At 49.0% G+C, this 126,292-nt stretch overlaps 1 protein-coding gene across 5 annotated transcripts; it reads left to right on the top strand.

Moving 5' to 3' along the window:
* Window positions 1–6,872: 6,872 nt before the first annotated feature.
* NUP214 (nucleoporin 214) lies at window positions 6,873–114,560 on the top strand. 5 transcript variants are annotated; one of them, XM_062207365.1, is made up of 36 exons: window positions 6,873–7,017; window positions 10,434–10,629; window positions 11,219–11,370; window positions 14,515–14,713; window positions 15,345–15,415; window positions 17,600–17,663; window positions 18,128–18,231; window positions 21,587–21,693; window positions 22,237–22,303; window positions 25,296–25,422; window positions 28,153–28,314; window positions 32,067–32,526; window positions 34,769–34,944; window positions 37,827–37,921; window positions 42,369–42,455; window positions 42,649–42,798; window positions 44,615–44,773; window positions 46,971–47,074; window positions 48,626–48,808; window positions 49,439–49,524; window positions 50,504–50,587; window positions 55,945–56,208; window positions 56,996–57,157; window positions 59,612–59,711; window positions 67,071–67,146; window positions 69,301–69,379; window positions 72,261–72,357; window positions 75,534–75,595; window positions 77,815–79,617; window positions 82,028–82,098; window positions 93,688–93,844; window positions 101,520–101,672; window positions 106,208–106,379; window positions 111,520–111,659; window positions 113,200–113,224; window positions 113,766–113,894. In XM_062207365.1, the coding sequence occupies exons 1-36, from the start codon at window positions 6,973–6,975 to the stop codon at window positions 113,797–113,799; spliced, it is 6,273 nt and encodes a 2,090-aa protein (XP_062063349.1). In that variant the 5' UTR covers window positions 6,873–6,972; the 3' UTR covers window positions 113,800–113,894. The 5 variants fall into 5 exon arrangements, with proteins under 5 accessions (XP_062063349.1, XP_062063348.1, XP_062063347.1 ...); XM_062207364.1 differs by having other exon boundaries at window positions 37,824–37,921; XM_062207363.1 differs by lacking the exon at window positions 106,208–106,379 and having other exon boundaries at window positions 34,805–34,944; window positions 37,824–37,921; window positions 113,766–114,560.
* The last annotated feature ends 11,732 nt before the right edge of the window (window positions 114,561–126,292 follow it).

The raw sequence follows: 126,292 nt of genomic DNA, 5'->3' as shown, positions 1-126,292 counted from the left end.
CGCCCTAGGGGCTCGAGGGGCAAGGCCGCCCCACACCCGCTCTCTGCGCCTACTGTCCCGCCCCCTTGAGAACCCAAGGAAGCTACTTCTAGCCACCCACATGTGAAAGTTCCTCCGAGACTGAAGGACCCCAAATCTGGGAATCCAACGCGCTCGGGTGGTCGCCCAAAGACCCAAAACTCCAGCCCAGTAGATGCAAAAAGCAAGAGGATATTTATTAATACGTTTGCGCAAACGGGCTCCCCAGCACCTCAGGCAGTCCAGAGAGCGAGAGAGCCCCGAGCAGGGGTTACAGCAGTTTTTAAAGACAATAGCCACCTGATTAACATATGTATGCGGGGCGTTTGGTGATTGGCTATTTTGAAGGGCAAACTCTTGTTGCGATTTTAGTGAGGGAAGGGGTAAGTTTATACAATGGTCACAGAACCTTATTGCAACTCTTTTCCGGACTCCTGCAAGTGTTATCGCGTGAGACAGTTACACAGAGCAGTTTCACAAGGCAGTTTCCCAAGGTTATTCTGTAGGCAGATGGAGACACAGTTATCTTAAGGAATGGCTACTGTCAGCAGCCAAACTTTTTAACCCTTGCTAAAATTATTTTAATATTTACTTTTAGCAGGGGTCTTACATTCCCTCCTCTTCTTTTTGTACTGATTTTAATCTTAAAATTTTAGGGATCACCCTTAACCCCTGTCTCTGTTATATTCTCTGTTCTTAGACTCTGATATTGTTGAGCTAAAACTTTTCTTGAAGGTCTGAAACAAAGGAAGGGAGCAGGGTGTTTGAGATGCAGATGCATATAGATGTCTTCTCTTTAGGCCTGTCACACACACTTAAGCTCATAACTGACTTCCTACCTAACATTTTCCCTCAAGAGGAATACCCAAAATTCTTTTTGGGATCATGGATGGAGTTCCGTCTTCTGTAACTTCTTCAAAGCTGGCATGTGGGCGTCGAGGGAGATTTGGGTATTTCCTCTTGCTATCTGTCTTATGGTGTGTGACAGTGGCCTTGGAAAGACTGTCCTGCTCAGTCCAGAGGGCTGCTCAGGTCGTCCAATGGAATGGGCTGGAAGCCTTGTCTGACGACCATTTGGAGTTTGACAGCCTTTAGTCTGTTAGAGACAAAAGGAACAAGGGCATTAAAAACACACAGTACAAAGAGAAGCAGCAAGATTACAGACGTTATTGGGCCAAGGAGAGGAAATAGTCAGGATTTTCATGACCAGATTTCAGGCCAGAACTCCCAGCCCTGCTTGGCCTGGCCCTGGAGCTGTTTGGAATTGTCCAGGAAAAGTACAAATTTGGGTTTGTACCTGTCCAGTCTGATTGACTCAGAGACAACATTTTTCCTGGAGCATGGCACAGATACCCCCTGGAGCAGCAGTCAGCATGTTTAATACTTTTTTTCTTATAACCTTTTGTGACTTCCACACACCCTCTTCAACTTACTTTAAACATTTTACCATTTCCATTTCAGTCTAGAGTAAACTAGCCATCAGGATAAAGTCATTCTTACAAACCATGTCCTTTCCTTATATAAAAAGCTCTTTCCTTTTTAGCCCTTCTTACCAACAACACTCTTTCCTTCTGAACCTTTCTTACCAAGCACACATTTTTATACTTGATGTTTTCCATAGAGCCTGGTTGGCTCTTCTTACCTTACCAGAAGACTAAGGTCTCCATGCAGAGTGAAGATGCCTTAAAAATCCCTTGTGTGATCTAGAGCTCTGGTTAAGGCAATTAGTTCTGCTAGCTGAGCAAAAGTTCCTGGGGGCAGAGCACGTTTCAATAACGTGCCATGCTGTAACTGTTGCATACTCTGAGAAGCAGGTCCTGTCTGACAAAGCTGCTTCCATCTATGAACCAAACTTTATTTGCATTAGTCAGGGGGCTGTCTTTTAGGTCCCTTCTGCTGGCACAGATCAAGTCTATGGCCTCAGTACAGGAGTGGAGGGGACTACTTTCCCCTGGAACTGGCATTAAAGTAACTGGGTTTATGCCTTATTTTTACCTGAGGGTTTTCTAGAAGGAGGACCTGATATTTTAGTATTTTACTATCTGTGAGCCAGTGAGAGCCCTTTTGCTCTAATAGAGAATTTATTTGATGTGAGGTATACAGGGCGATATCTTGCCCCAGTGTAATTCTAGATACCTCCTGTCAGCAAGGCAGCTGCTGCCATTGTCTTTAGGCACTGAGGCCATCCTTGTGTAACCATGTCTAAAGTTTTAGAAAAGTAGCCCACAGGTTGCTTAACAGGTCCCAGATGCTTTGGCTGCCTGTTAAGAGCCTGGTTTAGGAACTGTACTATTTCCCTGTATCTAGGAACCTGTAACCTGATAGAGAAAAGCTGGGACTGCCTGAAGTTTTCAGAAGTAGGAATTTGCTGCATGGCCCATATCCTCTCTGGGGCTGGTTTTCTCTCCCCAGGGGAGAGGATAAGGGTTAAATAATTAACACTCTAATGGACTAGCAATGCTTTGTCTTCCTCCAGATACCTAATAGCTAGTTTTGCTAGGAAGTTAAGCCAATGTACAAGACTAGAGTCTCAGGCTGGGAAAGGAGACAGACTAACAAATCATTTACATTATGGATTATTGTGTACCCCCCTTAAGAGATAATCCCTTTAAGTCCTCAGTGAGGACCTGTCCAAATAGGTGCAGGACTATCTGAGTCAGCTATTACTGAAAGCCCTGTTTTTAGGAACAGGCAGGGAGGACTTTCTCTAAGCTTAATACTATTGGATAGACGTTTAAGGCCTGGCTGGGTGTGTGAGGCCCAGACCTATCCAGGGGGTGCTGGAAGAGAATTGCAAGAGATGTGAATCTCCTTTAAGGGAGGCACCCTGTTGACTTGCATTACCTGGCTGGACTAGGAGGAGAGCTTTAATAGGAGGCTGGTAGAAATAGGCAACTTGCGTTTCACTGACCCTAGGCCATCCCCTCAATAGCAGTGGCTGGAGCTAGAAGCTGGGCAGAGCTAAAGGCATTTTAGCTCGGGGCCACAAGGTCTGCGGTTCTGAACCAGGAGTCCTTCAACACCCAGGGCAGTTCCGTGTCCAGTGGCCATGCTCTTGGCAGAGCTGACAGAAGGCAGTTTCTGTCACGACAGCTACTTGCCCAATGCCCCGGCTCCTTATATCAGCAACAGATGCTGTTTGGGGTGCACTGGCCTTGCTGGGTCTCCTTGACGGCAGACCACCGTGCAGAAAGCCATTGATTGGCCTGTTGCCTATCCTTATATTGCTCCTGCTGCTAGCTTGCTCCTCGTTCTCCTGGTCTCTAATAAAGTGGACCAAAGAGGCAGCCTCTATGATGTCAGTCAAGGGGGTGCTCAACCCAACCCTGATTTCTTTAATATCAGGGTGAGCTAAAAAACTATGGTCATGGGCAAATTCTGACACTTAGTTATTTTTCTGCGAGTTAAGACCGTGCCCATGAGAACTATGACACTATGACCTTTTAGGCAAAATTAACTGTGGTGACCTGCTTGCATACTTTGAGGTCATCAGTGCAATTTCCTATTTATCCCTCAGTTTGGTTTAAAAGGGGAGTTCTGCCCATTTACCGCGTAAACAATAGATTATTTTGGCAGAACATGAATTTTATATCTCTTCTTTGTCGAATAAACCAGAAATAAAAACCTTGAACATAAGGGTTCACATAATTTAGAACTATTTAACAGAGTCAAAAAGAGCTTACAGGACCTAACTTTAGAAATGGTAGAGCAACCGATTAAGCAGACACTGTTAAAATAGACATTACAGTTTTTGCAAAAACAGATTCCAAGATTTACGACTTAGACCATTTTCAGATATTTACTAACATTAGTGCACATTTTTTTTTTTAAAAAAAAACCTCATTGTTGTAACAGAAGATCAGACTTTAACTTTAGGTCAATGTAATTTTGGCATTAGCACTCAAAGAAAACTCTGTAAACAATTTTAAAGTTGTAAACCTTTTAAAATTTTTTATGACTTGCTCACACCTTCTGAAACTTTATACCTGTAGTTACTTTTACATGGTCTTGAATTGTCATGTATGGACAATCTATGAGAATACATGCTAACAAACTTAAACAGTCTCTCTTATCTAATTTAAGATGTGAAAAGTACAATACATTTTTCCACATTTTGCTTAGCATTGATGCCTAGATGGCTTAAGACACTGAGTTATTAATGAATACCACACCATTATCTGAATTAAAAGTCAAAATTACATTTCCATGCTTTTAAGTAACATAAGAATAACTCCTCCTGGACAGCAAACATGGACACAACTTTGAAAAGATCTTCATCGTTAAGAGAAACATGTTTAAAGCATATCAAAGACATGTAAAACCGAGCAAGTGAGCTACCAAGCAAACCAAAGGGCTTTGGCATTAACTTAATTCTCTGAACCAATGTTAACAACATAAAGGCTTGTATACACAGAATTTACTCTTATTTTTATAAGACCACTCTAGCTGGAAAGCAAAAACATGAACACAGCATGGGTCTGACACCATTTACAACATTTTAATACATTTTACATAATCTGAATTGACTCAAGCAATTCAAATTTTAGAGTCTCATCCTTTGAGAGTTCCAGGGATCCGACTGGAAGCCCAAAGTTGGAAGACTCGGTTTAGAATTCAAGCTGTCAGAGTCAAGCAGTTTAGCCAACAATTAGTACACTTCTGATCAGTTGGGTAATCACTCAAACACTGAAAACAGATAAACAACATAAACAACTTTGCGTTGCAGTTTTCCCAATCAAGACTCATAATGGCAATAGAAAAACGCGAAACCTTCAAGGCACGTGAAGGAACACTCTCATCAGATAAGTCAGGGACAGCAGCACAGAAAAGAACTAGACATCAGCATATGAACCATTGCTTAGGCTTCCATTAACTGCAAAGAGAAAAACCCATCAGGTTGGAAAGGGTTAATGGATTAAGGTTCTTGTTCTGGCTCCCTCTCAAAGCCCCAAGGACAAGGGTGGCTCATTGCTAAGATTTTAGGCAAGCAGTGCGTCCTGTCTCGGATCTTGGCCAAAGAGCCGAGACACGAAGCATGCCCACCTGTTTATCAGAAACATTTCTTTATCCTCCTCCCCGGGAACTGGCCAGGCTCCCAAGGAGCAGGAGAAGGTCATCCGGCAACAAAGTTACTTGTCCACCAGAGCTGAACCTAGATACAAGCCTCTTTATTCCAAAAATTTGTCCTTACATTTGGCCCTAGGGCTGTCCAGTGTACACTGATTTATATTTTTTAACTCCCAGTGTTTTTTATTTACAACACCCTCTTCAGCAAACCAAGGACAAAATTTTTTTTTTAACAGCGCTGATAAATTGCTCTACGGTTTGTTTCTTTAACCCTATCCTCTACATCTCCAATAAAGTTTTTCCAGCCTTTATTAGGGGAGGGTCTTGGGTCAGGTCTTCCCACACGGTAATATAGGGAACCTGGTCAGGGTGTCCGTGGGGTCCTGGTTGAAAGACTCATGCCTTGACCTGTGGGATAATATCAGCATTAAAGGTCCTGTCCCTCGGCCAGGCCAGCCGACCTCAAAGGTCGACCATTCCAAGGAACAGAAAGTCACCCACTTTTTACTTTTGACGTCGATCAGCTGATTGTGGCGCAGTTTTGAACTTCTTTTCAGTGGCCTAAAGTAAGGCTTAAAGGGGTGGTTAGTTGTTGCCCCATGGGTACGGAGAGAGTAAAACGAACGAGGAGGGGAACAAGAAAACAGACAGACGCATACAACACACAAGACGAGCCGCGGCACCAAATCGGTAGCAAACCGAAAGTACAAGTTCAAATGGGAGCGGCCGGACGGCCAGGCTCTCCCTGGGAAGGAGAGAGGCACTTTCTCTCTCCTTTCCCCCAAACCACTGCTGGGGCGTCCCCCACAGTGGGACCAGGGGTCTCAGGGCACGTCTGCCTCCCCCACTGGTCCGATACGAATTCAAGTCCCGTACGGGCACCAACTGCAGACTTAAACACTGACCAGATGACGAGAAGGACGCAACCAATAAAACAAGTAGCTTACCTCCAACTGGTCACAGAATTGGGTCTGGGGGCGTCCAAATCCCGGACGGGCCCCCAATGAAGGACCCCAAATCTGGGAATCCAACGCGCTCGGGTGGTCGCCCAAAGACCCAAAACTCCAGCCCAGTAGATGCAAAAAGCAAGAGGATATTTATTAATACGTTTGCGCAAACGGGCTCCCCAGCACCTCAGGCAGTCCAGAGAGCGAGAGAGCCCCGAGCAGGGGTTACAGCAGTTTTTAAAGACAATAGCCACCTGATTAACATATGTATGCGGGGCGTTTGGTGATTGGCTATTTTGAAGGGCAAACTCTTGTTGCGATTTTAGTGAGGGAAGGGGTAAGTTTATACAATGGTCACAGAACCTTATTGCAACTCTTTTCCGGACTCCTGCAAGTGTTATCGCGTGAGACAGTTACACAGAGCAGTTTCACAAGGCAGTTTCCCAAGGTTATTCTGTAGGCAGATGGAGACACAGTTATCTTAAGGAATGGCTACTGTCAGCAGCCAAACTTTTTAACCCTTGCTAAAATTATTTTAATATTTACTTTTAGCAGGGGTCTTACAAGACCTCACGGGAACAAAAGCGCATGGCGCTCAGACGCCCAGCTAGCCAGACACCAGCACCAAGAAGCCCGCGCAAACCGCGAACGCCGGGCGCACCCAGAGCGCAGGCGCGCGGATCCTCGTGCCCCACCCCCTTTGGAGTCGACCAATGAGGGGCGGCGTCCGGGCGAGCGCGCGACTTCAGGCGATCCCGCGGCCTTCCTCGACCGCATCGCGAACCGGGGCGTGAGACGGCAGCAAAGAGCGCCGGAAGTGCGTCATCTGCTGCGCGCCGCTGGCGCGGAGGGAAGGAAATTGGCTTCGGAGCCGCCTGGGCTCTGTGGGGAAGGCCGCGGGCGGCAGCCGCAGCTTTTTAGACAAGCTGAGGGCGTCACGATGGGAGACGAGATGGATGCCATGATTCCCGAGCGGGAGATGAAGGTCAGAAACTGGCCGGGGCCGCCCTCCTGGCCTTAGTCCCGGCGTTGCCTCCGCGGCCCTAGCCAGGAACGGCGAGGCTCGGATGCCGGCTACCCCGCCTCCTGCGTGAGCAGTTGACCGCGTTCCGAGTTCTCGGCGCGCCCACGAGCGCTCTGCTGTGCGGTCGGCGTGATGGCCCCTCCGGGCGCGATTCCGCCGTGCCGTGTCCGTCTTGCGCAGCCCTTTCTGTGTCGGTGACTTTACTGAGCGCCTGCTGGGTGCCGGGCACCGTGGGAATCTCCAGTAGTTAGGATACAGGAGCAGGTCGAGGCCGGGGGAGTGGTCTTCCCGAAGGCCGAGGGTAGCGCGGGGTCAGGTGGCCAGCGCTTGCCTGCCCTGGAGCCGGGGGACATCGTCCTAGGGAGTGCGCTCGGAGGACTTCAGTCAGCCTGAAGTCTGGGCACTAAGGGGCGGGCCGAGTGGTCCGAGCGATGGGAGCCCCAGGAGCAGCCCCCAGCGTGGCGCGCCCCGCAGTTTCAACGAGGATACAGAGCGCGAGCTACGGGTATTTCAGACAGCCGAGAGGGAGCAGGCAGCAGGACGCTTTTAGACCTGTGAACAGCAAGTCCCCGGAATGCACTTAGGGGAGAGAGGTCTTCCGTCCGCTGGGTCACTCCGCAACGGCCGGAGCTGCGCCGTCAGGAGCCAGCAGCTTCCTTCAGGTCTCCCACGTGGGTGCAGGGGCCCAAGGACCTGGGCCATCTTCCACTGCTTTCCCAGGCCATAGCAGAGAGCTGGACTGGAAGTGGAGCAGCTGGGACTTGAACCGGCGCCCACATGGGATGCCAGCACCGCAGGCGGCTGCTTTACCCCAGCGTTGGCCCCGATTGTTTTCTTATTTCACTCACACTGGTGAACATTGTAGCACCACAGCTGGGACAGTTCTGCATCTCAGGGTTCTGTTTATTTTTGCTGTGCTGAAATTGAGCCTGCTGCAGTATGATGATGGATATGATTTAATTTTCTGTTTTCCATCAAGTTGGGAATTACTGGGCCGGCGCTGTGGCACAACGGGTGAAGCTGCCGCCTGCAGTACCGGCATCCCACTTGGGCGCTGGTTCAAGTCCCGGCTGCTCCAGTTCCCATCCAGCTCCCCTGTGGGAGACCTGGCAGAAGCTCTTGGCTCCTGGCTTCAGCCTGGCCCAGCCCTGACTGTTGCGGCCATCTGGGGAGTGAACCAGTGGATGGAAGACCTCTCTCTCTGTGTCTCTCAGTCTCTATCTTTCTAACTTTACCTTTTGAATAAATAAAAAAACTTAAAGATAAGAATTACAAAAAAGACTGAAAAACTTACTTTCCTGTATGAAACCATAATACAGGCTTACCTGGAAAACTGAATTTTTGCTACTGTAAATCAGTTGGGATTAAAAGTATGAGTGTCTCCAGAAATTTCATGAAAAACAGTTATGAAAAAACCGCATAGATTTTGAAATTTCTTTTGGACTAAAACCTTTTAATTCCTTTTTCCATTAACTTTGGGACGTCCTCATATTTGCCTTCTAGCAAGTATGTATAAACATCAAACCCAGGGAAATTAGTCTGTGGGCTGTGTTCAGAATCCTGTGTGAGACAACACTGTAGGAATCTAGTGTGGGGCTGGGCTGTGGCACAACAGTAAAGCCACTGCGTGTGAAGCTGGCATCCCATAGGGGCGCCAGTTTGTGTCGCGGCTGCTCCATTTCCTATCCAGCTCCCTGCTATGGCCTGCGAAAAACAGGAAGATGGCCCAAGTCCTAGGGCCTCTGCACCCACCTGGGAGACCGGAAGAAGCTCCTGGCTCCTGGCTTAGGCCTGGCCCAGCCCTGGCTGTTGTAGCCATCTGGGGAGTGAACCAGTGGATGGAGACCCCACTTTTTCTGTCATGCCCTCTCTCTAACTCGACTTTAAAACAAACAAATAAATAAATCTTTAAAAAAAAAAAAAAAAAAGACTCTAACGTAGAAGAATGAAGCCCAGGAAAACTCTTTGGCTTTCATATTTTTGGGAACATAAGCACAGAGTGGATTCGCATTTTTTTTTTTTAAATTTTTTTTTCCCGTTTTGCGTGTTTATTGACACCCGGCCGCGCGCTTCCGCAAGGGGGACAGCTGCTCCTGTGCCGCTTCTTGGTCTCAGATTCTCCTCGCACTTGCTGCGCTGGCGGTGCACGGCGCGTGTCCAGGGGCCGCAGGTCCAGGGGCTCCTACTTGCCCTTGTGGAGTTTCCTGAGGTTTTCCTTCTGGGTCTGGTTAATGACGGTGAGAACACGGGCGATGGCTTTGGAGAGCTTGGACGCCATGCCGCCTGCCACCTTGGCGACCTGCGGGTCCTCCAGCTGTTTCAGCAGCGTTGCCTTCTTGCCGCGAAGGTCCCGAGCCTTGATCTCGGCCGTGACTGCACAAGCCCCGCCGCTGCCGCTGCTCGCAGGGAAACAGGAAGAGAAAGGCTGACCTCCGCAACTGCTTCCGGGTGGCCCACATTCTTTTTCTCTGACACTCTGACCTGAAGATGGGTTTAGAGTTGAAGAAAAGATAGCCTGTGTGCAGCACATCTGACCTTAGGCATGGGTAAACTAATGGAGCCCTTTTCCCAAGATACAGTGCACACAAAAACCTCGATGAATGCAGGGAAGACTAGGTGAGTGGGCGTTAGCAGATCAGGGAGGCGTTCGGCCAGTAGCGTCTAAAAGCTCCAAGGTATTAGGGAGCGTGAAAATGGATGGAGGAGACGGTGGGGTTGGTAGTGACTGGCAGAGGCAGTGCGCCCTCATGGAGGGAAGGCAGAGTCGTGAGGGGACGCTGCAGCTTTGGCTGGATCGAGTTGTGCCTGGTCGTGGCAGCCTGTGTTACGGGGTTTGGACTCCTGTGTCAGGTATCCTCACAGCTTCTAGCTTTTGCTTTAAGGTCATGAGCACCAGGAGATCCACCGCGTCCTTTCTACGATGGAGGAATTTTGTTGCACAGTTGATAAGAGTAAGCCAGCTCTGGGATTTGGTCATCTTCCTGCAGTTTTCTCAGTGTGCATTGTTGACTGCTGCCCTGCAAGTTAGGACTGCAGTGTAGTTGGTGATGCTCTCAATACTAGGCAATAATCGATTAAGCGCGCTGTTGGGTTATGAGACTGTCCATGCCATGAAATAGGACAAGATTGTGGTGTAGGTTGGTGGTGATTCAGACAATAAAGCTAACTCAGAAAAGGAGGTGTCAGCCGGATTAGTCAAAGGACGCTTTGTGGAAGATGTTTTTTCTTTCATTTATTTTGTTCAACAAGTTAATGGAAACATTTTAAAAACAACTGAGATGGCTCTTGGCCTTTGCAATATAGAGTCTAAGAAAATAACTGACATGATTTAATTTCCTGTTTACCCTGAGTTGGTCTCGTTTTGATCCTTTCATCAGGATTTTCAGTTCAGAGCCCTGAGAAAGGTGAGGCTCTTTGATTCTCCCGAGGAGCTGCCCAAGGAGCGCTCGAGTCTGCTTGCCGTGTCCAACAAGTACGGTTTGGTCTTTGCTGGCGGAGCCAGTGGGTTGCAAGTTTTCCCTACTAAAAATCTTCTTATTCAAAATAAACTTGGAGATGATCCCAATAAAATAGGTAAGTTCTCTGATTTATGCTGTGTCGTCAAGAGAGGGGTGTGGTGACGTACTGCTGTGTGTTCCTCCCAGGAGTAATATTGAGATTAGCACTGCTGTTGAGCCTACAGCTGGCTCCCAGGAGGAAGCTCTGGGCGGGGTGTGCAGGCCTTTCAGTTCGGTCCTGTGTGTGTCTGTCAGCGAGCCGTCCTCTGAGCTCAGGAGGAAGAACTTGGCATTCTGCTGTGCTTTTAGTTTTGCTTACTTCGACTCGGGTTCTGGCTCCAGGAAAAGGGTTTTATTACCTGGGTTTCTCCTTGGCACAGCACCATCCAGACACTGGGAATGTGTGCTATTTGGAACACTGCTGCACACATGTTTTCAACAAGGTTAGAAGCCAAAGTTAGACTCCCGAGGTTGTATGAGGAAGAGTCCTTGGGATACTTACAGCATCATCATATATCTATTTAAGAAAGTTATGACTTATCTTCCTAACTAGGTATTGGGGTGTATGTGTAGATGCAGAAATTGTTTCGCATTGACTTGGATAAAGGAGTTGTGCTTCTATGCTAAGAGCGTGTTTTCTGCGTTGTCTTTTTCTGTTTCCATAGTTGATAAGGTCCAAAGCTTGCTAGTTCCTATGAAATTTCCAATCCATCACTTGGCCCTGAGCTGTGACAACCTCACTCTCTCCGTGTGCATGATGTCCAGTGAATATGGTTCCATTATCGCTTTTTTTGACGTCCGCACGTTCTCAAATGAGGTAAGCTGCTAGCAAGCTGGAATGTCGCAATGGGGAGCTGAGGTTTCCCGACGTGGAATTACGACTTAGAGGTTTCTTGGGTTGGCGCCTGCAGTCGTTTTTCAAGACTAAAATATGGATTTAAAAAGTGTGTATTATTTAGTTATAATTTTAATTTTCTTTAAAAGGCGAAATGTTCACAACAGCTGGGGCTGGGCCATGCCAGAACTAGGAGGCAAGAACTCAGTCTGGGTCTTCCACTTGGGTCAGGGCCCTAAGCACTTGAGCCTTCACCTCCTGCCTCCCATGATGCATGTTAGCATGGAGCTGGGACTGGAAGCCCAGGCGCTCCCATAGGAGCTGCCACCTTTCCAAGGAGCATCTTTTTTTTTTTTTTTTTTTTTTTTTATAATATTTATTTGTTTGAAAGACAGAGTTACAGAGAGGCAAAGGCAGAGAGAGAGAGAGAGAAGTCTTCCATCCGCTGGTTTACTCCCCAGTTGGCCGCAATGGCCAGAGCTGTGCTGATCTGAAGCCAGGAGCTTCTTCCAGGTCTTCCACGTGGATGCAGGGGCCCAAGGACTTGGGCCATCTCCCACTGCTTTCCCAGGCCACAGCAGAGAGCTGGACTGGAAGTGGAGCAGCCAGGATGTGAACCGGTGCCCATATGGGATGCTGGCACTGCAGGTGGCATTTTTACCTGCTATGCCACAGCGCTCACCCCTCCTCCAAAGAGCATCTTACCCACTGTGCCAAACGCTTACTTCAGTCCTTTTTTTTAAAGATTTATGTCATTTATTTGAAAGACAGAGTTACAGAGAGACAGAGGCAGGAAGAGAGAGATATCTACTGGTTCACTCCCCAAATGATCGCAATGGCCAGAGCTGAGCTGATCTGAAGCCAGAAGCTTCTTCTAGGTTTCCCACATGGGTACAGGGACCCAAGCACTTGGGCCATCTTCTACTGCTTTCCCAGGGCATAGCAGAGAGCTGGATCAGAAGTGGAGCAGCCGGGACTTGAACTGGCGTCCATATGGGATGCTGGTGCTGCAGGCTGCAGCTTTAACCTTCTGCGCCATAGCGCTGGCCCCACTTCAGTCCTAGCTTTAGAAGATAAAAAGGGCTTCTAGAAATTATTTCATACGCCACTTGCGCAAGGCATTGCCATTTCTCATTGACACATGAGACAGCCAGCCTGAGAGGCTAGGGTGGCCTGCCCAAGGCCATAAAATTAATGGATAATGTCAGAAGTTCCCACGTCTTGGGTCTAACAGAGAATGTTAAAACTTGTTACATTGTGGGACTTTGGTCTCCTAAGGCAGTTTAAGAATAACAGTCAGGCCGGCGCCGGCACACTGGGTTCTAGTCCCGGTCGGGGTGCTGGATTCTGTCCCGGTTGCCCCTCTTCCAGTCCAGCTCTCTGCTGTGGCCAGGGAGTGCAGTGGAGGATGGCCCAAGTGCTTGGGCCCTGCACCCCATGGGAGACCAGGAGAAGCACCTGGTTCCTGGCTTCGGATCAGCCGTGGCGGCCATTTGAGGGGTGAACCAATGGCAAAGGAAGACCTTTCTCTCTGTCTCTCTGTCTCTCTCTCTCACTCTCTCACTGTGCCTGTCAAAAAACAAAAACAAAAACCAGTAATGGTGAGTATTTATACTCTGTGCCAGGCACTGTGCTACCTTATATGCCTCATCCATGTTCATTCCTGCCTATCTTACATAGTAGGTACCGGTATCTTCATTTTATCCATGGAGAAGTGGACTCCGAGAGTTTAAGTAGCCATCCCAGGTCCTGGCACTGTGAAAGAGCAGAGCCAAGGGCTGGGCATCGGGGCAGGGACTGTGAAGCCTGTATCCCACGTCAGGGCCTGGTTTGAGATCTGGTTCCCGGTGTCCCACGTCAGGGCCTGGTTGGAGATCTGGCTCCCGGTGTCCCACGTCAGTGCCTGGTTTGAGATCTGGCTCCCTGTATCCCACGTCAGGGCCTGGTTGGAGATCTGGCTCCCGGTGTCCCACGTCAGGGCCTGGTTGAGATCTGGCTCCCTGTATCCCACGTCAGTGCCTGGTTTGAGATCTGGCTCCCGGTGTCCCACGTCAGTACCTGGTTGGAGATCTGGTTCCCGGTGTCCCACGTCAGGGCCTGGTTTGAGATCTGGTTCCCGGTGTCCCACGTCAGGGCCTGGTTTGAGATCTGGCTCCCGGTGTCCCACGTCAGGGCCTGGTTGGAGATCTGGCTCCCTGTATCCCACGTCAGGGCCTGGTTGAGATCTGGCTCCCGGTGTCCCACGTCAGTGCCTGGGTTGAGATCTGGCTCCCTGTATCCCACGTCAGGGCCTGGTTGGAGATCTGGCTCCCTGTATCCCACGTCAGGGCCTGGTTGGAGATCTGGCTCCCGGTGTCCCACGTCAGTGCCTGGTTGGAGATCTGGTTCCCTGTGTCCCACGTCAGGGCCTGGTTGGAGATCTGGCTCCCGGTGTCCCACGTCAGGGCCTGGTTGGAGATCTGGCTCCCGGTGTCCCACGTCAGTGCCTGGTTGGAGATCTGGTTCCCTGTGTCCCACGTCAGGGCCTGGTTGGAGATCTGGTTCCCTGTATCCCACGTCAGTGCCTGGTTGGAGATCTGGCTCCCTGTATCCCACGTCAGGGCCTGGTTTGAGATCTGGCTCCGCTTCTGATTCTGGCCTTGTGCTCCCTGGGAGGCAGCAGGCGATATAGTGAGTGCCCAGGTCCTCCTGCCACCCACGTGGGCAGTACCTAGATTGGATTCTAGTCTCCTGGATTTGGCTTGCCCTGGTCCCAGCTGTTGTGGGTATTTGGGGAGTAGGCCAACAGATAGAGAATCTCTCTGTTGGTCTCTTTGCCTTTCAAATAAATTTAAAAAATTAAAAAGTAAAAGCAAATCCAAGATGTTAATGTAGTGTCTGGTATTTATTGATTATTTTGCTTTTGTGTATTTCCCTACCGGGAGTCCCTGGGAATGACTAAAATCATTGACTGCTGGTTTCAAAGTCCTATTGAAATTGTTTTATTGTTGTGTGGAACCAAATGTTTTCCATGGTTATGGAGAAAAGTGAACTATGGTTTGAGAAAATTTACATATTCAGTAATTTCTTTGAATATTAAATGTCTCTGTATGAATTTATTTTGGTTTTGTGCATTTGTTTTAAAAGGCTAAGCAACAGAAGCGCCCATTTGCCTATCATAAGCTCTTGAAAGATGCAGGAGGTATGGTGATCGATATGAAGTGGAACCCCACGGTCCCCTCCATGGTGGCCGTTTGTTTGGCCGATGGCAGCATCGCTGTGCTTCAAGTCACAGACGCAGTGAAAGTGTGTGCAGCTCTGCCTTCCATGGCAGCAGTAACGTGTGGTAGGTACCAAAGCCTTTCACTCTGTAACGTATAGTAGTGATAATCTATTTAAAAATTAATTTCTGGAAGTAAAAATGGACGGTTTTTGTTTTTTGTGGTTCTCCTGGGTGGTAATGCAAAGTGTTCTTTATTTCTGTAGTTAATGGCCTTTAAGGCAGACAGCATACAGGATTTCACTGGAATGTGCTTGGGCCTTCTGGGGAAAGAAATATTTTGGTACAGCTGGTTTAGAATTGTTTTGAGGATCACTGTCTATGGATTTAAAGGGTCACACAGTGCAAGTCGTGTGCTTTTGGGGGAAGAGCATTCGAAATAACAAATAGGAGCAGGAGAATGGTTTTAGTATTCGAGAACCTTTTCCTCTTGTCTTAATGACCGCGGAGTTTCTGTACTTGGAGGTTTTCTGGGCAGTTTTCTAATGAAAAAGCATTTTTAGCTTTCCGTTGCCCAGTGACAAGCCATGATTGGTTTGTATCATTAAAATGCTTACATTTTCCTCCTTGCTGAGTGAGGATGAGCCTAAAGGCTTTGTGGGCTGTCAGGGACAAGGGCTGAGGCGCTGTCGTGGGGAGGTGTGGGTGGCGCCCTGCTTCCTTCAGTTCCTGATGGCATTGCTCTCTTCTTGCTCAGTGTGCTGGAGCCCCAAAGGAAAACAGCTGGCAGTGGGGAAGCAGAATGGAACTGTGGTCCAGTACCTTCCTGTAAGTTCTCGCCTGGGCTGCAGAGCTCTTCTCACTGAGGTGACTCACTGCTCGGGGGAGGTTAGAGTAGCTTTGAGGTATTGTTTTTCCTGTTAAGAAGTGAGTACTCATTTTAACAAACGTGTCAGTGAGTGGAGATGGGACTCCCATCTGTTCCCTAGTCCTTGTAGAGACGTCCACCATGTTCTGTCCTGGTAACCTTCGAGATTTTTCTAGGTGATTATACAAGTAGTCTATCTGTAAAGGTATTATTTTTGTTTTGCTTTTTTGGTAAAATGTGATCATACCCTACACACTGGTCTCCCACTTCATATTTCCAATTCATCTGATAAAAACAGCTTCTAGGGAAAGAATATAGAGAGCTGTTACCGAACTGCAGACTTGCACCAGGTCGAAGCGTGGGATTTGTGTTTGAGCTGAGCCCATGCTAAGGGTTCGGTGCTTCTAGCAGAGAAGGACCACTGCTGTTGCCTGTGCACGCTGTCATCTCGCCCTGCGCGGTCACACTGGCTCCCAGAGACCTCGCACACGCCTGAGGAGGGGCTCACGGGGGTGCTCGAGACCGCTCTCTGGGGCATGTATAGGTGACGAATACGGGGCTACAGATTTGAGGTTAAGGTTGGTTTCTTATTTCTTTTTCTTTTCTTTTTTTTTTTTTTTTTTTTTTTTTGACAGGCAGAGTGGATAGTGAGAGAGAGAGACAGAGAGAAAGGTCTTCCTTTTGCCGTTGGTTCACCCTCCAGTGGCCGCCGTGGTAGGCGTGCTGCGGCCGGCGCACCGCGCTGATCCGATAGCAGGAGCCAGGTGCTTCTCCTGGTCTCCCATGGGGTGCAGGGCCCAAGGACCTGGGCCATCTTCCACTGCACTCCCTGGCCACAGCAGAGAGCTGGCCTGGAAGAGGGGCAACCGGGACAGGATCGGTGCCCCGACCGGGACTAGAACCCGGTGTGCCGGCGCTGCAAGGCGGAGGATTAGCCTAGTGAGCCGCGGCGCCGGCCTGTTTCTTATTTCTTACTGCCTAAAGTTGTTAATGAGAAATTTGGTACCTGTTCTTTGGCAGGGGGCTCTTAACCTATACAAAGATAATGTGGATGGTTTACTTTTATTGCTTTGTTTGTTTGCTTTTTTTTTTTCCCCAAGACTTTATTTATTAATTTGAGAGGTAGAGTTAGAGAGAGAGGGAGAGACAGAAAGGTCTTCCATCCACTGGTTCACTCCCTAAATGGCAACAACGACTGGAGCTGTGCCGATCTGAAGCCAGGAGCCAGGGGCTTCTTCTGACTCTCCACGTGGGTACGGGGGCCCAAGCACTTGGGCCATTCTCTGCTGCCTTTTCAGGCCCTAAGCAGAGAGCAGGATCGGAAGAAGAGCAGCTGGGACAGAAACTGGCGCCTGTATGGGATGCCAGCCCCACAGGCAGAGGCTTAGCCGACTGTGCCACAGTGCCAGCCCCTGCTTGCCCTTTTTAAAAAACTTACTATAGTAGAGTCCCTTTTTCCAACTCAGTGAATGTAGAGACGCTTGATTCTCTTTTGTGGATGTGTGGCAGTCCGCTGCATGGTTGTAGCACAGCTGATCTTGTCCTTTATTGATAGTCATGTGCAACAGTGCGAGTGGTTTTGCTGCTGTGAGTGATGCTGCCTTGAACATCCTCATTACCCAAATTTGAACATATTTGTGAATTTCTGTAGAAAAGGACTCATTTTAAGTTAAAGATTTACTTACTTATTTGAAAGGCAGAATGATGAGAAAGAACGAGAGCTAGAGAAGTGAGAAAACTTCTCAGATGTTTGCAACAGCCCAGGCTGGTCCAGGGAAAAGCCAGGAACCAGGAGCTCTGTCCAGGTCTCCCATGTGGGTGTCAGGGACCTAAGTACTTGGGCCATCATCTGTTGCCTCCCAGGTGCGTGAACAGGAAGTTGGATGGAAAGTATGGAGTTAGCTGGGACTTGGACCAGTACTCTGATGTCAGATGTGGGCATCCTAAGCAGTAGCTTAACCACCCGCTGGGTGACATAACCACCCCAGAAGGGGGTTCCGGGAAGAGACAGCTTTTGTCTTTGTTCAGCCTCCAGGCTGGGGAGAGCAAACAGGTGACTGTCAGGTGAATACATTGGATTTCACAGAGTTTTGTTAGTTTGGAAATTGTTAAATTTGACACTTTCCTTTCTAAACTTCTTTCAGACTTTGCAGGAAAAAAAAGTCATTCCGTGTCCTCCGTTTTATGAGTCAGATCATCCTGTCAGAGGTAACACTCCTTTTCTTATTGGGCTGACTTCTGTCTGTTACAGAAATTCCAGATCATTCGATGTGCCCACATACTGCTCAGGGGTGTTGGTGACACCTCACGAGTGATTGCGTTGTCCCTGCTATTGCAGTGAGCGTAGTGATAACCGTCTGGGGGACGTCTAATGGGAAATGACACAGAGGGATCCTGACTTTTTATTAGAATTCTTAATTATCCCTGGTCATAAACCATCAGGAAGAAACTACCACTTTGGATGTGTTTGGGCTTCTTCGTTCTGTGAATCTATGAATTGTACTTAGTGAAATTTAGACCTTTGGTAAAATAGTTCTCTGGTTTTCTTATTCATAGTATGTTAAATTATAGTATACAGTGGCATGGCTATTCTGAGTAAAAGATGCTTTTTGCTGGTTTCTGGTTGCTGCGGGTCGACTCCCCGTGGATTCGGCTCTCGATGTGTCTTTCAGTTCTGGATGTGCTGTGGATCGGCACCTATGTCTTCACAATAGTGTATGCGGCCGCAGATGGGAGCCTGGAGACGTCTCCCGATGTGGTGATGGCTCTGCTACCGGTAGGTGTGGGAAGGACTTTTTTTTTCTTAAAGATTGGTTTATTTATTTGAAAGAATAACAGAACATTCTTCTCTCTGCTGGTTCACTCCCCAGATGTCTGCAGTAAAGCAGACGCTGAGAAACAAGAACTCTCTCTAGGTTTCTCGTGTGGGTGGCAGGAACCCAAGTCCTTGGGCCATCATCTGCTGCCTCCCAGGCACGTTAGCAGGAAGCACAGAGTAGTGGGACTGAGACCAGGAGCTTTGATAAAGGGTGTGTGTGTTCCACGCGGTGGCTTGACCTGCTGCACTGTGGTGCCTGCCTCCAGGAATGTCTTTGCTTTTTCCATTAGAGAAATCCAGTGAAGCTGCAGACTTCGATTTCAGGTTCCTTATTTATTGGCAGTGCTGATGCAACTTCAGGTGTGTGGTTTCAGTGCTACCTGGAGACCAAAATTATGGGCACTTATAGCATGTTCTGCTGTTGGAGATTAGAAAGTCAAAACTTTGCTGCAGTGTTTAGCCTCGTGGTTAAGACACTAATGTCCCATATTAGAGTGCCAGGGTTCCATTCCTGACTAGCTCCGGATTCCAGCGTCCCACCCATACAGACCCTGAGAGACTGCATCGTGATGGCTGAAGCAACTGGGTTCCTACCACCCATGTAGGAGACCTGGGATTGCATTCCCAGCTCCTGACTTTGGCTTTGGCCCAGCCCTGATTGTTGCGGGCATGTGGGGAGTATACAAGTACATGTGAACACTGTTTGTTTCTCAGTCCCTCAAATAGAAATTACTTAATTGAAAAACTTGCTTTTGCCTAAGCTGTAAACTGTAAAATCATAAACAGATTTTAGAAAGGCAAAAAAGCTTGCTTTTTAAAATTATTTTATTTATTCATCAAATACTTATTGAATGCCTGTAGTGCATTCTGTTTTAAGACTTTTATTTGAAGGGCAGAGTTACAGAGAGAAACAGAGAGAAGTCTTCCATCTGCTGGTTCACTTCCCAAAAGGCTGCAATGGCTGGAGGTGGGCCAATCCAAAGCCAGGAGCCAGGAGCTTTTTCTGGGTCTCCACATGGGTGGCAGGAGCCCAAGCACTGGGCTGTCCCCCACTGCTTTCCCAGGCCATTAGCAGGGAGCTGGATCAGAAGTGGGGCAGCCGGGACTCGAGCTGGCACCCACAGGAATGCTCCGTGCTGGTGCCGACCTTCAGGCACTGCTTTAAAGCTGAGAACGTAGAGGTACCGAGGCAGGCGTCTTGCATCTCCAGATCTTAACCTTCTAACGAATGGGACAGTCAGTTGTCAGTGTAGGATCATCCACAGTGAGGAAGGTGGAGAGAGTAAAGCAGTGGGGGACAGCTGGTGACGGGTGGTCAGGGCTGGCCTCTCTGAGGAAGGGTGAGTCATGCTGAAGACAGAGGGAGATGTTAGTAATATCTGCTCTTGTCAGCTTATGGTAACATTTTCAGAAGCGAGTGAGGCAGAGCTGTGTTTCTCAATCAGTTAGCTTTCAGAGTCTAGGAAAGCATTTTAAAATAAACTATATTTTAAAAATCATTTTTGGCCGGCGCCGCAGCTCAATAGGCTAATCCTCTGCCTGCGGTGCCGGCACACTGGGTTCTAGTTCCGGTCGGGGTGCTGGATTCTGTCCCGGTTGCTCCTCTTCCAGGCCAGCTCTCTGCTGTGGCCTGGGAGTGCAGTGGAGGATGGCCCAAGTGCTTGGGCCCTGCACCCCATGGGAGACCAGGAGAGGCACCTGGCTCCAGGCTTCAGATCAGCGCGGTGTGCCAGCAGCAGCGCGCCAGCCACAGCGGCCATTGTGGGGTGAACCAACGGAAAAGGAAGACCTTTCTCTCTCTCACTGCCACTCTGCCTGTCAAAAAAAGAAAAAAGAAAAAGAAAAAAAATCATTTTTAATTCTATTGCTCAGGAATAACTGTTGATATTTTAGTAGACAAATTTAAAGTTTTTTTTTTTGTAATTTATTTATTTGAAAGAGTTACAGAGAGGTGGAGAGAGAGAGAGAGAGAGAGGTCTTCCATCCACTGGTTTATTCCTGAGATGGCTGCAGCAGGCGGAGCTGTGCTGATCTGAAGCCAGGAGCCAGGAGCTTCTTCAGGTCTCCCACATGGGTTCAGGGGCCCAAGCACTTGGGCCATCTTTTGCTGCTTTCCCAGGCCATAGCCGGGAGCTGGATCTGAAGTAGAGCAGCTGAGATTTGAGCTGTTGCCTCCATGTGGAGTGCGGGTGTGAAGTTGAGACTTAACCTGCTGTGCCACCACACCAGTTCCCATTTCAAAGAATTCTGTGATACGTTCTTTTATGTACATTTTATGTGATTACATTTACTTTGTAGCATAAATATCTAAATTGAAATTGCTTGGTCAAGGGATATATGCTTTTTTTTGGATGGGCTTTTGAAATGTTGCCAAAATAGCTTTTAGGAAAGTTGTATGAGTTTATACTCCTACCACCAGTGGGACTGCCCAGCATGGGTAGTCTGTGCATTGGTGACATTTTGATCCTTGCTGGTCTGATGTGTGAACAAGGGGTCATATTTCTACTAATTCTTTTGAGCTCTTGTTAAGATTGACTAAAAAAATATATTTACTGGGGCTGGCACTGTGGCATAGCAGGTTAGGTTGTCATCTGCAGTACCAGCATGCCAGATGGGCACTGGTTCAAGTCCTGGCTGTTCCACTTCCAGTCCAGTTCCCTGGTGATGCACCTGGAAAAGCAGTGGAAAATGACCCACGTCTTGGTTAGCTCCCCAGTGCCTACATCTGCACCCACGTGGGAGACCTGGACGAAGCTCCTGGCTCCTGACTTCGGATCTGTTCAGCTCCAGCCATTGTGGCCATTTGGGGAGTGAACCAGTGGATGGAAGGAAGATCTCTTTCTCTGTCTTTCCCTCTTTCTCTGTAACCATGCCTTTCAAATAAATAAAAATAAATCTTTTATACACACATTTACTGAGATGCCTTACTTGAAAATACCATTAGAATGTTCTTATTCTTGGGAATAGTAACACTCCTGGCGTTTTTATCGACTTCTTATGTTCCGTGTGCTGGTCCAGAAGCTTTGGATGTGTCATTTCGTGTCACGCGCCCAGCAGCCTTTAGAGAGGCTCGGAGGCCTCTTAGACATACAGGAGAGCTGAGTAATCTGAGTTTGAATTCTGTGCGGTTGATGACCAGTGTCTGTACTCCGTATATTGCTCAGTGCCTTATACCATGCCTGTACATGTGGACTTAGATTTTGAGTGAATTTTCTCATGGAACTTAAATGGTTTTCTCTTGGTGAGATGTTTACCAATAGGATTAGAGACAAATTGCACATGAGGTTTTTTCCCCTCACACTGTTCACTGTAGAAAAAGGAAGAAAAGCACCCTGAGATATTCGTGAACTTTATGGAGCCCTGCTACGGCAGCTGCACGGAGAGACAGCATCATTACTACCTCAGTCACGTGGAGGAATGGTGAGTGCAGGCGCTTCGCAGTCGCCCTGCTCTGCGTGGGCTTTGTTCCGTAAAGCAGGAAGCTGGAGACCGGGCGCCCTGGACGTACTCCCTGCTGCTGCTTGATGATGTCGTCGGATGCTTCCCTGATCTTGAATTACGTGATTTAGATCGAATATGTGCTAATCGTAAGAATTCAGCTTTCTCAGTAACCCTAATGATGTCTTATGAAAATACTGATGTTTAAAGAATGTGTTATGTTTCCTTTGAACGGTAAGATCCCTTGAAGCTTTTGGTCTTCTAGCTAGGCTGTTCTGCTTTGGGCTGAACTCTCGTGTCTTTCCGTTGTCTTCCTGGCGGTGGGCAGTGGGCTGATTGTTCAGGGCTTCGTCACATGACCTTTACAAAATGTAGACTCTCCCCACCTTTCTTCAGCCAGGTAAAAAACCTTACCCTCTCCTTACATGGAGAGATGGGGTTCCCCCAGATGCTAACATGGACCCAGGTCAGATTGGAAGTATCACTGTGCTTTAATGTAATGGTTTTCTGATTTTATTCCTCAAGGGATTTAGTGTTGGCAGCATCTGCGGCTTCAACAGAAGTTAGTATCCTTGCTCGACAAAGTGATCAGGTAAATTTTTTTTTAAAGATTTATTTATTTATTTGAAAGGCAGAGTTACAGAAAGGCAGGAGAAGAGAGACAGAGAAGTTTTCCATCCTCTGGTTCACTCCCCAAATGGCCTCAACAGCTGGGGCTGTGTCAGGCTGAAGCCAGGAGCCAGGAGCTTCTTCTGGGTCTACCATGTGGGTGCAGGGGCCCAAGCACTTGGGCCATCTTCTGCTTTCCCAGGCCATAGCAGAAAGCTGGATCAGAAGTGAAATAGCCAGGACTCGAACCTGCGCCCATATGGGGTGCCAGCACTGCAGGCAGTGGCTTTACCTTCTCTACCATAGTGCTGGCCCCTCTTTTTTTAGTTTGAAAGACAGAGAGATGAAAGAGAGAGGTCTTCCAACTCTTGGTTAGCTCCCCAAATGCCTGCAACAGCTAGGAACGAGCTAGGTCAGAGCCAGGTCAAAGCCAGGAACCTGAACTCAGTCTGGGTCTCCCCTGTGAGTGCAGGTACGAGCTGTCACCTGCTGCTTCCCAGGTGTGCATTAGTGGGGAAGCTGGTCCGAAGTGGAGGAGCAAGGACTGAACTGGACCCTGAGGTGCTGTTCTGGTGTCCTACGCAGCAAGTTCACCACTGCACTGACTCCCGCCCCAAATTTTACCCTGGTCATTTTTGTATGACATTTTTCTGAGAAATATTTTTAAGAGAGTTAACTTTGTGGTTACGATTTAAACCCTAAAAGGTCAATCTCTTTTAATGGGTTTTAGGATGAGAACAAAACTTAGACCACAAAGTGCCTTAAACCAAATGGCATGAATGTTGTGCTGGAGAAACACAGGTGTTAGATTCCGTAGTTCCTTCATTGTTGTAAACAGCCTTTGACTCTTCAGGATCTACCCGCTGTGTGTGGAGAAGCTGTGTGGTCAACCTCTAGTCAGAGCATACCTGCATAGACGGAAGGGTTTCTTTGCCTTGTTCTGTTCCACTGTGTGGTCAACCTCCAATCAGAATGTACCTGCGTAGATGGAAGGGTTTGTTTCTGCCTTGTTCTGTTCCACTACTTTTATTTTATTCCTATTTCTCAAAGCTGTACCTTTTGTACAATTTACTATAATCCACTCTTGATGATGGAATAAAAATATGTAGATCATATCAAATTGTGATTCATCAGAAGCAACTTTTGGAAGAGTGGTAGTTGGGACTTGAACCAGGCCTTCTGATTTGATTGGATGCTGGTGTCCCAAACGGTGGCTGAATCTGCTACACCACATCTCCCCATCTGCGTCATCACTAAAGAATCATTGGCTTCCTCACTGGGGTGGGCAGCTGAGGACTGAGCTCACAGGGGCCTCAGACCGCCCCTCCTTTACAGTAGAGTTAGAGCGCTGTGTTGTCATTTTTGGTTGCTTCATTTTGTGACTTGAAGGGATTTTTTTTTTTTTAAGATTTATTTATTTTGAAAGAGAGAGAGGAAAGAGAGAGATCTTTAATCCACTGGTTCACTCCCCAGATGGCTACAATGGCAGTGCTAGACCAGGGCAAAGTTAGAAGCTTTATCTGGGTCTCTGGCAGGGACCATAACACTTGGGGCATCTTCTGCGGCTTTCTCTAGACCTTTAATGGAGAGCAGGATTGGAAGTGGAGCACTGGCACACAAACCAGCAGCCATATGGGACGCCAGATGTCACAGGCAGCGGCGTTGCCCACTACTCCACAATGCTGGCCCCTAACCTTAAAGATTTATTTATTTATTTGAAAGTCAGAGTTACACAGAGAAGGAGAGGCAGAGAGAGAGGTCTTCCATCTGCTGTTTCACTCCCCAATTGGCCATTATGGCCTGAGCTGTGCCAATACAAAGCCAGGAGCTTCTTCCAGGCCCCCAACGTAAGTGCAGAGGCCCAAGAACTTGGGCCATCTTCTACTGCTTTCCCAGGCCATAGCAGAGAGCTGGGTTGGAAGTGGAGCGGCCAGGACATAAACTAGTACCCACATGGGATGCTGGCACTGCAGGCAGCGGCTTTACCCGCTACACCACAGCACCGGCCCCTTTGATAGCTCTTGATAATCTGCTTTGTGGGATGCATATGTAGCGACCCCGTTCTTGTTGTTTGTGCCTTTCTGTCTGTCATCACCTGTGTCTCCTGTTTCTTCCCCCCTCTCCGGAGTGTGTCTTGCAATACTGACACTGCATTCTGTCTTTTACTGGTTAATTTGTCTGAATGTTACGTGGTAATGTTGAGATGAGCATTATTGGCATTGACGGGCTGTGTGGGCCAGCTCAGTCCTGTGGCACGATTAGATGCTCTTCCCTGGACAGCTTGTTTCCTTGCTTTGTTACATCAGCGTGATTCATGCTGCCCAGTTCTGATCAGTACTGAAAGACAGACAGAATGTTAGTGATTTTTAAAAACAGGAGTTATTTGTTGAAAGGACATAGCCCATTCGAGCAGCTTCAGTAAAAGAGGAGTTTACAGGAAAGACTTATGGTTGTCCAGTCAGCCTGGAGCAAGAAGATTGACAGTCTGAGGAACCCGGAAGGTAGGAACTTGGGCTGTTTTCTCTCTATGGATGGATGGTGAACTCAGGGTTTCTGGCCAGCTTTTTAGACTTCTCTGTGCAAGACCCTGAAGCTGCCGGTCCCATTCCAGAATTTCTAGGAGCAGGTGTTCACTGGCTCCGTGCACCTGTTGGATTTGCACCCCACAGTCACCAGTCTGCTGAGCTGAGGTGGGAGCCACTTCAGAAAGTGTTGATGGTAGTGGTTATTTATTGACACGACAGGGACTTGGGACACCAGAAATAGATAAGTGGATGTGACAAATTAACCTTTTGCTTGCTGGAGTAGTCACAGCTTTTCGACCATCCTCTTAGATTTCAGAGCCTCCCAGCCAACACCTAAGAGCTGACCCAAATGAAATGTCTTTTATTCTTTTCTGCTATTTGAATAATGCTGGGAGGAACCAATGCAGAGCTCTAACCAACATGGCACTTTTTTCTCTTTTTTCCCCATAGATTAATTGGGAGTCTTGGCTATTGGAGGATTCTAGTCGAGCTGAACTGCCCGTAACAGACAAGAGTGATGACTCCCTGCCTGTGGGAGTTGCCATAGATTATACAAACCAAGTGGAAATCACCGTCAGTAAGTGTAGCCTGGTGCTTAGTGCTGACAGTCTTCCTTCCAGGGATGCGTAGTACTGGAAGGCCGGCTGTCCATGTTCAGCAGGAGCTCTTCCACTGAGTGCCTTTGACTTCCACCAGAACCTTCCTACTCGAAGAGGTGCATTGTGAGGACAGTGAACCAGTGTGAATGGATGCTCATTAATGAAACCAAGGCCAGAAATACCATGTGTATGTGCACACGTGTCTGTATGTCTGTGCATATTTTATTTTTTAAAAGATGTATTTATTTGGGCCAGAGCTGTGGCATAGCGGGTAAAGCCGCCCTCTGCAGTGCCGGCATCCCATATGGGCGCTGGTTCAAGACCCAGCTACTCCACTTTTTTTTTTTTTTTAAAGACTTATTTATTTACTTATTTGAAATTCAGAGTTACAAAGAGAGAGAGAAGGAGAGGCAGAGAGAGAGAAAGAGAGGTCTTCCATTGTCTGGTTCACTCCCCAGTTGACCACAATGGCCAGAGCTGTGTCAGTCCGAAACCAGGAACTTCTGGGTCTCCCACGTGTGTGCAGGGGCCCAAGGACTTGGCCATCTTGTACTGTTTTCCTAGGCCATAGCAGAGAGCTGGATTGGAAGTGGAGCAGCTGGGACTCGAACCGGCGCCCATATGGGAAGCTGGCACTGCAGGTGGCTTTGCACGCTACACCACAGCGCTGGCCCTTGCTCCACTTCTTTTCTTTTTTTTATTTTTATTTTTATTTTTATTTATTTATTTTTTTTTGACAGGCAGAGTGGATAGTGAGAGGGAGAGACAGAGAGAAAGGTCTTCCTATTTGTCGTTGGTTCACCCTCCAATGGCCGCTGCGGCCGGCGCATCTCGCTGATCCGAAGCCAGGAGCCGGGTGCTTCTCCTGGTCTCCCAGGGGGGTGCAGGACCCAAGGACTTGGGCCATCCTCCACTGCCTTCCCGGGCCATAGCAGAGAGCTGGCCTGGAAGAGGGGCAACTGGGATAGAATCCGGCACCCCGACCGGGACTAGAACCCGGTGTGCCGGCGCCGCAAGGTGGAGGATTAGCCTGTTAAGCCATGGCGCCGGCCTCCACTTTTTTTTTTTTTTTTTTTCAAAGATTTATTTATTTATTTGAAAGAGTTACACAGAGAGAAGGAGAGGCAGAGAGAGAAAGGTCTTCCATCCTCTGGTTCACTCCCCAACTGGCTGCAACGGCTAAAGCTGAGTCAATCAGGAGCCAGGAGCCAGAAGCTGAATCGGAAATGGAGCACCCGGGACTTGAATCGACATCCATATGGGATGCAGGCTCCAGGATGCCACAGGGCCTGCCCCCCTTGCTCCACTTCTGATTTAGCTCTCTGCTATGGCCTGGGACAGCAGTACAAGATAGCCCAAGTGTTTGGGCCCCTGAACCTGCTCGCGAGACCTGGAGGAAGCTCCTGGCTCCTGGCTTTGGATTGGCGCAGCTCTGGCTGTTGGGCCGTTTGGGGAGTGAACCAGTGGATGAAAGACTTCTCTCTATCTGCCTCTGCCTCTCTGTAACTCTTCCTTTCAAATACATAAATAAATAAATCTTTAAAAAAAAGAAAGTTGTATTGTTTATTTGAAAAGCAGAGTTAGAGAGGCAAAGAGAGAAAGAGAAGTCTTCCATCTACTGGTTGACTCCCCAAATGGCCGCAGTGGCTAGAGCTGGGTCAGTCCGAAGCCAGGATTCAGGAGCTTCTTCTGGGTCTCCCACGTGGGTACAGGGGCCCAAGGACTTGGGCCATCCCCTACTGTTTTCCCAGGCCATAGCAGAGAGCTGGATCAAAAGAGGAGTAGCCGGGACTAGAACCAGCGCCCATGTGGGATGCCAGCACTGCAGGCAGTGTCTTTACCTGCTTTGCCACAGTGGCGGCTCCCTGTGCATACTTTAGAATCTGATTGAAAATTGGAACGTTGGGACTTGTTAGCTTAGTTTCTTTGCCCACTTTGGTTTCCAAGTGACCCTTCAAGGAGCAGTATCCTAATCCCGTACTGTATATCAATACTGGGTTTGAAGCCAAGGACTAGAATGTGGAGACCTCAGAGGTGTTCACGGCTTCCACAATGGCCCTGGTGTGTGCTCTGAATATATCTTCTCCCTGTGGGAGCCTCCAGGCTGTGAAACTGGAAGTGCAGCAGCAGAGAGGAATCTTTGCTCTCGTGTGCTTTGGTTTAGACGTGTCCGGTCAGGCACCATGGCGTTCCTTATCCTTTCCCTGCTTGGGCAGGAATATTTGGTCTCATTAGCTCGTTTGCTCTGGTTCTGGAAGCCTCAGTTGATAAAATACACGTCTCTAATGCAATTGTGAATGCATGTGAAGCAGTTTGACTTTATACTACATAAAGTAGTAGACGTCCTACTGCGCGTTTTCCAAAGTGCAGCCTGTCATTTCTGGTCAGCCAGGCACTTCCGAGGGCTCTGGTCCGTACCTTTGTCTGGAGCGTCACGACTCTCATGGACGCGGAGGAGCCCTGGGAAAGCAGAACTGTGGGACTGAGGGCGTTTGTGTGGGGCCCAGCAGGACGGTGGTGATCTGATAGTGCCAGTGGCTCTTGTTACATAGCAGGTGGTTGGGATCTGAATCAGAACCAGCTGACCTGAGCAGCTATTGAGATGGGTTCCCAAAGCCCCCTTCTTGTTCAGGGCAGTCACTCCCTTCCGGGCTCAGGCCCTCACACTGACTCGGCTCTTTTATCACCTTTGTTTTCCGTTTTAACAGATGATGAAAAGACTCTTCCTCCTGCTCCAGTTCTTATGTTACTTTCAACAGATGGTGTGCTTTGTCCATTTTATATGATCAATCAAAATCCTGGGGTTAGGTCCCTCATCAAGACACCAGAGAGGCTCTCATTAGAAGGTGAACGACAGCCCAAAGCACCAGGTAAGTACCTGTGCCCACTTTGTCCAAAAGAGAGTGCTGTGTGGGCTCATCCGGGAAGATTTCCAGGGGTGGGAACGCTGTAGGACACACAGTGCCTCTCTGCAGCTGGCAGTCCTAGCAGGCTGTAGCAGATCCTTGCCTTCAGTCACCCCAGGTTTACTCTCCACCTTTTACTATAGTTTAGAGAAAAAGGAAGATTGGCTGGATTGATCCTTTCAGGTTATTTAGCACCAGTATGTTGTAAGACTCCGTGGTCTATAAGGGGGTCTTCAAAAAGTTCATGGAAAAAGTGCAGTATGAAAAAACTATGTGGATTTCAAAATTTTTCCATCAAAATAAGCATCTTTTATTTCACTTCTGTGAACATACTGAAATATTTTTCATATGATCTGAGTTTTTTAAATGTGTTTAATTGGGGGTGGTGGTTAAATAAATGATTGTACATTCATGTAATTAAATGCCATGTAACTACTAAAAATGTTACATTTATTGACATGGAGAGAGTGGAATATATCCTGAAAAAGTGCTATATCCTATAGACACAAAATACTTGAAAAATGGATATTAAAATCTCAATAATAGTTTTTTTCTGACAGCATGGGAATTTTATTTTCTTTTGTTTATATTTCATTTGTTTTAGATATTTTATTCTCCCTCTTTAAAAAACAATATGCTTATTAGAGAAAAAATGGAAAAATACAAAAAATCATTTAAAGCCCATCTATAATCAGCAAGAGCCACAGTCAGCATTTTGGTACATACATGCATACACACACACACACACACATATATACATACACCTGTGGGGCTAGCATTGTGGCACAGTGGGTTAAAGCCGTGGCCTGCAGTGCTGGCATCCCATTATGGGTGCTAGTTTGCATCTCGGCTGCTAAACTTTTGGTCCAGCTTCCTGCTCATGTGCCTGGGAAACAGCAGAGGATGACCCATGTCCTTGAGCCCTTAAACCCATGTGGGAAACCTGGAAGAAGATCCTGGCTCCTGGCTTCAGATCGGCTCAGTTCCGACCATTACAGCCATTTGGGGAGTGAATCAGCAGATGGAAGATCTCTTTCTCTCTACCTCTCTCTAACTCTGTCTTTCAAATAACTAAAATAAGTTTTTTTAAAAAAATAAATGTATGCCTGTGTGAGAAGAAATATAAAGCCTTTTTTTGTTTGTTTTTTAATTGAAAGGCAGAGTTACAGAGAGAGGAAAGACAGAGAGATCTTCTGCTGGTTCATTCCCCAAATGGCCATAGCAGCCAGGGCTGGGCCAGGTAGAAACCAGGAGCCCAGAGCTTCCTCTGGGTCTCCCATGTAGGTGCCTAGGGACTTAAGCCATCCTCCACTGTTTCCAGGCTATCATTAGAAAGCTGGATTGGAAGTGGAGCAGCTGGGTTTCAAACCAGCACCCATATGGGATGCCAGCTTAACCTCCTACACCCGAGGCATACAGCTTTTTTTTTTTTTTAAACAGATTTATTTATTTATTTGAAAGGTAGATTTACAGAGAGGCAGAGAGAGAGGTCTTCCATCTGCTGGTTCACTCCCCAGATGGACACAATGGCCAGAGCTGTGCCGATCTGAAGCCGAGAGCCAGGAGCTTCTTCTAGGTCTCACGTGGGTGTGGGGACCCAGAAACCTGGGCCATCTTCTACTGCTTTCCCAGGCCACAGCAGAGAGCTGGATCAGAAGTGGAGTAGTCGAGACTTGAACTGGCGCCCATGTGGGATGCCAGCACCGCAGGCAGCGGCTTTACCCGCTGCGCCACAGTGTTGGCCCCAAGTCACACAGCTTTTACAGAGCATTTTTTCCAGATATTGGATCTTCACGATCATATTTCTTCTTGATTTCTGTGAGTTTATAACCAATGTTTTTTTTTTTTTTCCTAGTTTGGTTATAACAAAACTCATAGAGTAACCAGTTTTGTTTTGTTTTGTTTTGTTTTGTTTTGTTTTGTTTTTGACAGGCAGAGTGGATAGTGAGAGAGAGAGACAGAGAGAAAGGTCTTCCTTTTTGCCGTTGGTTCACCCTCCAATGGCCGCTGCAGCCGGCGCATCTCGCTGATCCGAAGCCAGGAGCCAGGCGCTTCTCCTGGTCTCCCATGGGGTGCAGGGCCCAAGGACTTGGGCCATCCTCCACTGCCTTCCCGGGCCACAGCAGAGAACTGGCCTGGAAGAGGGGCAACCGGGACAGAATCCGGCGCCCTGACCGGGACTAGAACCCGGTGTGCCAGCGCCGCAAGGCGGAAGATTAGCCTGTTAAGCCACGGCGCCGGCCAGAGTAACCAGTTTTTGAATATTGAAAAAGTGTTGACCAGTTGGAATGGATAAACAGTAGTTAAGTATGTTTTCTGACTGCTTCCCTATGCACAGTGGGTTGCTCATTCAGAATAGACCCACTCAGTTCGTTAGGACCCCCAGTCTGATAAGGCAGCCCCAGGTAGACATCCTTGGTGCCTGCACAGCCTGTGCCCGTGTTCCATTGGGCTCTCTCCTCATTCATAGCGCGTGCACCATTCGTTGTTGTCTCCCCGTGAGTGGTCATAGTACCGTGCAGTACGTCAGCCTTTGCCTGGTCTGTGTGACAGGAAGGGAAGCCTGTGCATGTGGGAGCCTGTGGGGCGACGTGTTTTCTGATCACATTTGGGCATGCAGCACTTGACAGTCCTGAGCAAAAACACAGGCCAGTTTCAGTGTTAGCCTATCTTCCCAGAGAAACTCCATGTTCTCTCATGGCTGGTCCAGAGGTAACACGTGTTGAGGTGAGTGGAAGAGAGCCCTGAAGGGGGCGATTGTCTGTCCTGTCCGTTCTCCAGTCTGGCCAAGCCTGTGTCATGGTTTAGAAGACATTAATGGTTGTGTCTGCTTCCGTGCTGGAGCTGTGAGGGTGCTGTGTTACGTGACCAGAAGTCTTAGCAACAAGACATTTTTCAAATGTTCAGTTCTGTTGTCAATGGGAAAACTGCAGATGATTTCTTTAGGGTCTCTTAAATATTTTCTGTTGGTCTGCCTGATGTGTGTGGAAGTGATAAACATGCTTATGCTTGTGTCTTTAATGAAGTTAGTTTTCTTGGTTTTGTATCTGTTGTGTAAAGGAAGTATAAACAGATTTGCTTACATTTTTATGTTCTCATAGAAATAGCAATTTACTTGAGTCTGTTTTCTTTTAAAGACTTATCTATTTATTTGAAAGGCAGAATTACAGAGGGAGAGAGAGATCTTCCATCCATTGCTTCACTCCCCAAATGGCTACAATGACAGGACTGGGCCAGGCCAAAACCAGGAGCTTGGAACTCCATCCAAGCCTCCCATGTGGGTAGCAGGGTCCCAAGGGATCCAAGCAGTTGGGCCATCTTCCACTGGTTTTTGAGGAATGTTAGGGAGCTGTATCATAACTGGAACAGCCAGGACTTGAACCAGTGCTCAGATGATGCTGGTGTGGTGGCTTATCCCACTGCACCACAGCACCAGTCTCTGTTTTCAGAAAGTGGAGTTTCATTTGGGTCTCCCACATGGGTGGCAGGGCCCCAGCACCTGGCCCATCTCCACTGCTTTTCCCAGGCCATTAGTAAGGAGAAGGATGGGAAGTGAAGCAGCCAGGACTCAAACCAGTGCTCATAGAGGATACAGGTGTCCCAGGTGGTGGCCTTACCTGCTGTGCTACAACACTGGCTCCCACAAACCATTTTTCACTAGCTTTCTGTTGCATGGCCTTCCAGTGTTAACATTTTCTCCTTTTTTTTCTTTGCAGGAAGCACTCCTACCACCCCAACCTCCTCTCAAGCCCCACAGAAAGTCGATGCCTCAGCAGTTACAACCCCTGCTTCCCTTCCAGCTGCGTCGCCTGCTGCTCCCATCACCACCTTCCATTTGCCTCCTGCTAGTGGGGCCCCTGCCGTGTTCTCCTTTGGTTCTGCATCCTTAAAATTGTCTGCTGCTGCTCCATTTCCCAGTGGCTCTGAGAACCCCAGAGCAACGCTGGGTTCAGGCGTCTCCACCTTCTCTTTCACTCCTCCTTCCAAAACCTCACTAGCCCCCACCCCTGCAGCTTCCCCCATAGCCCCATCTGCTGTTTCATTCTCCTTCGGATCATCAAGTTTTAAGCCTACCCTGGAAAGTACCCCGATGCCGAGTGTGTCTGCTCCAAATGTAGAAATAAAGCCCTCCTTCGCACCCTCAGCGTCTGCAGTCAAGGCCAACCTTAGTGAAAAGTAAGTCATTTTTCAAGTTTGATTGTTCTGAAGGATGGATAGAAATACTGCATATTATTAGCTGGAAGTAGAGTCACTGTGATTGGAGTTACTGGTTGGAGTTACTTTTCTTTCCAAAGGAATTTCTGCAGATGGTAAAAATCAAACCAACCTAAAGGTTTGCAGCTCATCAGTGGATCTAGTCCAAAAGGGTATTAGATAACATTTACTTATTTGTCTATTTTCGAAAGGCAGAGTGACAGCGGGAGACAGAGAAATCTCCCAAGTGTTTGGGCCATCATCTGCTGCCTGCTACGTGCATTAGCAGGAAGTTGGATTAGGAAGTGCAGTACTCTGGGGCCGGCACTGTGGTGTAGTGGGAAAAGCCACTGCCTGCAACCCTGGCATCCCATATGGGCACCAGCCAGTTTAAGTCCTGGCTGCTTCACTTCCGATCCATCTTCCCACTAATGTGCCTGAGAAAGCAGGAGAAGATGGCCCAAATCCTTGGGCCCATGCAGCCATTGGGGAGACCAGGAAGAAGCTTCTGGCTTTGACCTGGCCCAGTCCTAGCCATTGTGTCCATTTGGAGAGTGAACCAGAGGACGAAAGATCTCTGACTCTCCCTCTCACTCTCTGTAATTCTGTCTTTCAAATGAATAAAAAACGTATCTTTGGGGAAAAAGAAAGTACAGTACTCTGTTGATCTGTGGCACCCTATGAGGCAGCTTAACCTGCTGAAGCTTAAGCCTGCTCCTAGCATGTTAATTTTTTGATTTCTGTGGAGTGATATTTAAATATTTGTTCTGCTCTTTTAGATTACAAAGGAAGTATTTTTTTCTTTCCAAAAAACAAACATTTCAGTGTATACATCTTGGAAGGGAAATTAATCCCTCATGTCCACCCTGGACTCTGAACTGTTCTCTGCAGCCACCAAAGTGAGCTTGAGAAATTGTGAATACAGTAGGTGACTGCCCAACCCAGCAGTCCCCGGGGCTTCTGAATGCAGTCCAAGCTCTAGTGTGGTATTCAGCTTCCTCCAGACCTGGGTCCTGCCTGCTCCTCCCTCCCCCCTTTCCGTTCTCCCCACTAGAATGTGCGCTTCTTGAGGGAACAGTTGCTTACATCCATAACTCTTCCTGGATAACCTGCTCTCCCTTGCTCTCTCGCGTTGCTTTAGTGATGGTGCTGTGGTACCCATTGTTAATGTTAGATCAGTACATTACTACTTCATTCTAAAGGCTGCATAGTGTTTCTTTTTGCTGGCTGTACTGTAATGTATTTGACCAGTCTAATTCTGGGTATTTGGATTGTTTGCAAATGTGTTCTTTCAGTAGAACTGACTTTACATTCCCATTAGACCCCAAGCATTGCAAAGATGGTGACCTGCTTTCCTCTTCCACTTTCAGTCCCCAGAGGAGACAATCACCCCCTTTTTTTTTTTTTTTTTGACAGGCAGAGTGGACAGTGAGAGAGACAGAGAGAAAGGTCTTCCTTTGCCGTTGGTTCACCCTCCAATGGCCGCTGCGGCCGGTGCATCATGCTGAGAGATGATCACCCCTAAAATGAATTCTTAGTAATTTCTTTGGTAAAAGAGAAGGAGTAAACTCTTCTAAGCATAACTAAGTCACACCCCCCCACACTTTTTTACTCAGCCTCATAGAATAGAAAATAAGCAGTTGATGTGATGATAAATTTAATTTCATCTACAAGTTACTTGATGGTTGTTCTTAAGTAAGCAGACAGTAACAGAAATGTTTCCTTCTACTTTGATTTTTTTAATAAGAAATAGTTTATTTTTTTAAAAGATTTATTTATTTATTTGAAAGTCAGAGTTACACATAGAGAGAGAAGGAGAGACAGAGAGGTCTTCCATCCTCTGGTTCACTCCCCAATTGGCTGCAATGACTGGAGCTGTGCCAACTCGGAGCCAGGAGTCAGGAGCTTCTGGGCCTCCCACGCGGATGCAGGAGCCCAAGGACCTGGACCATCTTCTACTGTTTTCCCAGGCCATAGCAGAGAGCTGGATTGGAAGTAGAACAGCCGGTTCTCAAACCAGTGTCCATATGGTATGCTGGCACCATAGGCAGCGGCATTACCCACTACGCCACAGCACCAGCCCCATAAGAAGTAGTTAAAACATTTATGTTTGGTGAAGGCAATAAAATATGGAGAGGAGGTTACCCTCTGGTAACACTGCTTATGAGCAGTGTGAAAGATCTTGTAGCAGGCTGTTCTGATGCATTCCGGTTACCGTTTTCAGATTCACTGCCTTGGCTCCCTCTGCTCCTGTTAATAGCTCCCAGAGCACACCCTCCATGTTGCCGTTCTCTTCCACCTCGAAGCCAGCTGCTCCCGGACCTCTCGGCCTCCCTGCGCCTCCCTCGGCGTCGTCTGCTTGCTCGTCGGTGAAGCCGTCGGTGTCTCCCTCCCCATCAGGTATGACTGAAGTCAGCAGCTTCAGGCCTGAGACTCCTTCTCAGAGGAACAGTGTGCAGTGCTCTCGAGAGTCCTAGCTCACATGGCTGGGCAAGATTCTTTGCTTGGCTCCCGTGTCTCATCCTGAAATGCTGTGATGTGCCTGCTGTGAATCGGGGGGTTGGCAGTGGCATCACTGCTGCCGGGTGCTCTCTCGTACCTCTCACGGAGCTCAGTGAGTCAAAGCAAGCGTCTTGCTGTTGGACGTTTCTCTTCTTGTGGAAGATAAAGTCTGTGTTGTGTTGTGTAACAAAATACCTGGCACGGGGTGATTCATAGGACAAGAGATTTGCTTAGCTTACAGTTCTGGAGACTAGAGAGCATGATGCCAGCAGCGGCTGGGCCGTGGTGAGGGCCCTGGGTGCATCTCAAAATGGCAGCGAAGCAGCAAGGACTCGAGACTGCGGAGTGGTCCTGCGTTCTAATAACCCGCTCTCTCGAGAACTAGCTAGTTTTGGGAGACCAGCATTAATTCCTTCCGAGGGTGGTGCACCCATGAACCAATTGCCTTTCACCAGGCTCTGCCTCTTAAAGGTTCTCCCCTAACACCGCTGCACTACACTGGGGACTGTGCTTCCAGCACATGGACCTTTAGGAGAAAACCACATCCAGGCCATAGCAGGGAGTTACAGATGCACAGGGGAGAAAGGGCCTGCACAGGCTCTTGGGCTTACTACTCAGTCAACCCTGCCGTGAGCAGAAGCTTCAGAAAGATCATGAATGGGAATGACTATAGCAGCTTGAATTAAATACAATTCATGGACGCGCGTACTTGTTCTTTTCCTTGTGGACCTACAGGGGAATTGCAGGAATTGTCAGATGCCTTTCACTGAGGTTCAGCGCTTGATAACAATTTGCTCCGTTTGCTATATCTTTTTCTTAATGTAAATTTTTTCCTGAAACATTTATTTGCAGACATCTTGAAATGTTTTGCTCCTAAATACAAGTACATATCTCTTAAAAAGGGCACATAGTACATTACCAGACTCAAGAAACTAAATCCAATCTGTTATAATAGTTCATGTTTACATTTCCACAGTTAACAGTGTTCTTTATGGCTTTTCCCAGTTCTGTTCCAGTAGCCAATCATAGAGCACACGCTGTGTTCTAATTTTGTCCCGTTAGTCTTTTTTTTTTTTTTTAAAAAGATTTATTTATTTATATACTTGAAAGGCAGAGTTACACAGAGAAAGGAGAGGCAGAGAGAGAGAGAGGGAGGTCTTCCATCTGATGGTTCACTCCCCAATTGGCTGCAACAGCCGGAGCTGGGCCAATCCAAAGCCAGGAGCTAGGAGCCAGGAGCTTCCTTTGGGCCTCCCATGCGGGCGCAGGGACCCAAGGACTTGGGCCATCCTCTACTGCTTTCCCAGGCCATAGTAGAGAGCTGGATCAGAAGTGGAGCAACCAACCGGGTCTTGAACTGCTGCCCATATAGGATGCCGGCGCTTCAGGCCAGGGTGTTAACCCACTGTGCCACAGCACCGGCCCCTGTTTCATTAGTCTTAATCTCATACTAATTCTTCAGCCTTTTTTGTCTTTACCACCACATTGGTATTTATGTGGAGGTTGGGTCAGTAGTTTTGCAGACTGTCTCTTACCTTGGATTTGTTTCCACGTGGTAAGATTTATGTTAAAGGTTAGGGACATAATACCACCCAGGTGCTATGCATCAGGATTTCAGATTCTTCTGATATATGATAAAGAGTTGCTCACATGGGTCACATGTTTGCCCGGTATCTCAGTTTTTGAGTTGGTTATTTTCCTGAATGCCAGTGACAATACCAAGTCAGACCTATTTGGGCAGCTGAAAACTCCTTGTGTATTTTGACAAGATCACCTCATTCCAGAATTTTTCACCAGACTCCGAAGCATCTGTCAGTGACCAAAATGTTGAGCATTGCCTTGGTCTTGTCAGACATTACGGTTTGGGAGAAAAAACTTGAACCGTGAAACACATACCCTTCTTTCTCACTGCGCACCGCCGGATCTCTCCCCACCATTGCTGGTGTTCACTTCTTCAGGCTTGAGGGCCCTAGATTACTGGGCGCTCAGTACCAGTTGTACATAGGATTTACTGGAGACCACGCCCTCCCTTTTTTCTTTTCTTTTTTTTTTTTTTGGAAGATTTATTTGAAAGGTTAAATGACAGAGGGAATGAGAGATCTTCCATCTGCTGGTTCATTTTCTCTCTTTTTGTTTTTTTAGAGATTTATTTATTTGTTTAAAAGGTAGAGCTACAGAGAGGCAAAGGCAGAGAGAGTGAGAGTGAGAGTGAGAGAGAGAGAGAGAGAGAGAGAGAGAGAGAGAGGTCTTCCATCTGCTGGTTCACTTCCCAAATGCCACAACAGCTGGAGCTGGGCCAATCTGAAGGCAAGAACCAGGAGCTTCTTCTGGGTCTTCCACATGGGTGGAGGGGTCCAAGTACTTGGGTCATCTTCCTCTGCTTTCCCAGGCCATTAGCAGGGAGCTGGCTTGGACTCGGAGCAGCCGGGACTTGAATCAGCATCCACATGGGATGCTGGCACTGCAGCCGGCGGCTTTACCCACTACACCACAGCACGGGGCCTCTGCTAGTTCATTTTCCAACTCTGTTTCTCCCTCTGTTTCTGTCACTCTGCCTGTCAAATAAATGAATCTTTTAAAAAATATTTCACACCTGAAGTTTTAGAATATGTTTTTTCATGGCTTTTGGCCTAAGCTGATGTAGCTGGTAGTCATCACTCTTTAGTGAAAGTCATAAAACAGGGTCAGGGACTAAAACTTACTTTCTTTGACTTGGGGAAAGGGCTTTTTTGATGGGAATAAGTCATGTGTGTGTCTGAACTGACTGCTTATCCCAGCAGGGCGACCTGCTCAGGGCAGTCCCACTCCAGTGCTCTCTGTGGTACAGAAGTCGCCCAGGATAACTCCTCCAGTGGCAAAGTCAGGCTCTTCCCAGGTATGTTGAAATTCAATTTAAAGTCTTGTGTTTGTTAATCTACTGCCCCAAGCATACATCCGAATGTATCTTCAGGTTTGAGAATTCATACCTTAGAAACAGTAATTAGAACTGTGTGGTAAATTAGTCTTTAAAAAGCATTTTGAAATTTGTTTTTTCCCTTTATTTGAAAGTCAAAGAGAGACAGACATCTTGTCTGTTCACTCCCTAAATGTAACAACAGCTGGGCTTGGCCAGGCTGAGCAGGAGCCTAGAACTCAATCTAGGTGTCCCACGTGGTGTCAGTGACCCTAGCTAGCACTTGAGCCGTCCCCTGCTGCCTCCCAGGGTGTGCATGAGCAGGAAGCTAGGATCAGAAGTGGGGCTGGGCCTTGAACCGAGGCACTCACGGTATGTGGGTGGTGCAACCAGCATGTTAACCACTGTGCCAGAGGCCTGCTCTGTTTTAGCTTTTTATTGGTGTATGATGCACAGAAAAAAGTGCACCCAGAATACATGCAGTTCAGTGAATCGTCACCGTGAACACACCTTGTTAACTAGCACCAAGATTGAGAAATGGAACATCACTAGGACCCCAAAACTACAACCCCTGTGTTCATTTTTAGTCACTGCCCTTGGCAAAGAATCCCCAATACCTATTTTTTTTTAAAGATTTATTTATTTATTTGAAAGTCAGAGTTACACAGAGGGAGAAGGAAAGGCAGAGAGAGAGAGAGAGGTCTTCCATCTGCTGGTTCACTCCCCAGTTGGCTGCAACAGTTTCTCCATTTGGGGAGTGAATCAGTGGATAGAGGACCTCTCTCTCTGTCTCCTTCTCACTGTCTGTAACTCTACCTCTCAAATAAAAAAATAAAATCTTTAAAAAAAGAAAAAAAAGGAACGTTAGAAGTTGCTCTTTCTGTGCATGTAGACCCCTGGTCCCCTTAAGCATCCTCTCTCCCTCCCTCTTAGCCCTTCCTAGCCTCTGGTAACCACTGTTCTGCTTACTACTTCTGTGAGATCAACTTTTTCAGCTTCTACGTGTGCAGTCAGGCAGTGTTTGCCTTTATGTACCTGACTTATTTGTGCCTATTTTTAAGAGTTATTTTCTTGGATATTCACATGCACAATACAAATGATTTTTTACTACCTGAACTGCTTGTTCATTGTCTTCATGGCTTCTTTGATGAATAGTTTTTTTGGTTTTTTTTTGCCTTTTTTTTTTAAATATTTGAGAGTCAGAGAAAACAAGAACTCCCTTGTACTGGTTCACTCCCCAAATGCCTGCACCTGCTGGGGCTGGGCCAAGATGAAGCCAGGAGCTAGGAGCTCAATCTAGGTTTCCTATTTGCCTGGAAAGAACCCAGTTGCTTGAGCCATCAGTGCTCTCTTCCAGGGTCTGTGTTGGCAGGAGGATGGGGTCAGGAGGTGAAGCTGGGAAGTTGAAGCCGGTGCTCAGATGTGGGTCTGGACACCTTAATCACTAGGCTAAATGCCCACCCAGTACATGGTCTTCATTTTGCCTAAGTTGTATGTCAGTCTTTTCTTTTATGATCGATCCTGTTTCAAGAAATATGCTTTTCTAAAATCTTTATTTTACTTTCTATATTAGATTTTCAGTTTGTCATTTTAGCTCATTTCTATAGTTTTGTCAAAAAGTTTATTTTCATTTACTTGAAAGGCAGAGTGACAGTAAGAGACAGATCTTCCATCTGTTGAATCTTTTCCAAAATTTCCACAACAGTTCATGGTGGGCCCGGCCGAAGCTGGGAGCCTGGAACTCTGGCTAAGTCTCCCACGCGTGCGGCAGGGTCCCAGGCACTTGAACCGTCACCTGCCGCCTTCCTGGATGTATTGGCAGGAATCTGGATGGGAAGTGAGGCGGATGGGGATGGAACTGCGCTCTGATAAGGAATGCAGATGTCCCACGAGGAGGCTACACTCACTGCCCCGCACACCTGCCTCCGTGAAGAGAACTGTGCTTCTGTTTCCATTGGATCATCGGAGTGCTCTCAGAATAGGAGTCCTGTCTTTTTTTTGGACAGTCAGTGGATAGTGAGAGAGAGAGAAAGGTCTTCCTTTGCTGTTGGTTCACCCTCCAGTGGCCGCCGCGGCCAGCGCGCTGCGGCCAGCGCATCGTGCTGATCTGAAACCAGGAGCCAGGTGCTTCTCCTGGTCTCCGATGTGGGTGCAGGGCCCAAGGACTTGGGCCATCCTCCACTGCCTTCCTGGGCTCTTCCATCTGCTTCTGTCACTCACTACCTGTCTTCACTGGCACTCAAAGCCCTTCGACCAGTGCAAGTCAGGCTCTGCGGGCTGCACAGCCCAGGGTGCTCAGCCCAGGCTAGGGGCGGGGTGGTCCGTGATGGAAGTTTCTGCTCCCTCGCGCTGCCTCCTTCCACCTCCATCAGACTGAGGACACACAGGACTCGGCTCTCACAGTGAGAACCTCCCAGCAGCTCTTAAATGCCAGCGCACACCAAGTGCTATTCACACTCAGCAAAGCGTGAACTATTTCAGGTGTTCACAAATGTAGCCGCCCAGTCAGTCCTGCCACCAGTGTCTCCATCGGGAAGGAGACAGAAGAGGCTGCAGCTCCAAGGCAGGCAAGGCCAGGCGGCCGCACACAGGTGGGGCGCAGGGCGGGGGCTCCTGTTTGAGGAGATGCAGCTCAGGAGAACAGCGGCTGCTGGGCTCCAAAAGACAGCTGCCAGGTACACACGCAGGCCTTGGCACGTAAGCGCTCTGAGAAAGAATTATCAGGTCTTCAGGCTCCACTTCATTATTTTTTCCTTTCAGGTCATGTGCCATGTAGAGTTCCTCTCCTTAGTTGACTGAGTTTAACACACCAAGAGCTATATTTTAATGTTTTCATCTGTGTGAAAATTTTCTTTGCTCAAATGCAGGTGGTTTTTTTTTTTTTTTTTTTTTTTAAGAATTATTTATTTATTTGAAAGAGTTACACAGAGAAGGAGAGGCAGAGAGAGAGGTGTCTTCCATCTGCCGGTTACTCCCCATTTGACCGCAAAGGCTGGAGTTGAGCCAATCCAAAGCCAGGAGCAGGAGCTTTTTCCAGGTCTCCCACGCGGGTACAGGGGCCCAAGGATTTGGGCCATCCTCTACTGCTTTCCCAGGCCATAGCAGAGAGCTGGCTTCGAAGAGAAGCAGCCAGGACTAGAACCCGTGCCCATATGGGATGCCAGCACTGCAGGTGGCGGCTTTAGCCCCTATACCACAGCGCTGGCCCCATGGTGGTGGCTGTTTCTGTTTCAAAAGGATCCCCTGGGGTGGGCGTTGTGGCACACAATGCCTGGGATTCAGTCCTGCCACTGCTTCTTTCTTTTCTTTTTTCTTTTTAAATTAATTTATTTATTTGAAAGGCAGAGTTGGAGAGAGGCAGAGACAGAAGCAGAGAGAGGGGTCTTCCATCTTCTGGTTCACTCCCCAAATGGCCACAGTGGCCAGAGCTGTGCTGATCTGAAGCCAGGAGCTTCTTCCAGGTCTCCCATGTGGGTGCTGGGGCCCAAAGACTTGGACCATCTTCTACTGCTTTCCCAGGCACATTAGCAGGAAGGTGGATTGGAAGTGGAGCAGCCAGGACTCCAACTGGTGCCCACATGGGATGCCAGGGCTGCAGGCTGGGGCTTTAACCCATAGTGTCATAGCTGTGTCCCCTGCATGAACATTCTGAATTTCTCTCTTAACCTTTAACAGCAGCACTTCCCAGTGATAGACAGGTGGGGTCTGGTGAGCTGTGCCCTGGCAGAGTCAGACTTAGAGCCCACAGCTTTCTGCCCACCTCCAGCTGCCATCTCTTCTTCCTCATTAGCTCCTGCCTGCTCACTCTGCAGCAAGAGGGATCTTTTAAGTCACCATTGTTTAAACTGTCCTAACACACACTTTCTAAAACAGAAACACTAGATCCAGACTCTCTGGTCTGGCCTTACACGACCTGCCACATGCCTGCCTTTTCCAGGGCCCTCTGACTTCACCAGGCAGGCCCCATTTACTTTCTTTCTCTGCCTGCCTCATGTCAAGCTCTCGTCTGCTTCAAGGTTTGGTCTTCTCCGAGTCCTCCCACTCCTTTCTCCCCGTTGACTGTGGCCTCAGTTCTAATGACAGCCCTTGCTGTGGGGTTTCCTTCCTGTCTCATCTGAAGTAGTGTCCCCTTTTATTCTCTTTATATTTTCCTGCTTACTCACCAGTTGAAATGATCTCATGTGTTTTTTGTTTTTGATCTTGTCCTTGGAAGGTGATTTCTGTGAGACTCGGGAGCTCGTCTCTCTTGCTTACCCTCATCTTCACCGTCTGGAACTTGCCTGTACAAAGTGGATACCAAGGAAATACCGTTCCGAAAGAACGAGTGTGAAATGACGAGTGCTGCCCTGTGACAGGCACTGATGCAATTGCTTTAGAAGCCGTAACTTACAATGTGAATCCATTTTTAAACCTTTCGCCTCTCTTTCAGGTGAAGTCACTTCCGCCTTCTGTTACGGAAAAGCAGGGACATTCGTGGAAAGATTCGGATCCTGTGATGGCAGGAATTGGAGAGGAGGTAACTTTGTCCCCTGGGGAGTTTCTCCTGTAGTAGCTCTGACAGTGAGACTCGAGTGATCCTGGGTGACCAGCGTATCCTAGCCTTGCAGCCTGGCCCGTCCCAGGAGTCTGTGCTCCTAATGCACACCGCAGCAGTGACATTAACGCTGTGCTGTTCAGAACGTGTCATTTCTCATTTGGGGTTTCTGCAGATCTCGCACTTTCAGAAAGAGTTGGAAGAGTTGAAAGCCCGAACTTCCAAATGCTGTTTCCAAGTGGGCACTGCGGAGGAGATGAAGCTCCTGAGAACAGAGTCCGAGGACTTGCACACCTTTCTTCTAGAGATTAAGGAGACCACAGAGGTCAGTGTGGATGGGTATTCTCCCTGAGTAGAATGACATTTTTAGAAACTGTTCTCCTAACTGTAGATGCCTGACTTCTTTACGGTTTTTATATAGATACGTAGTTTACCTAGGAATGCCTGACGTCAAATCTACCGTCAGCACTTAATGAATTCTGTGACTCTGGACAGGTTACTCTAACCACTCTGTGTGTTTTTCTTTACATATATGTTTATTTAAAGAAGTTAGAGACATATTTTCTATCTGCAGGTTCACTCCCCAAATGACCACAACAGTTAGGACTGGGCCACATTGAAGCCAAGAGCCTGGAACTTCATCTGGGTCTCCCATGAGGGTGGCAGGAGCCTGAGCACCTGAGCCATCTTCTGCTGCTTTCCCAGGCGCATTAGCAGGGAGCTGGGTAGGAAGTGGAGCGGCTGGGACTCATGGGGACGTTGGCGTTGCAGACAGCAGCTTAACCTGCTATGCTACAATGCAGACACTGCTTTTGCTTTCTCACCTGTTAAATGGAATCATAATTGTTTCTATCCCTTTTGCAAATACTAGGCACTCCCTGAAAGTTTATTATAGTTGCTAAGTTAGTCTAAATATCTTGAAAGTTGACTTTCCTTTATATGTTAGTTTTATTTATTTATTTTTTATTTGACAGATAAGAGTTAGTGAGAGAGAGAGAGAGACAGAAAGGTCTTCCTTCCATTGGTTCACCCCCCAAATGGCTGCTACGGCCGGAGCTACACCGATCCAAAGCCAGGAGCCAGGTGCCTCCCCCTGGTCTCCCATGCGGGTGCAGGGGCCCTAGCACTTGGGCCATCCTCCACTGCCCTCCTGGGCCATAGCAGAGAGCTGGCCTGGAAGAGGAGCAACCGGGACAGAATCTGGCGCCCACATGGAATGCTGGCACCTCAGGTGGAGGATTAACAAAGTGAGCCATGGCGCCGGCCCCAGTTTTTTTGTTTTTTTGTTTTTTTTTTAAAGGTTTATTTTATTTATTTGAAGGACAGAGTTAGAGAGAGAGAGACAGATCATCTTACTGTCTTATCCACTGGTTCACTTGCTAAATGGCCGCAACAGCCAGAGCTGAGCTGATCGGAAGCCAGAAGCTTCTTCCGGGTATCCCATGTAGATGCAGAAGCCCAAGGACTTGGGCCCTCCTCTGCTGCTTTCCCAGGCACATTAGCAGGGAGCTGGATTGGAAGTGGAGCAGCTGGACTCAAACTGGTGCCTATATGGTATGCCAGTGCGACTGGCCAGGGCTTTAACTGACTCTACCACCATGTTGGGTTTTTACAACGTAGAATACCTTAGAGCATGCCCAGTCGTGGTTTACTGTGACTATGACCACTTAATGTGGGCAAGGCACTGTGCTAAACATTTCAGCTGTATTTTCTCACTGAATCTTCACAGCTTTCCTGAATGGTACGTAATATTACTCTCTCTATTTTGCAATTAAGGAAACTGAGGCACGGGAAGGTGAAGTGACTGTTGGAAGTCATCCGTGTAGTCACCCAGCATCCCGTTTCAGTCTGACTCTAGAGTTCTGCTTTTCAGTAACATGCTTGGAAAGAAGGTTTTCCCGGGGTTAACAGTAACTGTCTCCAGGTGCTTGAATGATGAGTACCATGAAGACTTTTCTTAGTTTTTATAACTGAGAACAAAAATAATTTTTTAAAGAAGGATCAGTAGCATCTTTCTAAGTAGAAAAATTCTGTTTTACTTAGATGCACATCAGGTGAAATATTTGAGAAATGCCACCTTCCTTGTTCCAGGAGGAAAGGTCTGACTTCCTGGAATATAGCTTTCTTCCTGTCTTTCCTAGTCTCTTCATGGAGACATAAGCACACTGAAAACAACGTTGCTGGAGGGCTTTGCTGGTGTCGAGGAAGCCAGAGAGCAGAGTGAGCGGAATCGTGACTCTGGATATCTCCACTTACTTTATAAAAGACCCCTGGATCCCAAGAGTGAAGCTCAGCTCCAGGTAGGAGAATCTGGTTAAGTGTGGGGAAGGTTGCAAAAAGGACTCACAACAGTTGCTGGCTTGTCTTAAGTATGGGTTTGTATGATGTTGATTTTCTTGCTAATTATCACTCTTTCCATAAATTTCCGTACTGTGGCAAAGAAAATGGCACACTTTTCCATGTAATGCGAGTTTTGTATTTATTTATTATTTTTCAAAGGTGTTATTTATTTATTTGCAAGTCAGAGTTACAGAAAGAGGAGAGAGCAAGAGAGAGATCTTCCATCCACTGGTTCAATCCTCAAATGGCTGCAACAGTCCAGAGCTGGGCTAGGCTAAAACCAGGAGCCAAGGGCTTCTTCCAGGTCTCCCATGTGGTGGGTTCAGGGGCCCAGGGACCTGGGGCAGCTTCCAGTGCTTTCCCAGGAGCATTGATGGGGAGCTGGATCAGAAATGGAGCAGCCAGAACTTGAACCAGTGCTCACATGGGATGCTGACACTGGAGTCACAGCTTACCCTGCTGGGCTATGGTGCTGACCATGTCTTTTCTTACTGTTGTTACTATTGGTATTATTAAAAATGATTTTTTATTAAAGCATAAGTTTGGCAGAGATTACTCACTAAAACTTGTATATTTATAAATCAAATAATGAATAATAGTTATCTAAATAAGAACAGTTTCTTGAGTACCAGTTACTCTGGTAGGTGTTTTTCATGCATTATTTCTCCTCTGAAAACTATAAGGGAATGATTTTCTTTTTTCACGGTGCTAAGGAAATAATAGGTAGTACATAGTGGGGGCTTACGGTGTAGAAACAGAGATAACAAAACAGATACAGAACTGCCCATGTTCACTGCTGATAAGTCCTGGAGCCTGGACCCTGGGCGTTCTGACGTCAGGCCCTGTGCTCTTCACTTCCGCTCCACGTTGTACCTTGTGCAGTCCTGACAGCTGGGAGTGACAGTGAAACAGAGAGATTTGTTGGAATCAAAACTGGGACGCCATTCAGAAGAAACAGTATAAGCTATTGAGGTACAGCCACGCCGGAAGTGCTCAGACACAAGAGTCTCTGTAGTCATCAAGTATTAGATTGAAATTTCAATTTCCTACTAGTAATTTGAATCAGCTTGGCTCTTTTTTAATTATTTGACAGATAGAGTTAGACAGTGAGAGAGAGAGACAGAGAGAAAGGTCTTTCTTCCGTTGGTTCACCCCTCAAATGGCCACTATGGCCAGAGCTATGCTGATCCGAAGCCAGGAGCCAGGTGCTTCCTCCTGGTCTCCCACGTGGGTGCAGGGGCCCAAGCACTTGGGCCATCCTCCACTGCCCTCCCGCGCCACAGCAGAGAACTGGACTGGAAGAGGAGCAACCAGGACCAGAACCCGGCGCCCATATGGGATGCCGGTGCCACAGGCGAAGGATTAACCAAGTGAGCCACGGCGCCAGCCCCCAGCATGGCTCTTTTTAAATGACATTTTCTCTTTTTCTGTTGTGGTACATACCCTTATGTTTTGAAAATCTGTTTGTGTATAACATCTTTGTAATGATATAAAGAGCTTTTCCCCAATGGCACATTGTCTTCATTTTAAATACTTAATTGAATACTTCATCTTTTTTTACATATTTGAGAGTCAAGTTGCAGAATCAAGAAGGTTAGCAGTCACCCAGAATTTGAAGAAAATTATCGTGAGCCTAAAGTAATTTCAATACATGGGAATTTTAAGACATGCAGTTTCAGTTTCCAGTCTTGGTTTTTAAGAAGAAAAGAGTATTTCGTAACTGGTGAGATCACTTAGGTTCTGTGCCATGCATAGATGGGTGCAGCCTTATTTCCAGCACTAGTTTCTGGGATGATTTTGTCCATATGATGGGTAATTCCATGGGTGGATGTACTGGGTACAGAGTGAGACCACGTTGAGATTCCTTCTGGACGCTGAGAAATGAGAACCGAGCAAGAACATTGCTCCCTGGGCCGTGGCAGACACACCATTCTCCTGCCCTTTTCTTTGGGCCACCTCTCTGAACCATTAGAGCAGCTGGTTTTCCGTTTTTCATTTTAATAAAGTTCCGATGATTTTAGTAAGGCCGATTATGTTTCCCGTGTTCATTATGTTCTCAGTATAGAAATATTGCAAACTTATTTTGACTGCTTTCATACATCTTCCTTCAAGCTACCAGAAAAATGAGTCATTTGCCTTTTAATCTTTTTCTTGTAGGAAATTCGGCGCCTTCATCAGTATGTGAAATTTGCTGTGCAAGATGTGAATGATGTTCTTGACTTAGAGTGGGATCGACATCTGGAGCAAAAGAAAAAACAGAAGTGAGCCAGCTTATCATCTAGCACTGGTGGAGTAGATACTGCTGTTGTCTGCCTGCCTGCCTGCGTTCCTCCCTTCCCTGCCTCCCTCCCCCTCTCCCTCCCTCCCTTCCTTCCAAGATTTTATTTATGTATTTGAAAGGCAGAGTTACAGAGAGGCAGAGAGAGAGAGAGAGAGAGAGAGAGATCTTCCATCTGCTGGTTCACTTCCCAAATGGCCACAACGGCTAGAACTGAGCCAATCAGGAGCCATAGGCTTTTTCCAGGTCTCCCACATAGGTGCAGGGGCCCATGCACTCGGGCCATCTTCCTCTGCTGTCCCAGGCCATAACAGAGAGCTGGATCGGAAGTGGCGCAGCCAGGACTCGAACTGACGGCCCGTATTGGATGCTGGCACTGCAGGTGGCTGCTTTACCCGCTATACCATAGCGCCAGGCCCATGCTATTGCCTTTCTTAAAAGATGATTTAAGAACTTGTGTAAAAAACACTACCAACATTTTTGACCTACTCATTTTACTTATAAGATTTTTTCTACAGAAACATTTAAAGAGTTGATCTGCAGCATAATTTATGATAGCGAAAAAAATTCAATTCATCCTAATTATGCAAAAGTAGAGGAATAAATAAGTATGGTCCAATTTTCTTTTTCTTACTACAGAATACTGTGGGGTCATTGGATGACGTGTTCTCAAAATATTCTATTTAATATATTTTCTATGTTATATGAAAGATATGTTTATAATTATATCACTAATTATTAAATACAATATCTAAAATATAAAACAAGGAAAAGGCAAGACAAAAAGGCATTCTGAGTGATCTCAATGTGGCAGTCCAAACAGAAAAGAGACTAGAAGTAGATGGATCCATCAGAATATTCAGTTATATCTGTATAAAATTAAAAAGATAAGAGAAGTAATGACAAAGGAATGGGAAAACCTAGTCTTACGTCCTCAAATACTTGGTTTTATGCACATAATTCCTGGAAGAAATAGGCTGCTGTAAAATTCTTAAAAATGTTAGACTTCTAAAATCTACACGTGCGCAGTACAGCCAGGTGTGGGGCAGTGTGGCTAAATTATCCTGTGTTATGTGGAGAAGGCTGAGGACCCAGCCCGAGGACCCTCAGCTTGCAGCGTGAGTGTAGGGAGGTGGAGCAGCTGGGACTCAAACCAGCACCCATGTAAGATTCCGGCACTGCAGATGGTGGCTTTACCCACTACACCACAGCGCCACCCCCAACTCCCATACTTAACCCCACCTCTCCCCTGCCCTTTCATTCCCCAGAGCAGCTTGGGTTTTACCTAATTTATGCTGCCCGTTGCTATAGGCCCGGCCCACATGTTCTAAGCTGCTCTGTTTCCATTCCATTTTATCTTCATTAAGCTCTCATCCTGTTCATATTTTCTAGTAATTTCTTATATCTTGTCCACTGGTGCCTCTCCATTTTATGGTTTTCACTGCTAGAGTTGTAGTCTCTATTTGTCCCCTTAGTGGACAATCTCTTTACTGGAACCATTCTTGTTTAATTTTTATCTCATTGCTATCAACAGGCGCCTGCTTGTGCCAGAACGAGAGACACTGTTTAACACCCTAGCCAACAACCGGGAGATCATCAACCAGCAGAGGAAGAGGTTGAATCAGCTGGTGGACAGTCTGCAACATCTCCGTCTTTATAACCAGACGTCCCGGTGGAGCCTGCCCTCAGCTGTCTCTTCCCAGAGCAGCACTCAGAGGTGGTGACCAGCGGGTGGACAACGATGCGAAGCATGTTTGGGATTTATGTATCGTAGAGTGGTTCAGATGTATGTGTGAAGGTGACTCTTCGGTCACCTGTGTGATCCTGGTCAGGTTCTTCCCCCTCTCTGTTTCTTTGCCAAAGAATGGAGATGACGCTACCTGCCTAGTGGGATCGTCGGAGGGTTGAATGAGGCCTGCACAGCTCCTGGTGTTGTGGCTGATGAAATACATGCCCCGTAGATTATACCAGATCCCGCGCAGTGCTGCTGCTGTTTTGTTAAAACACCTGGTGGGATTAGAGCACCTAGCTTATCCCTGTAGCCTGCATCTGCCATTCTCAGACCCTGCAGCCACACAGCTTACCTGTGGAGTACCAGGATGCCCTAGGATTCCTGTTTCTAGGCCAAATGTGTAGACTTTAATTGCCCGTTCTAGAGGCCCCATGGTGTTGTGTTTGGTCTGATGGTGATAGATGAGTGAGGTCGCCATGTCTTGTCTTTGGTTGATGGACTCAGGTAAGCAGATAGGATTGTGTGGGGGATGCTCTGATCTCCTGCGTTCACATTTAGGAGGACAGGGCATCTGCATGGCCTCAGGTTTCAGCTCCTAACACTGTCGTCTTTCAGTTTTGACAGTGACTTGGAAAGTCTGCGCAATGCTTTGCTGAAAACTGCCATAGACTCTCACACTAAGCCACTGCCCACAGTGCCAGGTAACGCGTCCCCGTCAGTCTTTAGCTTTGTCTGTTTTTCCTTTTCCAGCTGCTGGCATCATAAAAGCCAATCTTTTTTTTTTTTTCTAACTTTTATTTAATAAATATAAACTTCCAAAGTATAGATTTTGGATGATAGTGGCTTTCCCCCCCATAACTTCCCTCCCACCCGCCACCCTCCCCTCTCCTGCTCCCTCTCCCATTCCATTCACATCAAGATTCACTTTCTTTTCTTTTTTTTTTTTTGGACAGGCAGAGTGGATAGTGAGTGAGAGAGAGACAGAGAGAAAGATCTTCCTTTTTGCCGTTGGTTCACCCTCCAATGGCCGCTGCAGCCGGCGCATCTCACTGATCCGAAGGCAGGAGCCAGGTGCTTCTCCTGGTCTCCCATGGGGTGCAGGGCCCAGGAACTTGGGCCATCCTCCACTGCCTTCCCGGGCCATAGCAGAGAGCTGGCCTGGAAGAGGGGCAACCGGGATAGAATCCGGTGCCCGAACCAGGACTAGAACCTGGTGTGCTGGCACCACAAGGTGGAGGATTAGCCTGTTAAGCCACGGCGCCGGCCCAAGATTCATTTTCAATTATCTTTATATACAGAAGATGAATTTAGTGTATACTAAGTAAAGATTTCAACAGTTTGCACCCACACAGAAACACAAAGTGTAAGGTACTGCTTGAGTACTAGTTATAGCATTAATTCACATTGTACAACACATTAAGGACAGAGATCCTACGTGGGGAGTAAGTGCACAGTGACTCCTGTTGTTGACTTAACAAATTGACACTCTTGTTTATGACGTCAGTAATCATAAAAGCCAGTCTTAACATGAAGGTACTGTAAGAAGTTTGTGGAAAATGGAATTAAAGATACGCTTATCTTTTGAAGTTTTGTAATCCGTGCATAGATTTTTCATAATACGCGTTTTCCATGAACTTTTTTACATATTCTCATATTGATTGGTTCGTGAATTTTTTACAGCTAAGCTGTCCCCGGTGAAACAGGCACAGCTGAGAAACTTCTTGTCCAAGAGGAAGACCCCGCCGGTGAGGTCCACCGCTCCAGGTAAAGGAGGAATTTTTTATGATAGACTATATTGTCTGTGGGTGAGGATGGGGTGTGTGTGTGTTTTCTTGAGATTTGAGAAAACATCTCCAGAACCGTGTGGATCCGAGTTTTAGAGTAAGAAGTTACTGATACGCCCTTGACGAAGCAGTTGAGAGTAGCTGGTTTGGCTTTTACACTTCTTTTCCTCAGGTTATGTGGCTTTGAGGTGTGAGAGTTGAGGGCTGACCGAGCTAGATGCCAGCCTCTGCTTGGGCTGGAGCAGCTTTACTTTTCTGATGTATAAGGGATTTTGAGACTGCACTTGGGAAGAAGGCTTGGCTTCTTTAGAACGAACAGCAGAAGTCCTGACTAGGCATGACGGCTGAGATCACGTACTGAAAAGAGGTCATGTAACTAACGACAACCTTTCTTGGCATTGAATTGCCTTAAATTTTTTTTTTTTTAAAGATTTATTTATTTATTTGAAAGTCAGAGTTACACAGAGAGAGGAGAGGTAGAGAGAGAGGTCTTCCATCCGCTGGTTCACTCCCCCGTTGGCTGCAACGGCCGGAGCTGCGCTGATCCGAAGCCAGGAGCCAGGAGCTTCTTCTGGGTCTCCCACGTGGGTGCAGGGGCCCAAGGACTTGGACCATCTTCTACTGCTTTCCCAGGCACATTAGCAGGGAGCTGGATCAGAAATGGAGTAACCGGGACTCGAACCAGTCTCCATTTGGCTTTACTCACTACACCACAGCGCTGGCCCCTGTCTTTTAAATATTTATCATTTGGAAAGTGTGACAGAAATCTTCCATTTTCTGTTTCACTCTCTGGATGGCTGCAACAGAGAGAGTGAATAGGAGAGAGATCTTCCATCCTTTGGCTTACTTCCCAAATGGTGACCATGGCCAATACTGGGCCAGGCTGAAGCCAGACGCCTGGAACTCCGTCTGGTCTCCCATGTGGATGGCAGGGGTCCAAGTATTTAGGCCGTCTTCCACTGCTTTTCCAGTTGCATAAACAGAGAGCTGGATCAGAGGTGGAGCAGCTCTGACTCAAACCAGTGTTTCTGTGGGATGCTGGTGTCAGGTGGCAGCTTAACCCACTGCGCCATAGGCCTGCCCCAGGGGTTTTTAATTTATTTTGAAAAAAAAATTGAAACTGCCAATTCCAAGACTCCAGTGAGCAGCCACTTCACTTACTCTTCATCCATGCTTACCAGTTCGTATTGGTGGTGAGCCACCCTCCATCCCGGGGCCCAGACATATAGTGTTACTTTTGCTGGACTGTTTGAGAACAAGCTGAGGACAGGGCCCTTTACTCCTCAGTATTTTGTGTGTGTCCTCTATACAGGGTGTCCTCTTTACAGTAGGAGCAGAGTTAAGAGAGTCAGAAAATTTAACACAGAACGGTGTTCTCTAACGTGCCAGCTCTCCTTCCTGTGTCCTACAGCTTGACTTAAAAAAAAACCAACAACCTAGGGTCCAGCCACATTTTACATGAAGTTGTCGTTCTCTTGTCTCCTTTTTTCCTTATTTAAGGCTGCCTCACCAAACACTGTAACTTGATTTGCCTTTTTGGTCTTTACATACTATGTAAGTCCATTCATTTATTCTCCAGATGGGCTTCCCTTGTTCCACATCAAGTTTTTGAGATTGACCTGTAGTGTTGCCTGTAGGTAGTATTTGTTTATCTCTGTTGCTGCATAGTATTCCATTGTATTAGTAATGCTCTACTTGTTTTTGTCCATTGTCTTGTGAGATGTGTGCTGTTTCTCATTTAAGCATGTTGTTCTGAACATTCTTGGATACACGTGCTCCTCATTTGACCACATAGCTAAGATGGCTTGTCCTCTGTCTATGTGCTCAGCTTTAAAAAATATATAGAGACTTATTTGAGAGGGAGAGAGCTCTCATGTGTTGGTTCACTACCGAAATACCCACATTGGCTAGGACTAGACCAGATCAAAGCCCCCGCACTTAGTCTGGGTCTCCCACGTGGGTAGCAGAGACCCAAGTACTTGAGCAGTTACCTGCTGCATCCTAGAATCTAAATTGGCAGGAAAGTGGAGTCGAGAGCTGGAGATGGAACCAAACCCAAGCACTCTCATGTGAGGTACCCGTGTCTCAACCACTGGACCACACACCTGCCCCGCTCAGCTTTCCTAAATGGTTATACCGATTTTACTTCAGCGTTCCTGTGGGAGCTTCCTGTTCTCTGTGCATGCCAGCTTGATATTGCCGGGCATTTTCTAGTAGAAATATTGTATATATTTTATTCGCCACTTGGATATCCTGATAAGTCTTTTGCTCCTTTCTCTATTGGATAATCTTACTGATTTATAATTTTTTTATAAATTCCAGATAACATCCCTTTGTTGGTTTTATGCATTATAATATCCACTTTGCCTTTTACTCTTTTAATTATGGCATTTGAGAAATAGAAGTTCTTAATTGTAAGATAGTAACATTAATCAGTCTTTAACAGTGCTTCTTGCATTCTGTTTAAGAAAAATCCTCTTTGTCTAGGTAATCAAAGTATGTGTGCAGCTTTCTTATTTTTTATAAACAGTGTTTTGCCTTTCACAGTTAGATCAGTAATCCAATAATCTATCTAAAATCAATATTTAAAAATAAACAGATCGGGGCCAGCGCTGTCACGGAACAGGTGAAACCACCGCCTTCAGTGCCGGCATCCCATGTGGGCACCAGTTCAAGTCCTGGCTGCTCCACTTCCAATCCAACTATTTGCTAATGAGCCTGGGAGAGCAGTGGGGGATGGAGCAGTCCCTGCATGCATGTGGGAGACCTGGAAGTAGCTCCAGGCTCCTGGCTTTGGATGGGCATGTTAAATTTTATGTGTATTTTACTGCTATAATAAAAAGGGATGGAATTCTGCCTCCTTCAACCTTCAAAGAAAATTACAGTTTCAGCTGGGACTGTGTTCAGTCTCTGAAGTAACTTGACCGTCACATTTGCACTGCTGGCCTCTCAGTCTGTTACTGACGTGCACTTCTCTCTCTGTTTTCTGCTGAGAGACAGCACATCTTTTGTTAGATTTATTGCTAAAATTTTAATTTCCCTTTTTTTAATTTAAGAAGCAGAGAGAGCTCACAGCTGCGAGTTAATTTCCCAGGCGCCCAGGCTGGCTGGGAGCTGAGCTAAGTCCAAAGCCAGGACTTGGGAACCCAGTGCAGGTCTCCGCTCTGGGTGGCAGAACCCGATTACTTGAGCCACTGCTGCTGCTCCCAGGGTTTGCGTTGGCAAGATGCTGGAGTCAGGAGCTGGAGCCGAGAATCGAACCCAGGTGCTCCAGTGTGGGATGGGGACGTCTCAATTCCGAAGCTAAGTGCTTGCCCCAGAATTTAATATTTTTGAGCTTTTATGATGTTAGATTTTTTCCGTTAAATTTTACTTCATTTATTTTTTTAAGATTTACTTATGTATTTGAAAGAGTTAGAGAGAAGGAGAGAGATTTTCCATCTGCTGGTTCACTCCCCAAATGGCCACAACAGCTGGGGCAGGGCCAGGTGGAAATCCGGAGCTTCTTCCAGGTCTCCCACGTGGGTGGCAGGTCTCCAGATCCCCAGCAGTGGAGCAGCTAGAACTCAGGCCAGCAGCAGCTTTACCGTACCCTCTGTGCCACAATGGCAGCCCCTAAATTTTATTTTTTTATGTTGAATATGGTATATAGAAATACATTGCCTCTCAAACAAACAATACCATCTATAACGAAAAATATTATAAAACTGTATATTTGTTACTTTCTTAAAGATTTATTTATTTATTTGAAAATCAGAGTTACACAGAGAGAGGAGAGGCAGATAGAGAGAGAGGTCTTCCATCCGATGGTTCACTCCCCAATTCGCCGCAACGGCTGGAGCTGCGCCGATCTGAAGCTGGGAACCAGGAGCTTCTTCCGGGTCTCCCACATGGGTGCAGGGGCCCAAGAGTTGGGCCATCTTCTACTGCTTCCCCAGGCCATAGCAGAGAGCCAGATTGGAAGTGGAGCAGCCGGGACTCGAACTGGTACCCATATGGAATGCCGGTGCTTCAGGCCAGGGCGTTAACCTGCTTTACCACAGCACTGGCCCATGGTCTATTTTTTAGCCTCTGCTCATAACCACTCCCCCCCCCCCCCAAATACATTTGTTAGTTTATTTATTGAAAAGCAGAACAACAGAGAAAGAGATCTTCCATCTGCAGTTCCACTCCCCAAAATGCCTGCAGCAACCAGGACTGGGCCAGGTGAAGCCAGGAGCCAGTAACGCCATCTGGGTCTTCCGTGTGGGTAGCACTGCTACCTCCTGGGATATACCTTAGCAGGACGTCAGTTGGAAGGGGAAGCAGGACGTGATCCAGGCCCTCTGATTTGGCATGTAGCTTAACCTGCTGCCCTGCAATACCCACCCTTAGATTTGGCTTTTTGTTTTGTTTTTTTAAGATTTATTTATTTGAAAGGCAGAGTCAGAGAGAGAGAAAGTGAAAAATATCCCATCCTTTGGTTCACTCCCTAAAGGGCTGCAACAGCCAGATCTGAGCCAGGCCAAAGACAGGAACCTGGAACTCCATCCTGGTACTCAGGGAGTGGCAGGGGCCCAAGCACATAGGCTACCTTCTGCTGTTGTCCCAAGCACAGTTAGCAGGAACCTGGACTGGAAGTGGAGCGACCAGAACTGGAACCAGCACTCTGGCATGGGCTGCAGACATCCACAGGCAGCAGCTTAACCTGTGTGCCACCATGCTGTTTGCTATGACATGCTTTTTGAAATTCATGGTAGAAACTAACGTAGCATAAAGCCTTACTTCATAGTTTAATTTTTTTTTTTTTAAGTTTTCATAGCTCAAAAGAAGAAATAAAAACAGAAGGCTAGGATTAAGTTTCCTTTTTTTGTTTAAAAAAACAACTAACTTTCTGGCTCAGAAGAATTAGTTACTAGAGTTGTCTGAGACATTCGGGATGAAGGACATTCTGTCTTGTTCAGTTTTATTGTTGGAAAGTGACTGCAGTGGTGTGACTGTTTGCCCTACCTGAAAGCTTGTCTGTTTCTTTTCTGACATATTATTAATATTCCACCTGTGAGAACTTCTGTTGGCATTTCAAGGTCTCTGCTTTTACACCAGCATCACTGTATCACTTTCTCACATTCTCTTGACAGTCAAGATGTTCTTGTCCTACACAGCTCAGTTTTTAAAACCCCATTTAAGCAGAGACCCAAAACCATCTTTGTTCACATTTGGCTACAGCTGTTTCCACTTAAAAGAAGTAATAATTAAGTCATTTTAAAAATTGGAATATTTCTCTATTGACAGAAAATTACATAGCTTTTGGACTTCCTTTGAGTTCTCTAAGTTGTGGTTTGTTTGGGCCTTTTGTAGCCAACCTGTCTCGTTCAGCCTTCCTGTCTCAAAGATACTATGAAGACTTGGATGAAGCCAGCTCAACGTCGTCTGTCTCCCAGTCTCTGGAGAGTGAAGACGCCCGGGCACCCTGTGAAGACAAGGAGACAGTGGTCCAGGTCCCTCGGCACGCACCTGTGACCCGCACCGCTTCCGTCCAGCCCAGTCTCCTGCCCCAGGCGATGCCTTTTGCAAAGTCCCATCTGCCTCTCGGTTCTTCACCTGGCACGTTGGCCCCTGCAGGTAAGTTGACGGTGAGACAGGGACCCGTCTGTTTCCCTTGTGAGGTTTCCAGCTAATGAGGAGACTACAGCCAGGTTTTTATCATATCATCAGGAAGGTTGTGAGCAGCCTATTTCTGCTAGTATTCCAGAAATTGGTTGATTCAGAAGGTGTGTATCCCCCTAAAAGCAGCGGGTAAGCCATGGGGGAAAGGCCTCTTCAGGGTTGTGCCCCACACCGGCTCTCCCGTTGAGTCCAGCTTGTGGGATAGCAGGTCTCTCTCAGGAGTAGACAGAGGGCTGCTCACTGCAGTATAAACCGCCGTCTATGCTCGGACCTCCAAATCCATTGTGCTGCGTATTCTGCCTCTGAACTCAGCCCCAGGCCCGTTGTCCCTGGAGCAGCCCGCACTGTGTTCTGACAGCATCGGTGCCACGTGTCGGGGCCTTGCCTCCTAGTCACTGCTAGCAGAGAACAAACACTTAGGAGGTGAGGTACTGGAGTGAGTAGATTTTAGGAGACGTCAGGAAGCAGTCCGTATTGCTGTAAACGTTACAGCAATCAGCATGAGAGCAGAAGGATCCCAGGAAGCGTTCTAGCTCGCAGGAGAGGCGCCCAGGCAGATTGCTGTGTCGTCTCTGAAAGATGAGAGTGCCAGCCTATCAGTTTCGGCTGCTTGTCTGCATTTATGCGCAACAAGTTCAGTTTTAATGTTTTCCCTACAACCTAAGACGGAGCATTTAGCATGTTAACTTCTCCATGTTCTTCTCTGGTCCACTTTCTCATTTCATTTTTCTTGTTCCCACAGTGTCGGCATCTGCTAGCAAAATTATTCCTCAAGGGGCAGATAGCACAATGCTTGCCACCAAAACTGTAAAACATGGTGCACCGAGTCCTGCCCACTCCATCTCAGCCCCCCAGGCCGCTGCTGCTGCAGCGCTGAGACGGCAGATGGCCAGCCAAGCGCCAGGTAAACGCTGCGGCCCCATGCCCTGCAGAGGCTCACCGCGAGGTGTCTGAGTCACAGATAGGACTCGGGTGGAGGGGGGACTGCAGGCTGTCTGCTGCCCTGCAGGAGAGAAGACTGATACAGCGGCGCCTCCCCTGGTGGGGAAGTTCAGGAATGCAAGATGCGGTCTGGAGCTTGGTCCTTTCACCGGGGGGGTGGGGGGGGGGAGGTGCTAGGTCTGCACACCAGGCAGGTGGGCAGTCAGTGGTGTTTCTTATGAAATTCATGATCCCTGCTGTCGGATCATGTCTGCTTTAAGCCCCACAATTAATTTTTGAGCTTAGGTAGTGCAGTCATGTCAGAGTTGTCTTACAGCAGCTGAAGGATCCCAGCCATTTGGTGTGCTTGTTCTGGATCTGAGCAAGATGCAGCGAGCGGAGGTACCTGACCAGCTGTGAGCAGCACCTGGGGTCTGACCTGTGCTTTCTGTTTCTGTAAAACTTCATCTTACTGTAAATGGTACCTTTGCAGACGAAAATTCTAATGAACTGCTCAGCACTTCGATTGTCAGTGGTTTGTGGTTATCCAAAATTTTTGTATTTGGATTTAGCAATCTTGGTAGTTTGCCTCAAAGACTAGTTATTGCTAACTATTAATTTTATAAGCCAGTGGTTCTCGACCAGAGACTCTCTTCCACCCCCAAAGAGTTGCCAGTGTTGCTGGCATCTAGTGGGTTGAGGCCGGAAGTGCTGCAAAACAACCCTTAAAGTGCACGAAGTACCCGTGCCACAAAAGGTTATCAAGTCCCAAAATGTCAGCATTGCCAGGGTTGAGAAACTCTGATACAAGCCAATATTTCGGTTTTAGCTGAATAGAAATGTTTTTCAGTTTTATCACTGCTTTAAACATCTACTGATTTAGATTGTTTGTTTTAAGATTTCTTTATTTATTTGAAAGAGCTACACAGAGAGAGGGGAGAGAGAGAGAGAGAGAGAGAAAGAGAGATCTCCTCCTCACTGCTTCATTCCTCAAATGGCCACACAACCCGGGCTGGGCTAAGCCAAAGCCAGGAGCTTCTTCCAGGTCTCCCATGTGGATAGCAAGGGCTCAGGGACTTGAGTTATCTGCTGCTGCTTTCACAGCCACTAGCAGGGAACTGGATCGGAAGTGGAGCAGCCAGGACATGAATGGTGCCCACATGGGATGCTGGCATTGCAGGTGGCAGCTTTACCCACATTGCCACAACACTGGCCCTTAGAGAGTTCCTTTTAAAACACTGAAAAGACATGGTGGTTTTATTTAGGCAAAAAAGAATTGCTATTAAGTAGTGGTAAATCAAAAGGTTTTTTTTTTTAATTTTGTGCATTTATTATTTATTTGAAAGGCAGAGAGACAAAGAGAGATCCCCCCACCACTGACTCCTTTCTCAAATACTCTTATTTTTTTAAAGACAGAGTGATAAGGAGAGGGATGTTCCATCCAGTAGTTCACTTCCCAAATGGCCAGGCCAAAACCAGGAGCCTGGGGCTCCAGCCAGGACTCCCACATGGATGGTAGGGGCTCAAGTACCAGGGCCATAATCTACTTCCTTCCCAGGCACATTAACAGGGAGCTGGATTGAAAGATGAGGATCTAGGACTCAAATCCTCACTCTGCTATGCATGCTGGTATTGCAGGAAGCAGTCTAGCTCACTTCCCACATCACCACCCCTCAAATACTCTAACAGCCAGGGCTGAGTTGGACAAAGCCAGGAGCCTGGGGCTCAGTCTGGGTCTCTCACGTGGGTGGCAGGGGCCTAAGCCAGGAGCCTGGGACTTAGTCTCTGGGTCTCTCACGTGGGTGGCAGGGGCCTAAGCACCTGAGTTGTCACTGCTGCCTCCCAGAGTGTGCGTGAGCAGGAGGCTGGATCTGGGAGTGGAGCCACCTGCTCGCCTTGGCAGCACATACACACAAATTGGGAGTGGAGCCAGGACTTGACCCCGGCCCTCTAACATGGGGTGCCAGCATCCCAGGTGGCATTTTAACCTCAGAGCCACATGCCTGCCCGCGAATCAAAAGATTTCCAGGCAAAGTTAAAACCTCTGTTAAGATGCCTAAAATACACACTAAGGAGCAAAAACAAAGTTACTTTTTTAAGGTATCTTTGAGTTTTCTGAAAATACAATTCTTTGTTGTACTCTTTATGATTTTTTTTAAAGATTTGTTTGTTTATTTAAAAGAGTTACACAGAGAGAGAAGGAGAGGCAGAGAGAGAGGTAGGTCTTCCATCCACTGGTTCACTCCCCAGTTGGCCACAATGGCCAGAGCTGTGCCAATCCAAAGCCAGGACCAGGAGCTTCTTTTGGGTCTCATGTGGGTGCAGGGGCCCAAGGACTTGGATCATGAGTTCATTTCTGTGTGTTCGTTTAAATGAGGCCACAGTGTTTTATCCTTCCCCATAGTAATATGGTTCTTTCTCTCCTCTGTTCAAACAGCTGTTAGTACTTTGACGGAATCAACTTTGAAGAACGTCCCTCAAGTGGTAAATGTGCAGGAGTTGAAGAATAATCCTGCAGCCTCCTCCACAGCCATGGGGTACGTTAACAACCTTTCATGTGTTTAAACCAGTGAACAGATTGCCTGTAGGGAGCAGCGTTGCTGCTGTCATGGCGTGAGTATTTTCCGTTAAGGCCTCAGGTTACAGAGGGATAGACAGCTGATTATTATAATATATTATTATTATAATTGTCATTATATACAGAAGATCGGCTCTATACTAAGTACAGATTTCAACAGTTTGCACCCACACAGACACACGGAGTATAAAATACTGCTTGAAGACTAGTTTTACTGCTACTTCTCATAGTACAACTTATTGAGGGCAGAGGTCTACAAGGGGAGCAGGTGCACAGTGACGGCTGTTGTTGATTTAACAGTTGACACTCTTGTTTATGAGGTCAGTGATCACCTGAGGCTCTTGTCTTGAGCTGCCAAGGCTATGGAGGAGGAGAGTGTCCTTTTCATCATGCCAGTAGTAATTGCCGCATAAGTCGTTAAAGTCCATCGTGATATATACTCAGTTCGCTCTTTACCACGTGCAGGTCTACCTGTGACACACAGCAGGCTGTTATGTCAGGGGAATACTTGAAATTGTTTGTTTGTTAAGGAATTTATTTAATGCTCAGAATTCCAAAGTTGCCCCTTGAGGTCTAAGTGGACTATTTATTTTATTTTTATTTTTATTTTTGGACAAGCAGAGTTACAGAGACAGAGACAGAGAGAAAGGTCTTCCTTCCATTGGTTCACCCCCCAAATGGCCGCTACGGCCAGCGTACTGCGCCGATCCGAAGCCAGGAGCCAGGTGCTTCTCCTGGTCTCCCATGCGGGTGCAGGGCCCAAGCACTTGGGCCATCCTCCACTGCCTTCCCGGGCCACAGTAGAGAGCTGGACTGGAAGAAGAGTAACCAGGACAGAATCCGACGCCCCAACCGGGACTAGAACCTGGTGTGCCGGTGCCGCAGGTGGAGGATTAGCCTATTGAGCCGCGGTGCCGGCCGGACTATTAATTCTAAAAACTGGTGATCTAGAGATTGACAGTCTCTCCACGTCCTCTGACCAGGCGTTTCTGTATTTAGAAATTACGTCTGCTTTTGTTTGAAGTCTCTTAATCTCCGCTGTTGGGAGACCTCCAGCTTCTCTTCCATGCCACGCTTGAGAAGCAGGTCATTGCTGCTGGAGTTCACGTGTCCTTACTCTGCCTCTGTATTGAGAATTCCAGGTGCTGACTCCCCTCCAGCACCCTGGCAGTGCGGCTGCCCACGCTGTTCTACTGTGTACGTGTCAAAGCTGCCGTTTCACCAGCCACCCTCCCTGGTGGTGTAGGGGAGATCAGAGAGACATTCTCTCAGTTTGAACGTGGGAATTGGGAGGACCAATGTCATTCGAGGAGTTGAGAGTCTGGTGCCCTGCTTCGTCCAGCCCGGATCCTGGGGTTTTCCACACACGCCTACTCTGCTGCCCCCCAGAGCAGAGCTCCGCACTGCACTGCTTCCACTTGTCCACTGGTCCTGCTTTGCTGCTCCACTGGTATTCTCTTTCAGTCCATTTGTCTGGACATTGCCTGTTTCAGTAATTTTTTAAGAAAAGATTTATTTATTTGAAAGGCAGAGTTAGATCTTCTAGCCACTGGTTCACCTCCAAAATGGCTGCAACAGCTGGGACTGGGCCAGGCCAGAGCCAGGAATTTCATTCAGGTCTCCCATGTGGGTGCAGAGCTCCAAGCACTTGGGCCATCTTCTACTTTCCCAAGCACACCAGCAGGGAGCTGGATCAGAAGGGGAGCAGCCAGGACTTGAACCAGCATCCAACTGGGATTGCCAGCGCTGTAGGTGTGGGATTAACCCACTTCACCACAGTGCTGGCCCCTCAGTAATTTTTCAGTTATTCAAGACCATACTAACAGTCAAAAAGTGAGCCCAACTGCTTTCCTATCTTTTGATCTCAGAGCTTTGGTATGCTGTTTAGACAAAGGTGGTATTTGTGGTTGTTGCAAACCTCTCAAGGGAAAGAACTGTGCATCAGAATTTGGGGATGATAGCCAGATCCCTAGTGTAGGGCAAGCAAGAAGAAAAGCCACAGAACGGTGAGTATTAGAGTGTTACACAGGACTGGAGCTAACATTTTCTAAAGTGTAATCTGGTGTCTCTGGGATATTTTAGCCTTTAATCGCACGTGTGAAGGGCCTCGTGGAGACTTGTCTTCACCTTTGTCCAGGCTGTTTTCTCGGAGCATTCAGCTGATCTTTGATAAAGGCTGTTTTAGGAGCAGTCGGTGTGCTCCTTTTCTGGCACAACAATGAGAAGGAACCTTGAAGAAACTTTTCCTTTCCCCAGAGTTGGGCTGTGGCGTGGTTATTTAGCTGTGTATTCAGCATGGTGTCTAGTGTGTAGTTTCTTTTTAATAAACTCTTACTGAACACTAGGTAAACTTTACTGTGAATCAGAAAGTGGTAATCATAATTGTTGCCATCTCCCATAGAGAAAATTGAGAAGGGATTGTGTTCATTGTAAAATGACAGACTTTCAGATTCTTTGAAGCAGCAGTTTCCTAAGTATATTTTAAGTTTTCACTTTTGTATTTAACTTTTTCTGAGTGTATTTCTTTCTTTCTTTCTCTCTCTCTTTCTCTCTTTCTATCTTTCTATCTATCTATCTATCTATCTATTTGAAAGGCAGAATTACAGAGAGACAGAGAGAGATCTTCCATCTCCTGGTTCATTCCCAAATGGCTTCAGTGGCCAAGGCTGACCCAGGCCACAGGCAGGAGCCAGGGGCTTCATCCAAGTCTCCCACGTGGGTGCAGGGGCCCAAGGACTTGGGCCAGTCCTCTGCTGCTTTCCCAGGCACATTAGCAGGGAGCTGAATGGGAAGTGGAGCAGCTGGGACTTGAACTGGTGCCCATGCGGTGGCTTTGCCTGCTGCACCAGAACACTGGCTCCTCTGAGTGGTATCTTACAGAAGACAGGATGAGCTTACATGGTCTGTCTCATATTGGTGTATCTCGTATTCAGTGGCTTCATCTATTTTTCATCCATTCATCCATTAATTATATATAATTTCCATTTATTTTTTCAACTTTATGAAAATTTGGCTTTGGAAGGCAGAATTTGGATACATGCTGCTTTGTAATCTCTTTCAGGTAAATCGTGAACCCTAATTGTTTACTTTTTTTCATGTCACTAAATATTCTTCAGAATTCTCTTTTCATGTTTAATATGGGTCATTTCAAAACTCTAATGCAAGTTCCAACTTACATTATTAAAGCTACTTAGCATCTTGACATTAATGCAGGAACTGTAGCTTGATTTAACAGAATTTTGGATAATGTTCTGAGTAATGTTTGGATCTTCAAAACCATGACATTTTCCAGTGAGGACAGCAGGTGTCAGCCATACCTCTGCTGACTGATGAAAGGAGCTCCCAAGAATGAATCAGTGGTTGTTGTTTTCGATATCTTGTATTTCTTCCTTATTTTTTCTTCTCAATTCCTTTGTTTCTTCAGTTATTCCTAATGAGTTGTTCTGTCTCCTTACTTTTCTCACCTTTCCAGTATTACAAAAAAGTCATTATTCATTAAATAATTAATTCTAGTGGCTTAGAAATCTTAGACCTCTTTGATATATGAATATATATAAAAAGTTATATGTGATTAAATAAAAGGTGTGTATATATGAATATATATAAAACATTACATATGACTAAGGCTTACCACAGTAAGACATAACTGATTCTTCTGTTTTTAAGCCCTTTAAAATATTGAAATAGGTGAGCAAGTACTTAACCCTCTGTCTCTCTCACTGTCTATAACGCTACCTGTCAAATAATATCTATCTATATCAGCATATATATGTATCTCAGCTAGGTCCTTTCTTAGAGGTTCCTGAAACTTTACTGAATTTTAACAAGGTAAATATTTATCCCACTGGGTTCAGCATTGTGGCAAAGCAAGTTAAGCTGCCCTTGAAGCCAGCATCCTGTGTGGATACTGGTTCAAGTCTCAGCTGTTCTACTTTCAGCTCCCTGCTAATGTGTCTGGGAAGGCAGGGAACTATGGCCCAATTGTATGGGCCCCTGAATCCACTTAGCAGATTTAGATGAAGCTCCTGACTTTGGCCTGGCCCAGCCCTGACCACTGTGGCCATTTAGGGATGGCAGATCTCTCTGTCTCACTCTCTGTTCTCCCTCTCTCTCTGTAACTCTGGCTTTTTTTTTTTTTTTTCCCCTAAAGATTTGTTTTATTTATTTGAAAGACAGAGTTACAGGGAGAGGTAGAGAGAGAGAGAGAGAGAGGTCTTCCATCCGCTGGTCCACTCCCCAATTGGCTGCAGTGGCTGGAGCTGTGCCGATCCAAAGCCAGGAGCCAGGCGCTTCTTTGGGGTCTTCCACACGGGTTGGGCCCATGCTCCACTGCTATCCCAGGCCACAGCAGAGAGCTGGACCAGAAGTGGAGCAGCTGGGACTTGAACCGGTGCCCGTATGAGATGCCGACACTGCAGGTGACGGCTTTACCCTCTACGCCACAGCGCCGGCCCCTACAGTCTTTTTTAATTAAAAAAAAAATTTTTTTTTTTTAATTTTATTTTAAAGACAGAGACAGACAGATCTTTCATATATCAGTTCACTCTCCAAATGCTCAAAACAGCCCAATCTGGGCCAGTTCCAAGCCAGGAGTTCAAAATTCAATCGAGGTCTCCCATACGGGTAGCAGGGACTTAAATATTTAAGCCATCAAGTGCTACCTCCGGGGTGTGCATTAGCAGGAAGCTGGAATGAGAGGCAGAGCTGGGACTTGGGCCCAAGCACCCTGAAGTAGAACATGGGCACTCCTAGTGGCACGTTCACTGTCGCCTCATTGATGCTTCACAGTCTCAACCCAACTTTATAACTGTGTGTAGAGTGTGCGTCCCAGGAACACATGTGCATTGGTCTGCCAACATGAGCACATATTCGTAATAAGGTGTTAAAAACAGGAAACAACAGTAACCCTTCTGTGTGTAAGTTCTTTGTTTGAAACAGGTTTGTTGTGGTATATTCCTTGTTTATCAGACTCCTTATTTTCACCTTCAGTTTACTGTTTTTTTAATCAGAGTGATGTAAGTAATGGAAAGTCAGATTTTAAATGTTCTGGGAGTTTCCGTCATGAACCGAAGCTCCCTGCTCTTAATGTCCTCACTTGCCTCCATCGCTCGTTTCTGAAGCAGAAGCTCTAGTGTTCCCGTGAGGGCAGTGTGACTTGTGGTCGTGTGCAGTGAGTTCACGTCTCTGATGTTCTGGTTGTGTGCCATTTTCTGGTTGTGGACCTTTGACTTTTGTTTTCAGTTATGGAACAAAGTGTAAAGATGATTTTCTGATAATATCTTTGTGATCCATATTCCTAGAAAGCAGAATCGTCATCTAAAATGTAGTAATTTGAAATTTGACTTTTCCATCTCTTGAACATTTTTCCCTATAGATTTCCATTTCTTGGCTAGTGATCATGCACAACATTTGAGAGTATAATGTTCTAATCTGCTTGCTCTCTTGGATCATAGTAGAGATTTCTTGAATCTGATTTGTCAGTTGACACATTGGCTGATTGTACTAAACAGCATTTTCTACAAGGAGGTTATGATGTATAAGGCTGTTGAGTCCTAATTTTGGGTGTTGGGGTACCCAGGAGGTAATAAACATTATCACAAGTAAACAGATTACAATGTAGTACATAGTTTTAATTATTAGGTCACAACTGAATTTTGAGTGTAAAATTTTTTCTAAAATATGGGTAAATTGTTTTTATATTTATTTCTAGTTTCTTCTGTTTGTCTTTGAAAAGCATGAAGAAGTTTGATTTTCTTTGTGATTCTCATGAGCTGAAACCATGTCTCTAAGCAAGTCCGCTCTGCCTGCCCAAGGCTCGCCTCAGTCCCTGGCCATCTTCCTGGCACGTTCTTGTTCTTCCCTGAAGCCTGAGCAGAAGTGGAGCGGGAGGGGTGTGCCCGTGGGCCTGTTCTGTGGAACATCCAGCAACAGGGAGAGTTCTCCCGAGGGCACCTGTGTGCAGCTGCTTCCTGCTGCAGCAGGAGCGTTATGAAGGAAGTGCTGTGATTGAGAATAAGTCTGGTGTCGTCTTCTCTGTCAGTCTGTTAGAAACCGTATGGGAGGGGTCCTGTGTTATTCAACAGAGAATTGGAATGTGTGTGTAAGGATTGTTAAGTCGATCATGTTCTTTTATGAGATGTGGCCTATCTTTGTTCTTGCTCTTAAAAGTTAATATTTTGGTGGAAAAATATTACTTCTCCCCAAATCTAGATAGAGATCTAAAAAATAAAACTGGATTTTTTTGGTCTTTTTTTTTTTTTTTAAGTTTATAAACTTGAAAGGTAGAGATAGAGAGAAAGATCTATCATTTCCTCAAATAGCCTCAGCGGTCAGAGATGGGCTGATCAAGAACCAGGAGCCTCCTCTACATCTTCTGTGTGGGTGCCGGGGCCCAAGCAGTCGGGCCGTCCTCCCTGCCTTTCCAGGCACATTAACAGGGAGCTGGACTGGAAGGGGAGCAGCTGGGACTGGAACTAGCCTCAAAACTATTATCTTAGTGATTGCTGTGCGTCAGCATAGCTTTAGGCTGAAGGTAGGTAAAGTGATTGAATGAAAAACTGCCCCCAAGGAACCAAGAAGTTTTTGTCTGTGATTGTATTGTTGGATTATGATGATGAAGATGTTGTGTATTATGTCAACAGGTGATGTGATTTCTCCCCACCTCCACCCCCCCCCCCACATTAACACTAGTTAATTACTGACATAGCTGCTCCCTGTGTACAGTGCTCACGGTTAACAGAAGATGGTGAGAACTCTTCCTGCACGTGGGCTGTGCTTTTCATAGTGGGCCAGGCGGAGGCTGGAGGCAGGGCAGGGCGTGTGCATCCTCTCTGTGATGCTGGCGAGCCTTGTGCCCTTGGATAGGGTTAGACGCTGAGACCTCTGTGGGTAGCACCTGTGAGGTGTCTGTGACAGCAGATCAAATGTACCCATCGGTCCTGGTGAACCTTTTTTCAGGCTTAGAAAAGAGAATCAAGAATTCTTCACGTGGTCTAGAATAAGGAGGAACGTTGAGGAGAGGGAGGGGTTATTTCTAGGTAAGAAAAAAAGCTTTGTTTTGAATAACTACAGTTTTTTCTGTTAGGATTGCTGAAAGAACATAAGTTTTGGGATCACTGCTTTGACTTTAATGCCAAAAATCCAACTACATTTAAAAATCTATTCTTAAATCAAGAAACATCAAACGAATTTGGTTGGTCCCAGACACCTGTATTCTACCCAGAAATTGATATCACTTATTTGGCAGAACACAAGCTCAAGGATGAATGTGATTCCACCCTTCGTACCTTTCTCTGAGTGTGTGCTTTGTGTTTTTCAGTTCTTCAGTGCCATACTCTCCAGCCAAAGCACCTCACCCAGTCCTAACCCCAGTGGCTTCCAGCCAAGCCAAGCAGGTAACTTACTTACCAATTTAAGTGTTGACTTTGTTTAAATGAACCATGGTTTATGCTGGCTTTGAGGCTTTGACATGGTTGTTAACTCAGGACTTGATACTGTCTTCCTGGGTCCTTTGACATTGTGCATCTAAGTGATCTTGAGTGACAGTTCTAATCCTGTAGATTTGTGTGAGCATTTGGTTTGTGTTTTACTCAGTTAACCCTTAATAGCAGCCATGCGCGGGAGGCAGGACGTGTGTTTAGATGTCTCGCAGACAGGAGCCCAAGCTCGCGTGACTAAGGCAACCTTGCGCAATAAGAAATGCTGGAACTGGACGTGGGACTCAAAGCTTCTGACTCATTTCTGTCCTCTGCAGTTTTCACTACAGTGCTCAGCATTTGGGGAATAGGTTATCTTGTTTTCTCTTAAAATCCCTGTTTTTCAGAGTGTACATTTTCAGTGATGTTATGTCTAGCTTCAGGTTTTTGCCTGGTAAACATTGTCTCTTAAAAATAGGTTATATCGTAAACAGTTAAACAACCCAGAAGAAATGATAGGAGATGGCTAGAAGGTAGATGAAGCTATTTCTGAAACTTCCTAAGAAATCCTGGTTTTCTTGCTGTTCTTTTTTTTTTTTTAAGGATTTATTTGTTTATTTGAAAGGCAGAGCCACAGAGAGGCAGAAGCAGGAGAAAGCAGTCTTCCATCCACTGGTTCACTCTCCAGATGGCCGCAATGGCTGGAGCTGGGCCAATGCAGAGCCAGGAGCTTCTTCCAGATCCCCCATGCTGTTGTAGAGGCCTGAGGATTGGGCCATCTTCGACTGCCTCCACTGCTGTCCCAGACCATAGCAGAGAGCCAGATCAGAAGTGGAGCAGTGGGACTTGAATAGGCACCCATATGGGATGCTGGCGCTGCAGGCGGCGGCTTTACCCGCTATGCCACAGCACCGGCCCTTTCCTGTTGTTCTTACATCTCTCTGTGAAGGGTAACTTCAGTTTGTGTTTATGATCAGCATTTGAGCCTGAACTTTGGCTCTTTTGAGTTCCCAACATCCTTAATTACTTAACTTCAGCTACTTAACATTTTAAAAAAAATTTTAATTTATTTTCACTTTTACTTTTTTTAAGATATATTTATTTATTTGAAAGGCAGAGTTAAAGAGAGGGAGAGGCAGAATCAGAGCAAGAAGTCTTCTATCTGCTGGTTCACTCCCCAGATGGCTATAACAGATGGAGCTGGGCTGATCCAAAGCCAGGAGCCGGGAGCTTCTTCCAGGTCTCCCATATGATGCAGAGGCCCAAGCACTTGGGCCATCTTCCACTGCTTTCCCAAGCACATTAGCAGGGAGCTGGGTCAGAAGCAGAGCATCCGAGACTTGAACCAGCATCCATGTGGGATGCCAACATCGCAGGTAGCTTCTTAACCTGCTACACCACAGCACTGGCCCCTTATTTTCACTTTTATTTGAAAGAGCAATCAGTCTTTCATCTGTTGGTTCACGCCCCAAATGCCCACAACAGCCAGGACTGGCCAGGCCAAAGTCAGGAGCTTGGAACTCCATTTGGATCTCCCATGTGGGTGCCAGGGATCCAAGTTCTTGAGCCATCGTCTGCTGCGTCGCAGTGTGCATTAGCAGGAGCTGGATTGGAAGTGGGCTTGAACCAAGCACTCTGACATGGAATGCGGGTATTCCAGGCAGCAGCTTCACTGCGGCGCCAGTCGCCCACCCCACCATTTAGTTGACTGTTCTCGGTTTTCATGTTCACGTGGAAGATTCGTGATTAGGCACAAATCATGACACACTAGTGAAGGAGCGTTGGTTGGAGATAGGGAATTGGAGCAGTTTTACCTCCTTGTAAAGTCATTGGGAACTAGAACATTTCATTCATTTAATCATTATTTATTCATCTACCAAATATTCAAGTGCCTTTTATGTGACAGGCATTCTTGGAGCCTTCTTGGAGCTTGCACAGTACTTCTGTTTCTATTCTCTAATATGTTTTTACACATGGTTGACTTAAACTGAAACTTTCTCCTTTTTGCCAATTAAAGTAAATAGAAATACTTAATGCTTGCTTATTTTATTATGTTTTTAATTTACATTTTGCATGTTCCTTTATTCCATGGATGGTTAGCTTTAACGTAAATTTACCTGTGTTCTGTTATAGGGGTCTCTCATAAATTCCCTAAAGCCATCTGGGCCTACACCAGCATCTATTCAATTGTCTTCTGGGGATAAAGCTTCAGGTCAGTTTGCATTTTTGTTTTAATGAAAATAAAGGTAAAAGAAGTACATAAAACAGTTTTGTATTCTGAGTCGCAGAAAATCAAGTATGAGAACTCTTTTGAAAGACCTTCACTTATGAAGAATTTCTAGGAAATTGGTCCTTCAAGAGCTTTCTATTCTACAAAAATGAGTATTAGTTCACAATAACAATTCAAAAGCCAGTAAAATATGGAAAGTACAACAGATTTGTTAAAGTAGATCTCATAGATAAATCAATATTATAAGATTATTATGGCTTCAGATGCTTCCCCAACACTTACTAAAGCATAATTGTTTAATTTTTTACATTAACCATAAGTGTTTTGGCTAGGGTCCGCGTTGTCCAAGCCAAGATGAAGTAGGGAATGCTTTTATTTATTTGAAAGCCACAGAGACAGAGTAAGACTGATAGAGATCTCCAATCTGCTGCTGACTTCCTCCCCAAATACCCAGCTGTTGGGCAGGCCAAAGCCAAGAGCTGAGAATTCCCCTGTGGGTGGCAGGACACCCCTCATCTGCTACCTTCCAGGAAGCTGGAATCCCATGGAGCCGGGACTCAAACCAGACACTCAGATATGGGCTGTGGGTGTCTCAAGCATCAGCTGAACTGTTACACAAAACCTCTGTCCCAGAATGCTTTCATTTTTGACCTAATTTTCACATGAGTCTTTCTCAGTATCCCCCTTTTGTCGGCTCCATGTGTGTAGCCCACCTCATTTGGCTTGTATGACTTCCTGTTCCAGGGGTCTTATGCTGACTGCATGCAGTCTTATATTTTTAACACACTCTGGGCTCGTTTTGTTTTGATTCATGCTTTCAAGTGAGTCTTCAAGTGAATTGTATGACAGACTGAACTTCACACACACACAGCCCACATTCCATAATCTCTACTCAGTCATACAATCATTCTGTGAATTCCGAAGCTTTCTGATTGGATATCGGGTTTATCTTCGTGAAAATGTTCCCTGCATTCGGAAGAAAACCATTATCATGTAAGCCAAAGTTGCGTTCTAGAATTTGGGCTGACGTGGAACTGCCGTTGTGTCCTGTGTGCCTCTTCTCAGAGGAGGAGACGGTGTAGCAGCCTTCTGGGGCCGCAGCTACATGTAAAAGGAGATTCAGTGGAATCACAAAGACTTCTGAATCAGTTAAGATTTGGATTAAGAAATGTCATTCTGTTTCTGGCTAATATCTTTAAACACTTTTGAAAGATGACTTAACTTCTTTCAAAGACTTTACTGGGAAGCTTTTTGTCACTGTTAATATTACAAATCAAGGAAACCTAAGGACCTGGGCTACCTGCTACTTGCACGTCTTGGGCAAGTAGAAGGCCTTTTTCTTTTTTTTTCTTTTTTTTTTTTTTTGACAGGCAGAGTGGATACTGAGAGAGAGAGACAGAGAGAAATGTCTTCCTTTTTGCCGTTGGTTCACCCTCCAATGGCCGCTGCGGCCAGCGCATCGCGCTGATCCGAAGCCAGGAGCCGGGTGCTTCTCCTGGTCTCCCATGCAGGTGCAGGGCCCAAGGACTTGGGCCATCCTCCACTGCCTTCCTGGGCCATAGCAGAGAGCTGGCCTGGAAGAGGGGCCACCGGGATAGAATCCGGCACCCCGACCGGGACTAGAACCCGGTGTGCCGGCGCCGCAAGGCGGAGGTTTAGCCTGTTAAGCCACGGCGCCGGCAAAAAAATATATTTCTAATACCTCCGTAGAATAGTCCTCTTACTAGTTAATAATGGGATTACTTTCATTCAATTCCTTGCCCACAAAAGATCTATGATACAGATATATATAGGAAGTGAAAATTGCCCTATATATTTCATGTTCCAAAGATAACACCTAACTTTCTTTATATCTGTTAAAGTTACTTTGTGAACAAACCCAGTCTATCCTGTATATGCAGATTTTGCAGCCTTCCTTCCCTGCCCACTCAGGAAAGATGTCCTGTCCATCATCTCGGGCCTGCTGTAGATCTCCCTAGTCACTTTATGGCGACCTAGGACGTTGCCGGTTGAACGTCACCAGTGCTTTGCTGACACCAACTGTTGCGGAGTCCTCTAGGTTCCAAGCAAGGCCGCAGCGAGTGTCTGCCTGCAGCTCCACACCGCATCCATTCCCATTACCCCTTCCTATGAACGAGGAGTTGTCTTTTTCTTATTGTTCATTGGTTTGGTTTGATTTGTACTTTCTAAATTTAGTTTTCCTATTCCTCCCCCCTCTTCTAAAGTAGAACAATAGAGAAAATTTAACCCAAACTGTTCATGAGAATTTAGAGTAAACTTGAACATGAGAAAAGTAGTGAATCTCACCTTTAATGTTGTACACTTCTCAGTATTACAGCAATTATGTAATTTAAATAAAAGTGCCATGTTAAATTTTTAAAAAATCTATAGAAAACATAGAAATGTATAGGGAAGTAAATAGTGAGCCTTGAAGTCACTACTCAGTAGTCGGGCTTCTCCTCTACAGCATACATTTCAGTTGTAAAGGTGCATTGTATACAGTTTGTGATTTTTTTTTTAATTTTTATTTTTGCTTAGCTTTATTATAAGCATTTCCTCATACCATTATAACCTAGAAGAATGTATTTTTATAACTTCAAGCATTTAAACTACACTAGAATTATTTTGATATCTTTTCTGGGAAGGAGAATGTGTCATAGGATGTTGACAGAACCAAAGAGCAGGTTCAATGACAGTGACCCCAATATAGCCAGCATGCTTGCTCCCTTGGTGCCTAATGTGGCACAGAATGTACTTGATGAGAGCAGCTGTGAAAAGCAGCACATGGTTCAAGCTGTTGAGAACTGCAACGCGGATTAATGTTTTTATTGACTTTTTGTTATGTTCTTATTTTTTTCCATAGTTTCAGGGCCAGGGACAGCCAAGACAGAAACAACTGTGACTTCGACCCCCTCTGCTGTTGGGCAGCCCAGCAAGTCGTTCTCATTTTCTGCACCAGGGTCAGTAGTGCACTTAAATGTGATTGCAGGTCACTGGTTTCCTCGCAGGTAGCTTTCTCAAATCTTAGAACTGATTGGTATATTTGTGTGCTTATCTAAAGTGTGTGAACCCCAAATCCAAGTCACTGCAAGTGTTATAGCTGGTGACAATGGCAGTAGCAGCATACTTATTTTGCTATTCATGTTTATACATACATTAGTACCTGTTTGTTTTGCTTTTCAGCCTAAGCCCTATTTTCTTTGGGTGGGAGTCTCTGTTTTTTGTTTTGTTTTTTTTTTTTTAAGATTTATTTATTTATTTGAAAGTCAGAGTTACACACAGAGAGAAGGAGAGGCAGAGAGAGAGAGAGTGGTTTTCCATCCGCTGGTTCACTCCCCTTTTTTCCATTGGTTCACCCCCACAAGTGGCTGCTGTGGCCAACGCACTGTGCTGATCCGAAGCCAGGAGCCAGGTGCTTCTCCTGGTCTCCCATGGGGTGCAGGGCCCAAGGACCTGGGCCATCCTCCACTGCCTTCCCGGGCCACAGCAGAGAGCTGGCCTGGAAGAGGGGCAACCGGGACAGAATCCGGCACCCCAACCAGGACTAGAACCCAGTGTGCCGGCGCCGGAGGAGGAGGATTAGCCTATTGAGCTGCGGCGCCAGCCTATTTTTGTTTTAAAAGATTTATTTTATTTATTTGAAAGACAGAGTTACAGAGAGAGGTAGAGACAGAGAGAGAGGTCTTCCATCCGCTGGTTCACTCCCCAGATGGCCGCGACAGCCAGAGCTGCACCGATCCGAAGCCAGGAGCCAGGAGCTTCCTCTGGGTCTCCTGCGCGGGTGCAGGGGCCCTAGGACTTGGGCTATCTTCTACTGCTTTCCCAGGCCATAGCAGAGAGCTGGATTGGAGGAAGAGCAGCCAGGACTAGAACTGGCGCCCATATGGGATGCCTGTGCTTCAGGCCAGGGCGTTAACCTGCTGCTCCACAGCCCCGGCCCCAAGTTGAGTCATTTTTAAAAATGAAAGAATCTTCTAAGCTTCAATCCATAGTGAAACTTAATTAACAGAGGAAACGAGTGCCTGGTCTCTGAAACCTGAGGAGTTGCTGAGGGGCTCTCTTCCCTGCAGTGACACAGGCAGGCTACATAGGTGAGGTTCAGACCCGATAAAGGGGCACGTGTTGCAACGCTGCGTAGGCTTCCCAGGTCTCACATTGGATGACCTGCGTTTGATGCCTGGCTCCAGTGGTGGCTCCGGCTCCGGCTCCGGCTCCTGGCTCCGGCTGCTGCCCCAACCCCTGGAAGACAGTGGTGATAGCTGCAGGGATCGGATTCCTACCACCCATGTGGGAACCTAGGTGGAGTTCCTTGCTCCTTGTACGTTCAGTTCCGTTAGAGTAAAAGGCCCTTAAGCTCTTGGTGTGTTAGCTCCAGTTTCTTTTTCCTGTTAATCCTTTTTTTAGAAAGATTTATTTAATGTTTATTTGAAAGGCAAAGTTAGAGAAGGAGAGACAGATCTTCCATCCACTGATTCACTCTCCAAATGACCAAAGTCAGGAGTTTCTTCTGGGTCTCCCGCTTGGGCACAGGGACCCAAGCATTTGGGCCGTGCTCTACTGCTTTCCCAGGCACATTAGCAGGGAGCTGGATTGGAAGTGGAGCAGCCAGGACTTGAACTGGCACCCATATGGGATGCCAGCACTGTAGATGGTGGCTTAACCTGCTGCACCACAGTGCTAGCTCCTGTTGATACATTTCTTAAGTGTCCTTCGCACTTAGATATTGGGAGAAAAGAGGGTGTTAGTCTAGACTTCAAGGGAAGAAGTCGTATATATTATAAACCATATTGATTTCTATGTCCCAAGGGAATCTGGAGCAAATTTTGAAGAGCAGTTCAGTGAGAGGAGTCATTGCATCCTTGGCAGATGCTAGTAACTCTCTGTCTCAGTGAAATGATGCTTTTATTCCTACTTTTAAAATACCCTGGAGATGTTCGTGTCATTGAGCCAATGGTTTGTTCTATTAGACACAGTTTCTTCATGAAGGTTGAGGCCTACCAACCAGAACAGGGCTTGGATTTTTTTTTTTTTTTTTTATGATTTATTTATTTATTTGAAAGGCAGATTTAGAGTTCTTCCATCCACTGCTTCACTCCCCAAATGGCTTCAGCTGGGCCAGGTTGAAGCCAGGAGCTTCTTCTAGGTCTCACACATGGGTGCAGGGATTCAAGGACTTGGGCCATCTTCCTACCTTCCCAGGCCATTAGCAGGGAGCTGGATCAGAAGTGGAGCTGCCAGGACACAAACCAGCACCCATATAGGATGCCGGCATTGCAGGTGGTGGCTTAACCCTCCATGCCCGATGCCAGCCTGTTTTTTGCTTGTTTTTTAATATGGTAAAATGTTTGGCACATCTTCTTTATGGTCTTTGTACTTACAAAGAATGATGGATAAAAATGATGAATAAAAAACATTCTAGATCCTTATACTATTTACTGTATTTGATATGGCATGGACCCTTATATTTAAAATCTATTTAGTTTTAAGTTTACGATTTCAGGTTTTATCACAGTGGATATTCTAGTTTATACTTATGTTGAATTTTTGGCTTTGGCGTCTTTACTTACCATGTAAATAAAATGTACAAAAGCAGAGAAGAGATGGTAAAAGGAATCAAAGTTTTTGAAGCAAGTTAGCCCAGAACCCAGAGTTTGTCAGGTGGCAGAGACAGTGGCTTCTGTTGTTGTGTTTTCTCTCCTGACGTCCCCCTTGGTTTCCGGGAAGGTTGTAAAATGGCCCCTGATCCAGCTACTTCCACCTTGGCAGATTTTGCCTCCCCTCCTGCACTAGGCAGGCCATCCACTCCAACCACAATCTCACATGCGCATTCCTCATGTGTTTGTACCACTGCTGCTCTGCTTTGCTTGGAGTGAGTCCCCACCCAAACCTCACCGTGGAAAGCCCAGCTGCCCTGCCAGAGCCTTCTCGGCTGCTGCCCTTCTTACCCACAGATTGCTCGCCCCGGTTTGGAGATCTCGGAGTAGCTTACTGCCTTGGACAGAACACGCCTGTGCTCTGTTCTGTGTATCTTCTGTACTGCAGACTCCTCAAAGACAGGCTGTATGACTGAGTTATACAATGCAGTATTGTGCCTTGGGCGTGTTCAGTTTTAACTTCTCTTTTCTTCACTCGCTAGGACTGGCTTTAATTTTGGGATAATTCCACCAGCACCATCCTCTAATTTTACTGCTGCACAAGGTACAGTCTCCGTGTTGCACAGCTTTACCTTCATGACTCCCTGAACAAAGGCAGATGGTTTGCGTATCAGTCCATGAACATTTCACCTGCTTCTGTGTCTTGTTTACGGTATCTGCAGTAAGTCCCATGTTGATGATGCGTATTTCAAATATAGTCAGCGAAAGAAACTGGCATGAAGGATTTCTGCATATTCTAACCATTGAAAATAAAGACAGGATTTCTTCTGTAGTCAAAGCTATTGAATATTAACTGAAAAAGCATCTAAATCAATTAAGTGCCTTCTAGTTCTCCATTTGAGTGATTATTTTTATTCTGTTTTGGAGAGAGCTTTTGTTAGAGAAGGGGCATGTTCTTAGTGAGGAAAATATGGAAATATGAAAGGCATGCTGTCCCTCGGCAATAGTCATTGCAGTTTTTAAATTTCCTTCTGAGGGTTCCATTTCCTTCTGAGGGTTCCATTTTCTTTTCCATCCCCTCATGTAACACAGTCTCTTCTGTGAATTTTCCACCAATGAAAATAATGCATAAATATTTCTGATCATTTCATAATTTTATCTTAAAGATATGCTTTGATTTGTTTAATCGTTCACCTATTGGACATTTAGGTTTTTTCCAACTTTTCCTGTTATACATAAGGACCACCTTTCTCTTATTCACTCAACAAATAGGTGTTGAGTGCTTTCTGTGTCTGCACAAATGATGGAGTTCACATTGTGGAAAGGGGTCTTCTGAAGTCTGGAGAGACTGGGGCCTGAAAACATGGCAGACTTCTGACCCGGGACGGTGTGGCACTGGGAGTTGCTGATTTCATCCCTCTCTGTCCAGACCAGAAATTCCTAATAGTTCTGTTTTTTTTTTTAGCTTTTGCCCACTTAGAGGTGGCAGAACACCTTCAAGGCCCACCTTTTCCCCATACTCACTTTTTAGAGGTAAAACAATGCAGTTTTGTTCTCATAAATCATAAGGAAATTGAAATGAAATTAAAACAATATTAATTCTGTATAAGTTTTTTTTTTTTTTTTTTTTTTTTTTGACAGGCAGAGTGGACCGTGAGAGAGAGAGAGAGACAGAGAGAAAGGTCTTCCTTTTGCCGTTGGTTCACCCCTCAATGGCTGCCACGGCCAGCGCGCTGCGGCTGGCGCACCAGGAGCCAGGTGCTTCTCCTGGTCTCCCATGGGGTGCAGGGCCCAAGCACTTGGGCCATCCTCCACTGAGCTCCCGGGCCACAGCAGAGAGCTGGCCTGGAAGAGGGGCAACCGGGACAGGACCGGTGCCCCGACCGGGACTAGAACCCGGTGTGCCAGCACCACAAGGCGGAGGATTAGCCTATTGAGCCGTGGCGCCGGCCTGTATAAGCATTTTAATTAGTAAGAGCATGGATAACAATCCAAAACCATAAACAGTCCAACACCAGAGAAGCAAGGTTTCTTTCTGGAAGTTATAGATAGCAGAGGCTTTGCAGTGCCCCTGAGAGTTTGTGATAGCCAGGCTTCTTAGAACAATGTGGAGTTGGAAACCTCAGTAGACACTTGCAATAGGCTAATTTTAGTTTGTAAATAGCAAGTTTTAGTTACTGTTATTACGGACCACTTATGGCTTGACAGCTCTGTGAGATGAGGTCCTGTTTTCTAAATTTTTCAAAAGGGAGGAAATCGAGACGCAGAGCAGTAACCTTTCCAGAGCACATTGCCGTCAGGTGGCGAGCTCCCAGCTCCAGGGCCCTTGTCCTCGACCACTGGTCATCCAACCTCTGTTGAAGAGGCTGCTTAGTAGAACATTAATAAATAGCCCTTAGCTGTTGTCTGTGGGTTGACGCTTTGTCTGCCCACAGCAAAATATAGAAGAACCATTTTGAATCAAACCCTGGCGTATCAGGAGGTCCATAGGGCAGCACTGTGCCAAGGGTATTACTGAGCAAAGCACACAGTCAGGAAAATAAGGGAGAGTGGCTTCTTCATTTCCCTTTCGTGGTAGCTTGTTAATTCCGCGCGTACTCCAACATCATAGTTGCTGTGATTTAATTTTCTTAACAAGGACTGTGTAGTCCTTCTCTCCTCAGGGCTAGGACTCCAAGAGGGCTTTGGAGAATCCTTCACTCTGTCCTCCCAGAACAAAACACCTAGAGCAAGCTGTCCCTGAGAGACGAGCTGACAGTAGGAGAAATGTGATAGGTCACCTTTTGCTAAATCAACCTCTTCCTAATGTCTTTGTCTCGCTAGGGGCAACTCCTCCCACTAAAGAGTCAAGCCAGCTGGACACGTTTTCATTTGGTGGTGGAGGCAAACCTTTCTACGAAGCCGTTCCTGAAAGTCCTTCCTCAGGAGCCACACCAGCTTCAAACAGTGCCGGGGCTGCAGGAGAGTCGGCCCCACCCAACAGCAGGCCTGCGGCGCCTTCTGGAATTGTTCTCTCTGCCACCTCTAGCAAGCTGGAGACTCCACCTTCCAAGCTGGGAGAGTTTCTGTTTCCGAATTCTTTGGCTGGAGAGACTCTTGGAAGTTTCTCAGGACTGCGGGTTGGCCAGGCAGATGATCCTGCAAAGCCGACCAGTAAGGCTTTGTCCACGAACCTGACCAGCAGCCAGCCAGCCAAGACTTCAAGCATGCCCTCGGGGTTTACGTTCAGCGGCCCCCCGGTGTTAGGCAAGCCTGCAGAGCCCCCTGTGACGTCCTCCGTGACGGCCACCACAGCAGCGCCTCCAGCCGCCACCAGCCCGAGCACCGGCAGTTCCTCGACTGGTGTGTTTGGCGGTCTGCCACTCCCCAGTTCAGGACCCTCTGGGGTCATCAGTTTCGGAGGGACCTCTGTCAGTGGTAGCATGACCACTTTTTCGTTTGGAAGCCCACAGACTAGTAATACAGTGCCCCCGCCTGCCCCCCCATCCACTTCGACCGCCTCTTCCCTTCCAGCGTCGTTCCCCACGCTGACATTCAGTAGTCTCCTGAGTTCCGCAGCCGCACCCTCCCTGCCCGTGTCCTCTGGTAGAGGCACAGAGGAAGCCACGTCGTCAGCTTTGCCTGAGAAGCCAGGCCACAGTGAGGTCTCCGTGTCCACAGCCTCCCTTCCAGGGCAGCAGTCAGCCCAGCCTCCCCAGGCTCCTCTGCAGACTTCTGACTCTGGGAAAAAAGAGCCTGTTCTTGCCCAGCCTGTGGTCAGCAGCCCCTGCTCTAGTTCCAGCCTCGTGGCCCCTTCTGCAGAGGCCGTTCCAGCAGCCACAGGGGCCCCCGAAGTCAAGACAGAGGCAGCACCTCCTCCTTTGACCTTCTCGGTTCCGGAGCCGACTGCTGTCGCAGCTGCTACAGTCCCAAGTGCAGGCCCTGTGGCCACTGAAACATCAAGTGCCCCCTCGGCCTCCAGCACTGTGTCCAGTGCTGCTCCAGGCCCAGCTGCGGAGACAGCAGTGTTTGGGACAGTCACTTCGGGCTCCTCAGTCTTCACGCAGCCACCCGCCGCCAGCTCTAGCTCAGCTTTCAGCCAGCTTACCAGCAACACGGCCACTGCCCCCTCCGCAGCTCCCATGTTTGGGCAGGTGGCAGCCAGCACAGCACCAGGCCTGTTTGGGCAGCAGACAAGCAGTGTAGCCAGCACGGCAGCTGTTACATCCCCAGTCAGCAGCGCAGGGTTTGGCAGCCCAGCTTTCGGGGCCTCAGCCACAGGCGTCTTTGGACAGTCAGCGTTTGGGCAGGCCCCGGCCTTCGGGCAGTCGACCAGCAGTCCTGCTAGCACCTTTTCCTTCAGTCAGCCTGGGTTCAGTTCTGTGCCTGCCTTCGGCCAGTCTGTGTCCGCAGCCCCCACGTCCACCAGCGGCAATGTCTTTGGTGCCGCCTCGAGCGCCAGTAGCTCCAGTTCCTTTTCATTTGGGCAGACTTCTGCCAGCACAGGAGGGGGACTGTTTGGACAGAGCAACCCTCCTGCTTTTGGGCAGAGCCCTGGCTTTGGGCAGGGGGGCTCTGTGTTTGGTAGCACCTCAGCTTCCACCACCACAGCGGCACCCTCAGGGTTTAGCTTTTGTCAAGCTTCAGGTAAGAATCTGTGTACAATTTTTATACCTTGTCCCTTTGTGTGGTATTGAACGTTTGTAATAAACGTGTATTACCTTTGTAATTAAAAGGAAAAGAAGGGTGATCTGGAGGGTCAAGAGGGCCTGGGGCACCTGTGGTTTCAGGATGTATTTGGCCGGATTGGCTTGGTCTGCCTATGGAGCCTGCGGTTTTGGTTCTTGGCAACATCTCTACTTGATGCCGCCACAGTGCCAGTTCCATGGGCTGGGGGCTGGGGGGGCGGCAAGTATTTTTAGTTTAAGGTCATGGTGAGTAATTTAATGACACATAAATATGAAATTTTTAATTTGGAAGGTAGGTGCTTGTGAGGTCCTTGTGTCCGGAGCTGTGAGGCCTCGAGGAGACGGATCTGAAGTCTGATAGTGCCAGGAGTAGAACCAGGGAGGGTCCAGGTCTCTGCCCCTGGGGTGCCGCCTGCCAGTAGTTTGTGTCCTCTGACACCATCCTGCTGAAGGGGTGGGCACTGACATTTCAGGAGTCAGGCTCGTTTCTGTTTTCAATGTTGCAATTTTTCTAGAAATTCCTAAATTTTACTATTTTTGTATGAAAGTTAATCCATCACTATTATGTGTTCAATTTTAGCAGCTAATTTAACCTTTACAAAGTTTTTAATAAGCAGTTGGAAACTCAGTGTTGCTTTCTGATAGTTATCTTGTAAACGGCAGTTTTCAGCAGTTAGGTTTTAGAAGAAAAACAAGGAAGTGGTTTCTTGGTAGGCAACATTGCCTGTAACTGCTAATTTATTTCTTTGATAACTTTTGAAAATGGCTAATAATTTTTTTAAAGATTTATTTATTTATTTGAAAGTCAGAGTTACACAGAGAGAGGAGAGGCAGAGAGAGAGAAAGAGGTCTTCCATCCGCTGGTTCACTCCCCAGATGGGTGCAACAGCTGGAGCTGCGCCAATCCGAAACCAGGAGCCAGGAGCTTCCTCTGGGTCTCACACGTGTGTACAGGGGCCCAAGGAGTTGGGCCATCTTCTACTGCTTTCCCAGGCCATAGCAGAGAGCTGGATTGGTAGTAGAGCAGCCAAGACTCAAACTGGTGCCCATATGGGATGCCGGCACTTCAGGCCAGGGCATTAACCCGCTGTGCCACAGCACCAGCCCCATGGCTAATAATTTATTAGAAAGGAATGTTTTCCTTCTTTCCATCAACAAATAATTGAGCCCCTACTGACTGTAGCTATCAGGACATGGTAGTGAAAGACAATTTCGAGATCCAGCTGATGTCTTGGGCAGAGGCATTTGGCCAGTTTGAATGATAGGACATGTGATGACTTGATCTCAAGAGTGAGTAGAGACAAGACCTGTGGGTCTCAAAGGAGTGTAGGAACTTAATACCTTCTTGATCTCTCGCGCATTGTTTGTTCCAAAATCAGAACTTGAGAAACCTCCTGAGCAGGCATGGTCAAACTATTTCAACAGATTCCAAACCCTGAAGGAATCTTCTTTCATTTAGTATCTGCGTGAAAAACACTGAGCTGTCTGCTTCATGCCTGATTGAAGGATTGAGACTTGTGAAAGCTCACCTGACCAATCGGTGATGGAGATGAGAGGGAACCCTTGCCTTCTGGCTTTTTGTTGAGTGCCTTTATGTGATAACGTATAGTTCTGCCTGACTTTCCCACGCCCTGTTCAGCATAGCACCTTGACCTTGTTATCCCAACCGGATATGAAAGATAAACTACCCTGAAAGAAACTGGTATTTGAGATTTGCAGGAAAACAGGGAGTAGAAATACAGGTGGCCTCCTGCATCTGTGGGTTTTGCATCCATGAATTCAGCCAACTGTGGATCAAAAATACATTAAAACAACAACAATAACAACCGGTTGCATTGGACTGAGCTGGTACAAGACTTTTTTTCTTGCTGTTATCCCCTAAACAATTCAATGTAACAGCTGTTTATGTTGTATTAGGTGTTTTAAGTAATCTAGAGATGACTTAAAGTATATGGGAGGTTGTGTGTAGGTTATATGCACATACTACACCATTTTATGTAGGGGACTAGAGCATCCTGGCTTTTGGTATCTGCACGAGGTCCTAGAGCCCGTTCCTTCTGGAATGACTGTGTTCCCAGCATTGTCAGAAATTGGAAAGAATTGATGGTGGCTAGAAGCCTGGAGAGAGGCGGCACTGAGCACACACCCCCGCTTGAGACTCGACAGGAGAGAAGGACTCAGTCCTTGAGACTCCAGTTAAGCTATCAGCCGTGAAGGAGACTGTTTTTAAGGCATTGACTCGGGATTCTCACATTTCCTAGATGAGGAAACAGATTTCATTCGTAAGGTGATTATTGTAGAGTGTCTTAGCACACTGAATGCTGTTGAAACCAGGACTTACCCAAATCTTTCTTCTTTGTATTTTTTAGGTTTTGGTTCTAGTAATACTGGTTCTGTGTTTGGTCAGGCAGCGAGTACTGCAGGAACCGTTTTTGGCCAGGTAAATATATATGTTTATCTCCTTTCATGTCAACATATGTCAAACCCATCCACTTTTCCCCAATGTGCTATAATTGGTTCACGTTGTATGACAAAGCCCAGCAAACAGCCAACATAGTTCTTAAACTCCACTCCACTCTGTTCAGCAGCCTAGAGGAGATACAGAAGTCTCAATTTCTGGTTATAGAGAATTGCTGGTTTTGATTTCTCTAGGCAAATACTTTAAAAGCATGTTGTCTGATTTCCATGAATCTTTTGCCAAGGGTTGACAAGATAGAATTCACAGGCTCAAGCCACCCCTCAGCCTAGTGTGGTTTTGTTTCATTTGGCTAAGAATGGTTTTGACATCTTTAAATGGTGTTTCAGAAAAGAAAGAGGAAGAAGATGGAGCAGAGACCACACGTGTTCCCTCCATGTGCTGTCTCTAGTTTCAGTCCTCGCACTGGGAACTGAGCTGTTTCACTTTGACAGCTCACAGCTACCTGTGCTGAGCTGAGCTTTAGGTGTGCTGTGCAGAGTAACTCACGTAATCGTCCTAACACCTCCAGAAGGTGCTGTTGGCTCCCGTTTAAGAGGGGAAGACACTGATGGCCCGGAGATGGTAAATTTACTGTTCTGTTACACTCAACTGCTTTTAGATCCCAGTAACTTTACAAGGAGGCCTTCTGGAGAAAGATGCTCTCTAATGGATCGAGGTGATTGTGATTTTCTGAAAGAGGAATTGGTATTAATACTACAGTTAGTAAACTGTTGTACATCACACAAGGAATTTTCAGAAAGTTCATGGGATATGCGTTATGAAAAATCCTGCAGGGCTGGCACCGTGGCTCACTTGGTTAATCCTCCACCTGCAGCGCCGGCATCCCATATGGGCGCCAGATTGCTCCTCTTCCAGTCCAGCTCTCTGCTGTGGCCCAGGAGGGCAGTGGAGGATGGCCCAAGTCCTTGGGCCCTGCACCCGCATGGGAGACTGGAAGGAGGCACCTGGCTCCTGGCTTCAGATCGGCACAGTGCCAGCCGTAGCGGCCATTTGGGGAGTGAACCAACGGAGAGAAGACCTTTCTCTGTCTCTCTCTCTTTCATTGTCTATAACTCTTATCTGTCAAATAAAAAAAGAAAGGAAGAAAAAAACCTGCACGAATTTCAAAATTTCATACCAAAATAAACAATATTTTTATTTTTTTAAAAAGAATTATTTATTTGTTTGAAAGAGTTACACAGAGAGAGGAGAAGCAGATAGAGAAAGAGAAGTCTCCCATCTGATGGTTCACTCCCTAATTGGCTGCAACAGCCAGAGCTGCACCAATCAGGAGCCAGGAGCTTCTTCCAGGTCTCCCATGCAGGTGCAGAGCCCAAGGACTTGGGCCATCTTCTACTGCTTTCCCAGGCCATAGCAGAGAGCTAGATCGGAAGTGGAGCAGGTGGGTCTTGAACCAGCACCCATATGGGATGCCGGCACTTTTTTTTTTTTTTTTTTTTTTTTGACAGAGTGGACAGTGAGAGAGAGACAGAGAGAAAGGTCTTCCTTTACCGTTGGTTTACCCTCCAATGGCCGCCACAGGCGGTGTGCTGCGGCCGGCGCACTGCGCTAATCTGAAGCCAGGAGCCAGGTGCTTCTCCTGGTCTCCCATGCGGGTGCAGGGCCCAAGCACTTGGGCCATCCTCCACTGCACTCCCAGGCCACAGCAGAGAGCTGGACTGGAAGAGGGGCAACCGGGACAGAATCCGGTGCCCCGACCAGGACTAGAACCCGGTGTGCTGGCGCCGCAAGGCGAAGGATTAGCCTATTGAGCCGCAGCACCGGCCTCCAAACAATATTTTTAAAAACTAATTATTTGATAGATAAAGACAGAGCTCTTGTTTTCTAGTTTACCACCAAATACTCTCACATGGCCAGAGCTGGACTGAGCTACAGTCTGGGTATCTTACGTGAATGGCGGGAACCTAGTTACCTGAGCCATCACCACTGGCCCCAGACTCTGCATTGGCAGGAAACTTTGAGTCAGGAGCTGGAGCTGGGAGTCAGACAGACCCAGGTGCTCTGATTTGGAACCTGAGCATCTTAACTGCTAGACTAAACTTGTGCTCATAAACTTAACTTTTTTTTTAAGTTTTATTTTTTATCTGAAAGGCAGAACGCCAGAGAGAGAGCTTCCTTCTGGTTCACTCTTCAGATGCCTGCGGCAGCTTGGGCTGGGCCAGAACCAAAGCCAGGTCTCCCCCATGGTGCCGTCAGAGACTCGCTAGCAGGAAGCTGGATCTGAAGTGGGGATGGGGCTTGATCTCAGGCACCCTAGTACACAATGCAGCTGTTCCAAGTGGCAGTGTCACCCACTGTGCCACAATACTGGCCCCCAAACTCAACTTAAAATTCCATTTTCTATGAGCTTTTTGAAGTACCATAATATGTGTTTCTTACACATGTTCAATGGGAGATTGTCCATTTTTTGCTGGGGCGGGGGAGGGGGGTCATCCTATTTTTCCCTTTGAAGATGAGCTGCACCCTTAAGGAAGTGATCTTTCTTAAGAGAGAAATGAAACTTCTGATTTTGCGTGTTTGGTAATAGAGGACTAAGTCATTCAAACCAAATTTCCTACTGAAAATAGCATTAAAATCCAGATAACATATCAGAACCCTGTTTTTTAAAAGCACTAGGAAACTTTGTGATATTTTACCAAACCCAATTAGAAGGAGGATGGGAACCTAGAAATACGGTGGAGCACAGAGGCCAGTTTGCCCTCAGGGTGTGTACTAGCCTGAGAAAATTTGGATAGCCCCAGTGCAAAGGGACAGAAATCATGAAGATGAGCACCAAGTGGGAAATCCAGAAGAGGACCTCCTCCCCCTAAACTGGAACTCCAGGTTCTCGGGACTTCGCTGGGAATGTGGCCTGATGTGCTAGGATGGTGCTGCCTTCAGATGTCTGGCAGAGGCAGCACAGACCCTCACTGAAGCAAGGGGGCTCCATCTAGGCCTGAGGTTGTTTTCACAAGTAATTGTTAAGGCCACTGATTCCCATGACCTGAATGAGCCACACAGGGAAACAGGGAATGCGAGCAAGAGCAAGAATAAACATCAGAAATGAATGAGTAGAAGTCATCTAGATTGTGAGACAGCCAGTTATGCATGTGGCACAGTGGGTAGGCCACCACGTGGGATGCCGTGTCTCATATCAGAGTACCAGTTCAAGTCCCAGCCACTTGGTTTCTGATCCAGCTTTCTGCTCGTGTTCCTGGGAAACAGCGGAAGATGGCCCCAAGTACTTGGGCCCTGCCACTCATCAGGGAGTCCAGTCCAGGGCGAGTTCCTCCTTCCTGGCTTTGGCCTGGCCCAGACCTAGCTGGCTGTTGTGGCCATTTGAGGAGTGAACTGCGGGATGGGAGATATTTTCTCTCTTTCTCTCCCTCCCTTCCTCCTTCTCCTTCCCTTTAAAATAAGTGAACAAATCTTTGAAAGAAGAAAGAAAAGGGGATGGTTCTTGGCATAGTGGCAAAGACAACACTTAAGGGGCCTGCATTCCATGTAACAGTGCCTGGCTTGCAGTCCTGGCTCTGCTGCCGCTTCCATCAGCATCCTGCTGATGCACACCCCAAGGCTCAGTAGGTGGAGGCTCAAGTACCGGGGTCCTTGCCACCCGCTTGAGAGGTTTGGATTGAGTTCCTAGCTCGACTTTGGCCAGGCATTTCAAAGTTAAAAAGTGGGCGTTCTCTCTCAGTCTCTCACTTGCTTTGTGTCTGCTAAATAAATAAATGATAAATGAACATTTTTTTAAAGCTTGAAAATACCAGTAAGAAATAAAAAATTGTTCAAAGTGTCCTAGCAGCTTTGAAAGAGAACCCAATAGAACTATAGAAAAATGCCATAATTAAAATATAACACTTAATGGTTAGAAGAAGATAGAAGCAGCTGAAGAGAGCAGTGATTACTCTAGAACAGGGGCAGGTAGCGTTTTAGGCGTTGAGGCCTGTGTTCTGTTTTTGTCACAGCTACTCAGCTCTGCCATTGTAACACAACAGCAGCAGTAAACATACGCAGATACAGGAGCATCATGACGTCCCGTAAAACTTCATTTACAATAGTAGGCAGAGAACTGGACCACCTGGCGTGGGTACAGAGAGTGTACTGACCCTTGGATTAGAAGGTAGCTAGGTCTGGAATGTATCGTGAAAAACACAAAAGGTCAGAACTAGAAAAGAGCAAAAATTCTGTCAAAGGTTAGGCTGCTGCATGGGACAGCTGCATCCCATCTCAAAGTGCCACTTCAAGTCCAGCTTCTTGTTATGCATCTGGGTGACAGCAGATGATGGTAAAGGCACATGGGCCCATGCCACCATGTAGGAGACCTGAGTGGAATCCCAGGAGGAGAGAGAGAATGTATGGCAATCTTAAAAAAGAAATTTCCAAAACTAATAAATAACAGTAACACATAGATTCAAAAGCCCAAAAGTGCCAAACAGAATGCATAAAATAAATAGGCTCTGAGATCTATCATAGTGAAACTATAGAACAGCAAAGATAAGATACTAAAACCAACTGGAAAAAGCCTCCTAAGGAGCAGTAGTTGACAGCCAACCTCTGGGCAGTGACAACAAATGCCAGAAGATTGTCTCCTTAGAATTTCTCAACAGCAAAAAATAGCTTTGAAGAATGACATGAAATCGACTTTTTTTTCCTAGAAGAATACTGAGAGAATTCTTGTCTAGCAGACCTGAAGGAAATTCTAAGAAATATTCCTTAGGCAGAAGGAAAATCTGACCTTACTAAAATTATGGCCTTCTGAATTTAAGGACAAAGCAAGCCATGAAATAGGAAAATTGTGACCTATATAACCAACACATTAATTTTACTCACTCATCCTAAGGTGGTTACAATGAAAATGACAGCCGATACCAAGTATTGGTGAGGAAGTAGAGCAACTGAGAATCCTCGTGTATCACTAGTGGGAGTATAAATTCATATACCCACTTTGGAAACCCATCTGGTACTGGAAAAACCAAGTATACAAAATCCCTGCTGACCCATTAAATGTGTTGTGGGCATTTTACTAGCAGAAATGCATTCCTTTGTCCTCCAGAAGACATGACGACGGGGAAGAAGTGCTTGTCAGCTGGAGAATGGTTAAATTGTCATGTATGTGCACAGCAGAACACTGCACAGCAGCGACAGAGAAGCAGAGGGGATGGCTCCTTCAGATAATACTGAGTGCAGGGTGCCAGGCCCAAGGATATTTTCTGTGGATTGCACCTATCTTAAAGGGTCAAGGACAGGCAGAATTTACCTGTGCTAGGACATCGTAAGAGCCACTAAGTACATTTAGGACAATAAAAGTGGACTATGAGGGAGCCTTCGGAAGTACTAAGAATGTTTGCTATCTTTAACATCAAACATTATAAATAGCTGTAATCAAATGTCAATTCCGTGAGTTCTCTTCACAATTAATAAACTTAATAAAAAACATAATAGGCCAAAAAAGTTTATAAAAAAGGGTAGTGTTGGTTGCACAGTGTGGTGAATGTTCTTAATGCCACTGACATGTACACTTAAAAATGGTAAAAATGGGCCGGCGCCGCGGCTCACTAGGCTAATCCTCCACCTAGCGGCGCCGGCACACCGGGTTCTAGTCCCAGTCCGGGCACCGATCCTGTCCCGGTTGCCCCTCTTCCAGGCCAGCTCTCTGCTGTGGCCAGGGAGTGCAGTGGAGGATGGCCCAAGCCCTTGGGCCCTGCACCCCATGGGAGACCAGGATAAACACCTGGCTCCTGCCATCGGATCAGCGCGGTGCGCCGGCCACAGCGCACTACCGCGGCGGCCATTGGAGGGTGAACCAACGGCAAAAGGAAGACCTTTCTCTCTCTCTCTCTCTCTCTCTCACTGTCCACTCTGTCTGTCAAAAAAAAAAAAAAGTAAAAATGATAAACTTTTATACTGTGTACAGCTTACCACAATTAGAAAAAAAGAAAAAGATAAGATAAGGAAACATTTAAAGAGGGGATATCCAGGGGACTAGCAAACAAAGATGTTCAACTTCATTAGTAATAAAAATGGAAATCACAAAGAAATATAGACCTTTAAAGTGGCAAAAAATTAAAAGCCCTCAAATATTGAAGGACTCACATAAACTCCTAATTTAAGTAAAAATTGGCGTGCCCCTCTTGGAAAATGGTTTGGTATCACACTGAGGGCGAGCAGAATGAATAACCATACACATGCGAAGATGACCAGCGGCGCTAAGCGTTGGGGAAACAAAAACCAGACAACAGTGCCGGTGAGCTGTGGAGAGACGATGGCTCGGGCCTGGCTGAAAATGCCGAACAGTGCACCCACTGTGGAACACCGTTTGGTAGTTCCATAAGGCTGATCGTAGTATTCAACCATAAGACCGGCAATGGCACTCCTGGAAGTATGCCCAAAGAGTTAACAAAGGAACTCACATTTAAACTTGTATGTCAGTGTTACTGCAGGATTGTTCACAACAGCCGTAAGGCAAAACAACCCAAATGTCAGCAGATGAGTAGATGATCAAAAATATGGATATAAACCAGTACATTCAGTGGCATATTATTTAGCCATCAAAAGGAATGAAGTTCTACTCATGAATAAACATGAAAAAAAATATATACTCAGTAAGCCAGATACAAAAGGACAAATACTGAGTAGTTCCAATTATGTGAATTATCTAGAGTAAATAAACTTTCAGAAGCAGAAAGTTGATTAGAGGTTACTAGGGATTAGAGAAAAGAGAGAACGGAGTTACTGCTTAATGGCTACAGAATTTCAATTTGGGGTGATGAAAAAGTTTTAGGAAAAAAATGATGATGATCACGCAACATTGTAGGTGGGGTTAGGGCCAGTACACTTAAGAATGGGTAAAATGGGGGCCGGCACTGTGGCACAGTGGGTTAATCCTCTGCCTGTGGTGCTGGCAGCCCATGTGGGCACCAGTTCTAGTCCTGGCTACTCCACTTCCCGTCCAGCTCTCTGCTATGGCCTGGGAGAGCAGTAGAGGATGGCCCAAGTCCTTGAGCCCCTGTGCCCACATGGGAGACCCGGAAGAAGCTCCTGGCAGCTCCAGCTGTTGCGGCCACTTGGGGAGTGAACCAGCGGACAGAAAATCTTTCTCTCTCTCTCTCTCCCTTTCACTGTAACTCTACTCTCAAATAAATAAATAAAATCTTTATTTAAAAAAAATGGGTAAAATGACATATATAACCTTAATTTTTTAAGTGGATAATGATATACCAAAACCATTGAGTTTTACACTTTAAATCGTTGAGTTGTGTGGTATGTATGTATTTATGTCCCATTAAAGCTGTTTAAGAAAAGTCAAATTGGGGTCTGAAGTTTAAGTGCAGCAATATGATTGACAGTTTCCTGTCACCCATCCCCCAGTTTTGCTAAGAAGAAAGAAGGAAAACAGAAAGAACTTACACAGTCTTGCATTATCCTGTTGCCAGGAGCTGTTGAATCTAAATGTGAAACTGCAGCTTCCTGGCTCTAGGCTCAGACCTGTAAGTCATACAACCTAATGAACCCTAAGCAGAGTAAACCCAGTCAGTTTACGCCTGTAACTCCATTTCGGGTCAACCTCCTCACTTAAGCCTAGAGACGAGAGAGCTGTCACGCACTAGGAAATACATGAGCGTTGGGGGTGAGCATTATAGCACAGAGGGTTAAGCTGCCACTTGGGATGCCTGCAACTCATATTAGTGTGCCAATTTGAGTCCAGCTTCCGCTAATGAGCCTGGGAATGCAGTGGATATTGGCCCACGTACATGGGTCCCTGCCACCCACATGGGAGCCTAGGATGGAGTTCCTGACTCCTTGCTTTATCCTGGCCCAGTCCTGGCTGTTGTGAACATTTGGGGAATGGACCAGTGGATAGAAGATCTATTGCTTGTGTGCACCTCTCTCTCTCTCTCTCTCTCTCTCTCTCTCTGTCTCTCTGTCTCTCTGTCTCTCTGTCTCTCTGTCTCTCAAATAAATCTTTAAAGAAAAGCATTGATGTTCCAGTCAACAGTGTTCTATACAGAGTCCAATATAACAAAACATACACATGCAACTAAAAACAGGGACCCACAATCGGATTTCTGAAGTCAACAGAAGTCAGCCTACAGATAATCCAGATGTTGGAACTAGAGACGGTGACTTTAAAATAACTGGTGTGCCCAAAGATTTACAGGGGAATACTGAAAGAATAGCTAAGGAGGAAATCTCAACAGGAAATGGAAGTTCAAAAAAAAGGAGAAGGTTTTGACCTGTATTTGAAGTTTCAACCCAGCATCTGAAAAAAAAAATGCTAACAGAATGAAAGCTGCAGAAGCACAGTGAACTTGAGGACACGTCAATAGAAATTATCCAGAATGAGAGAGAGCTGGGGAAATGGACAAGGCGTTACCAAGAGTATCAGGAAGTCCAGCTAGTGTGTAATGAGTCCTCAGGAGAGGAGACAGAATGGGGGAAGACGAATTTACAGAAGTGCACATCTTACACAGTGAATACCGCAAGCATTGTTGGGAGAAAGTGAAGATGGCCTAAAGAAATGAAGACATTTCATGTTTGTGGACCAAAAAACAGTGTTAAGAAGGCCAAAAGTAGCATATTGTAGAATCAGGACTGAAACCAGGGCCTGCCCCATCGATTTAATCATGTGTGGGGAGATTAGCGAGGAGAAAAAGGTGTCTATGTTTGTAGAATGTACCTTTGGTAGAGGGAGTCAGTCTTCCATAAAATGTTATAATTTCACATTCTGTTAAATACTGTGAAGAAATACAGCATGCTGTGTCAGTAGTAACTGGGGAATACGGTTTAGGTTAGATAGCCAAGAAATGCTTCTCTGAGTAAGTAAAAAATGCCTCTATATTTTGTTTCTTTGGAATAGAATCAAATAGAGACCAAATAGTGAAATTGATAGATCTGTTAAATCCATCCCTGTCTCGCGTGCGTGCTCTATTTATTTGAAAGTCAGAGTTACAGAGACATTTGGAGAGAGGGATCTTCATCCACTGGTTCACTCCCTAGATGGCCACATCAGCCAGGGCTGGGCCAGGTTGAAGCCAGGAGCAAGGGCCTTTGTCTGGGTCTCCCAAGTGGGTGCAGGGGCCCAAGCACTTGGGCCATCTTCCACTGCTTTTCCCTGGCCATAGCAGGGAGCTGGATAGGAAGTAGAACAGCAGGGACACGAACCGGCGCCCTAATCTCTTATCTATAGGTTGATTCCCTTCTGTGTCTCTCCCGCTTTTAGTTTTCCTCGTAGTTCGGTTGTTGACCAAAGCTAGTCTTCTGCTTCCTGGACCTTACTGCTGACCGCTTGCCTGTGGTGTGGCTTCCTGGTCAGCTGGATCCTCAGTCCTTCTCCGTCCTTGCAGTGCTGATTGGCTCTGGAGGCTCGATCATGAACACTTCTTTTTCAGTCATATTCAGTGGTAGATTGTAACAACAGTGGTCTTGTTTTATAGATTTATGCTTGTAAATCAGTGCATGAGAGGAGAGAATGTCCAGGGTTTGCTTCATTCTACTGCAGGGTGAGAGGTGATTGGGGTAAGAGAAGATGCACCTGGCCGTGAATGAGCGTTGTTGAGGCTGCCTGCTGGGTGCCTTGGGGGTTCTTTATACGCCTCTCTCCTTTTTTGTGCATTTTGAGATTTCTCAAATTTCATTTTAAAGACTTGTCATTTATCACGATTAAAATGAGTAGAATTCTCTTAAACCCATGTACGGGGATGCAATAACTATCAATTAGCATTCGCTTCAGTGAAGCAGTGAAGTGTGTCAGTCACCCACTTCTGTTTGTTTCATGGATAGCTGTTTTTTAAGTAAAGCGGAACCTTCTGAAACTGCTGGGTTTTTGTGGGACAAACTTTGTACAAATCCGTACCTCCCGAATTCCAGCCTGGTGTGTGGAAGTCGGCTGAACTGTGAAACTTTTCTCCAGGAGTATGGTGGCGTCCTCCCTTTCAAAGGCAGCTCCAAAAGAGACGAGGTACTGGCAGATATGATAAGGACATTTCCATAAGGCAAAGATTAGCTCGCTCTGTTCAGAGCATAGGGCTGTGCTGAGGGAGGGGGGATAGATGATGATGTCGGAGAAAGAGGCAGGGGCCAGATCGTGTGTGATCTTTCAGAATTTATAAACAGTTGTGGAAATTATCTGACTGCCATTTCAAGTACTGGTCCAGGAGCTATGTGAACTTAGGCTGTGGTGGAAGCAGAAGACTGTTGAGTTTTTGCATAGTTGGGGTTAGCAGCTCAGACCAACCAGAGTGGAGAGGCGGGCACACAGTGAGGTGGGAGGGCTAGGGCAGGTTTGGAAGTGGCGCACTGGAGATTTGACCTTTGTGGAGATCAAATGATTACTTCCAATGCACTTAGAAAAGTGTCTGACACATAAATACTTGATCAGTAGTTTATTGTTGTGAGAATACTGAACAGCAGTCATTTTATGAGTATATTTCAGGCACTAGTCTAAAGTGTTACACTTCTGGCTTAATTCAGTCACCATCGGAGTTGGGTAGTTTGTCACCCACCACCCAGCACCACCATTCTGCCCCTTGAAGAGAACCCCTGTAAGGTTCCTCTGCCCAGCTTACTTACTTTTTGGAAATTTATTTATTTGAAAGAGTGACAGAGATCGATCATCTCTGGTTCACTCCCCAGATGGCCGCTTCAATAGGGGCTGGGCCAGACCAAAGCCAAGAACTCCATCCAGGTCCCCCACATGGATGGCAGGAGTTCAAGTACTTGAGCCATCTTCCACTTCTTTCCCAAGTGCATTTTAGGGAGCTGAATCAGAAGTGCAGCAGACTGGTCTCTAGGGTGCTGGTGTCACAGGTGGCTCCACACCAGGCTCCCGGTGACCCCTGTTCAGTAACCACCACCTTCTAGGTTATCAGCCAGGGAAGCGTCACATGCACTAGTAGGAATGGCCTGTAGACCACGCACTGGTCATCTGAAAGATCAGTTTGCAAACAGGGACAGCAAGTGTCCGCTGCCTCGCGCAGCTTGGAGTCAGCGAGTGTCCCTAAGTCAGCAGCGTCCTCCGCGCCTGAGACGTGCAGACTTGGACAGGATTCGGCTTTGGTCATCAGTTCAACAATGGGGCTAATTTAAGCTTATTTCTGCAGCCCTGGGAAAGTCATTATGAAATAAAAATGGGTGAACTGATAGAAAAGACGGTGCAAATCATCAGCAGCAGTTGCTGATGAGCTCAGCCAAACACTGGAAGAATCAGAAGTCATGGTGCTCGCACTACCTCCAAATGTTTTCCAACTTTTGTCATTTGGTGGATCTCGTGTGGGGTTGACTTTCTTGCCGCTGGCATTATGCCAGAGACCATAGGCAGCGAGGCAGATGAACATCAAAAGTTCCCCCCTGCCACAGATCTCATTTTCAGAGAACCCTGGATGAGAAATAAGTCCAGCTGCTTTTGTGGTTGTTAGAGTGTCCACACCGGAACTGATCAGAGGGGTTTGGTTTGGCTTTGTTGTTTGCTTTGTCCCTACGTAGCGGCTGCGAGCGCCTCGCCTGCGGATGCGGCCTGCTGTTCACGGTGACCCCTCACCCTTCTTGCTTCCTGCCCCTTTTGTTTTCCAGCAGTCATCGTCTTCCAGTGGTGGCGTGTTTGGGTCTGGAAACACTGGAAGAGGGGGAGGTTTCTTCAGTGGCCTTGGAGGGAAACCCAGCCAGGATGCAGCCAACAAAAACCCATTCAGCTCGGCCAGCGGGGGCTTTGGATCTACAGCCGCCCCAAGTAAGTGCAGAAGAGTCTCCCCAGCGTCTCAGCCCCTAGTGCCGCGGTCATCCCCCTGGTGTTACGAAAGCTTCAGATACAGAAAAGGAACCAAAGGCCGAGAAGGCCCGGGCAGATGCCTGCCCCAAAGCAGTGGAGTCTGTTTTCGGCTTGCCTTTTCTGGCGTTTTAATGAGATGTCTTGTAGAATCATGGAGAGACAGCAGGGCTGCAGGGAGAGCATCTGTGTGTCAGGCGACTCCCCTCTCCTCTCCCAGGGCCCCAGTCGCCGTTCCTTAGCTGCGGGTTGACTTGAATGCAAGCGGACAAGCATACGTGAGCCACTGCAGAATAAGCTGGGTGTGCTCCGAGGAGAAACACGACTTTCATTTGGACAGTACTCTGCATTTGCTGTAAAATTCAGCCACTATAGAAAATGTCAACTGAAACTTGAAGCCTTTTCTATGTCCTGTCTCTTCAGTTTTATTTTCATCTCAAGCTGTTTCTGCTAGCTTTGTTCATCACGTAATTTTTTTGTTGATCTGTCTAATCATGAGTGGAAATGAAAGGGATTTGTTTATTTAAATATATGTACACACACACACATCTCCTGCCGTTGATAGGGCTGAGATTGGAAGTTGGGAACCTGTCATCTTCACCGTGGCGTCTTTGTTCTGTGTTGCAGTTGAAGCTTCTCTCATCAGCCGAGTGGTGTAAGATCTTAATGGGTCACAAGCTTGCCTCTCATCGTGATGGACGTCTCCTTAATATTAAGGCCCTTGTAGTTAAAAGCAAAACTTCTTACCTTGATTTGCTCTTGTAGATTATTTTGATGGCCTTGTCCAGTCCAGTCAGATATAAGCTTGTCAGGGGATACACACTACTCAACTCGTGCAGTTGCATAATCAGAAATTGCTGTCACTCGGCTTTCTGACTGCCACCAGGGATGTAGAGTCCTAGAGTGAAGGGTCTTAGAGATCAAGTCTAATAGTTTTCAAAACTGTTGTTGCAGGTGACTTTTCAAGCAGAATCCCGGTAAGAGAAAGCAGGTTCACCCTGCAGCACGGGTCAGGAGCCCTGAGATGCACATGGGCAGGGGCCGACAGTCTGGCCACAGAACCATGGCACTGGCTGTGTAGCACGTACTTGAAAACATGATCTTTCTCTGTCTCTCTCCTTTCGCCAGTGAGGAGACAGCTCACAGTCGTCAGGTGGTTTTCTTTGTTAAGTCACAAAGCCAAAAGTGCCACATCTAGAACTCAGCTAAATTATATTTCTTTAAAGATTTATTTATTTATTTATTTATTTATTTGAAAGTCAAAGTTACACAGAGAGAAAGAGAGGCAGAGAGAGAGAGGTCTTCCATACGTTGGTTCACTCCCCAATTGGCTGCAACGGCCCGAGCTGCGCCGATCTGAAGCCAGGAACCAGGAGCTTCTTCCAGGTCTCCCACACGGGTGCAGGGGCCCAAAGGCTTGGGCCATCTTCTACTGCTTTCCCAGGCCATAGCAGGGATCTGGATCGGAAGTGGAGCGGCCAGGACTCGAACTGGCAGCCATATGGGATAGCGGCACTGCAGGCAGCAGCTTTACCCACTATGCCACAACGCCAGCCCCTCAGCTAAATTATACAAACATGTAACATGCTAGTTAGGAATTCAGGCTTATCTTGGAGGTAAATTATTGCTTGTGAGGTTTTATTCCTAACCAATTTGTTAAAACTTAGTTGTATCATATCCCTGTAAAAATTCCTTTTCCGGGGCTGGCGCAGTGGCCCAGCAGGTTAACACCCTGGCCTGAAGCGCCAGCATCCCATATGGGCACCAGTTCAAGACCCAGCTGCTCCACTTCCGATCCAGCTCCCTGCCAGTGCATCTGGGAAAGCAGCAGAGGTCCTGCCACCCTGTGAGAGGCTAGGCTGAAGCTCCTGGCTCCTGGCTGCCAGGAGGCCCAGCCCTGGCTGCTGCAGCCATTTGGAGGTGAACCAGTGGAGAGAAGATCTCTGTGTCTCCCTCGTTCCCTGTAACTCTGCCTTTCACATAAATAAATTTTTTTTTTTTTTTTAATTTTTTGCTTTTCCCCTGACTCATCTCTAATCCTCTGGTTCTTAACCATCAGCGAATGGTCTTCTCTTAGTCGCCTGGAGCTGGTCTGCTCACCTTGCCTGAGCGCCACATGTGTGTAGCCTGATGTAGGCGGTGGTGGAGCATTCACACCACAGAAGTGGAAGGCACTGCAGCCAGGACCCACGCCCGGCTTGGCACTGGGCAGCCCTTGGCACAGCGCTCTTAATTCTGATTCAGGATAGACTGTCGCTACTGTCTTTCCTGTTTTTATTTATGCTAATATTTTGTTCATTTGAAAAACAAGGAGAAAGAGAGCTTCCATCTGCTAACTCACTCTGCAGGTGCCTGCAACAGCTGGGGCGGGGCCAAAGCTGGCAGCCGGAAACTGGATCGGAGTCTCCCTCGTGGGTGGCAGGGCCCCAACCACTTGCTCAGTCATCTGCTGCCTCCCGGGTGCACGGTAGCAGGAAGCTGGGATCTGGAGCGAGCGAGGACTGGCGCTCAGGCTCTCTAACATGGATGTGAGTGTCCCACGTGACATCGAAGCCCCTGCACCAGACACCCACCTCTCACCTCTCTGTCCTTGATAGCAGACACCGGCTGATCTGTCCCTCCTAAGTGCTGTCTGTTGGTTGTAAACCAGCAGTTTTACATTTATGCTCAAAGGCACTTGAGTGAATCTGAAGGAGTAGAGGAAAGACAACATTGGTAAAAACAAAAATGTAAGATTGGATGGTGCAGGGGACAGGCGCCCCTGGAAGCCTGAGAACACGTGTAGGATAAGAGGAGGAGGAGCCAGAAGCCGCCTGGGAAAGAGCACCAGCAGTGCTCCCGGCAGCATTTGGTACCTCCGCCCGTCGCGTCTGCCCTGGGCCGTGTGCACCAGCTCCTCAGTACTTCCTCCCCCAGAAAGTCCTCCGCTTCTTTCCTTTTCTCTGGTATTGTGGGGTGAGTTCCCCGTAGCCACCTGGGCCACCATAGTCTCGACTCCCCTCCTGCCTCCAGTGTGCTCTGCTGTCTTCAGATTCATCCCAAATCTTAAAACCTTTTTTTTCTTTTTCTTTCTTTTTTTTTTTTTTTCTTTTTTTGCCATTAACCCTACTCAAAGCCCCTTGGTACTTCCCACTGACTACAGATCAAGTCCAGACCAGCTTTCTCCTGGCATTCCAGGCTCTCCGTGACATGGCCCCAGCTCCCCTTGCTGACTGTAACCAGGTTCCCCAGCACATCCGTTCCCTTTCAGCCAGCGTGTCTGCTTTCCAGCCTTCACGCACACACCCCTCGCCTGGCCCTGCTTCAGTGCCAGTGGCACACAGGAGGCCCACTGTCCATCTGAACCTGCTCTTTGTGTGGGGTTGAGTGTGAAGCTATTGGTCTGTGCCCTGCACCTAAGAGCCAGTGAGGCCCACAGGGACTTCTCCCTCCAGACAGCCCCCAGCCCTGGGATTCCAGTGCTCCTCAGAACATGAAGCACAGGGAACTGACCTTATGAATCACCTGCTTTGTGCCAAATGCTTAGTGCATGTGAGCTCCTCCTCTGTCACAACTTCTAGTGGTGGCCATCTGTCTGCTGAGGAGGAAGATGTTCCAGGAGGGCCTGTGGGCCTGAGAGGTTACAGAGCTGCCAGGTGCACAGGCAGGATGCAAGTCTGGGTTCCTGAAGCTCTGGTCCAGCGTACTGCCCGCTGTGATACCCTCCCCAGCCGACACTGTGGTGGGCGCCTGCCTGGTGGCCCCTGTGCTCCTTCTGCAGCGCCTGGAACATTCTCCCTTGTGAATTTCTGGGCGCAGGTTGAGCCAGCCTGCAGTTCCTGTGAGACATTCATGCCACAGGCTGCCTAGTCCTGCAGCTGCCCAGTTTAGCCTTGAGTAGCCATGAGAACTGTGGCAATGTGCAAGAAAGACAAGCCCGAAGCGCGACTGCTCCGCGGTGGCATGTTCTGTATCCAGAGGCTCACAGCTTGGCAGGGCTGCTTCTCTCAGAGGCTCTACCAAAAATAAACTGCTAGCCCCTGGGGTCGTTGAAAACTCAGCACGTCCATGAGCTTTACCCAGAAGGACCTGCTGCCTCCTTCAGTCTTATCCTCAGGACACTATGGAGTCGGCCTAGCACGTGCTTTCCATCCTGGGGTCTGGAAGCCATGATTGTCCCCTGGACCCCTGAACGTCTTGGATAGCATACCCTTCTGAGTGTGTGTTAACTTTTTTTTTTTTTTTTTAATTTTTGACAGGCAGAGTGGATAGTGAGAGAGACAGAGAGAGAGGTCTTCCTTTTTGCCGTTGGTTCACCCTCCAGTGGCCGCTGCGGCCAGTGCATTGTGCTGATCTGAAGCCAGGAGCCAGGTGCTTCTCCTGGTCTCCTATGCAGGTGCAGGGCCCAAGGACTTGGGCCATCCTCCACTGCCTTCCCAGGCCATAGCAGAGAGCTGGCCTGGAAGAGGGGCAACCGGGATAGAATCCGGCGCCCCAACCGGGACTAGAACCCGGTGTGCCAGCGCCGCAAGGCGGAGGATTAGCCTGTTAAGCCATGGCGCTGGCCCGTGTTAACTTCTTGTGTAGTGACTTTAGACTGCAGAGAATGGCCCTGCTGTCTGTGATTGCCAACACTGAGTTTACATCAGCACCGTGTCAAGCATCAGACCCTGGTCTTGGGTGCTTTTGCCAACCGAAAGACCACAGAAGAGCTCGGCTGTGCCGGGGGAAGCCCAGAGAAGACGCCGCTTTGGTCAGCACTTGCCGTCCTTTGTGCACGTCATCCGCTCGCTAGTTTATGCACAAGTGAGGAAGGGTCTTCTGCCCTGAAACCTTGCCCCATCAGCTCAGGGACCCTCTTAGCACACCTTCCAGAGCTGGAGACTTACTTTGGATCCGTTAGGAGGGAACCGAGACTGTATTGCTGGCAGAGCGGTGGAGAGCAGGCGGCAGTTTGTGCCGGTTCGTTTCGGAGCACCTGGGTAAAAGGTACGGTTCTCAACGTGCAGAGCTCTTCGCGAGCCTGCCCCTGACAGTGAGGACAGCTTTATTGGTGGAGTGCTTGGCGTCTGCACAATGAAGAAAGTTCATTTCCTACTGCGGACCTGCTCTGACTATTTCTTCTTTGAGTGTGAGTGAGAGAGAAGGGAGAGTTGGAGGTACAGAAAAGGGAAGCACTTTTTTATTTTTAAAGATTTCTTTATTTACGTGAAAGGTAGAGTGACAGAGAGAGAGAGAGAGAGAGATCTCCCATCCACTGGTTCACTCCCCACATAACTGCAACAGCTGGGGCTGGGCTGGGCCAGAGCCAGGAGCCAGGAGCTTCTTTCAGGTCTCCCATATGGATTCAGGGGCCCAATTATTTGGGCCATTCTCCACTGCTTCCTCAGGCCATTAGTAGTGAACTGGATCAGAAGTGGAGTGACCATATGGGATGCCCGGTATTGCAGGTGGTGGCTTGGCTTGGCTGCACCATGACACCTGCCCCAGGAGAGTCTCCTATCTGCTGCGCTGGGTGCTCCAGGTTCCTGTAAGCCTCCCAGCAGCCTTGCATAGTCAGCATTGCTTGTCCCTGTGTTCTGTGTGTGAGGAGGGTGAAGTCCTTGCCCAAGGTCACACAGCTGTTGGGCAATCTAACCCCGGTCTGCCTGCAGACTTTGTGCTTTAGTCTGCTGTACCAGAGACTCCTAAGTGGTCTTTGACTTTTGAGGAATTTGTCTCCCAGGATTACCCCAATAAAATCATTTTACTTCTCATTTCATGCGATTGCACCGAGATCCAACCTCTAACCCTCAACTTGAATTTGTTTTACTGTTTGGAATTTTGCTTTGGAAGCACTAACAAAGTCAGAAGATCGCAGCCCTCCGTTCTTGAAATACCAGGTGAAGGAGGGCCTGAGGAGCCTCTCTGTCTGTCCCCCAGCACTAAAGGTGCTCTCCGAGGCCTGTGTAACCCCAGACTGCCCCGGAGAGCCTGTTGTAGGCTCCAGCAGTGATAAACCGCCCTGCGCTACCATACACAGGGTGAAAGCGCTTTCTTCACAGCTGTCAGTCCCCGGCAGACGGGCCATCTGGGTCCTTGGCCAGGCTGAGAGCGTCAGCTGGGATTTTACAGGGCAGTGATTATGATGGTGTGCTAGGGCTCTGCTGATGTGCTACCAGTACCTAGCAGTTTGAGGCCACGCGCTTCATGGATTGTAGATGGAGATCTCTGCCCCTAGAAGTTCACCTCCTGTCGGGTGGGATTGGCTGCAGAGGAAGATGAGAGGCATGGGGACTCGGCAGCCGCCCCGGGGCTCCCCTCCCTCCTCTGCCTGCACCTGCTGTGTGCGTGCCGAGTGGCTTGGGAGAGAGTGGCGTTGCGCAGACACCAACATTTATACTTCTTGGTGGCGTGGTCCAGTCTCCATCGCCCACGCAGCGTACATTTCACTTCCTGTTTAGACCTGTGTCTTTGGACATCCGCCCTGTTCAGGACAGCTTCTCTACTTCACTGTGGGTTCGAATCAGTTCTGATAACTCACCCTTCCAGTCACGGTGGGGAGATGTCAGTTATCCCTTCCCTTCCCCCACTCCAAAGTGAAGGGGAAAAATCCAGATATTTGTGTTATCTGAGCGATTGCTTCTGTGTGTCTGGCTTTGATTATATATGTTTTCTGCCAGGTTTGCATTTCTTAAAACAGACAAAGAGGGGAAAAAAACTTCTTACTCATCTCGGTTTCTGGTAGTCCATTTCCTTTTTTCCTTCAATTCTTGGAGCAGATTCAGTACGTAGTTGAGGGAGGGAGTGACCTACTAGATAAGCATCTAAAAGGTCAAGGGCTTAATTAAACCTCTTAGGAAGAGGAAAACGGACTGGAAGTCTTGCTGGCTCTTGGCCTTCTCCAGAATGTCTCCAGCTCCCATCAGATCAAAGATAGGGGCAGCATGATTTTTTGTGTTTTAAAGATTTATTTATTTGAAAATCGGAGTTACAGAGAGAGAGGGAGACACAGAAATCTCCCATCCGCTGGTTCACTCCCCAGATGGCTGCAGCAGCCAGGGCTGGGCCAGCCTGGAGCCGGGAGCTTCCTCTGAGTCTCCCACGTGGGTGGCAGGGCCCAAGCACTTGGAGCATCTTGCGAGAAACTGCATGTTTTTGTTTGGCCTGCTGTTCTCTGAGCAGCGCAGGTGACAGCAGTGGTGCCTAACTTGACTGTGGACGCAGGAAGTGCTAGAACCCATTGTGCCTGGCTTGGATTCGTTCCACCTTCATCTCCGTAGTTTGACAAAGTGTGATGTCTGTGTCGGAGCAGTCGTTTATGGTGAAGCCAGCTCACTTTTCAGACGCGGGCAGTCCCTTCTGAAGCTGAGCCCTCTCTTTGGTGTGGGTCGACCAGTGCTTGTGGGAGCACTGGGGGAGTTTCCACCGAGGAGCCTCTCCTGGCTGTTGTGTGCCTACAGAACCATGCCAACAAGTCATGGACCTGGGTGCCAAAATGCTGACAGACGTGCCAGGGTGCGAACCAGCTCTACAGCTGACCCCTCTCGGGCCCTGGGCTGCTTCGTCAACTCTGTCTCCCCAGACACCCAACAGAGGTTCCATCCTTGTCTGTTCTGAGCAGCAAATCGGGACATTGCTCTCCCTCTAAACTCCCCACACGTGTTCCTCCTCTCTGCAGATACCTCTAACCTGTTCGGGAACAGTGGGGCCAAGACGTTTGGAGGATTTGCGAGCTCATCCTTTGGTGAGCAGAAGCCTGCTGGCACCTTCAGCTCGGGAGGAGGCAGTGTAGCATCCCAAGGCTTTGGGTTTTCTACACCGAATAAAACAGGTATTCTCATAAATGTTCATTGTGGTGAATGTCTGCTTACGTGAGACATCTGGAAGGAGGCGGCTGGAGTGTGGGTGACACTACTGTTCCTGCCTGTGCAGTTTACGTGTTGAGCTTCTGCTGCATTCATAGCACTGAGAGGTCTCTATGTGGGGAAAGCACAGAATGCATTGTGAATATTGAACAATTGTAGACCACCAAGGTCAGAGAACACGTGAGAAAACAGTAGTAAACCAAGTAGGAAACACCCTGAGCTGCACATTTGTTTGGGTGCCCGTTGCCTGTGATGGCCAAGCAGATGGTGTGCTATCATGTGCGCAGCATTTTTCTTTCTTTCCCGGATCATTTTTTTCTTTTTATTGTCAACTGATGTGTAGCAGAATGTTTTTTCATATACACGTACATGCACACATAGGATATCCACAATAGCATAAGTATACAGTCCAGTGAATTTCCACGTTTGGAATATACTCCTGTAGCCAAGAAGAAAGAACATTACCAATGCTAGTTTTTATCCCAGCAGAGAGAGAGATAGAGCTCCCCCTGCCTATTCACATCCAAAAAGGCCTCAGTGGCCCGGCCAGGCCAGAGCTGAGCCCAGCAGAAGCCAGGAGCTCAATCCAGGTCTCCCACTCAGGTAGCAGGACTGAAACCCGGATACGCCAGTGTGGAGCTGTGGGGCATCCTAAATACTACGCCTAATACCTACCCCCGGCACTACTTTTAAAGATGGAAGCACATTTGGAAACTGTGGGCCATTTTACACTTAAATCTTACTCATATATAATTAAACATTTTGAAGAGCAATATGTATTTAGATATAAAACATAGCCTTCATATCTGTCAGTTGCCTCTCTAGCCTGTGTCTGTCTGAGACCTACAGAGGGTCCAAGGGTCCACGCTCCTGCCTTTCTTAATGGAAGACTGTGTGAAAAGGACTGTGTCTGTAAAACAACAACAAAAGGCTTACTTGTTTGAAAGGCAGAGTTAGAGAAGAGACACAGAGAGATCTCCATGTGCTGATTCACTCCCTCAGTGGCTGCACTGACCAGAGCTAGGCCAGGCTGAAGCCAGGAGCTTCCTCTGGGCTTCCATGTGGGTGTAGGAGCCCAAGGACGTGGACCATCTTCTACTGCTTTCCCAGGCACGTTAGCAGTGAGCTGGATGGGAGGTGAACCAGAACACACATGGGATGCAGGCACTGCAGGCTGTGGTTTTAACCCACTGCATCACGTCGCAGGCACCAAAGACTGTGTCTTTTGAGGAAGGTGGTTTGGGAGAGCTGTGCGCTGAGAAAGTGTTTAGGGGATACCTGGAAAGTAAGCTGACTTCCAGGAATAGGCTCCTCCTTGACGATCAGATGCACAGGTGGCTCTGACGTAGGGGTGGGGCTGCCCCCGGTTTGTACCCGGGAGCTCACCTGTGAGAACCTAGGGTGCTGTGCCTTCCAAATGTACCGTGTGCTGCACCTCAGACTGCGACCTGTGCTTTGGTCTGTGGTTTCACGTCTGTTGTACTCTTCCTAGAATCAACTAGAAACGGGCATCAGAGCCTTACTGTACCACCACCCCACACACATCCAGTGACCAGTTTAGAAATGAAAGAGTCTCAGAGCTTTCAGCCCTCCTTACAGAGGCGAATGTGAAGATTCAACTGAGAAGCTCTAGTCCATTAGTCGTCAAGACCTGTTGTCTAGTTATTTTATTTTTTACAAGCCTTTCTCTTCTGTGGGTTCCTTATCGTGGGACCCTGTCTCAGCAGGTCTGAGAATCTGACCCTGTCATTTTTTTCAGTCATGCAGAAAATGTCTCCTCCCATCTCACTGTTTGCCCAAGGAGGCACCTAGATGGAGAAAACTGCCTTGCAAATATGCGAAATGGTGCGCTTGTTGCTGAAGCAGCCCAAGAGGCTTGCCTGTCTGCACAGCCTGGGTTGGCTGTCCAGCAAGGGCCCTGCCAGACCTGAGCAGAAGGCAAACCTGCTTTAAATAGAGGCGTTAGCCCTCCTGCCCAGGCCGTGCCATTGCCAAGGCATTAGGATTATCCCTTCTAAATTTAAGAAGGATTTCAGGTTGATGGTTTAGATGGGTCTTTGAAAAAATGCTCAAAGTGTTACTCCCTTCAGTAAAATTGTATTAGAAAATAATCCGCTGGAGATGGCTGAGGCAGGAGGAAGGTGGGCCAGGCTGAGCGGGACTTTGCTGCCAGCGTTACAGTTAGTGACGTGGAGGGAGGCAGAGGGTGCGTGACCGAGGAGATGAGAGGTGACTTTCTGTCACATGGATTTTGTTCCAGGCCCAGCTTTACCACCTACCAGCTGTCTACAGTCGACAAGTGACCAGGCTGTGAGCCTGGGTTTCCCTCCCTATGCAATAAAGATCCCAGGCTTATTGGGATCACACCTGGCACATAGTGGGCCTCAGTAAAACAGGAAGTTTATGATTGGTGGGTTTCAGTAAACTTTTTTTTTTTTTTTTTTTTTGGACAGGCAGAGTTAGACAGTGAGAGCGAGACAGACAAACAGAAAGGTCTTCCTTCCTTGGTTCGCCCCCCAAATGGCCGCTACGGCCGGCGCTGCACCAATCCGAAGCCAGGAGCCAGGTGCCTCCTCCTGGTCTTCCATACAGGTGCAGGGTCCAAGCACCTGGGCCATCCTCCACTGCCTTCCCGGGCCACAGCAGAGAGCTGGCCTGGGAGAGGGGCAACCGGGACAGAACCTGGCACCCCAACCGGGACTAGAACCCGGGGTGCCGGCACCACAGGCAGAGAATTAGCCTAGTGAGCTGCAGCGCCAGCCTTTAGTAAACTTCTGATTCTTCTGGAGGAGAAAATACCAGCAGTGCAGCAGCGGATAAAATCCAGCCCCTCCCAGCAGCAGGAGTGAGTTGCCTGTCCCCAAGAGTAAGACCAGGCTCTTCATTCTCTGCCTGTTTGAGTTGGCTGTGCCCCAGGGCATGGTTTTAGGGCACTTTTTTCTCTGTGTGTTTAGCCTCCTGCTGTCTCCTGTCCAGTTTCCCTTCTGTATCATTGTGACTTCTCGTTTTTCACTCACCTTCCACCAAGAAGTCTGAACAATACCGAGTAGAGGCACTAGATGAAGCCCTGCGTGTCCAGGAAGAAAGTGTAACTAGAGCCGTGGCCAGTGGTGAATTATTCAACTGCGAGGGTTTTTTAGCACTTTTTTTTTCCAGTCTGTTATATTGGTAATCAGCAGTCTCCATTATCATGGCTGGAATTTCACTCAAGGTTTTAAAATGCAGAATGTTTACCTCAAGGTGAGTGTTAGCCAAAGTTGTGTTGTCGGCTGTGCAGCCGCTGTTCATGGTAGACAAGCCTGTGGTTACCAAAGGAAACATTCACTGAGGGACTCGGCGGGAGCTCTCTGTCCCTCATACGTGGTCTTTCGGTAGCAAAAGCTTACGGTGTGGGTATGTTTATAATGAGACCAGATTCATCCTTCAAACACCAGGGTCACCTCCTGAAAGGGGAGAATAATGTCCCTGCCTCCTCAGACTCTCATGTCCTTGGGTGTCACTTGGCCTCTGTGACTCCGTTTGCATGCTCCATCAGGCCAACGCTTATTTTAAGAAATACTCTGCTCCCCGGAGGTCGTCCCTCTGAGTGCACGTGTGTACACGTGTCTGCTGTATGAGGGTGAGTTTTCAGTGTCTTGGAGACTTCGGAGCCCTGTCATGGAGCACAAGGGATAACCCGGGGCAGACATTCTGTCTTCCCGCCGTGTCTGTGACCTGACCCTCTTCTGTAGTCACCTGCGTATGCACCGCCTCCGGCCAGCTCGTGGCCATCGAGCAGTGCAGAGGTGTCTGGACTCAGGCTGTTCTCGCAGGCGACAGGTGATTGTACTGGATTCATACAGCAGCCTTGTTCCAAAGGGGGAGGAGGAGTCGTACCAGACTGCGGAAGGAGAGCAGTTTTTAAAGATTCTTCCGTACTGAGAGGGAAGGATGCTGGTGAAAGCCGTGTGTGGCCACCAGGCTGTAAATAAATAAAAGGTTCCTGGCCGGGTGCCAACATGAGCATCTCTGTCCCCGCTGTGACCCAGTTCACAGGCTCTCCCAGAGAAAGGCTTTGGGGCCTCTCGTCTTATAATTTAGGTTTCCTTGAAGCCAGATCCCTTCCCTACGTGTGCTGATAAGTAATAAAATCTGTCATCTTTCCGCAGCTGGGGAGGGACTGGCGCTTTAAGGATGGTTTTCATCGACAAGTCCCAAGCAGGTGGGGGTGGGAGAGGACCTGACAGCCTCCGGGGGGGTCCTCCGTGGTGGTCTGCTCACAGAGTCTGTGGGAATTCTGCCTGAGTGGACCCCAGATTCCTCTACTAGAAAGTGAAGGGGGCGGTTTGGTTTGGGGGCTTTGTTTATATTTATTGGTCTATGGGGTCACACCGTTTACTATGGTTCTTTGTGTCGGAATGTCTAACCTGTTTTCCCTTCTTCTTTTGATTCCATCTCTCACTTCTCGATGTCTTCCTGTCTCCTTCTCTCTTCTATTTCTGTTTGCCTCTGTTTTGCTCAGGTGGCTTCGGTGCTGCTCCAGTGTTTGGCAGCCCTCCTACTTTTGGGGGATCCCCTGGGTTTGGAGGGGTGCCAGCATTCGGTTCAGCCCCAGCCTTTACAAGCCCTCTGGGCTCGACGGGAGGCAAAGTGTTCGGAGAGGGTACTGCAGCTGCCAGCGCGGGAGGATTCGGGTAAGCCCCTGGGGAGGCCCGAGGGGACCACCGGGCTCAGCACTCCTGTCCTGAGGAAATAGGTTGATCTTGTCCCAACTCCTGACCAAGAACCAAAGGCTCTTCTCGCAGGCGGCGTTCCAGCCTGGAGGATCCTGTTCCTTTCTAGGGGAAGGCCCGCTTCTTTCAGGCCAGGTCTGTTGGTGTGCAGGAGGGTAGGAGGCTGTCAGCTGTGTTGCCGGCCGCTGAGCCAGACCGTCAGCAGAGGCCCTGTCCTCTCAGTGGGGCTGAAGGAAGGGAAGAGCTCTGTCTTGACGGCTTCCTAGCCAAAGGTGGCTTCTGCTCCATGGCTCCCAGCTGTGGGGGTGACGCCCGGAGGCACCTCCGGCCGGATCCATGGGGCGCAGAGCAGCGTAGATGCGGGAGCAGGAGGCACAGGAGGCACAGCGGTCCTCTCGTCCCCGTTCAGCCACAAGCCTGTGTCGGAGGTCTGTGTCTTATGTCTTACCAACGGGCTGGGCTCAGGCGTAAGGGAGCTAAGGCTTTTGTAAATAGAACTGATTTTTTATTGTGCAAAAAATAGATAACATAGAATTTACCATCCTGACCGTGTACTAAAGTCTTTACTTACTTACTTATTTATTTATTTGAAAGGCAGAGTTACAGAGAGACAGAGGGAGAGAGAGACAGGTCTTGCATCCGCTGGTTCACTCCCCAAGTGGCCACAAGGGCTACAGCTGGGCCAATCCAAAGCCAGGAGCCAGGAGCTTCTTCCAGGTCTCCCACGCAGGTGCTGGGGCCCAAGCACTTGGGCCATCTTCTACTGGTTTCCCAGGCCACAGCAGAGAGCTGGATCAGAAGTAGAGCAGCCAGGACTCAAACTGGCGCCCTTATGGAATGTCGGCACTGGCTCTACCCACTACTCCCCAGCGCCGGCCCCTGCTACTACTTTATTTATTGAAAGGGAGAGACTCCATCTTCAGGTTCACTTTCCAAATGCCCAACGACCGGGTCTGAGTGAGTCTGAAGCCTGGAGCCCAGAGCTCATTCCAGGACACCCGGATCAGTGGCATCACCTGCTGTCTGCCGCGGTGCACGGTAGCAGGAAGCTGGGGTCAAGCAGAGCTGAGACCGAGCCCAGGCCCTCCTGTGTGGCATGCATGTCACCCAAGCGGCATCCTAACCACTGCTCCAAAAGCCCACCCCTTTCCTAACCATTTTTTTTTTAAAGATTTATTTATTTATTTGAAAGTCAGAGTTACACAGAAAGAGAAGAGAGACAGACAGAGAGAGGTCTTCCATCCACTGGTTCACTCCCTAATTGGCCGCAATGGCCGGAGCTACGCCGATCCGAAGCCAGGAACCAGGAGCCTCTTCCGGTCTTCCCAAGTGGGTCAGGAACCCAAGGACTTGGCCATCTTCTGTTTTCCCAGGCCATAGCAGAGAGCTGGATTAGAAGTGGAGCAGCCAGGACTTGAACCCACACCCATATGGGATGCCTACACTTCAAGCAGCAGCTTTACCTGCTTCGCCACAGCGCCGGCCCCTTCCTAACCATTTTTTAAGTTTGCAGTTCAGAAGAAGTATTTTCAGGGGCTGGCACTGTGGCACAGCAGGTTAGGCTGCTGCCTGCAATGCTGCCAATCCCATATGGGCGCCAGTTCAAGACCCAGCTGCTCCTCTTCCGATCCAGCTCTCTGCTGTGACCTGGGAAAGCCTATAGTGCCCAGGCCCCTGCACCCATGCTGGAGATCCGGATGGAGTTCCTGGCTCCTAGCTTAGGCCTGGCCCAGCCTCGGTCGTTGCAGCCATTTGGGGAGTGGACCAATGGATGAAAGATCTGTCTTTCCATCTCTCTGTGTAACTCCACAGTTAGGAAGGTTCTCTTCCCACGAGTTTTCTATGTTAGACCCATTGTCCTTGATCAGACAATACCTTGTGTCCCCACTCCACTCGAGGCTCCCCGTGTGGGCCTTGCGTCCCACAGTCAGGCACAGTCACTGGCCTGGACACTGACAGGACACCTCCACGTGGACACTGACAGGAGACCTCCACGTGGAGAGAGGAGAGTCACAGTGACCACTCCAGTCTTCAAAGCTGCACTTGCTGCCTTGGGGTTCACTTTATTTTAAGGGCTCCAGAATTTCAGTCTGATTACCAAAACCCCAAGGAAAAAATAGCTTTGGCCACACCACAAAGTCCCAGTAAAACAATTGTGATGACTACAAAGTGTCCCCTTCGCAGGAGGTGTTAACACCTGATGTTCTGTAAGCTTCTGACCCTCAGTGCTGGGCTCAGGACAGGGAAGGCAGGGAACCTGAGATGCTGGCCAGAAGCTAGCATCTTTATCTTTTGTTATCTATTTTTTTTTAAAGCTTTATTTATTTGAAAGTCAGAGTTATACAGAGAGAGAAGGAGAGGCAGAGAGAGAGAAGGCTTCTATCCACTGGTTCACTCCCAAATGACCACAACAGCCAGAGCTGAGCTGATCTGAAGCCAGGAGCCAGGAGCTTCTTCTGGGTCTCCCATGTGGGTGCAGGGGCCCAAGCACTTGGGCCATCTTCTACTGCTTTCCCAGGCCATAGCAGAGAGCTGGATTGGAAGTGGAGCAGCCAGGTCTCAAACCGGCGCCCGTATGGGATGCCGGCACTGCAGGCGGTGGAAGTAAACAGCGATGTTTTTCATACCCCGCGCTCCGTGGAGGAGACTCAGAAGTTTTTAGGAAGGTGAGCAAGATGCGGAGACCTGGAGGCCAGCCTGACCCAGGCTTCACGGCAGCTCTTGACCAACCCGAGCTCTGCAGTGAGGGCCCAGCACCCAGCTCTGCACAGCTGTGGGCGGTTCGGGTTGACTGGGAATCTTGAGGTTTTACTTGTTTATTTCAAACCAGCTGTTTCCTTTACCGTTAGGAATGTACCATCTTCTTCCCGGAGTGGCTCTGCCGTGTACGTCCTGGCTGCTCTAGAGCGAGGCTGACAAGCACCAGCTCCAGTATTAAATCCCCACCAGCGCTGTTGCCCGTTTCAGACCCTTGGCCATGAGCCCATCTGACCCTGGCCAGCATCTGAGAGGGTGACACTTGCTGACAGGCCCAGTTACACAGAGAGGTACAGACAGAGAGAGAAGTCCTCCATCTCCTGGGTCACTCCCCAGATGGCCGCAACGGCTGGAGCTGCGCTGATCTGAAGCCAGGAGCTTCTTCTGGGTCTCCCACGTGGGTACAGAGGCTCAAGGACTTGGGCCATCCTCCACTGCTTTCTCAGGTACATTAGCAGGGAGCTGGATCAGAAGTGGAGCAGCCAAGACACAAACTGGTGCCCATATGGGATGCCGGCCAGCACTGCATGCCAGGGCTTTAACCTGCTATGCCACAGCACCAGCCCCTAATTTATATATTTGATGGGGTTGGCTTTGCGGTCTAACAGGTCAAGCTGCCAGCTGCAGTGCTAGCATTCCGTGTGACTGCTGTTTCAAGACGGCTTCTTGAGGCCGGGGCCGTGGCTCACTTGGTTAATCCTCCACCTGCGGCGCCGGTATCCCATATGGGCACCGGGTTCTAGTCCCGGTTGCTCCTCTTCAGTCCAGCTCTCTGCTGTGGCCCGGGAGGGTAGTGGAGGATGGCCCAAGTGCTTGGGCCCTGCACCTGCATGGGAGACCAGGGGGAGGCACCTGGCTCCTGGCTTCGGATTGGTGTAGCCCTGGCTGTAGTGGCCATTTGGGGGGTGAACCAGCGGAGGGAGGACCTTTCTCTCTTTCTCTCTCTCTATCACTCTACCTGTCAAAAAAAAAAGGTCATGATGGCTATTGGGAACGTGGCCAAAATATAAGTCTTGGCTTTTCCACTTCTAATCTAGCTCCCTGCTAATGTGTCTGGGAAAGCAGTGGAAAGTGGCCCAAGTGCTTAGGTACTTGGACCTACATGGGAGACCTGGAGGAAGCTCCTGGCTCCTGACTTTGGTCTGGCCAGCCCTGGCTATTGCTGCCATTTGGGGTGTGAACCAGCAGATGAAAGATCACTTTCTCTTTCTCTCTCTCTCTCTCTATCTCTATCTTTATCTCTCTCTCTCTCTCTCTCTCATTCTTTCTGTAACTCTGCCTTTCAAATGAGTAAAATACTTCTTTTAAAAAAAAGAAGACTTATTTATTTGAAAGGCAGAGAGAAAGATCTTTCATCCACTGACGTACTCCCCCAAAAGGCCGCAGTGGTTAGATCTGGCCTTGAAGGTGCCGCCTGGTCTCTCAGGTGGGTAGCAGAGGCCTAAGCACTGGACCATCCTCCCTGCCTGCCAGGTGCTGATGGGAGGCAGAGCAGCCATAAGTCACGCTAGCACTACTTACATGGCCGTCAGCATTGCAGGCAGTGGCTTAACCTGTTGTACCACAGCCCCAGCCCTGGCCCTCTCTATCTTATTGTTAGAAATAAATAGAAGAAGGAAAGGGGAGCGTTTTGGGGGGCTGGACTTGAGCCCAGGATCTCAGAACACTGATCTGTTTCCCTCACCTAGTTACCCGAAGACCTCTGAGGCTCGCCCCCTGCTCGCCAGATTCCTCTGTGAACAGCTCAGGGCGTAGCTGATACGTCACTCAGCTTCGGCTGTTGGACCAGATCTGGAGGACAAACCCGAGTGAGGTTGCCCAGGGAATGCCCGAACGGCAGCTGCTTGTCCAGTGTGTTGTATTAGTTACTGATTCAGGAAACAGACACAAAATTCTGAATTAAATGAGCTGGAAACTGCAAACCAAAAGGAAGTAGAATGACTGTCTGTGGGAAGACCCTTTGCCTCATCGCTGAGAGTCAGTAGAACCTAGACCCCGTGAGGAGCTGACAGGTGAATAAGGGAAGGCGATCGCCAGGAAGTGAGGGACTAACATTGAGGAATTGGAGACAGAGTGCTGCTGCCGAGGTTCCAGGTAGTCCTCGAATCAGCACTGGCCTGGCCAGAGTTCGTATTGCATTCCTGTTGATTTTCTTCCCAAAGCCCAGATACAGGTTTCCTCGAGGCTGTAGCCCGATTTTTCTGACATACTGCTAGCACAGGCCATGCTGTCACCTCCAGTCATGGTTGGCAGGGGCCTGAGACTTGGGCTGATGGGCCGAGGCTTGTGGGGGCAGTGAGCAAGAGGCCACGCCAACCACAGTCTGTTTCTCCCTGGAACCCAGGTTTGGCAGCAGCAGCAACACGACATCCTTCGGAACCCTCGCAAGCCAGAACGCTCCTACTTTTGGATCCCTGTCCCAACAGACTTCCGGTTTTGGGACCCAGGGTGGTGGATTCTCTGGGTTTGGATCGGGCACAGGAGGTAGGTGGGCCACACATTTTTCCCTCACAGGTACAATGGTCTGCCTGCCTTTTCCTCAGATAAATGCCGTCTCCCCCAAAGAAATGGGTGTTTTCACCTGGGCATTCATTTTGGTATTTTAAAAGCTAAAAGTGGTTGAAAAATAAGATGTTCTCTTTGGTTTTTTTGTTTGGTTGGTTGGTTTGTTTTTGACAGAGTTAGAGAGAGAGAGAGAGAGAGAAAGGTCTTCCTTCCGTTGGTTCACACCCCAAATGGCCACTACGGCCATCGCACTGCGCTGATCTGAAGCCAGAAGCCAGGAGCTTCTCCTGGTCTCCCATGGGGTGCAGGGCCCAAGCACTTGGGCCATCCTCCACTGCACTCCCGGGCCACAGCAGAGAGCTGGCCTGGAAGAGGGGCAACCGGGACAGAATCCGGCGCCCTGACCGGGACTAGAACCCGGGGTGCTGGCGCCACAGGCGGAGGATTAGTGAGCCACGACGCCAGCCTCTCTTTGGGTTTTAATTAGACTCATACCATTGTCTGTTTCTTACCAAATAAAGTAATTACTGAGTCAATTTTTCTCTCACGATTTGAGAACTCCAAATAGTAACAGTCTTACTAGACCTTGGTTTTAAAATCCAGACCAGCAGACCCAAACAACGACACAATAGCTTCCTGGAAGTCTCCAGGCTTCAGACCAGAGTGTGTGTTTTCTGTTTGGTCCTTGCTGCAGGATTAGGGCACCGAATCTCTCTCTCTCTTTTTCTTTCTTTCTTTCTCTTTTTTTTTTTTTTTTGACAGGCAGAGTTAGACAGTGAGAGCGAGAGAGACAGAGAGAAAGGTCTTCCTTCCGTTGGTTCACCCCCAAATGGCCGCTACGGCCGGCGCTCTGCGTCGATCCCAAGCCAGGAGCCAAGTGCTTCTCCTGGTCTCCCATGCAGGTGCAGGGCCCAAGCACTTGGGCCATCCTCCACTGCACTCCCTGGCCACAGCAGAGAGCTGGACTGGAAGAGGAGCAACCGGGACAGCATCCAGTGCCCCAACCGGGACTAGAACCCGGGGTACCGGCGCCGCAGGCGGAGGATTAGCCTAGTGAGCTGCGGCGCCAGCCCCAAATCTCGACACCGTTACTCTTTGCCCAGTGGTGCCGACAGCTGCCTGCAGTGGCAGAGCCAGGCTGGGAACCCTTGGGTCTTGCTTCCCTGGCCTTCCTAACAAAAAGAGAACACGTGGGTGGAAGAGAGACACACCCACGTTGTTCTAAGGAAGTGGATATGTGTGGTACAGGATCCCCTAGTGAGACCCTCTGCCGCCAGCCGGGGGTGGGGGTGGGGGGCTGAGCAGGAAAACCTTAAAACCAAGAGGATGGCTCTTAGAAGGTGGAGGCTGCCCCGGCTTCCAGGTGGAGCTGAGCCGCTCTGGCAGGGGCACTGGGATGGAGGGGCTCCGCCTGGCCGGGAGGGTAAGGGCAAGATTTCCCACCGGAGACAGGGAAAGACGGGGCACCGCGGCTTTCATGTGTACGTGTGCTTACCTGCGCCGTTGTCCTCTCTTTCAGGATTCAGCTTTGGGTCCTCTAACTCGTAAGTATCCGTCTGCCTTTTTGAGTGAATTTAATGGAAAGCCTTCAGTGAGGATGGAGGAGTGCGTGTGTGAGAGAGAGGGAGGGGGAGGGAGAGGGGGGAGGGGGAGAGGGGGAGGGAGGGAGGGAGGGGGAGGGAGGTACTGAAACGCTCGTTTGTGCTGCATTTGCGCATTTCTGTTTCCATGTCTCCTGTTTTAAAAACTTTGCCCTGGAGGTGGGAGGTGCCCAGCTGCAGGTCTAGGTTTGTGGACTTGTTGGTCTCTGTAGGAGCGAGCAGGAGGTAGCAGGCCTCACCTTCTCAGGGCCCACGGCTGAGAGCAGAGCATTGCTTTTCCTTAGTGTTCTGTTGGCGTCCCCACAGCTTCCTGCTGACCACCGGCCTCAGGCCCGCCCGGTCTTGGGCTCTGATCCTCACTCTGTGTCTCTGGGTAGAGTTTGGCAGCCGTGACGCCCAGAGTCCCGACCTCCGCAGTGGCAGCTGCATGAGCCGGTGTGGGAGCAAGAGCTGATGCCGCCTCTCTCCTGGTGCTTCCTTGCAGGTCTGTCCAGGGCTTTGGCGGCTGGAGAAGCTAAGTGGGTGTCGGCGTCCTCTCGGTTCCCGTGGCCACCCGCGTTCTCGGCTGCTCTTCACCGAGAGGCGCTGGAGCGGGCTGTGAAAGCGTGGCAACACGTACACCTGCAAGGAACAACAGAAGCCAAAGCTGGGAGGCTGCCTGTTTTTTATATTTTGTGTTGGGGCCCCCACCCCTACCCCCACCCCGCCATTAAACTGTTGGCTCTGTTCCCAAACAGAGCGTCTGGATTTTTGCAGATCACAGCCCGTTTGTGTAGCTGAGAAACGGCACGGTGTGTCCAGGGTGACATCAGACGTGACTCCCGGCCCCGGGCTCACACGGGCCAAGAGCCCTCCGTGCAGAGGGGAGGAGGGGTGCTGGCAGGGCTGCTCTGTGAGCCTCTGACTGGGGTCCAGCACATGTCTCTTTGCCACAGGGTCCACTCCGTGCGTGGGTGGAGGCATGGAAACACGTCACAGGGGTCACTTGGATTTCCGAGGTGGTGGTAGGGCCGGTCAGTGTGGTCACTGTGTGGCAGCGTGGCAGACGGCTGAGCTGTGACAGGGCACAGCCCCACCCACGTCTTCAACCTAAATTCCTGCAGCTGCTTGCTTCTACCCTGTGCAAAAGGTGGGCAGTGGATTGAAGAGGCAGCCTCCGTATCCGGTATATGACAGGGTCATTGGAAGCCAGACCAGCCCACCGTCTGTTCACACAGTGCGGAAACCCTGGGGCAGACCCGGGAGTTAGGAAGGCACCAGCCAGAGGACGCAAGAGATTGGACAGGTGTTGCCAGCCTGGCCTTGCGCTCCTAATTTAGTTTACTAAAGAACTTATTTCTCTGCAATACAGGGTTTTTCAGGCCTGGGTATGTTTCATTTTTCATACTTAGGTCTGATAATCTAGACAGCTGCTGACAGACAAGGACCTCTTCACACCCAAGTGGGCCTGAGAATATGTCACCTTTCGGACCCAGACCGTGACAGCGCTTTGGCTTGAGTTACTGCAGCGGAGGTTATAAAGGATGGTGGCGCGGGGTGGGGAACCTTTTTCTGCCAAGGGCCGTTTGGACATTTGTAGCAGCGTCCACAGCCATAGCAGTGACCAGCGTGACGCCTGGCCTGCTGTAGAGTTCCTGAGTGCCGAGTCCCAGCCCGCAGTAGCCTTGACAGGGCCAGGCCGAAGGGTTTCACAGGCCGGATGTCCTCACCCCTTGGTTAGAGCTTTACGTGTTGGGAAAACATTTCTAGCACAGTATTAATGGCAGAGTAAAAGCTTGGCACGTGATACCAGTTTGTCATGGTAGCGCTGGTAAAACCTTGGTTCTGCCGGCTTGTTTGGGGAGGTGGGCCACAGTGACCCCTCCACGGTGCCACAGGCGGGTCTGCTGGTCCCCGTGCGACGTGCCGCAGGACCCCCCCCCCCCCCCCGGGACTTCTTTGTGAAGTACAGGTGCAGCCCCGTCCCGGAGGCGCTGCTTCCGCAGATGGCAGATGATCGTGTTCGGTGCTGGGTTACAGGAGCGCCCCCTCGCACCAGCTGTAGCAGAGCCAAGGACTAGAGTTAGAGCCACAGTGTCCGTGGGTGGCTGTCACCTGCTGTCTGCAGTCCACGAGAGGAGGGACCGACCATCCACGGGCCCCTGGACAGACCCCTTCTGGTCCTTGTGGAGTTGAAGAGCCTGCGCCCTGCTCTGCCTCCTCACCTGAGGCCTGACAGCCAGGAAGTGGACACCGTCCCCAAGCGGCTCCCAGCCGTCTCCGGCTGTCTCCTGCCTGGCCTCATTAGCTGGTACACAGGGTCATCTCGAGACGGGTTCCAGTTTGATGAGGAAAACTCATGACAGGACGCAGTTCTAGGGGAGCCGTGAAACGGGAGACGCCAAGATCCAGTTCAGCCCTGGGCGTGTCGTCGACCAGTACCTAGCCGGGCCCGTTTTCTCCTGGCCTTCCGGGTCCCCCAGAGGCTCATTTTTATAAATAGAAGCTGGTCTGGCCGAAACCCTTGACCCCGAATTCTGTGTCAGCCCTCCATTGAGGTGGCATGTGACATCTCTCCAGGAGGCCCTATCAGCTGTGCTCGCCCAGATAACACCTTGACACGCTGTCGGGCGGCAGCGCCAGAGGAATGTGCAGCTGGTGTCTGAGCCGCTCTGAGCTCCTTTTTGGGGTCTATTACAGCAGCAGGTGGCAGGGGTCAGCTGCGCTCAGCTCAGCCAGCCTGGAGCCCCTGGAGCCCAAGCTGTCAGGATGCGGGGCTGGGAACGCGGTGCGGTTCCCGGGGAGAAGCTGGTAGGACCTGAGCTGCTCCCAGGTGGCCTTGGGCAGCACAGCCAAGAGCCCCGGAGAGACAGCAAGGAAGTCCTGTCCCAGGGAAAAAGGCCACAGCAGCCACGAGGCCCAGGCAGGGCCCCACCAGCACTCCTGGACTTGAACCGGGCGGGTTCGATGTGTGGCTCAGGAGCGGCAGGGAGCAGGGGGAGCACACTCAGTGAGCCGGGGCGGGTTTGCTTGGCTCTCCAGACAGACGGCGTCGGAAGGCACCACGGTGACAGGGCTGCAGGTGGTTTCTCAGACAGGCAGGGCCCTGAGTGCGCAGCAGCGCCGTAGCCCTGCTCCCCACTGGCCAGGAGCGCACGTCCCCTTGTGTGCTGTGCGGCTGAGCTCGTGCCCCCCGAGTGCTGGCCTGTGTGCCCTGGGGCTCCCAGAAGTTTCTAGGTCAAGTCCCCAGCGTGACAGACGGCCTGGCCGTGGTGGCTGACAGCCCCAGCCTTCTCGGGCTCTGTGGCCAGGTCAAAGCACTTGGTCTCCAGCGTCCTGGGACGTTGGCCTGGACGTCCCACCCGGCAGCGTGGTGGTGCGCACCGGAGATGGGACACGGAGGGCGGCTGGGACAAGGGCAGCCCTCAGTGGGGACGCCCTCCGCTGTGCGGTAGGTGGACTCCCGCGTGGACCTTGTGTGCGCGGGGAAGGGAGGCACCTCCCGCCGGCCGTCAGGCATCTTACCGGACACTCGGCCTGCTGCCTGGACACTGCAGACTGATTGGAGGTTCTGACTTGGCCTTGAACCTGTGTCGAGATGGAGCAGATTCCGGTGCAGGAGGTCTGTAGGCCACGCTCTGAGAAGTCCTTTCGTCTGTTGGCGGGAACCTTGACCTCTCCCCACGCAGGGAGCATCTGAAAACTCCCGGCTCCTGGGGACAGGCCTCCTCTGGTTCACCCAGAGGAAGGGTGTCTGAAACCTCGTGGAAGACACATGTTTCAGCTGCTGTCTGGCCCGCTGCTCTGACAACGTGACCGCACGAGCAGGCCAGTGTCTCCTTGCCCCTCCTCTGTGAACCCCACCGCCAACAGACAGGAGGCAGTGCCCTCCGTGCCCTCCGCCCGTCTGGTGGCAGCCACTCCCCCTTGCTCTCTGGCCTGCGTCTCAGTCATTTGTTAGAATTAAGAAGAGGACCTTGGGGCCGGCGCTGTGGCGCAGCGGGTTAGTGCCCTGGCCTGCAGTGCCAGCATCCCATATGGGCACCGGTTTGAGTCCCGGCTGCTCCTCTTCTGATCCAGCTCTCTACTATGGCCTGGGAAAGCAGTGGAGGATGGTCCAAGTGCTTGGGCTCCTGCACCCATGTGGGAGACCTGGAAGAAGCTGCTGGCTCCTGGCTTCGGATCGGCACAGCTCTGGCCATTGTGGCCAGTTGGGGAGTGAACCATCAGATGGAAGACCTCTCTCTCTCTCTCTCTCTCTCTCTCTGCCTCTCCTCTGTGTAACTCTGACTTTCAAATAAATAAATAAATCTTGAAAAAAAATAGAAGAAGACGACGCCAGGCGTCCTCGGAGGCTGCCCCTGCTCTCCCTACCTCGTCATCTCCTTGACTGCTATTTATAGCTGGTCTTTTTGTTTTGTTTTGAGATTTACTGACGGGCTGGCGTTGTGGCATAGCAGGTAAAGCCGCCACCTGTGAAGCCAGCCTCCCATCTGGGCACCGGTTTGTGTCCCGGCTGCTCCATTTCTGATCCGGCTCCCTGCTCGTGGCCTGGGAAAAGCAGCAGAAGTGGCCCAAGGGCTTGGCCCCCTGCTGCCGTAGTGACTGGGAAGCAGGAGGTGGATTGGCGCTGTGAGACCAGGCTCTCGCCGCCTCGTGCTCTGCTGTTGGTCTGTCTCTTCGGCGCCACCACTCTTCTAGGAGTCGGGCTCTTGGGACGCGTCCTGGCCGCTGCCGCCGCGTTCACGTCACTGGGCAGAGCATAGTTCACTTCCTGCAAGTTGTGTGTCTGACGCACTGCCCCCCCCCCCCCCTTCATTTGATTATAGCAGAAGTTATCACGCGTTGTATGGCTCAGATGCGCCAGGTCCTGTCTGGCCTAAGCACCGCCCCCGCATTGTCACGTGTAGCTCCGCAGGCTAAATACGGCTCCGTGTCTATCCGCTGAGCGCGTGGAGCTGGGAGAGGAAGACCTGCCCAAGTCGCACGGGCCCATCAGTCGTGGAGTCAGCACCAGGACCAGGCTGCGCTGCCCCCCTCCTGCTGGGCCCAGGCTGGCCACCGGGGGTTCCCCGATCTCCTCAGGATGCCGTTCATTTTAGAGGAAGCCCCCCGACTTTATTCCGGACGTGCTGGGGACACTGCCGAGCCCCTCCTCACCCCTGCACCAGCCTCCCATGAGTGAGCCGGCCTCGACCACAGCAAGCACATGGTGACTGGGGCCGGGCCTCCCCCAACCCTGCTGCTTGTAGCTTCCTTACTTACTTATTTGAAAAGCAGAGTTACAGAGAGAGGAAGGGACGAAAGAGATCCTCCACTCCCCAGATGGGCAGGAGGTGGACCAGGCGGAAGCCAGGGCCTTGGGACTCCATCTGGGTCTCCAGTGTGAGAGGCAGAGGCCCAAGCGCTCAGACCATCCGCTGCTGCTCTCCCAGGCACGTTAGCAGGGAGCTGGACCGGAAGCGTAGCAGCTGGGACTCGAACCCATGCCCACACAGGACGGTGGCATCGCAAGAGGCCACAACAGCGGCTGCTGCTCTGCGACCATCAGGAGGGGTGGTCAGGGCGGGAGCTGAGCCTCTTGGTCTCCAGTTGGCACAAACCCAGGTAGGTGGGGGCTTGCTGAGCGTCCCCTTGGAGGACGCAGGCCCTGGGGAAGCAGCTGGCCCCTCGCCTGCAGCTGTCTGACCCGCCCACCCTGAGTCTCCCCCGGGGTCTGGCTCAGCTCTGCAGAGTCCCCCGGAGGTCAGGCCGCGTGCCCACCCGGCGGCAGTTGTTCAGCCCCTCTCTTCTTATAAATAGAAGCTGTCCAAACCGCACGCCCCAGCCGGCCGGAGATTCTCCACATTGTTCTCGGGCCTGGGTTACCAGCTGCAGAGGAAGAATCTGGGCGGGGAGGTCGGAGGCAGGGGCCCCTGGCAGCGCGGCAGGAGCCGCCGCCGGGCCGCTGCCTGGCCTGCAACGTGGAGCTGGGCAGGGAGGTGGAAGGCAGGGCCTGTGGCGGCACGTGGCAGGTGCCAAGCTCCGTCTCGTCTCGAGCCGGGGATGCAGCATTGCTTTCTGAGCCCTGGAGTTGCCTTTCCCAGGGCCCTCCCTCCCTCAATGAGGCCACAGGCCCTTCCTCCCTGGCCCACTGGCCCCACTCGCCCTGACTCCCAAAACCCGCCTGCATTTTCTCTGCCCATTCTCCCCATGCTCACTCTCTCCCAAAATGCCCCCTGCAGCCCTGCCGCTCCCCCCCTCCCCCCGCAGGTCTCAGCCCTCCCCACCCCACCCCCAGCCCTCAGGGCCACTTGCCCTGCTCAGGCGTCAGCTCCTGTGTGGCCCCCGCCCTACCGGCTGCCGGTCCAAGGCACACGGCATAATTATTTTTGAAACATTTATGTGAGTGGTAGAGTTAGAGAGATCTTCCATCCACTCATTCACTCCTCAAATGGCCACAACAGCCAGGGCTGGGTCAGGCCAAAGCCAGGAGCCTGGAGCTCCATCCGGGTCTCCCACGTGGGTGCAGGGACCACAGCTCTCGGGCCATCAGCTGCTGCTTTCCCAGGCGCAGCAGGGAGCTGGATCAGAAGTGGAGCAGCCAGGACTCGAACCAGCGCTCCTATGGGATGCCAGTGTTGCAGGCAGCAGCCTAACCCACTGCGCCACAGTGCCGGCCCCTAGGCACCTGGCACAATTGCAGTGATTTTTGTAATTGATGTTCTGACTCTCCCAACCCCGACCTGTCAGCTCCGTGGGAGCAGGAGCCATGGCCTCGACCGTCCTCAGCCTGGGCACGGAAGTGTCAAACGACTTCTAGAATGACTTCCCAGGAGGAAGCTGGGTCCAAAGCCAGAGCCCAGCGGAAGAGGAGGGGGAGGGGCGTGGAGCAGCAGATTCAAGAGTGGGGCTGACAGCGCCGGGGACCCTCTGGCTCGGACCAGGCCAGCCAGGCCGTGGTGAGGGGCACAGGCTGGACACAGAAAGACCCGGGTCAGAGGCTCTCCTGGGACTCAGCCACAGGAACGAGTGGTTACCTCTGCCCCAGGTAAACTGAGGCAGACGCGGTGTGCCCCACAGGACAGGGCATGCCCGGCCTGAGCCACTGCAGTGCTCACTGTGTGCCCCACGGGACAGGGCATGCCCGGCCTGAGCCACTGCAGTGCTCACTGTGTGCCCCCCGGGACAGGGCATGCCCGGCCTGAGCCACTGCAGTGCTCACTGTGTGCCCCACGGGACAGGGCATGCCCCCTGAGCCACTGCGGTGCTCACTGTGTGCCCCCCGGGACAGGGCATGCCCGGCCGGAGCCACTGCAGTGCTCACTGTGTGCCCCCCGGGACAGGGCATGCCCGGCCTGAGCCACTGCAGTGCTGTGTGCCCCACAGGACAGGGCATGCCCGGCCTGAGCCACTGCAGTGCTCACTGTGTGCCCCCCGGGACAGGGCATGCCCGGCCTGAGCCACTGCAGTGCTCACTGTGTGCCCCCCGGGACAGGGCATGCCCGGCCGGAGCCACTGCAGTGCTCACTGTGTGCCCCCCGGGACAGGGCATGCCCGGCCTGAGCCACTGCAGTGCTCACTGTGTGCCCCCCGGGACAGGGCATGCCCGGCCTGAGCCACTGCAGTGCTCACTGTGGCGTCCCTGGCTGCACGTGCGCGGCCCAGACCTGTACATGTGCCCCGGCCACATGCCCACGAACCCTCCACGCAGCCTCAGTGTTGACCGTCAGCACTCGCTGCAGGAGTGGGGCGCGGAGATCCCCAAAGAGCCCCCAGCCTTGTCCTGGCCCAGGAGGGCGCAGGGCCGGCCTCTGGCAAAGGCTCACCTGTACCTGTATCTGCGTCTCGTCTACAGGGTTCTGTCCCAGCAGGAGAGACGGGCAGAGGCACACTCACAGCCCCCCGAAGCCCCTGCAGCCACGGAGGGGCTGCGGGCCAAGGGGCCGAAGGGGTCAGCCTGCCAGATTCTGCGTCGCTGGCTGCAGCTGACAGAGGGGCTCCCAGGGGCCGGGTTCTAGTGCAGCAGGCTAAGCCACGTCTTGCAGCACCGGCATCCTGTATCTGAGTGCCAGTTCGAGTCCCAGCTGCTCTGCTTCTGATCCAGCTCCCCGCTGATGCAGCTGGGAAGGTAGTAGAAGACTACCAAGTGCAGGGGCCCAGCACCCACGCGGGAGACCTGGATGGAGCTCCTGGCTTCAGCCTGGCCCAGACCTGGCTGATGTGGCCAGTTAGGAAGCAAACCAGTGGATAGAATCTCTCTCTATATATATCCCTCTCTCTATCTCTCTGCCTTTCAAATAAATACATCTTTTAAAAAGTAAAAATTAAAAGGAACTCGGAGCTGATAGAACCGCTTCATTGTCACCAGCCAACACTGTTCAGGGCAGTTAGCAGTCTCTAATCTTGAGCTATTTGCTTTTAAATGGCTTTCATTCCCTTTGTTTTGGGGAACACAGACTTGCTCCCAGCAGGGAAATGAAGCCGCAGTAATTACCTTACAAGGTTCTCTGGTGACTTGACTCTGCAGCCTGAGCCCCTCCCATGGCCACTCAGGCCCAGGGCCCCGGGCCAGGAGCCAGGCTCCCCTGTTTATCACAAATCAGCAGGTGCACCTCTGAGCCCGGTCAGCCCTGGGCCTCCTCCCCACTCGCCCACGCTGGAGCTGGGGTCCTTCCAGCCTGGCTGACCGCCGGCTCTGGTCTTCCCTCTTCCTTCATCGTAGCCGCTCTGGAAACGGGAATAAACACCCCAAGACAGTCCAGCCAGGTGGCCTCAGACGCTGCTGTGTGCTTGTCAGCTTCCCAGAGGGTGGGACCGGTGGTCAGCATCCAGAACCTTGGACTGATGGGCTGTGCGCTCCCTGCGTGCGGCTCCCCTGCCAGTCCACCGTGAGTACAGCACGCACGGCCAGCGGGCGGGGGGGCGGGCCCGAACTCCTCCTTTTATTCTCCAAGTGTGTTGCTGGCTGCAAGATGTGTGTCCAGAGAGGGGCGTCCAGCAAAGCTGGCCCATGAGGGAACCCAAAGATGCCCAGAGGTTAGGACTGAAAAAGATCCTATTCCGTCCCCTCCTTCAGTACAGAGTGGAATCCAGGCCCGGAGACGCCGACCCAGGCCGACAGTAGAGCCCATTGGCTAAGAGGGTGGGTGTGCCCAGGCCCAAGTCTCTTCCCAGCTGTGTCAGTGCACAGCCGGAGCGCCGAGCTCTGCGCTCCTGAGCCGTCGCCCTGTAGCTAGCACGCGGCTGCAATCAGAGAGCCAAGATGGGTCTCTTGTTAGCCCCGAGTCACTGGTTAGCAGTTTATATTCCAAAGTCAATGCAATGGCTGCCCAGAGGTAAGAGCACAGAGCACTGCGGCTTTAAAAGGCGTGCATGCGGGGTTGGCTTGAGCAGTAGATTTGAATGAGAAGACATCGGGGCTAGCGTCGTGGCAAAGCCGCTGCTGGCGCCGTTGGCATCCCATGGCAGAGCGCCCGTTTCAGTCCTGGCTGCCTGCTCCAGCTCCAGCTCCAGCTCCCTGCTGGTGCACCTGGGAGAGCAGTGGAAGACGGCCCGCGTGCTTGGGCTCCTGCCCCCACGTGGGAGACCTGGTGGGGGTTCCTGGCTCCTGGCTAGGGCTTAGCCCCGACCTGCCTATGCAGCCATTTGAAAAGTGAACCGGTGGATGGGAGATTCTTCCTCCCCCCCCTTCCCCCTCCCCCCGTTGCTCTGCCTTTCAAATAAATAAATCTTTGAAATTAAAAACAAGGAGAAGACATGCATGGTAAAATTGTGCTGGGAAATATCTTGATTTCACGTATATTTAGCCGTGCCAGGAAGCTCAGTGACTGGGAGTCGGCTTGTGGGCGCTGGCCGGCATGCACTCCCCGCGGTCTGAAGGAACGCACAGTGCCTCCCCGGCTGCTGGGGATCCTAGGCGACGCTGCCTGCAGCTCCAGGGGGCAAGCCAGCCAGGCCCCGGCCTGCCGCCTCGCACTGTTGACCGCCGACAAAGTCCCTAATTGTCCCATGGCATCCCTGCGGCTGTCTCTGCACAACGCCGGGTGAGATGCCACTTGCCGACGATCCACGTCACCGTGAGGTCTCAAAAGGCGCGGGCCTGAGATCGGAGCTGCCGATACAGAGTGGGTTGCTGGGGGAGGTGAGCCTTGTCGCGATGGTGTCCACTCACCGTGTCGGACATGAAGTCGCAGGCCCCTGGGACCTGTTTCCGGAGAGCGGGAGTTTCATATCCCAGCACCTGCGTGGGAGAACCTGGGACGAGAAGGGCCCGGCTCTACCGATCAAGGCGCGAGAGCGACTTGCCTGGATTTCTGAAGTCGTTCTTACCTAAAAGCTTCCTTTGCAATGAGATGCTTAATCCTAAGACGTCACTTTGCCTTGCGGCTCCCTTCCATCAAGCACCAGGAGAAGGTGCAAGGTGCTCGCGGTTCAGTGCCTGAGGACCTAGGCTTTGGTGGCCGTCGCCGACTGTAAGCCTTGATTGGTGCCGCGCACTGTGACTCCTGGGGTTTCTGCCGGCTCTTATGTAACAGAGGCCGGAGAGCTAGAGAAGAAGCCAAACTGTGCTGCGTGTCTTCACCTGTGGCTCATCTCCGGGGGTCAGCGCTGCTTCCCGGTGGACCAGGTCCCCAGCCTCTGGGCCACAGTCTCCAGGGGAGCCTCTGCCCCTAAAAGTTCTCCGCACAGAATTCCCGAGACTCCTGCACAGGAAAGGGACCGGCCACCGAGTCCGGAAAACTCACCGTGGTCGCTGTTCACAAACTGAAGGCAGGCGGGGGTCTACAGAGGACTCCAAGTCCCTGTTCTGAAACTCCTGGGACCGCGCGTGGCTTCCCCTTCGCCAGTGTCCGTCAGGAGAGCCGGGATCTTGCCAGGGGCGGGGTAGGCACGGTTGTTCCGGCGAGCGTCGGTACCACCAGCCACGGTTTGCACTGGCTGCCAGTGGATGCATTAATGGGTTGTAGGCTTGCCATTGGCTTTTCATTTCCATCACCTGATCTTGCGAAGCTCTGCAATACTTTTGTTTTGAAATCAGTTGGTTGGAGCCGATGCTGTTACAGAGTGGGCTAAGCCCCCGCCTGCCACGCCAGCATCCCATATGGGCAGTAGTTCAAGTCCTGGCTGCTCCTCTTCTGATCCAGCCCTCTGCTATGGCCTGGGAAAGCAGTGGAAGATGGGCCAAGTGCTTGGGCCCCTGCACCTGTGTGGGAGACCCAGAAGAAGCTCCTGGATCCTGGTTTTGGATGGGCCCAACTCCGGCCATTTGGGGAGTGAGCCAGTGGATCTAAGACCTCTCTCTCTGTCTCTCTCTCTCTCTGTAACTCTGCCTCTCAAATAAATAAATCTTTTTTGAAAAAATCAATTGATTCCACTAAGTCTTGATTACTTCTAAGTTCTTTTTCCTCTAGGAACTGTGGGAGTGGGTAGCCCTGGCGCATAAACTCTTCTGTTCCCAGGTGAGATATGTTTTTCTGTCTTTAATGAAAGGAACAAGTAGGAACTGGATTTGCCCTCTCTTCAGAAGCAGCTGGGGATCCAGGCCATTTGTAAGACAACCGACATGGGGCAGTGAGGGAGAGGAATCCCTGACATTCAAGACGCAAACGAGGCGGCCCCGAAACTGTCCCGGTCCCTACCTGGAGACATTTCCAGACCACTGTGCCGGGAAGGAGAGCCCAGGTGGAGCCCAGCAGTGTGCCCGAGCTCCTGGGGCAGACATCGGGAAGCAGAGGGCCCGGCAGGGAAAGAGCCCTGGACGTTTCCAGAGGGTCCCGCCGAGCGTTCAGCAGGGAGCTGGTCAGCACGTGCGTGGCCGGAAGCCCCAAGTGCGGAGAGAGAAACAACACAGATTACAGACGAACCCCGCAGAACGCCAGCACCGAGAACACGGCCTCTTCCCACCAGCCAAGGTGGAAGCTGTCAGCACTCACTTAGCCCTGGGCACAGGCAACCTTTGCCTTAGCAACGGGAGAAGCACAGTTCTTCCCAGAAAGCCACGGAGATCTCCCCAACAGCTTCAAGCAAGACCGGATGAATCCAGCTACATCCCGATAAGACCCCAGAATGATGGATGCTTCAAGAAATTTCTGGGAATACAAAACTGCTCAGCCCCCAGTAAGTGTCACGATGTCTAACACACAACCAAAGCTTAGCAGGCTTGTGAAGAAACAGCAATGCAGTCGCTAATGAGAAGTCAGTGGACGAGGCTCTAGAAATGACAGAGGTATCGGAACTGTATTTTGTGTGTTTAAGAAGCTAGAGGAAGGAGTGAGCAGGCTAGCCAGAGGCACGGACGAGACCACAAGGCCCCGCTGGGCTTGGGGGGTGGGACCTGGACGTCGGAGCTAAGAATGTCTTGGAAGGGGTCAGTGGGTGTTAGACACCGCAGAGGGGCAGGGGAGTGAACTTGAAGTCCTGGCAGTAGAAACGGAGAGAAGACTGGGAGAGGCGGGGCAGAGCATCCGAGGACAGGCACGGCTCCAGGAGGGCAAAGGCGAACCAGGGGTCCCTGGGAAAGAGGGGAGGTGAGGGAGACATCACAAACGGGAACTTGCGTGAGTAAGCATCAGATCTGGGGGCGTCTTCTAAATCCCTTCCGAAGACAACCAGTGACCTAAAGCAAAACAATGGTACCAATGTACTGCGGATTCGAGACATGTAGGAACACGTAGAACCATACACGGGGTGGGGCTGAGAGAGGAACGGGAGGGCACGGCTGCCAGTTTCCTCTACGGCGTGGGGAAGACCCGCGGTGCGTGAGTGATGCCTGTGCTCGACCGCAGGCAGCCGCTGTGGCACAGCACGGCCAGGAGGCGCAGCCAGGAACCCGTCCAGGGGAACGGGACGGAATCCTGGATCTAACTCGAAGGAAAGCAGAAGAGAAGAGGGGGAAGGAAAGGGAGACCGCGCAGGACACAGAGAAAACAGCAAGATGACGATTCAGCCCCCGCCGATTCAGTGGTCACAAAGGCAAAATGGTCTGGAACCTAAGCCCCAACGCTGTGCTTTTGTAGGAGACAGAAGACAGCAAGTCTACGGCCACACCAC

Source organism: Lepus europaeus, chromosome 12 (genome assembly GCF_033115175.1).
Source record: "Lepus europaeus isolate LE1 chromosome 12, mLepTim1.pri, whole genome shotgun sequence".
NCBI lineage: Eukaryota > Metazoa > Chordata > Mammalia > Lagomorpha > Leporidae > Lepus > Lepus europaeus.
Note: the sequence above shows the minus strand (reverse complement) of the source record. Positions and strands in the feature narration are given on the sequence as shown.

Bases quoted from the DNA above. Each gene is read 5' to 3' on its own strand.
- NUP214 (XM_062207361.1), top strand. From the start codon at position 6,973: ATGGGAGACGAGATGGATGCCATGATTCCCGAGCGGGAGATGAAG. The intron at 7,018-10,433 runs GTCAGAAACTGG...TCCTTTCATCAG, and splicing joins TTCCCGAGCGGGAGATGAAG to GATTTTCAGTTCAGAGCCCT. The intron at 59,712-67,070 runs GTACGTTAACAA...TGTGTTTTTCAG, and splicing joins GCCTCCTCCACAGCCATGGG to TTCTTCAGTGCCATACTCTC.